At 34.4% G+C, this 144,179-nt stretch overlaps 1 protein-coding gene and 2 pseudogenes across 1 annotated transcript; 2 read left to right on the top strand and 1 right to left on the bottom strand.

Annotated features, from left to right (window-relative positions):
- Positions 1-6,261: 6,261 nt before the first annotated feature.
- On the top strand, positions 6,262-11,889 carry LOC120193177 (annotated as a pseudogene).
- Positions 11,890-39,172: 27,283 nt separating this feature from the next.
- Positions 39,173-42,015, bottom strand: LOC120193134 (protein tesmin/TSO1-like CXC 4). The gene is made up of 5 exons (XM_039195735.1): positions 41,282-42,015; positions 41,126-41,200; positions 40,556-40,918; positions 40,303-40,369; positions 39,173-40,003 (listed from the first exon to the last, which is right to left on the bottom strand). The coding sequence occupies exons 1-3, from the start codon at positions 41,686-41,688 to the stop codon at positions 40,696-40,698; spliced, it is 705 nt and encodes a 234-aa protein (XP_039051666.1). The 5' UTR covers positions 41,689-42,015; the 3' UTR covers positions 39,173-40,003; positions 40,303-40,369; positions 40,556-40,695.
- A 5,617-nt stretch (positions 42,016-47,632) lies between these two features.
- Positions 47,633-96,223, top strand: LOC120193161 (annotated as a pseudogene).
- Positions 96,224-144,179: the final 47,956 nt, after the last annotated feature.

Raw genomic sequence — 144,179 nt, 5'->3', positions numbered from 1 at the left:
ACACAAAAAATTATTGATTATTTGATATTTTATAAAATATTATTTAGAATTTAAATTTAACAATATTAACCAAAGATAATAATAAATATGTTTTCCACAGTGAAATAAGTATGGACACTTTTTAAAAATGATATATACTTTTTTAAAGTTATGTAATTTATGTTTCAATTTTTTTTAATAGTGTTTCATGTTTTCCACCTACAATATTAATTTAATAATTTCATTTACACATAAAATTATTTGATTATTTGATATTTTATAAAATATTATTTAGAATTTAAATTTAACAATATTAACCAAAGATAATAATAAATATATTTTCACAGTGAAATAAGTATGTACACTTTTATAAAAAGGATAGATACTTTACAATATAACAGGTAAAAATATGACAAAACCAGATTCATTATGACAAAACCGGTCAAATTTACTTGATATGTTAAAAGTATGGACACTTTTATAAAAAAGATAGATACTTACCGATAACCAAAGTTTACCGGTTACCATATTTTTTAATAGTTTTTCATATTTTCTACCTAAAACATTATTAGTTGTCAACATAATAGGTACCGCTAAACCGAATTTATTAAATACATTTTAATGTATCCGGTACTGCCGTATATTAGCCGTATATTAACCCGCCTTTCCTGAGACAATCCCGTTTTTTGGTGGTCAAGTATGCACATGGTTTTAAGGACCGGATCGGTTAGCGAACCGATCATGTTATCGGTTCATTGGTTCAACTGATGGAATCGATTCGATCGATCGGAAAAACCGGACGACATCATAATTATTTAAAAAATTAAATAAAAATATCAAAAATATTTAATAAAAAATAATTTTTTATATCACAAGTCATATTCAAAGCAAGTCATAACATATATAAGTTAAAAATAATAAAATCAAGTGAAACAAAATGATTTAAATTAACTACAACATAATATTTAAGGTAAAACATATTAAATAATAAATATAATTATATAACTATAATTAAAAAATAAATGTGGGGTTAAAAAAATCATAACAAAATGATATTGTTTTGTTTAATTTTTTTTTAAAAACAATCTCACATGGCTAAGAAACATAGAAGAGCATCCCAAAAGTCTAAAGAGTAAAAATATGAGAACAAAACAATCTCACATTGCTAAGAAACATAAAAGAGCATCACAACTAACTTCTATAAATAATAGAGGTAATTTGACATTCAAAATCATAGAGCCTTTTGGTGAGCATTGAGTGAACTATTCTTTCACTTCAATCAAGCTCGAATTTTAAGCTTCAATCGAGCTTCTAAATTTTTTTTAGTTCAAACCTTTTTAAGTTCAAGTTTCAATATTATATTTCGAGTTTGAGTTGAACTTGATAATTTTTAGCCTGTGAGTTTGAGTTGAGTTGAGCTTACTTTTAAAGTTTTCAAGTTCGAGTTGAGCTCAACAATACTCGAGTTCGACTTGGCTCGTTTAACAAATGACGTTGTTTGGTTTAATTTTTTTTTAAAAAAAAAAACAAAAATCCCGGTTTTTCCTGGTTTTCAGCCGGTCCGGTTCGAACGGTTCAACGGTTCTGGCGGTTCACTAATAGCGGTTCAACCGGTTTAGATTGAATCGGACTAAGCAACGATTCCCGGTTGAACCGGCCGGTCCGGTCCGATTTTCAAAACAGAGAGTATGCATTGCCATTACCTAAAATTTTGGATATAATTGTAAACATAATGTGATTGATGGCTGAAAAGTATATTTTGGAAAATATTTTTCTTATTTTTTTTATGTTTGATAGTTGAAAAATACTTTTTGAAAATATATTCTAATGTTTGATAGTTGTAATTGATTTTACGAAAAATATTTTTCAGTATTTGATAGTTGTAATTGATCTTCCTAATATAATTCATTTTTCTTAGTTCCTTTGAATTTTTGTAAATTGTTTTACCCTATAATTTTTCGTAAAATATTTTCCTAACTTTTCACTTCAGAATATAAGCACTCAAAAAAAATATTATTTTATGCATTTAATATTAAATTAATAATTTAATATAATTTTAATAAAAATATTAATTATTAAAATATTTAATATACATATAATATAATTTTAATAATATTATAGTTTTAATATTATATTAATATATACTCATATATATTATAATAATATATGATATGATATTTTTAATTTAGTAATATATAAAAAATTATTAATATTTATCTATTATGTTTATAAATATAAAATTATTAAGTTATTAATAATGAGTAATATTGATTTATATATTTAATATTACTATAATAATTTAGTATTATGTTAATAAAATATTAATAATTAAAATTAAGGGTGTTCAAATGATTAATTCAACAATTTATCGAATTGAATTACCAATAACCGAATATATCAAACTTTTTTCCTTAATCGTTAATCGAATCAATTTTTTTTGAAAATATTAACCGAACAGAACTTTATTCATTTTATGTAAATCATTTTCTATAAAATTAATTATCGTGTATCAAACAATTAGTTAAAATGATTTACACAATATCATCAAAACACCATAAAATAGTTTCAGAAAACTATTTCCCAGAAAATGTAATTCATTTTACGTAAAACAGTTTTAGGTAATTCGTTTTACGTAAAACAATTTTCATATAATTCATTTTACATAAAAACAGTTTTCAGGTATTCCATTTTACATAAATTATTTTCGAAAAAACTAATTATAGTCTGTTTATATTATTTTTGTATTATATTTTAATTATTTTTTATGTATATATTTATGGTGTGTCTTAATTCATCGTATATTTTATATACTTTATTGATAATTCAAATTTCAATGTAGATTCACTTGTTTATAATTTAATCGTTCTATCTACTTATATTTAAATAATTTATGCAAATATAAGATTATATTTTTTTTTGTAAATTCACATAATAGGTCAATAACGACAAGCTTATAAGTAAATTTCCCTCGTTTTAGGGCTTCTAAAACCCCTAAAAATCGACTTCGTCAACTAACCTTAATTATTAAAGTTATTATTATTTTTTATTTTTCTTTTATTTCCTTACATCACATTTTTAATTTTCTTTTGTTTCTTTTAATTTTTAATAATTCTATTTTATTACACTTTTTTATTTGCTTTTATATCACATTTTCCTGTCTTTTGGCACGTTTTCGATTATTTGATCGTTGTTCTCGTTTATCTTATTTCTTAGGTTTGGATTTGACATCACTACGACTGATCGGTATAATATTTATTTGTTATTTGTTGATATTCCTTGTTTTGGAGCCTTAGGTTGAATTTGGATATACGATTTGCATTCGTGGATTGTTTTATCTCATCGCTTTACTTGGTTTATCGTGGCCTTTGAGTAACTTAATTCTCTTTTGTGGTTCGTTTGTCAATGCATTTAGATTTATTCATATATATCTTTTTTTTGAGTTTTTGATTATTTTTTTAACATTTTACTTGTATGATCCTTGTGTAATCTTAACTAATTTATTGTGTCAATGACTTTAGGAAAATGTCCCAATTATGTATTCAATTTACAATTATGATTATAAACTCTTTTTTTGAATGTAAGTTATGGTTATAAACTTTCATTAAGGCTCTGAATATTTTTCTTTTCAATAAAATTATATCTTCTGTCAAAAAAATAATTTATACAAATATTATATCAGAAAGTTTATATAATTTCTCGAAGCATTTTTAGGGCATTTTCTAGGATACACTAAAATGATTGTATATACTACAAACCTATATATATCGAAACTATGTTTTTGAATAAACTATAAATATATTAATTTTTTATTATTAAATTAAAAAATAATTGGTATAATATATATGATAATCCATTTAACGGTGATATCGACTGTCTTAATATAAGGTAATGTTACGTCATCATTAACAGAGACGGAACTAGATCAAATATTAAAGGGGTGAAATAGTTTTATATCAAAAGAACAATAATCTATTAAGTATTTAAGTCTAAAAATTAGGGGGCAAATGCCTTATTTAACTAATATTTAAACTAAAAAAGGACCTAAAATATTATTATACCAAAAAGTTTGGTAGGGGCAATAGTACCTCCCAAGCACCATGTAGATCCATTCCCGATCATTGTAAAACAAACAAAATGTCACGTCAATAGTTTTTTTAACGAGTGATAAAAAAACTTTAAGTATGATTCTAAAAAAAAATTGAGTGACCAAAACAAAATAAAAAATAGTTGGATGATAAAAAATGTAATTTACCCTAGAAATAATTGAGTTCATGTCATGTTGAAACTTAGTATAATGTCACATGATAGAGAGAATCACCGGTACCAACTCAAAACACTCGTGGAATTTGGCTTCCATTCTTTGACGGAAGCCTACACCAGTTCCAATTTGCCCTTCATCTTGCTAGTTCCAATATAATACAAGTTTCAGACTGAAACATTTAGGCTGCCTTTCAAAACATAATACCCAACACTTGTTCTATCGCTTTCACAAGGACGGCTCAACCTGCATCTAGCAGGATCTGCCTTTATATGCATCATATAACTCATAAGCCTCCTCCATGAAACTACATCCCTTCATTCCATAAACTGGAATACATTACATCAGCTGTTACAATCACATTTCCATGAATTTTTCTGCATAATCTCTCGTCACCAACGCTCTCACATGCACTCTGGATCATCTTCACAAACAACCTTATCCCTTCCAATCACTCTCCCTTCTCATTATGAGGGCTCTTCACTCATAGTATTTATCATCTTTCTTTCGATTTCTTTGCTTAAGCGGTTGAGGCTCCTTAACCATGGCTTCTTGCTCCATATCTGTCAGGAGACCAACAACAGAAAACATGAACAACAACGAGGGTGCGCGGCGCAAGGAGAAAAAAATATTAAAGAGAGAGGTTAATTGGAATTTTATCTTTAAACTACTTTACGATTCATAATTGGTATTTTTATCTAAAATTTAAGAGTTAGAACTATAATTAAATCACTTTATTAAATTGTCACGTCATTAAACTAACAATATTCAATATCCCAATGATTAAAATTTAGTAAAATGATAATGTCAATTATCAAAACCTAAGTTTTTTAAATTTAGTGAATAAAAATGTAAAAATATAAAAGGTAAGTGACTATTTTGATAGTTTATCAAAAAAGTTACCACTTAAAATTAATGATATAAATTCGATGGGTAAATTACACAAATGATCCCCTGCCTAGGGCATTTCTTTGTTGAGTCTTTCGATTATTAAAAGTTACAAAATATTCACATGACTATAAGACGCTGCTTTTGTTGAATCTCCAACTGTTAAAATTTATAAAATGGTCATCTGATTATTCATATATTTTAAACTCGCCATTTTTTTGTTAACAAATTGGAGACCATCTGAGCTAGATGTTAATCTGTTAACTAAGATATGATAAAATTTGATTCAATCACCATATGATAAAATTTGATTCAATCACCATTTGAGTTGTATTTTGTGAGTCGAACTCTTTATGTACATTATCTCATCGAGCTAGTGCTTGGAACATTATAACGTTGAGTCAGTGCTTGAAACATTATAACGTTGAGTCAGTGCTTGAAAATAACTGTAGTGCCAGTCGTCATCATTAAAATATGATTTTATCATATTTCAACCAGAATGTTAACTTCCAGCTCAGACGATCGTCAATTTTTAATGAAAAACGACGAATTATGAACATATGAATAATCAAGTGATAATTTTATAAATTTTAATAATTAATCGGTTCAACAAAAAAATAACCTATTATCAAGAAGTATTTTGTCACGTTCAATAGTTAAGGGATTTAACAAAGCGATACCCTATAACTAGGGGACCATTTATATACTTTACCCAAATACAATCAACAAGTTAATATTTTTGGAAACTAGCTGAGTTTAAGGCCGGATTAATTGTAGAGATATGGGTAATTATTACCTAACGGGATGAATATAAGTGAGTCGAAGATTACAGTAATAATTAAAAGTTCCGTTAAATAAGTTAAATAAATATAAAAGGGCAGAGAGAAGAACAACTCCATAGTCGATACTTGAAGAAAGGTTTTTAACTATATTTATTTTCTTTTATAGATTTTGATTTTCTCTTCCTTTTTAAAATTTGCGAAGACGACGAAACCACACTTTGTTCGAATCCCCGGCGGCGGTGCATTTACGGTTTTACCCTTTCCATTAGTCCGAGGATGGCCGTGAGACCGCCGCTGCATGCGGTATTCCGATTGGTTTCGACTCTAATATAGTTTTTTTTAAAGAAGGGAGAAAAGCGTTTTTTATTTTTTGGTATTTAAGTCTGGAAGAAAACATTGCGGTCGTCCAGTTCTATTTCGGCAATGGTGAGGAAACCATGGATGGTGGTGGAAAAAGGGAGGAGAATCGTACGGACGGCGTTTTTCATGGTGGCGATGTTGGCGTCACTTCTGGCATCTTCTCTGCAGTTGCTGGTGGCGATAGGCGACATCGTGGTCCCGTTCCTTTTGCTCTCAAGCTTCACGTGTCTCACGTGCAACGGTTTCAAAGAACACTTTCGTCGTTACGCTTTCAAAAACTCCTTAACCGATATACCTCCCGTCTCCATCCTCAGATCTATCATCATAATTTGTACGATTGTTATTTCCATTTTACTTTTATATATACGAAAATTCCCGGAAAGAAATTTTGACTTAAATTTCTGTTTCCTCTTTTGGTGATAATTTGCAGGTGTATATTCGATGTGTGATGCTCCAGCATTATCCTATGGACCTTACTTGGGAACGGTTTCTTTATGTTCCTTCGTTTCGATTCTTGTACTGTCGGTTAAGGCTTGTGTTTTTACGGTGAATTCACAAGTAGTGGCGGAAACATGGACGGGGTATTCATTGGCAAGGCAAAGGCTTCATTTGAAGAAATCATGGGGAATGCCAGTTTTGTTTCTTTCGTCAGTAGTTTTTTTGCACTCGGTCACATTGTAGTTGCTTATAGAACATGTTGCAGAGCAAGGAGAAAGCTTTTGTTTCATAGAGTTGACCCCGAAGCAGTATGTTTTTCTTTGCGGTTTTCATTAATAAGCATTTGCGTAATGCGTTTGCTACTCAGTACTTTGTTCAGAGCCGAAACCATAAGTTTAAAGGTGGACAATGGACTTTTTCTGAAGAAAAAATGCACGATTTAAATCAATATTAGCATAGTCATGTTGGAATTTTCAAAAAAAGCAAGTTCGAGTTTTAATTGTTTTATGAAATGATTGTGTTAGAACTGATTTTTCATTTTAGTTGTTTGTTTCATTTTAGTCAATTCTGGTATTTATTAATTATTTTAGGATCCTTGGTGTTCTTTAATGGAAAAGGCATTCTATATTAGGAGTGTTGGTGTTTTTCCTTGGGTAGTAACATTCATGTTATTGCAGGTTCTTTTGTGCAAAAATGTTAAAAAAGCAAGTTCGAGTTTTAATTGTTTTATGAAATGATTGTGTTAGAACTGATTTTTCATTTTAGTTTTTGTTTCATTTTAGTCAATTCTGGTATTTATTAATTATTTTAGGATCCTTGGTGTTCTTTAATGGAAAAGGCATTCTATATTAGGAGTGTTGGTGTTTTTCCTTTGGGTAGTAACATTCATGTTATTGCAGGTTCTTTTGTGCAAAAATGTTTTCTCTAGCTTCCAAAAGGTTCCACGATTTCCCACTCCCGCCTTAGGAAAAACTCCAAAAAGTGATGGTGAGACTCGGCGCAAGCCTTTTGGGCAATCTGGTGAAGATGGGGAGCTCCCTATTAGATTACTTGCTGATGTTGACAGCTTATTTATTACATTGCAAGGGCTTACAATTCATTACAAGCTTTGCTTTCCTGGTTCGCACCCTAGGGCTTTGTCATCTAATACCTCTCTAGCACCTAAAGTTAGTTGCATGCCACAATTTGAACCTGGAAAGCTAAAGCTTGATAGGCAAGCACTAGGTGTGTTGTCAAAGACGCAATATCGCCATCATCAGAGGAGTTATAGCAATCAGTTTCACACCTCATCTTTATATGCTCCCCTGTTGGATGGTTCACGGAGCACTCCAGCTATTTCTAAAGATATTCCCATTTTCAGCTTTGATGATTCAGTTGCACAAGTTAAGACAAGTAATTTTAACTCTGGAATTCAAGATCAAGATATGGAGGCAACTGGTCAGTTTGGTATTGTTTTAGTCCATGGGTTTGGAGGGGGAGTCTTTTCTTGGAGGCATGTGATGGGGTTGCTGGCTTGCCATGTTGCTTGTCCAGTTGCTGCTTTTGATCGGCCGGGTTGGGGATTAACTTCTAGGCCAAGCCGAAAAGACTGGGAGGGAAAAGAGTTGCCCAATCCTTACAAACTTGAAACTCAGGTTAGGCTTGACACACATTTAGAAGTTTGTTGGTTATTTATGAGAGAGATGCTTTTATGGCTGGAAAGATTAATGGAATGTTCTTGTTTGTCATCTAATATATGTCACAGAACTTGTAAGTTCTTTAAGAATGCTTTAGGTCTCTTATAAATTACCGAAAAATCAGTCCTTTATTGAGTTTTTATAAGCTTTCTTTCATAATCTTTCCATTTTGTTTCTTTTCAGCATTTTGACTTAATCAGTTATAAGAAGTTCATAAGTCTTATTTGATGTTTTCAGGTTGACTTGCTTCTTTCCTTTTGCTCTGAGATGTGTTTTTCTTCAGTGGTGCTTATTGGACACGATGATGGAGGCCTCCTTGCTTTAAAGGCTGCACAAAAAGTCAAAGCCTCAATGAATTCTTGCAATGTGAGTAACAATTTGGATTTCTTGACAAAATTGTATCTTTTGTATATCCAGTGTTCTGTTTTAGCATTATACTTCCACTCCATTGGAAACTTTACTGTTGTATAGCTATTTGATGCAGTGAAATGGTTTGCCTATATAATGAAATATGTTTCATCGCATACAGTTTATTGTCAAATCATCATGAAGGAAAAACCTTGAGGGTTGCCTATAATGAACTAAGTTTGTTCACAGTGTTGATAATCAAATAAACATAAATGAAATTTCATTCACGTACATTGCTAAGGTTCTTTTTTCTTTGGAGAAGCGATTGGTCTAGTGGTTCTAGTTTTGTCATTTTTTGAGAATTACTTTTTCTCCATAAGCTTTACTGAAAGGCTTTTTTGGTTGTTGCAAATTTATCTTCTATACTCAACTTTATATCAATTGGTAATTTCACACATAGAACTTTTGTTGAATGTTTACAAAAGAAGTTCACATCAAAAAGGATGGAACCTTGACATTTTAAAGTCAGGAGAATGCATGTTCACTGAAATGGATGGCATTTTACAACAGAATTAAACAATTATTATGTTAAGGAGAAGGGGTTTATATATTTTATTCCTGTCAGCTTTCCTCTTTTAATTGACTGGTTCCTGATATCTTAAAAATGCAAGTTATGGGGTTTTAACTTGTTGGAAGATTACACCCAGATGAAGGGTTTAGTTAGTTTTTAATTCATGTTAGCTTTACTTTTCAATTAACTGGTTCTTGGTGTCTGGAGATTTTATTTGTGGGCTTAACTAATAGAATATGGCATTATGCTGGAGTATCATTTCTCATTGAAATTCCAAACCATAGACTTAGCTAACATATTGGAAGATCATTGAACGATAAATGATTAATAACCCATTTAAATATCTATTTGTGAGGATTGCTTAAAAATCTTTAAAATAGGTTCTTATTGTCTTTGTTTTATATGACAATTACGTAGGTTTCAATCAAAGCAGTGGTTTTGCTAAGTGTTAGCTTGTCAAGAGAGGTTGTTCCCACCTTTGCAAGGATTCTCTTGCGCACTTCACTTGGGAAGAAGCACTTAGTTCGTCCGCTTCTGAGAACAGAAATCACACAAGTGGTGAATAGGCGGGCATGGTATGATGCAACTAAGTTAACGACAGATGTTTTGAGCCTCTATAAGGTATATTTTCTGCAAGATCAGAGCGAATAGTACTGATCAATGGCAAAACTATATATAAATAATTTTGGTCAAATGTGCAATGTCATACGCATTAAACTTTGATTTTGATTCAATTATACTAATTTTAAAGAATAAATACATTCAATTATTTTCATATTCGACATATATAATTATTTGTGTACACAATATTTAAATGTAAAATGATGACATGTCAATAATAATTTTGGTAATTTGTGAAAATTGAATGTATCAAGATTTCATGTATTCATTTGCACAAAATCAAAGTTCATGTATAGCATTGCACATTTGACCAAAGTTCATGTTTAGTTTTGATATTTAACCATCTTATGAATGAAGGACAAACTGAGGAGACACTATCGACTCAATGCATTGGAGTCACAACTGTTAGAGTAGATAATCCCATGTGGTGTAATTTATGAGAAATTTACATGGTATATATACAACATTCATAAGTCTCACTAGGGAAAGAATAAAGCTGTAAAATCCTAAAAAACAGTTTTTAGTACTAATTTAATCCAATAAAATTAGTATTGAAGATTATGCCAATCTGTTGTTTGAGTTGGCCATCATAAGCTGTCAACAGTTTCCAAATTCCAATCCCATTACTCCCATAAGATTATCTACTCCAACTCTAACTGTATTATATTTGATGAACTCTGGAGAAGTAGGTTCTTTGGAACTATGGTTTACATTGCAAAAATTAATAAGAGTGTCTTAAGTAGCCAACACCCTTTTAGAGTATATCATAAAAAAAATCAGGATTAGTGCACATGCATAACAATAACATCGACAAAAGCAAAAGTTTCTGCACTTGGATGTACTGATTTTACTAGTCTCCATGAATGCGTAACAGTATTAGACTGTAATTTTGAATGGAAAGAAGGGAAAAGGTAGCAATTTCTTTCTGTAATGCAGTTCTATATTTTTGTTAACCAAATTTAGGATAAATATTTAATCTAAGCAGCATATTCAATTAAGTTATTTTTTAGCTTTTCATTTTTTGTTAGTTCAGCTTCTCAAATTGCATGATAGCGCTAGTGAATTTGAAGTTAAGTTTGTTTAACTGATTCAATCTACCGATTAATCATTCTCCAATCAGGTTCCACTATGTGTCGAGGGTTGGGATGAAGCACTTAATGAGATAGGCAGGTTGTCAAATGAAACGATCCTTTCACAACAAAACGCGACATCACTGCTAAAAGCTGTTGAAGAGATGCCTGTATTGGTCATTACCGGTGCTGAAGATACCCATGTTTCTCTTAAATCCTCTCAGGCCATGGCTTCGAAACTTGTAAATTCTGTAAGTAATCTGCTTCAACTTGTAGCCTTTGTAAATTCGAATTTAATAATGTCGGTTAATCTTCTTGGCCAATGTCAGCCTTTATTCTGAAATGGTTGTCTCCTAGAAATTTAAAGACCCGGTATATAGAAACTCTACTAAAATTCCTCTCCAACGGTTCACCACTTAAACAGTGTTCATGCTGAGAGAATGTTTTACCATTCCTGGGTTTTGCTGCCATATCTCGAACCGAACTATTGAGTACTTATTTGAACTTGTTGTTTACAGACAAGTACCTTCGGGTTTTTATTTCACGTCGATACATTTGTGGACATGCAGAGACTGGTTGCGATTTCCGGATGTGGCCATCTTCCACATGAGGAATGCCCCAAGGCATTACTTGCTGCAATATCACCTTTCATAAGCAGGTTGCTACTCAAACCAGAATTGCAAAGGCAGTAGGATCTCCTCTTTCCAAATTACATAAATAGGTTCTTACCCTATGTTACTCCTTTTCTTTTTCCCGTTAGTACCCATGACAGACACGTCTTCGAATACGGAAAAGCATAGAGAAAATTGGACATATCCGAATCCGGCACTAACCCGAATCCCGAGTGACATAGTTCTTATCTATTGCAAGAGGCTTTCTATTTTACCCCGAAAATGAAGAGATAAATTTCAACCTCTTCATTTGAGTGTTTTTGACGTTTTTTTAACACTAATCCTTGGGATGTAGAGCTCACATTTTTTTCGACAAATTTTCCCTTATGATTTTTGTTGTTAGGGTTTAAATTGCTGATACTTGTTTAGACAGTTCTTTAAAGTAGTGGTAAAATGGCATGTAATTGTAATTTTTTATTAAAAAAAATGGCAATGAATGCATTTGAGTTTTGGCAGGTTTTCAAGTGTTATAATAAACCATAAAAATCTGTAAAATCATCTTATAAAATATGAATTATGTTGAAAACTTGCAATAAAATTTTGGGTTAATACGGTATTTATAATTTGAATTTGATTTTATGGTTTAAATTGATAATTATGTATTTCTAAGTTGAATTGGTAAATGTTTTTTCCGCCAAAATAAGGAAATTGTGTGGTTCCCTATGTTAACCTAGTTTAGCAAGGGTACTGTATGAATTACAGCTTGCAATTGCATTGTCTTTTGCCCGTCATGCATGCAATGAGATAGATAGCGCAGGTTCCCTTCATTCACATTTAAATATAATTATTTATACTCTCATGATACCAACTGGTTTCTTTGTTTCTTTCTTTCTTTAAATATAATATTTAGAAGCGAAACATTACTATGCTAAGTCATAAGGTCATTCGTTATGCATTTTGCTTGAAGCTTCGTATGTTAAAAGAAGGTTCCCTTATCATTTCCGGCGGTTGGATGTACTCGCGTAATCCATTAAGGGTGTTTAATGAGTTGAAGAGCTCATTAGCAGTTTAAACGACTTGATCAAAATTTGATAAAAGTTAGATTCAAATTGACTAAAACTCGAGTTCGATTCGATACTTTAACGAGCTGAGTCAAGCAAATCTAATTTGACTCGATAAATTTGAGAGCAATTTGCTAATTTTTTTTATAATCTTCTACTAGTTATCTTAAAAAAATATTTCATTAAAGAATTACTAATAGATGATAAATGACTAATCTATTAATTTTCTAATAAAAATACTAAATTATTAATTAATAATTATTAGTTTACTACATCCAAAATTAAACCATAATTATTATTTTAATATATTTATGGATTTCTATTTTAGAGTTTAAACTTTAAATTTGTTTCATACACCCTTTTGATGACTTTTTTTAGTTAAATTTATCAATTTACGTTTATATTAAGCTCTATATAGTATTAATAGATTTTACCTAAAGTTAAAAAATAAGATAAAAATTTTAGTCAACTTAACGAGCAACGAAGCAAGTAACGAACTTAACAAGCAACGTGCACAAGTCGAGCAACAAGTTTTGTTAACAAACAAGAGTCGAGCAAAATTTTAACGAGTAACAAATCGAATCGAGCAACAAAGTGTTTTAACAAACATGATTCGAGCATTGTCTAACTCGCGATTAACTCTCTCGATAAGCACCTTTAGATAGGATTGCTCCAGACTTGCAGATTAAAAGAAGGGTAAATTACACGTTTAGTACATAAACTATCAGTTTTTATCCGTTCTAATATCTATCGATTTTTTTGAAATCATACCTAAAGTTAAAATTGTATTTCATTTTAGCACTCAATTCAAAATTTAAGTTTAATTTTAAAAAAATTCAAAGTTTAGGTAATAAAATTGATCAAAACTTATAATTTAAGTACTAAACGCATTTAATTTTTAATGGTGTAATCACCATATTTTACTTGACCCTTCTAAATATTATTATTATTATTATTATAAATAGAATATTATTTATATTTATCTACATCTAAAATCATACCCAATTACTAATCTATTTTCTATTTTTGTTGGGCCTAAACTACCCATCTTTAACACAAGTTAGCTAACTCTAACCCTAATCTTGTCACCTGCCCTCGCCAGCCACCCCCGTCGCCGGTGAAGCCTGATGCCTTCACTATTCAACTATCATAACCTCAGCAATACAATCAAAAAATGAAATCAGATCAAATCCAACCCAAATCAAGAAAAATCGGGGTATTTAATACAATGAGGACTTCACTAACTCTCTTCCATGGCCATACTCCTCCCCCTGCTGATCTGACCGAGCCCCGTACTTAGAATGATGTCAGTCAAAAGAGCAAGTAGAGATTAGGCATTTTTATGTTTTGTAAGAAATCAGAAAATAGTTCTATAAGAACCAAAAAAGAAAAAATGGTTGTCCCTTTTTCCCATATATATGGGGTAAGGGGGAGGTAAGATAGTAGGCTACCCCCAACACCAGGTTGAGAGCAGCTTCCGTAAGAGATCTCCGAATTATAAAATACCCTCTATGAAACTCAATCCCACGACCTCAAGGTTAAGAACCTTGTGCTCTACCAACTGAGCTGGATGGTCATTTTATAAGAAGAACCAAAAAGAAAACATTTGTAAAGGGGACCCGCCCTCATTTTCCGGAAGAAAAAAGAGAAACAATACAAAAAAAAAAAATCCTTGAAGGTTTTCTTTTTCATCTTTGTTTCCTCTCAATAAAGTTTTTTCATTATTATTTCTTTACTCGTTTGAATCTCGTTAATTCTCGAAACAACATAAAATAGAATAGAGGTTACATAGGTTTAGTTGATCTACCTGAGGTGTGTGAGCGTTTCGTCGTTTAATCTTTTCCGGAGTCCCTTAGAGTCGTCGGAGTTGAAGCATTGAGTCTTTACGAAGTTGAAAAGGGGTGGTCCTGCCCTTTGGGGAGTCTCGGCCGTCAGAAACAAAAGGGGGTTAGTGACTGTTATGTTAAAAACGGCTAGGGCATTGGGTGGAGAAAGTAGAAGAAAAATAGGTTTCATATAAGATATTTTGGGTTTATTGTGTTCATGCCATCACATTTTGATTGCTTTTTTTTTGTTTCAGGTCACTACTTGGTATTTTTTAAATTTATTTCAAATTTATGTCCTCAGGATGCTATTTTGCGTTTTGAGTTTCATTAGTTGTCTAGGATTAAAATTTAGGGTTATTTTTTCTAAAGTCCTCAAACGTTTAGCTTCTTTTTGCATTTTAGTAAATAAATAATGTTTAATTTTGAAATATTTTACGAATTAATGGCCCTTTAGCTTATTTATTCCCTTTTATTTCCTTTGAAATTGCTCAGATTAGAAAGGAAAACTGCCCTCGTACCCGTAAACCGTTAGTCCCCTGTGGTGTTCTTTTTATTTTATTTCGAATTCAATGTCCTTATTGTGCTGTTTTGCATTTTTGTGAATAGGTGATTATTTAGAACTAAATTTATGGTTTATCCTCCAATGTTAACCATGTTTTTGCATTGTAGTCCCTGATCTTGTGTTTATATTTTTATGTCCTTATTGCATGATTTCCCCTTTTACCTTTTGTTCTTTGATTTGTTTGGATGGAGATGGAAAACTTCATTTTAGTTCCTTTAACTTAGGCTCGTTTTTGCATTTAGATCACCGTCTTAATTCTACTCCTTTATGTCCAATTTCAATTTGTTTTAATTTGGTCACGGTCTTGCAAATTATGTATTTAGATTAGGTTTAGTCCCTGAACTATTTGGTATGTTTCAATTTAGTCATTTCTTGAAAATTAAACCTTATATTTGTAAACTTTTTTATGCATGTACATATCTAAATTAGTAAATTTTGTGATTACAAGTTTTCTTAATAAATAAACCCGTTTATATTTTTAATGTGAAATAAGAATGAATCGAGGGAAATTTCTTTTGTCTTAGATGTTAGGCAAACTAAATTTTCTCGACTTCGTTTTATTTTCATATCAAATACTAACTATACTTCTTCGTAACATGAATATTTAAAGGGAGTTAGTTTTATAAAGTCATTTACATCTTTTAATTTGAAATAAAAGTGAACTTAGGGGAATTTCTTTTGTCTTAGACGTCAGGCAAATTAAATTTTTTTCGATTTCAATTTTGTTCCACATAAAATACCATTTTTAAGTATAAAAAGTGCATTTGAAAATGATTTGGTTTGTCTTAGATGTTAGGCAAATTAGAATTTTTGGAATTATTTCATACTCATTAAAAATTATTTTGCTATTAATATTTTTATAATAAAATTGAAGTATTAAAATAGTCTTTCTAGTTAGAGACGTTGAATGAGTTAGAGCTTTTAATTCCTTTTTAGTTTGGATCTCGATATTTATTCTATTTGTTTTAGGTATTAGAAACTTAGTTAGAGAATTTAAAACTTAATGCCAGAGAATATTAGTTTTTAGAATTTAGAATGGTTAGTGAACCCTTTTTTTGTGATGTGCTCATGATTTTTGTTGCATCTAGATTAAAGAAACATGTTGTCGTAACCGGTTTTCGCCCGGGTACAATTTTCCATGGCGAAAAAGTATGTAAATAAATAAATGGTTTTAATGAAATGTTTTGGAGTCGCCATCGACCTTTTTGGGTTAGGTAGGTCGAATACTTAAAAATCATCTTTTAAAAGAGTTTTTAAGAAAAAACTATTTAAAAGATAAACCGATCTGCATATAATCAAAAATTCATTCATTTTAGTAATAAAAAGGGATTCGTGGCCGGTTACGTTTAGGGAAGGATTAGTACCCCCACAACACCCAAGATTAATACCCGTCGATTATAAATTGTCTCTATTAGTAGAAATTTAGGAATTCAAATATGAATTTAATTTATGATCCTATTATTTCAGATTCAATCGCATAATTTTAAGGATAAAATATATTAAAATATTTTTTTATAAAACTAAAGTGTATTATATATATATATATATAAGGTTTTATAAATAGAATATTTATTTATTTATTTATTTAAAAATATCAGAAAATGACATCTAGTTATTTTAAGACAACCTATTACTTAATATTAAAAAATAAATAAAAATATGATAATGTTTTCCTAATAAAATCATTTAAAAATAATTTAAATAAAATTAAAGTAAATATATATATTTTTTATAAGAAGGATATTTATTTATTTAATAATATCAAAAAAGGATATCTAATTACTTTAAGCCATCCCATTTCTTTAATATTAAAAAATAAATAAATATTATTATTTAATTAAATATATATGTTCATACGACTAAAATGAAATAAAAATAAAATAATAATTAAATATTATATTTAAAGTATTGAAACATATATTTGCAAACATTGTCTAAGATTATATTTAATACAATACAATACAATTACAGAACTTTAAATTAAAGTATTTCATTACAATTATATCTAATATGAATATATGTTTCAAGATATTTTTTAGTCCAATAATATTAATAAAATATTAGTCTTAGTTTTCAGCTTCAACTTTAAAAGAAAAAAACTAAAGGAGTTGATTATTTTGACTAAGTGTTTTGTTTCATGTGCACAAAGCATGAAATAATGGATTTAGTCTGTACTAGTCTTTCTCGATTTCAAACAAAGCCTTAAAATTCTATCTTTATGAATCTAAAACCTTTTTAAGAACCAAAATTCTTCATTGCATGTGCTAAAAGGAGACTAAGTTTAATTAAAGCCAAATGGTTAAACAAAATAAAATTACAATTAATATTGATCAAAATAAAACTATAAGATTAAATTAAAAAGTACTAATACTTATAGTTAAAAATGAAAATTATTAAAATATTTGGGATTAAAATAAAAAATTATTAAAATTAAAAGGACTAATTATGACATTTACCCTAAAATATATATAAGTATGGCAGAGACTAAATTATAAAGTAAATAAAATTGAAAGACGGAATTAAAAAGTGCAGGAATTGATTTCAGTGACTAAAATACAAAGTTACAAATCTATAGGGACTGTGGACCGCATTTATCCATTTTTTAAAATTACACGTACACCACTTCCCAAAACAATGTTGTTCGGGGAGGGGGATTTAAACCCCAAAACCGGCCCTTTAGGCCAATTTTCTTTTATTTTTCATTTTTCACTCTCTATCTAAAAGAGAGATGAAAAATTCTCTCTGCCCTCTCTCTAGGATTCCCTCACCGGAGGGAATCCGGTCACCGTTGGCCACCGTTTTTCAGCGTCGGATCGCCGCCATCGGCCACCGTTCATGGTGGTCGAAAAATATCATAACACCCCAAAATAAAGATCGGAGCGCCCTAAGGCCGGTTCTGGTGTTCGTTTCCCCTAAATAGCCCCCAAATTCCCTAGATCTACAGAAATACCTTCGGTATTTTGGTTTCTTTGGTGGCGCGTGGAGGCTCTGGTCATGGTGTAGCTTCCTCGGTAATATTCTCTCCTTTTTTTGGTTTAATATTTGGTTGTTGTGGTTTGTGTTTTTCCTTGTTGTGTGTGTGTTTCTTTTACAGAGTTTGGTGGCTTTTATAGCCACCACGAAGTTTGCCTTGGACCGGGTAAAGGAGCGATTTTCGGTGAGTCAACGAACTATGGTGGTGACTTACCCTAGGAGCGACGTGTGCGGCTGGTGTTGGGCCTTCTGGAGGCTTCGAAAGAGGCATGGCAGCAGCTGGAATGGCTTCAGAGACGACGACCATGTAGTCCTTAGGGTTATGATACCCTAGGGTTTTATGCTAGAACTATCTGGGCCATTGGATCAAGGCCAGATCCAACGACTGTGAGTTGTAGCGGCTAGCAGCTGAGATGATGAAACCCTAACTGGGTTTTGGGTCATCTGGGCCTCGATCGGGTTAGGTTACTCGGATCTGGGCCTGGATCGGGTTATCTGAACGGGGTACTAGGTTGGGTCTCCGGGTCGGATCTCCGGGTTTGTTGTAAAATGGGTCTGTAATAATTATTTTAATAATAATAATAATAATATAATAATATAATAAAAATAAATAACAAATGAATAAAAAAAACTAGTGTCTACAACTGTCCCTATTTGCTTATTCTTGTGTTAACAAGAATAAGGCAAAGATGAAAAGATAATAAGTTTTTTGTCCATTTGACTTCTCTTGATTAAGATGGAAATGTTGATGATGATCTATCTCCTTTTACGATGAATCGAGCTAAGGTTGAACAAGTTCTTAAGATTATGAAATTCTTATTCCTCTTCAGATGAGTTCTTCTTATTACGAACTCCTTCTGGAAATGTTGATGCTGGTCTATCTCATTTTGTGATAGAATCATGCAAAATGTTGAATAAGTTCTTCATATTATGAACTTTTTCTTCCTCTTCAGATGAATTCTTCTTATTACGAATTCCTTCTGGAAACGTTGATGCTGCTCTATCTCCTTCTGCAATAGAATCGAGCAAAAGGTTGAATAAGTTCTTCAGACTATGAACTTCTTCTTCCTCTTCAGATGAGTTCTTCTTATTACGAACTCTGTCTGGAAATGGTTATGCTGCTCTATCTTCTTCTGCGATAGAGTCAAGCAAAAGGTTGAATAAGTTCTTCAGACTATGAACTTCTTCTTCCTCTTCAAAGGAGTTCTTCTTATTACGAACTCTGTTTGGAAATGGTTCTACTGCTCTATCTTCTTCTGCGATAGAGTCAAGCAAAAGGTTGAATAAGTTCTTCAGACTATGAACTTCTTCTTCCTCTTCAGAGGAGTTCTTCTTATTACAAACTCTGTCTGGAAATGTTGATCCCTCGAGTGAGGTTTCAAATCTTTGCTGAAATCTTTGCTAATTTTTAGCATTCTTGTCAAATATTCAACATTGATAAAATGAATGAAAATGCCCCTACTTTTGTAAATGCCTAAATATGATGCATGAATGTTGAGTCAATCTTTATTTGATTTCAAAGTGGCGAACTCGGTCTTCCTTCACTTACTCAAAATGTCATTTCAAGCTGGCATTCTCTTTTTTGGAAGAGCAATCTTTATGTCTTCTTTGCTTCATTTGCATTAAAGTCTCAGAAGAAAATGTTTCATTTATGGAACTCTTGATGCATTCAGAATTATGTCCTTGTTGCCCCATTTTGTCTTTGATAACACTAGCTTTTTTCGCCTGGACTTGTGTAGAAATCCAATAAAGCTTTCACCTTTGAAAATGGAATCTATCATTTTTGGAGAATGTAGATGTAAATATGCCCAAACTCAACAGAGATTAATTAGGAGAGCAGCGTCTGTTCTGATTTGACTCTTGAAACACATCACCAGGAGGATTTATCCTAATTCCTTTCTTGTCTCCACATCTAATCGGATCTTGAACAAGGCTATTTATACCATATCATGTCGAGACGTTTAACGACAACATATTATTCAACCTTAGTTGGCTCCATTAGTTTCTTGTTGTTTAAAGTTTCAGCGTCCCTTCCGTGGAAAGAAATCTTCATCATATCTTGAAGTTTTGAACTTTGGGGTTGAAGAAGACCCACTTCAGCTTGGGTTAACAAATGGAAACACCATATGATCGCAACATTGGTTCAACATCACAATAATTGGTTCATAAAACATTTAACAACACATTCATCCTTTCCTGTGGCTTCTGCCCAGATGTTCGCGAAACATTTGACAACACATTCATCCTTTTCTGTGGCTTCTGCCCAAATGTTTGCAAAACATTTGACAACACATTCATCATTTCCTATGGCTTCTGCCCAGATGTTCGCAAAATATTTGACAACACATTCATCCTTTCCTGTGGCTTCTGCCCAGATGTTCGCAAACATTGAAGCTCTTTGCATAATGTTCAGAGCTTTTTTAGGACGTCACAAGGACACCAAATGACAAAACTCAGTGGGAAATACGAGTGGGATGCTTTGGCTTGCCAGCATTGATGTAGGTGAAATTACCAAGATAATGCCACTGTATGATGGACCAAGTAATTATGTATAGTCAGCTCCACTGCCATTGTTTCACTATTTTCATTCTTCATACATTTCTGTCTCATTGGAAATATTTGCTCAAATTTTGGAGAAGATGATGGTACGAAGTCCAACATTAGATGTACCTCCAATTTTTAGGACCAATGTCTGTCTTATTATTATTTTTCTTTCTAATTGGCCCCTGCTCTCATATGGACATTTGAGATGATACTTGCATCTTTTCCCTGGTAATTTAGATGCAGGATAGTCAAGTTTTTCAACTATGAATCTTCCTAGGTTAAATTATAATCTATGATGCCTTACCATTCTTTAATGGAACTTCCCGGTGTTGAGTTTTGAAGGAATTTGTATTATATTATAACCATTAATTTGGTTTCATCGCTACTTTGTTTCTTGTATATCAAGTTACTTTGGTATTACTGTTGCTAGATGTTCCAATTTTTTTGCATGTTCTATCTAATATCATATCTATGTTACTCGGACTCGAATATGAGGAGTGAATATAGTTATTAGGGAATCATGTTTTCATTTCATGTATGAATATGTATCAAACACGAGTACTTAAATATATGTAAACCTTGTATCGGCAATCAAATATGTGTGCACCTAATACATTTTTGATCGGATCGGATATTCTTTTCTCCCTCATATCCCGACTTTGGAAGGAACCTTAACATGAATATGTGTATCATCATTCCTTCCAACACAATATTGAAATTGCAACCTTGTAAGTATGGGTGAAACCTAAATATATTATATAAAACGAAAGATTTGGAAAAGAAGATAAAAGTTCAAACTTGAAATATGGATAAAATGTTTTGTTGTGGATCATCTTGTGAGATTTCCGAACCATTTGGTTGTTTCGATAAATTTTCCTCTAAGCTAATAAATAGTTCTGAACACGTCATGAAATTGACGTCTTATGGTCCCACAGGATGGACAAATCATAAATCAATTGGACAAATTCATTAACTGTCTTACTGTATAGAGAAAGTTAACAAATTGTTCTTCGATTAGTGTCTTTTAAAAGCTTAGATCCTCGAAACTTCTCAAAGACATTAGAAATTATTTGGTCGAGGAAAAACATGTTAATATTTTCTAATATAATAGGACACAATGAGCAAACTCGTTCAATTAATTTATGGTTCTCTCTATCGGGAAGTTCTACGACACCCTTATATTGTTAAGAAAAGATGTTATTGGTTTTGTTATTTTTTTAATAAAATCGATAAAAAATTATCTAAAATATTATTATTTATAATTAAAATATTAATATTTTTTAACAATTCCGGTAAAGTGCTTAATAATAATAAAACCGATAGAAAAATAATAAAATCGATAGCGCTTTACCAGATTTGTTAATAAAATCGGTAAAACGCTCAATAATAACAAAACCGATAGAATTAATAATGTTTTCGGTAATTTTTTTACCGATTTTGTTAAAAAAATAATAACAAAACCGATAACGCATTTTTTAGCCGTTTATTAAGACTGTCGCACGTGATCATTTCTCCCTCGATCTCGTAAAATCATAGGCCTTCAATATCATAGTGAGTTGAGAACCAGTTAACTTGGAGGAAAATTTCTTAAAACAATCAAATGGTTCGAAAATCTCACGTAAAATATTTAATAACAACAAGTTTTATTTATATTTCAAGGTGAATTATGTTTAAAATTTTTAGAATTTTATCTCATTTTTCTCAAATCTTTCATTTTATTTTTAAGTTTTACCCGTACATACAATGTTATATTTTTTAGATTATGTTGACGAATAGTGGCAGTCATCCCTGAAAAATTAAAATTATTATATATTTTTTATTTAAAAACTTTTTTCGTCCCCTTAGAATTTTACAAATTTGATCATTCCTAAAATTTTAGAGATTCACCCCTTAACATAAAATCCTACGTCTTACTTGATTTATATATTCATGTTAAGTTCCTTGAAAAGATGCTCGATATTGAGGGAAAGAAGAACATCCAACACAAAATGTGTTAGTTGCATGAGGATTTGAAATAAGATTCACATTAGGTCGAGTTTTTACTTGATCCGTTTTGATTAGGTCGATATTTTTTTTAAAAATTCAGGTGGGTCAAGTGTAGTTGGGTCTTTTTAGATATTATGTTTGGGCCGAGTCAAGTTTAGGGTGAGAAATATCTTACTAGAACCGACCTAAAAAATTATAATTTTACCTTATATATTTAGGAATAATTATAATAATATCCCTCTATATATTATTTTTTCAATTAAATTTATATATTAATTAAATAAAAATAATATTTTTAATAAATATATTATTTTTGAATCAAATTGGATTCAATTTTATCTCATAAATACGGGTCGGATGGAAGATACATAATTTTCGAGTTGAGTCAGATGAAAAAAAATCTAACCCGACCTGACCTCACCCATGTCTATCCCTGGTTGACATATATTTTAGTTGAATGGGAACATTAAATTCAAAGATTAATTAAAGACCTTTGGCTGGAGAAGATAAACTTATTATTCTTAAAAATAAGATTAGTTTCAAATAAATTATTTAAATGTACATTGTAGAATTTGTAGTAAGATTATATTATAAAAAGAGGATGACTTTTATATATGATTTATTTTTTTCTCTTTAAATAATTGTATTGACAATTTATATTTCATTATAATTTTGAATGTTACGATTATTTGTTAGTATAAATATGTTATGATATTTTTCTTCGAATTCGATAATTATTGTATTATCATTCATTGCGTTGTAATTTTTTAAAATTTATTTTATTTATACTACCATTTTATGTTTTTTTCATTTATAAAAAAAATCATTCTATATAATATAATTTCATATAATTAATTTTTTTGACAAAACAACTAATTTCATTAAAAAGGAAAAATATATAAAATTACAATAAGGGTTTACTCGTAAACTAAACACAAGAAACTAATCACTTGACTATAAGTGAAAACCCCATAAAAAAAACTTGAACAATAAGTAGATACAAATATATCTGACTGTTATGACAAATGAACAATAACAAGAGATTAAACTACTGAAAGACTATCGACAAACACATATCATAACAATTTTAATCAGTTGCAACGACGTCAATTCCAACCTTAAGAAAAATAAAAGACAATAACAACCATACGACAAAAAAAAAGAGAATTAAAAACTGTGGACACTAATTTTCGTCCATATTTATATAATTATATATATATATCATATATATTTTACTTAAAATAATACATTCTTTTTTTCTCTTTTACAGACCCAAGCCCACAACCCAAATGCAAACTGTGGCCCAACAGAGAACCCAGAAGCCCAACAATGGACCCGAAGCAGCTACCCAACAGCAGCCTGAACCGGTCCAGACCCGAACCGGTTCATCTAGGGTTTTTTGAACCCTAGCCCTTCTCCACAGCGTCGCGTCGCCGATGACTCCTAACGCCCCACACAACCGAGTTTTCCGGCGTTCCTCTCGGCACCAACACCCACAAAAGAAACAAACAACAAACCGAGAGTTTTATTCAGAATCAAACTCCCAAAAATAAGGTTCATAACCACTATAAATAAGATGTAAACTCACATTCAAAAAGTTATGAAATACTAGCAAATACGAAATACAAGAGAAAAATACGAGGAAAAATTAAACAAAAAAGATCGAAAAAAATCAGAGGAAAACCGAGAAAAAAATAAAACACAGGGGAGATTTGAACATAAAAGAAAGGAAAAACAAGAGAAAGGAGGAAGGTTTTCTTACCACTGGAAAACCAAACGTCATCGGAAACCGCTATTTTCCTGAGAGGTAATAACCTAGATCTAGGAGTTTTGGGTTTGGTTTGGGCTAAATAGGGTCAAGTTTCGATTTAGAGTAACGAGAGGAAGCCGTTGGTGGGTTTCTCTCTCTCCGGTCACCATGTCGGCCGCTGTGAGCCATCGTTGGTGCCGCCGGCGTAGGGCGACCTTTCTTTCCCGATGAGGGAAAATGGAGAGAGTTTTTATAAACTCTCTATCTCTATGTTTTTAAGGAAAAAGGAAAAATGATGAAAGTGTGTGGGGGGGGGGGATTTAGGTGTGAGCTTGGGATTTATATCCCACACAAAACGACACCATTTGAAGAGGGATCTGGGTTGAAATTTCAGCGTAGGTAAATTACACTATGGGGGCTGCCGTGTTTTGCAAAGTTGGTTTATGGGTACTTGTTTTATTTTACTTATGTTGTATTTCATATCCTGAATTTGTAAAAAATATATTTGGGTCATCTGATTGTTATGGTATATATTTTGTGGATTTTAGACATTATATTCTGTTTTTTTAAAACATTTATTTTGATCATTGATGATGTATTTTGTGTTAAATTTTGAACAGGGTCTGTATGTTTTTATTTCTTTTTTAGTCCTTTATTTGCTGTTCGAAAAGGGTAATTTACATTTTTAGTACATAAGTTTTCCTGGTATACTTTTAGACATTGTTTAAACTTATCTTTGGGTTATTTTCACTTATAGTACATGAATTGTTTAATATTTTGGTTCTTTATTTTGATTTGTTTAAAATTGTTGTTTCATCCCTTTAACTTTTTGTTATTTTATTTTAGTTTTTTTCCTTTTTAATTTTAGTATGTTTTTATTTTTAATTTTATTTGTTGATTTTTCTTTTTTTTTATTATTTCATTTTTACTATTATTTTATTATCATTTTTTACTTGTTTTATTTTTTCCTTTTATTTGATATTTGATATTTTTATTTTTTTCTTTATTTTTATTTTTTAATATAACATTCTTTTTTACTGTTTCAGTAATAATCTCAATTGATCAAAGGTAAGTAATTCAAATTGAATTTTTAAATTTCAATTTAAATTTTAATTTTCACGACTTAAAACAATCGACAAATTAATTGGTACCAAAAGGGCAGTTCAAGGGTGCTAATCCTTCCTTGACTGTAACCGACTCCCGAATCCGACATATTTATGGTAAAACGCAGATCAGATAAAATGGTATCCGATCAACCTAAAATTTGTCTTTAAAATGATCGGTGGCGACTCTAATCATTTTATTCAAGTAGAAGCCCAATTCCAGGCCTACCCGAAAGACGGTCGCGACAGCTTGGCGACTCTTCTGGGGACCGCTAAGTGAGTTAGGCCAGATTTAATTTCAGTTGTCTTTTTGAGCGAAAATTATAAGTTTAAATTCTAATTTATTTATTCAATTATAATTATTTATCTCTAATTATTTTTCAAATAAATAGTTGTACTGATGTTTTCTTTCAATGATTTCAGATTTTTGAAAAACATTTCATCTCTAGCTCTATACCTGAGCTCCAAACCCTTTTAAGGTGGGGTGAAAGTGACACCTTCGTGGGAATTTATTCTCCGTATGGGCCTAGCAAGTAACCTTCGGGATTCATATACCTTATGCCTTCGTGTGAATTTATTCACCGTGCGAGCATAAGGGAATGCATCCTCTCGAGTTTAACTTAGTCCACATAAGCTTGTAATAGACTTAAGACTAATGGTTTGGCAAGCCCAAGGGGCATTAGCAAGGAGAACTCGAGTACCTTCTTTGGAACCTAAATCGGGAGACTCAGAGAATTAGAGCCCACCCCAAAACCTTATTTCAAACCCTAGGCTTCTTTGATATTATTTCATGCTTTATTTTCTGTTCAAAGCATGTGAACTAGAAATTTATGCGGTTAGGACTGGTTCAAAATTAACATGTGGGATAGAAATCATGTCCGGGTAGGAATAATAAAAGCATGCTCGGGTAGATATCATGTGGGGTAAGACCTTTTATTTTCATCATTGTTTTGATTCTTATCCTTACCTCACTAACTCTTTTGATTTTTGTTCTCCTTCATTTTATTTTCATCATTTGCATCATTCAAAAGAGGTGTTGATCCACTAAAACGTGTTCATTAAACCTAAATAATTTGCATTAATGGGCAAAGGGGTTGTAATACAAGAGGTGAAAAACTCATAGGTCCGACCATAGTCAGGGAGACAATTTGCAAGACAATTCAAACAAGAAGACGTGGTACCCACAATCGAAGAATATGCTACTCTGCTGCATTGCAAAGGACTCATAATGGATCAAGATTTACACTGAGCACACCAAAAGTCAACTTTTTGAGCTGGCAAAGGTTGCAGGGGCAGACGAGAAAAAGGTTACTGACCTGGGGAGTCCCTTCAAAGACAACAAGAAAAATATAACAAAGCGATAGCCGAAATTGGAGGCTATTGTTGACGAATTCAAGAAGCATGCAAGTGAGCTTCAGATAGTTCCCTTCGATGGAGGTTTCCAATGGCGCTTTCGTTGAGAGCAGGCTCAACAGAGAGTAAAAGCCGGAGATGTATCCATTCAATACTTTTGGGAACAAGTACAAAAAGCAGCTCTTCACTTGCACGGTTTATCTAGAGAAGTTAGAGTGGTTCGACAGGGTATTCAATCGGTGACAAACGAAGACAGAAGATGAGCCAACCTGTCAGAAGTTGTTCGGGGTATATAAGACTTAGTGGTTTTTTATCTCTTAAGAAATAAAACTTTTGTCCCCAATAAAGATTATTTATAGTAACAGACACGTCTTTGGATCAGTGCCTCGAAACTTTATGCATCATGCATTCTTGCATATTTCACATTATTTTTTTTATTTTCATCATTTTTCCCATTACATTCACTAATAAGAGATGTCTCATAAATAAGGAACAAACAAAAGGAAATTAAAAGAGAAGCTTTGAAAGTAAATTGAAGATTACCTGAAGCGTGTCTGTAAAAATATCCAAAGCGATGAATGAGACACTAGCGCGTGTGGGTAAGATTGAGAAAATTCAAGAGCAACTCGTAAAAACCCAATAGGAGATGAATGATCAAGCAAGAAGATTTCATGATGAATCAAGAGAACATATGACCAAGTTAATGGACATGGTAAATATTGTGATCCATAGAGAGAAGCCACTAGTGGGTCCCATTTTAGATGAGACTATGAATGCTGGTGCTGAAACTGAAATGACAATAACCAGAGGACCTGTTAAGGAGCCATATATTTTAGGCCAGCTCAAAAAATCAAATGTGGTTGTAGAAGGTTCCACTGGGTCAACAATGAAGAAAGAGCTAATGAAAGATAATCTTCACTCAAAGAAGAAGGTCATAGAAGAAGACCAAATGTTGACCAAGAAAGCTAAGAAGGGTCAACCTATCATGATTAGAGGTTCTAACCCTCTATAATCATCCAGTCAGGACACTCAAGTTCCATCTATAAAGTCATTGTCAAGTAGTGTCTCGTCATGGGGACTAGATGAGAAGAAAAATAGAGTGTAGGGTTTTCAGTTCCCTCCCTTCCACTTTTCGCTTGAAAAATTACATTAAAAAATACTTACAGCCAGATTGGTTACACCGGGATATGTCCAGCCATAGTGGCCCTCGAATGAGAAGTGGACCTATAAGAAGATTCATTGGATAAACCATGATGGAACCCCAGTTTATTCAGTTAAGGTTCCCAGCAACCTTGAGGATCCTTTAGAACAAGTAATTCAGGGTGCAAGGTAAAAGAGAAAGGGATCAAGGTCCAAAACTCAGAAGTCGTTGCTTCAACAGAGAATTCCTGTGAAGAACGTAAGACGTAAAAGAGTGAAAAAGGAAATCCAAGCAAAAGGGCTTCCATGAATGTAATTCGAGACTGGCCCATGGGTTTGAGAATGGATGGGGCAGATGCACCCTGGAAGATACCCCAAACTGCTTTAACAAAAGATTCCTATGAAAAACATAAGGCGCAAGAAGATAACAAAGGAAATCCAAGCAAAAGGGCTTCTATGAATGTAGTCCGAGACTGGCCTGTGGGTTTAAGAATCAGTGGGACAGACGCAACTTTGAAGACACCTCAAGCATCTATATCAGATTTTCTGAAGGCAAGAGGGGTTTTGGGTAGCTCAGGAGGTCTGACGAATATTATGCCAATCATAGCTGTAATTTACGTTAGGGATCCAACCAAAACTATCATCACAAAGGAAAATAGTTTTGGATCTAAATTTGGGTTTAATTTCCAACCAGGAGAGGAAAAGCTAATAAATCACAAAGAAGTGAGATTTTCCCAAGAAGCTGCTCAGGAGGAAGAAAAAATTTATGCATCTGAGGGTACATCAATGAGAGCCTCAACAAGTGAAATAATTGAGAAATAAGAAGCAAGTGCAGATGAAGGCCCTAATCCAACTAGTGGATGATACAAGCACGCCCTAATCCACTTGGTGAGGTAAGACTTGCACTTTGATTGTAGGACCTAAGAAGGCAGCAAGTGTTCCTGAAATAAGAAGGCTTTAAAGAAAATGGTTAAATATGAATGAGTAAGATAGTAATATAGAAATGAAAACAGAATAGATGAAGATGATGATATGTTTAAAATGATTTAAAGAAGTATTTGTATATGGAACATGGTTATGGTGATGGAAGAAGGAAGTATGGAAATGGTAGTGAAGAATGAAGATAATATCTCAAGAAACAAAGGAATCAAACTAAGCTATATTAAAGCTTAACCCTAGACCTTATAGAAACTTGAGGGATAATGTTTAAGGACTTTGACCCTTTAGGTATATTAAACCAAAGAACCAAAAGTAGAAGGGTGGATAGAAGATAGGCGACGCCACAAGCACAAGAGCACTTGATAAGTCGATATAGTTCTTAAAGAACTAGAAAGAGAGAAAATCTCACAAGTTTTGATTAAACAAAGTTGGTTGATTTACAAAATGAAACCTAAACTATTTATAGTCCTAAGGATTCCTAGGATACATATACAAGCTTTAATGAGCGAACATTCTATGGATGAATGTTCATGAATGTATCTTGGCTGAAATTCTTCCCCCTTGTGTGAACATGACTATTTGTCTTCTTGCATGAATATGCATTAATGGATGAACTTAAAAGCCTTTGAATGAATCCTTGCACTGCCTCACAAATGTTCTGATTCATTTTAATATTCTTTTCTCATCCATGCATGTCTTCATTAATTCCTCCCATGTATAAGTCCTTTGAAGGAGATGAATGGTTGCAAATCTCGTATTTATTTCCAGCCTGTAATGTCTTCAGTAATCTGGGCATATCTTCGGATCCCAATATCAGATTGATACGATTCAAAGTGAGTTGGAAATTTAAGAGATAAGGGATTAAATGTTAAGAAGGCTTCATCACCCAAAGATGCTTGGAACATGTTAAAAAATGATGATCAATCTGACTGACGTGAACTATCCATCCAACTCTTAAATTGCCTTTAGTCTACTTAGCATCCAATGTACCTATACAAAGTATGTAAACAAATAATTAGATAGGAATTGAGCTATTATAATTATGAATTCATTCTGCCACCTATGTTATGAATGCAAATGAGCTAACTATGAATGACTATGCATTGAATGAGTTATATAAAGATGTGAATTAATAAGTCATGCATGAATATCATATATTATACATATAAATGACAACATATAACATTCAAGAATAATTAAGAATAAGATAAACATATTCACATGACATGTAATGCATAAATAAGTAAATAAATAATAAAATAAGGCAAGACTCCCTTAGAATCAACAAGGTAAAATGTCCATGAAGTGATCATGTGTTGAAGAAGTTTAGTCCTTGGCATGATTGCATCATTCCCCCCTTCTTTAGAGCGATTTGTCCTCAAATCGAATGCTTATGTCATTGATTGATTGATTGGTGTAGGAAAGGATGAATGAAGATCATTATGCCTATTAGGGTATGCATGAATTTATTTGAATCCTTTAAGTAGGTAAGTCACCCCAAATTTAGTCTTTGTACCCTTCCACATTATGAATCTTAAATAGTTGGATAATGCTCGTTTCTTTTCCTTGAATTGATGATCACAAGCAAGAACACTTCCATGTAAATGATTCAATGTGCTGTAAAATAGAAATAAGTTAGAACATGAAGCATCATTAACAATGTGAATGAATGTACAAGATTCACTAAGGTTCATGAATGTAATTTGGTTCGTTGAAACTTCCCTTTCATAAGGTTCATTGAATATTGAATATGAAGTGAATGTACTTCAAATGTCAAAGAGCACATGCTTTGGAATACCAAATGTTCCAACCTTTGGAACTTCAATGGACAAATATGATTCACCAATTTGTAATGATATGGCCTTTGGAATAACCTGCAAATCCAATGAAAGAATAGGAAGAAAAGATTGATTAGTAGAAAGCAAAACTTCATTCTCCTCACATTATTTTCTCTCATGCTCATGTTTGTTTTGAATTCTCTCTTCAATCTCCCTCTCATGTTTTACAACACACTCATCTTCACTATCAATGCTCTTACTCTCATTTTCGATTACTCCAATGGCCTTCTCACGTAAAATCACACTCTCATTTTAAACTCCAAATGTCTTGGTTTTCTCACGATGTTAATCAATGTTTTTGTTTAGTTGAGTTTGGTCCTAATGCATTTGATTTGGCAACATTGGCACCAAGATGATCTTCTTTTCATTATGGATGAATGATAAGTGATTGGTGAAGTAATTATGTATTGCTTATTTATCAAATTTCCAAGGTCGACCGAAAAGAAGATGGCTTGAATTCATGGGAACAACATCACATAATACTTCATCTTTGTATCTTCCAATTGAGAATGTTATAAGTACTTGTTTAGAGACCTTCAACTCTTCTTCGTCATTTAACCATTGCAATTTGTATGGGCTAAAATGTTTGATCGTTGTAATCCCTAGCTTTTCTACTATATATGTGCTAGCAAGGTTTGCACAACTTCTACTATCAATGGCTACAAGACATACTTTACCATTTACATGGCAACGAGTATGAAATGCATTGTCTCTTTGCTGAATGTTCTCCATTGCTTGGGAAGAGGAAAGATCAAGTAACATTGTTAGTGAAAAAAATTTTGAAATGTGAAAAATATGACCTTACCAAATTTCACACAACAAAACCTCACAATCACTCAAAAAAATTGTGATGTCACTCCACTCAAGCACTCGTGTTTCACTCGGGAATATGTTTTTGGCTTTTATAATTCCCCTTCTGATCTCACACGCTCTTTATATCTTTTTCCACTCGTTTCTCTCTTGTTAAGTTCTAAAAGAACTAACTCAATACCTTCAAATGAAGTGCTTAGGTGTTTGCTGCAAAATGATGTTAGGTAGAAAAAAACAAATAGAAAGTAAAAGGTTGGCTTAAAAAGAAAGGAAAGAAATTGACAGAAGGAAAGGAGTTCTTACTACAAGACACTTACAACCTTCCCTATCCACAATCAAAGTCTTGAAAATGGATTCAGACTTGCTTGCAATTGTTGTTGTAGATCACCTTTTGATTTCACTTTTTCTTTTCTTTCTTGCTTTGATTTTGTCTTTTCTTTTGTTTTCTTTTTGTACGTTTCTTCAACATTTTTGAATAGCACTTCTTTTTCCTTTTGGTTTTGGTTGTTTTGTTCAATCAACACTTCACAACTCGCTTGCTTCCACCTTAGCTCTGATACCATATGATACAAGCACACCCTACTCCATTTGGTGAGGTAAGACTTGCACTTTGATTATAGGACCTAGGAAGGCAGCAAGTGTTCCTGAAATAAGAAGGCTTTAAAGAAAATGATTAAATATGAATGAGTAAGATGGTAAGATAGAAATGATAATGGAATAGATGAAGATGATGATATGTTTAAAATGATTTAAAGAAGTATTTGTATATGGAACATTGTTATGGTGATGGAAGAAGAAAGTATGGAAATGGTAGTGAAGAATGAAGATAGTATCTCAAGAAACAAAGGTATCAAACTAAGCTATATTAAAGCTTAACCCTAGACCTTATAGAAACATAAGGGGTGGTGTTTAAGGACTTTGACCCTTTAGGTATATTAAACCAAAGAACCAAAAGTAACAGGGTGGATAGAAGATAGGCGACGCCACAAGCACAAGAGCACTTGATAAGTCGATATAGTTCTTAAAGAACTAGAAAGAGAGAAAATCTTACAAGCTTTGATTAAACAAAATTGGTTGATTTACAAAATGAAACCTAAACTATTTATAGGCCTAAGTATTTCTAGGATACATATACAAGCTTTAATGAGTGAACATTCTATGGATGAATGTTCGTGAATGTATCTTGGCTGAAATTCTTCCCCCCTTTTGTGAATATGACTATTTGTCTTCTTGCATGAATATGCATTAATGGATGAACTTAAAAGCCTTTGAATGAATCCTTGCACTGCCTCACAAATTTTCTGATTCATTTTAATATTCTTTTCTCGTCCATGTATGTCTTCATTAATTCCTCCCATGCATAAGTCCTTTGAAGGAGATGAATGGTTGCAAATCCCGTATTTATTTCCAGCCTGCACTGTCTTCAGTAATCTGGGCATATCTTGGGCTCCCAATATCAGATTGATATGATTCAAAATGAGCTGGAAATATAAGAGATAGGGGATTAAATGTTAAGAAGACTTCATCACCCAAAGATGCTTGGAACATGTTCAAAATGGATGATCAATCTGAATGACGTAAACTGTCCATCCAACTCTTAAATTGCCTTTAGTCTACTTAGCACCCAATATCAGATTGATATGATTCAAAATGAGTTGGAAATATAAGAGATAGGGGATTAAATGTTAAGAAGACTTCATCACCCAAAGATGCTTGGAACATGTTCAAAATGGATGATCAATCTGAATGACGTGAATTGTCCATCCAACTCTTAAATTGCCTTTAGTCTACTTAGCATCCAATGTACCTAGGCAAAGTATGTTAACAAATAATTAGATAGGAATTAAGCTATTATAATTATGAATGCATTCTGCCACCAATGTTATGAATGCAAATGAGCTAACTATGGATGAATATGCATTGAATGAGTTATATAAAGATGTGAATTAATAAGTCATGCATGAATATCATATATTATACATATAAATGACAACATATAACATTCAAGCATAATTACGAATAAGATAAACATATTCACATGACATGTAATGCATAAATAAGTAAATAAATAATAAAATAAGGCAAGACTCCCTTAGAATCAACAAGGTAGAATGTCCATGAAGTGATCATGTATTGAAGAAGTTTGGTCATTGGCATGATCGCATCAGTGGGGCATCCTAATGAGGCTTTATTCCATTTTACGTCATCATGTTTGAATATGTTTTTGAACTTTCTCATATTTGGAACTTATTTTTTGAACTTTCTTTTTATATGGATATTTAAATGAATTTATATTGTGCATTGAACCAAATTTACATTCTTTTAAATATCAACTGAATTAAAAACTTTGTAAATGATTAGAGTTATAGATCTTTTACAAAGTGACATGATTAAAATTGGTAAAATAATGACCCTTGATTTTACCCCCAAAAGACACACTCGAACACCATATCCTTCTCTTGCAGGAACCGATATAGCATTCTCCTCTCAAACAAGAGGCTTGGTATTTAGATATGCATAGGTGCGGACAACATGGAGCATCTTTTGCCTATGACATTACTATACTTTTGTTTAAGACGTTCAGTGATGATAATGATCTTCATAGATGGAATAGTCGAGTAGGTGAATCTAGTTTAGGTCACTTGCTTGGAAATTGAACTCTAAAGGTAAGATTCCTTGACTTTCAACAACACCTAGACTATAACAGGTTCTTCTTGAAAAAATTAAGAAATTGGATCCGTATTCTCAAATTATAATATTATATATACAATAAAGCTTGAGCTGTCCCTCTAGAGCAATTGGTTGAATGCCCTGGCTTTATGGATAAGATTCAACTAGCCTGATGAAGGCAATATCTATACAATAAAGCTTGAGTTATCCCTCTAGAACAATTGGTTAAACGCCTCGGCTTTATGGATAAGATTCAGTAATCCTGATAAAGGTGATTATAATATTGAACTATCCCTCTAGAGTAATTAGTTAAACGCCCCGACTTTATAGATCCAGCTAGCCAGACAATGGCAAATTAAATAAGGAGTTTCGGTAAAGATGAACTAAGGGAGTTAAGGAATATCAGTTATAGTCAATTTCACACGAGCACTCAAGAATTTCATTTTGAGATCGATATTTTTGGACTGCCTTTGTTAGAGGAGCTTACGAAGCTTGAACAAATGGAAAATTTCAGAGAACCGAAATAGAAGGTCTAGTAATTAATTATGCTAGTTGTATCATTTTGTCCGCATCCAATTAAAATACCAAGCCAAGAAATAGGGGAATTTCGCAATGTCTAAAAGAACAGAGGAAAAATGACATTTTGGTGGCTGAAACCTTGGAAAGTATAAACCAACCTGAAACCAACCCATCAATTTAAATATTTGTCAAAGAGCTATAACTCTAAAAACATGAAAGAGCTATTGATTCTTTTGATTTTATGTGAACTCATGTTTATGATTAGATTAGATTGTGAGCCTGAATTAAGGGGCAATATTTTACAGAATTCTTATATTCTCATATCCTTTATTTCCCTACTAAAATAAGATAAAGGAGAAAAACATTTTCAAACAGGACAGTCTCAAATGTGAAAGGTTGCAACCCAAGAATAAAATAGGGCATGATCGATTCCAAAGACCAGATCGACAGACAAAGCACGACACTCTATCCAAGAGATAAAACAAAACTAATTCATGTTGCATACATCTTAGACATACTTAAGAGCATCACATTTATCATTTTTCACATACATAATTTTTGCAGCTTTTATAGTCAAGTTTCAACTTTAAGACGAATGATACTCGATTCAAAAGCTCATCACAAATTGATGGTGGTTGCTTAAGTCAACAGTGAAGAGCTACACGTCAACCAATTTGATATATTGAAAGACCGTCGAATCTTAGAAGCAAATTCAGACGGGTTCGAGAGCCAATTCAGAACGGATCCAGTTCAGCCTAACTCAGTAATGAGTAGCTAGTTTCCAGTTAATGTTATTAAGCCATATTTCAATTCCACGACGGATGATATTCGACTGATAGAATTTACCATTTGGCTTTCCCGTGATTGGGGTCATATGAAGAATTATGATCGGCTTAGACCCGCGAAGGGGGGCCATCTTTCATTTAGAGCAAATTTACAGTACAACTTAAGTCGAGAAAAGATGTCTGTCAACAAACAAATTTCCAGTTTCATTCTTAGCCAATTTCAACTTTGCAGCGAATGATATTGGACTCGAAGCAACGCAACTTGCACAAGATTGGATTTTAACTTCACGATGAAGGATATCCGACTCAAATCCAATTTGGTGAAACAATACTTGGATTTCAACTTCGCAACGAAGGATATCCATTTCAAAGCTCAACTTCACAGTGAAGGAGTCATCCATGATTTCAACTTCAAGACGAAGGATATTGTGCCCAAGTGGATTGACTTAGTTTCACTGAAAATTAGTCATCTGCAATAATAGGGGCTTATCTCCCAGCCTATTACAGCATAGCTCAAGGCGAGAAGGGCTATCTATCAACAAACCTTCGAGTTCGATTACACTCAGCTCAAGGACATATCAAACTTACAGCATAGCTCATGGCGAGAAGGGCTATCTGTCAACAGACCTTCGAGTTCGATTTCATTCAGCTCAAGGGCACATTAAATTTATAGCATAGCTTAAGTCGAGAAAAGCTATCTGTCAATAAAGAATGTCGAGTTCGATTCCATTCAGCTTGGGGAAGTATTTACCACAAGGTATCAATAAGAAACTGCTTTCCAGTCAAAATTTTCACACCAAGGTCTTTAAGTCAAGAAGAAGACCAAGGTAAAAAAATGGTAACAAGAAGCCGCTTTCGGATTATCCTATGATTTTAACTTCACAACGAAGGATATCGTACCCAAAAGATTGACCCAAACAAAAGAGTCATCTGTAACACAGCAACACCGAAGTCTTCAGGTCAAGTTCCAGTTTCACGACGAAATATCTTGAGCTAGAAGATGATTTAGGGGCTACTTGCCAAAGTTTTGAGTTCGGTTTCAACTTCACGATGAAGGATATCATGCTCAGAATTTTCCAATTCAACTCAACCTCACGTCGAGGGAATCATTTCGTGATTTAGTCTAAATTGACAAACAAATCATAACATCGGGTTTCAACTCTACAACGGAGGATATTAGATACTAAACTCAGGGATACACTCATAGACGAAAATTGTGTCTTGTAATCTTTGCCCTATTCCAGTTATATGACTATGGAAAAAGAAGGGCATCTATGGACACTAATTTTCATCCATATATATATAATTATATATATATAGCATATATATATTTTACTTAAAATAATACATTCTTTTTTTCTCTTTTACAGACCCAAGCCCACAACCCAAATACAAACCGTGGCCCAACAGAGAACCCGGAAGCCAGTAGTGGACCCAAAACAACTACCCAAAACAGCCCAAACCGATTTAGACCCAAACTAGTTCATTTAGGGTTTTTTGAACCCTAGCCCTTCTCCACAGCGCCGTGCTACCGATAACTCCTCACGTCCCACGCAAGTGAGTTTTCCGGCATTCCTCTCAGTACCAACACCATAAAAGAAACAAACAACAAATCGAGAGTTTTACTCAAAATCAAACTCCCAAAAATAAGGTTCATAAGCACTATAAATAGGATGTAAACTCACATTTAAAAGGATACAAAATACTGGAAAATATGAAATACAAGAGAAAAATACGAGGAAAAATTACACAATAGAGATCGAAAAAATCAGAGGAAAAGCGAGAAAAAAATAAAACACAGGGGAGATTCGAACATAACAGAAAGGAAAAACAAGAGAAATGAGGAAAGAGTTCTTACCACCGGAAAGCCAAACGTCACCGGAAACTGCTATTTTCCCGAGAGGTAATAACCTAGATCTAGGAGTTTTGGGTTTGTTTGGGGCTAAACGGGCCCGGGTTTTGGTTTTAGAGTAACGAGAGGAAGACGTTGGTGGGTTTCTCTATCTCCGGCCGCCGTGCCGACCGCCGTGAGCCACCGTTGGTGCCGCCGGCGTAGGGCGGCATTATTTTCCCGATAAGGGAAAATGGAGAGAGTTTTTATAAACTCTCTCTCTCTCTCTGTTTTTAAGGAAAAAGGAAAAATGATGAGAGTGGGGGTTTTAGGCATGACCTTGGGATTTATATCCCACACAAAACGACACCGTTTTGAAGAGGGACCGGGTTGAAATTTTAGCATGGGTAAATTACACTATAGGGGTTGCCGTGTTTTACAAAGTTGGTTTATGGGCACTTGTTTTATTTTACTTATGTTGTATTTCATATCCTGAATTTATAAAAATTATATTTGGGTCATCTGATTGTTATGGTATATACTTTGTGGATTTTAGACATTATATTATATATTTTTTAAAATGTTTATTTTGATCATTGATTATGTATTTTGTGTTAAATTTTGAACAGGGTCTGTATGTTTTTATTTAATTTTTAAGTCCTTTATTTGCTGTTCGAAAAGGGTAATTTACATTTTTAGTACATAAGTTTTCCTGGTATACTTTTAGACACTGTTTAAACTTATCTTTGGGTTATTTAAACTTATAGTACATGAACTGTTTAATATTTTGATTCTTTATTTTGATTTGTTTAAAATTGTTGTTTCATCCCTTTAACTTTTCGTTATTTTATTTTAGTATTTTTCTTTTTAATTTTAGTATGCTTTTCTTTTTATTTGTTGATTTTTTTTATTATTTCATTTTTACTATTATTTTATTATCTTTTTTTACTTGTTTTTTTTATTATTTTTTAAAACCTTTTTTTTTAGTTTTTTTCCTTTTATTTGATATTTCTTTCTTTCTTTTTTTATTTTTAATTTTCAATTTAACATTATTTTTTACTATTTCAGTAATAATCTCAATCGATCAAAGGTAAGTAATTTGAATTGAATTTTTAAATTTCAATTTAAATTTTAATTTTCACGACTTAAAACAAACAATAAATTAATTGGTACCGAAAGGGTAGTTCAAGGGTGCTAATCCTTGCTTGAATGTAACCGACTCCCAAATACAACATATTTCTGGTAAAACGCAGATAAGGTAAGATGGTATCAGATCAACCTAAAATTTGTTTTTAAAATGATCGATGGAGACTCTAATCATTTTATTCAAGTCGAAGCCTAATTCCGGGTCTACCTGAAAGACGACCGTGAAAAAATCATGTCAAAAAAAGAAAGAACGAAAGAAAATTGTTCTATAAAGACAATTAAAAATCATGTCATAAAGACAGATTTATTAGAAACAAAAAGTAAAATAAAGATGTTAGATAAAAAGTTAAAAAAATAAAGAAATACCGACTAAAAAATTCTACAATATAATTTAATTAAAAACCTAAGACTGATGCCACCACCTATCAATAAAAATACTACCTTATGTAATATATAACATGACCAAAAATTAAATATTCAACAAATATTTTAGAATAACCTAAGTCGTTATTTTTTATAAATCTATTGACTTTTGTACTAAGATTTAATTTTTTTAAATAAATAATATCTCAATAAAAATCACAATAGAATAATATTACAATAAAAGCCAAACAATTTTCCTTTTATCCTTCAATTTTTCCATCATTCCAATATTCGAAGATAGCACTTGAAAACCAATGATCCCAAAGTTACATACTAGCTGTCAATGTGCATCTCTCTTGTAATTTAGATGCGTTATTTTAACAAAAGAACTTGAATATCGACTCGAACTATCATCTCCGTCGCATCGAAACTTGCAGCATTTTGTAGCTGCTGCATGGGATGCCACTAAGAAAGCAGTAACACCTGGATCCGCACTCTATGAGAAGCGTGTATATGTATGTGTATATGTGTGTATCATTTGTCATGATTGTTACCTTGATGGTAATTTTCAGCTTGATTCATAAGATCTTCTAAGTTACACAATTTGTCATGATTGTTACTTTGATGGTAATTTCCTGTTTGATTCATAAGATCTAAGTTACACCATGTTGTAGGAGTAGGGAAACGCGAAAACACTTCCGTGTTCAAAGCAAGTTTACGGGCAGTTTTCAGATGTGGTGGTGTGTTCAAACCAAACTCGTTTGACTGAAACTTTGGAGGAGAAATTCGTTTCTGATTCGGGGAGCCGGATTTCACGGTGTTGGCGGGGTTGGAATTTTCAGTGAGGAAGTTGGGTAAATCATCTGCCATCATCTCACTGATATCATCTAAGGAATGCAATTTACTTGGACTTAGTTGCTTAGAGTTCAAGGCAGAGGACCACCAATGAAGGTTAGTGCCCTTTTCTGATTCAGCCTGGGAGACATTTTTACAATCTATCATATCATGTGATGTGAAAGAAGGCACTACTCTTGACTGAGGATGTGTCGGTACAATGAGTTGGTTTACATCAGTGAGCGTTTCCCATGTTGGCAGGAACTGATTTGAAGTCCCAACCTTAATGCTATCGGACATAACCTCTGCTGTATTCGACGTTTCATGAGGCTGATTCTTACATCTTTCCGCTCGCTGGACCTTTGATTCTGCAGGTCCAGAATGGTGAAGTCTGTTAATCATTAAAGAAATGCAGTATGCAAGCATGAGTGCAAGGGTTTCAGCTCCTCACATACGTACATCAATCGATTCATCATTTGAATCAGGAAAACTAAGTACTTAAAAGTCTATGTTATGGTGTTGATTTCGGTTCCTGGAATGTGTCGTCATAGACAAGTTCGATTATTTCTATGTCACAATTACTCTCTCATGTATTTGTTGAGCAAGCTTGGATCATTAGTTGGAAAATGAAAGGTGAAATGAGATGGGGATAGAGAGTATAAATAACCTGAACTCTTGCCAAAAGAATTGTCACAATGCTCACAGTGGCATCCATCAGAGCATCCAACTTTAGCCTAAAAATAAATGGAGAATATTTTTGAAGTCAGATTGATCAGAGGTAATCAACTTCCTAATCAAGGTTACCATTCATCAGAATAGGAATTAAGATGGCAGCCATTATTAAACTTGGACTCGGGTATAAGTATCAGGCATAAATATTTCTAGAAAAATGAAAAATCGTAGCAACATAGACAACGAACCCGATAGCACTCGCAATACTTTTTTAGGCACTTTGATTTATTGCATTTGCATCCTCTTTTGTGCCTGGCTGACGGAGTGTTCAAGCTTTCATCGCCCTGCAGAGGTTTCACAGGTCAAACACTTATGAGATTACACAAATTTAAAGGGTAAAAAATGGTAGGACTCGAGAACTTATAATTAGAGTATTATTTGGTGAATCATTTTGTGCCTTAACAATTGGTGGAGCAAATGCAAGAGGGTTACGCAATTGAACTTTATGTCGGCTTTCAAGAACCACTTCCTCGTAATCTGGCTTGTTGAAACAGTTCTCACACGCACAACAGTCCTCACAGTAAATCCCTGCTGCAAAGCACTCGCAATAACTGTCAATCACAACAAACGATTACACAATGTATCCGGATTCTGGACATTCTAATGAGTGTACGATATTCCTAAGGCCTTCCAAATAAATGGAAAAACTGAACATATCCATCTCGGATATGTATTTGTATCTAAGACTTAAACTCGAGTCCAAATGGCATAGTATTCGAGTTTTCTTTTAGCAATGTAAGTGATATGTTTTAACTTACAGTTTCAAACAATAGGACTTCTTGCACTTGCATAGTTTACATGTATCAATCTTGTATGTGTACGTTTCTCTATTCCTGAATTCAACAAAATTCCATAGCTTAGAAAAATGAAGATTAAATTCCCAAAATTAGTAAAAAGATTGATAATAAACTTACCTTTTCCTTTCAGAGCTATTTTTAGCAAACTGTTGACAAGGGTTTCCCAGCTGGTTAAAACATGAGACATTCTTAGAATCCCATTGAGTTTCCATGTTTTGAGGTACATGATCATCGACTGTTGTAGCCGGTAAGACGAAAGGTTGAATGTTTGATTGTGGAACCTGAGTTGGCATGGCCTGATGTTCCTTAAACTCATCTGATCCGACATGATTCCACATGTTTTCAGATGGAAATTCCAACATGGTATCCAACCTTTGATCATGAGAAATCTCGACTGGGCTCGTCATCTGTGCTCCCCCATCATTAGCTGTATTTCGAATGGTCACCACCTCCTTAGGATCACCTTGGTATTCCCTAGCAACCATCAACTCCTTGGGATCACCTTGGTATTCGCTAGTATCCATCAACTTCTTAGGATCACCGTGGTATTCACCAGCAACCTCAGAAGGATTAATAGCATTTGACTTTGATCCATCAATGCCACCTCTATCAACATGCAAAAACGATCTTCAATTATGAGCATAAAAGATTGGGCGACTTACAAAAATGTTATCAAGAATCAGACCAAGAAATAAACCTTTGAAGTAAGGTTGTTGGTCGATCCAAATTTAAATGTGGTGAGCTAAACACTGATGGAATCGTTGGAAAACTTGACCTACTAAGCCTTTGTGCATACAGTGATGCTCTGGCTCTTGATGACTTTATAGGGGACGGATCTTTGAGAAAATCGGAAAAGGGAGATCCCTATGATGGTAAAAAAATGAGTTAAAATCAAAACGTTAAAATTCAACCATGAACACCAAAATCCAAAGAATCAACATTCCAATAATCAAAGCTTTCGTTCAACAAAGGCTCGCTGTAAAGAATCGCCATTATATACATTAAAGAAATGCATGAGCAGAAGCGAACATTTTCAGCAGATGCCTCAATGGCATCTTCACCAGTTTCGGGAGAGTCCATAAAAGATTTCGGAAAGGTTTGATTTTCCAGGGAAAGTGATGGAGAATGATAAACGACACAGTAGAAAGATTTTCTAGGGACAATTACTCGTCCTGTCAAGTTATCCCTGCATCCTGAAACGGTCGTTCCAAGAATTTTGCAAGGCACGAAAGTTATATATACGTGACAAATAACTGATGATTCGGGTGAAATGTGAATCATGAAAATGCGAAATTTGCGGATAAAGATATATTTACGTGGTCAGGTCAACATCTCTTAGGACTCCTACATAGTTTGAATTCTACTGCACAAGAGTTTTAACCAACCTTGTTCACTCTTCTTAGATTCTTCGACTTGGTTTTCCGCCTTTCCAAACTGCATAAATTGAATCCATTATGGTCTGGTGGGTTAACTCAATCAATCAATCAATCAATCAATCAATCAATCAATCAATCAATCAATCAATCAATCAATCAATCAATCAATCAATCAATCAATCAATCAATCAATCAATCTATCAATCAATCAATCAATCAATCAATCAATCAATCAATCAATCAATCAATCAATCAATCAATCAATCAATCAATCAATCAATCAATCAATCAATCAATCAATCAATCAATCAATCAATCAATCAATCAATCAATCTATCCATCAATCCATCTATCCATCTATCCATCTATCCATCTATCCATCTATCCATCTATCCATCTATCCATCTATCCATCTATCCATCTATCCATCTATCCATCTATCCATCTATCCATCATTCAATCAATCAATCAATCAATCAATCAATCAATCAATCAATCAATCAATCAATCAATCAATCAATCAATCAATCAATCAATCAATCAATCAATCAATCAATCAATCAATCTATCTATCAATGTCTGTCTATCTGTCTGTCTATTTATCTGTCTATCTATCTGTCTGTCTATCTGTCTGTCTATCAGTCTGTCTATCAGTCTGTCTGTCTGTCTGTCTGTCTGTCTGTTTGTCTGTCTATCTGTCTATCTATTTATCTTGCATCAATTGTCCTTCGATTATCACACTCATTCTAAATTAGTCCCGAAACTTTTAAATATTCTAATTTCATCCCTAAACTATGATCCTCAAACTTTTTGAACTTTCATTTTACTCCCCAAACTATGATCTTTATTCTAAATTGGTCCCTAAACTTTTTGAACATTTCAAATTCAACTCACATTATACATATATACTAGTCGCATCCCTTGCTAATAAAATCATTAGGCAAAGTCATATTATTTTATGTTTGAAAAAAAATTTAGGTTAAACTATGGTTGAAACTAATTATATATTTGGGGATGAAATTAGAAGATTCAAAAGTTTAGGGACTAATTTATAATGATAGTCATAGTTTAGGGTTGAAATTTGAATGTTCAAAAGTTTAAGGAGTAATCTAGAATGAGAGTCATAGTTTGGGGATGAAATTAGAATGTTTAAAAGTTTAAGGTCTAATTTAAAATAAGAATATTAATTTAGGGACATATGATACAATTAACTCTCTCTCTCTATATATATAAGTACTAGTATAAAACTTTTTAGTATTGTGCTGATTTAAAAATACTGTAGATGGATGGTTGAGATATACGATTGAAAACAATACGAGGAGGTTTATATGAGTACAAAGAAGTTAAATAACGTGAATATAAAGTTTTGATAAGAGAATTTCAAGAGTTGTTTGGAGAAATTATTCGATTAACTATTTTTTAGGCAAAATCTGAAGTAATTGCAATTGAATGATAATGTTTAAGATTTTTACTACATTTGATAAAGATAATTACAGAGATGGGATTTTATTCCAAGTTTTCTATTTATCATGTGCAGCCACACATCATATAAGTATGTAGCTTTGGCAGATTTGGAAGTGATGCAATGTGTTTTGTTTTTCACCGACTTTCGTTTATTTTTGTCGACGTCATCTACTTTAATTTATGAGCTCTCGATATTATCTACCGCTAGTTTCGAATTAGAGGTGTGTTTCGCTCTAACGGTGGTTGGATTATGCTTTCAAAAATCTCTCGACATCGTCACACCTCTTTAAGCTGAATTGTGGAGCCTCTACATTACTCTTCAAGTGGCATGGACCCACCCTTTTGAACGACTTCAAGTGCAATTAGACTATACAGGTGGAGCCTCTACATTGTCTTCAAGTGGTATGGACCCACAGTTTTGAACTACTCCAAGTGCAATTAGATTGTATAGAAGTCATGAAGTTAGTCCTTGCCCCGAGGGCATACTTCAACCCTCTTCCTATGTTAAAAGTCAACTCTGTTATTTAAAAATCAAGCATGGTTTGCAGAGTTTTTTTTAGGTCATACGAGAATCTAGCATGGTGACTGACCGATTGGAAAAGATGCCCACTCTAGATCACTATCATGTTTCATTACTTGATTCTGTACCGCCTGACATCCATTGTTTAAATTCTAAAAAAAATCATTACCATAAATTAAGAGAAAAAATGAGTAGAGAATACTTAGATTAGACTCTCAATCTAATTCATATGAAATCAAATTTTAATTGATGATCAAATTGAAAAGAATTTTTAAAAAAGAAATTATTTTGAAATCAAGGAATATATTGAAAAATGAGTAAAAGTCAAAATGTTCAAAATGTAATACTTCCAATTTTTAAATGAAATCAATTGTTAACTAATTAACATGCAAAGAAAAGAAGGGATTAAACTAAACAACAAAAGTTTTAAAAAAAGTTTATATTACAAATAAATACTTAAAAATATATTATTTTTCGTTTAAGAACGTAAAGTATTTTTTGGTGAAACTAGATAATTAAAGTTCTAATCAATAGCTGATCGTGTGTAAATGTATGTGTTATGGCACACAAATTTATGCAAGTATACAATTGATGCAAGTAATATAATAGTCAAGTACCCTTCCCTAGGTCAGGACTTTTTGACAGTGTGTGTGTGATTGTATTTAGTCTATTGTTAACAAAATTAGAAAACACCTAGGTAAGTTCTTCTAGTTTGCTGAGGCATAAAATTATTTATTAAACACAATTTCACTCTTGTTTATTCAACATGTAACATCAAATATTTTTCCTTCATTTTTTTTCATTGTTTTGAGGAGAGTCAGCTCATCACATCTAGTGTCCCACACTCTAGGTGAAATGGAGCATACCTTCCACCCCGAGCTAGTCAGGTAGAGTCATCCCGTGATTGCTTTTATTCACTCATGTGTCGAGGCAACCATTTATTTAAGGGAGTTTCCCGATCATGCAGTCGCACAGAGGAGTGTCCCTCTACAGTTATGCCAGAGCATTTATTTGCAATTCAACACAATTTAAAACACTAAGGAGTCCAACTTAATCTTTTCGATTATTTAAAGCCACAACGCACAAAAAGTTCTTTTCTAAAAATTTTCTAACTACCTTAAGCAAAGAAACCATACAATTGTGTTAACAGGATCACAAAGAGTCAAGTACTAAGGTCAGTTCTATCCTTCAACAGCCATGTAAAATACTTTTGTCCTAGGCAATAAAAAATTGCTTTCATCATCAGACATCCTCAACTTATTCGAAACAACTATCCTAATATAAAACATGGCATGACAACAATTATTTCTACCAATCATTATCAATGCAAGTAACTAAGTGTGAAGCACAAGACCTCCCCCAAACTTGAGGGATGCATTATCCTCAATGCATGAAAATGGTAAAGTAATTACTCTAAAATGTGATGCAAATGCAAATGGAAAATTGTATCTTATTGTGGTGGGGTAGTTCTGCTGGACGCTCGGGTTTGGCGTCTTTTGAGAGAAGAAGGGATGACAAATCCTGTTTCTTATGACGGAAGCGATGATGGAGATGGTATAACAATACGAACAACTGAGCGCTTGAGGCGATGATGGGTCCTGGGAGGACTGTCTGGTGGTGAAATCTCATCAGTTGGAGAGGTCTCAGCATGTACGTGTAAGGGTTGTCTAGATTTGGTTGCAACAATCGGTTCATTGTTCAAATCTGGGGGCTATTCAGGGCCTTGTTCATCAACTGGTTTATAAAAAATTGTGCCTGAGGCAAAATATTTGGCTTTGAAAAATTCAGACGAAATTTTCTTAGTGTGCTCTGAGGAGGAAGAGGTCAAGCTGAGGTACGTATCCGTTTGGCCTTGGCCTTCTTCATGGATTGGAGAGGCATGTGTGGTGAGTGGGGCGACATTGACTGGGGAATCGGGCTGAACATTTTGTGCCAAGGTGAAAAATGTGTTGCCGCCTGTGGGGATTTTCTTGCGTAATATTTCCTCAAGAAAAGGCGGTAGGTCTTTATTGGTAACTAATAAGAATTCCTTGAAGAAGGCGTTCAGTTGGGCATCCTTGCCTTGACATAATTGAAGAAGGTTCGCATGTGACCTTCTAAGTGTTCTAGCTGCTCCCTTGTCTCCCGACTCTCGGTGACCACAACCGCCATTCTTGTCGTGGCTACTGATTTTGCACCATGTTCTAACCCCTCACCCAGAGCATTATCATCGAAACTCATTAGCTCAGGTACCTTCTTCTTGGTTATGCCATCCTTGGATTTGATAATCTCTTCTAAGGGCTCCTCAGAGACCTTTTTCTTCCTGCAGAAAGCCATAATTAGATTAGGAAAAAGTAAGTTACCTTTCGCCAGTTTGGCACACTCATGGATCTGTTCGAATATAATTTCGCCCACATCAATCGATCGCCCATAGATGAAGAAATAGAGCAACATTATTCACCATAGAAACACAATTGTTTTGTAAGACGTGGGCATTAGCTTGCCCTTTAAGAAGTGGTTCCATAGCTTCGTGACTGGCTTTAGGGCACGATGATTGACACACTTTCGGTTAGGGGTGTTCTATTCAAATTTTGCCCAACCAAAACATAGGTCTTCCAACACATCATCATAAGTTTTAGAGTCGACTTCGGCAATAAATTTTTTTATAGTGGTTCTCAACTTTGCTGAGTTTAAAATAACGATTGATGGTAGAGGGAGTGAATCGTATGAACTTCCCTCGAACATAAACATCTTGCTAGGAAGGGTTTCCCAGATGCGCATAGAAATCCCAGACCAGCGCTGGCGCCACCACCTTCGAGTGTCGGGTAACTTTCTCCTAGTGGTGTTTTCGGATAATATCCATCACCTCATGCCTAAAAGGTTCCTCGTCGGCCTCAGGGAATACAAAGCTGTCTTCCAGGTAGACTTGGAGTTTCTGCAACGCTTTAAATTTGTTCTCGGCCTCAGTACTTTGGAATCGCTGGAAGGTTTTTACAGCGGCAGACGAGGTGGAAGCACCAAAGTTTGACTTGGATCGAGCCATGACAAGTTTAATGGAAAGAAAAAGGATTTTAGATGAAAAAAATGGAGGTTTTCGGGAAAGATTAAAAATCAAAAACAAAACAAAAGATGAAGAAGAAAGTGAGTGAAAGAGAAACGGTGAAAGGGAAGAGTAAAGTAGGCGATTTTATAGAAAATGGTAGGTTAGTGGGTGGTTTTCTGGGGGTAAATAAGTAAAAAGAGAAAAAGAAAGATATAGTAATTAATACAAAATATTTATGACATGATAAAAAGGAATAAACTTATTAAAGGAAAAGATTTTTGCCTCTCAAAAGTGCTACATAAATAGTTTATTAGGGTTTTGTTTCCCTCCATGTATGAGTTTTAGCCTATGCTGCCACGTGTACAAAGACCGAAAGAGATAATATTAGAAAATAAAATAAAAAACTCATGTAGAATAAGATAAAGAAAAATTATTTGTGTACAAAATGCAAATTATGTTGCCTAGGCAACAAAAACTTTTTCAGGTAAAATGAGCAAACTCTTGAGCGTCGTGGAGTAGCGACACCAATTTATCTCGCAAGATTGGTACTCCATTGTACGCCTTCAGTCTTTGACAATTCACCTTGAAAGTTTTCCCATTATCCAAGTTTGTGATTTCAATTATGCCATGACTATGTACTTGATGTACTATGAACGGTCCTGACCACCTGGACTTCATCTTGTTTGGGAACAACTTGAGCCTTGAATTATAGAGCAGTTCTTGTTGGCCCAGAAAGAATTGTCGAGGCAAAATTTTGCTGTCGTGCCACTTCTACATCTTTTCTTTGTAAAGACGTGCATTCTCATACACCTGAGCTCTAAATTTGTCTATCTCATTTAGCTCCAGTAATCGCCTTTCTTCAGCAAGCTGCGAATCCATATTAAGTTTCCTGATGGCTCAGAATGCCTTGTGTTCTAGTTCCACGAGCAAGTGACATAATCTTTCATAGAATAACTTGAATGGAGACATCCCAAGTGGAGTTTTAAATGCCTTGCGATATGCCAACAATGCCTCATCGAGCTTTGGTGACTAATCTTTTTGTTTGGGGTTGACCACCTTCTTAAATATCTTCTTGATCTCTCGGTTGGAAACCTCAGCCTATCCATTTTTCTAGGGATGTTATGCCATGGAAATTTTATGGCGTACCCCGTACCTTTGCACCGCCTTGGCAATTAATTTATTGTCAAAATAAGTACCTTCATCCTTGATAATTTCTCGTGGTGCTCCAAAATGAGTAAATATATTTTTGTGCAAGAATTTTAGTACAGTCTTGGAATCATTACGTGGTGTTGCCACGGCTTCAACCCATTTCTACACATAGTTCACAGTTAAAAGTATGTACAAATAGTCAAAGGATGATGAGAAGGGTCCCATAAAATCAATTCCCCATACGTTGAAGAGTTGAACTTCCAAAATATTTTGCCATGGCATCTAATTTCTCTTCGATGTATTCCCAGTGCGTTGGAAATGATCACATGACTTATAGAAGTAGTGCGCATCTTTGAATAAGGTGGGCTAGTAGAAGCCAGATTGGAGGACTTTTGCAGTAGTCCTCATCCCACCAAAGTGCCTTCCACACGGGGATGTATGGCAATGAAAAAAGATCTCCTTGTGTTCTTATTTGGGGACACACCTCCAAAATATTTGGTCACCACATTGTTTGAATAGGAAGGGTTCATCCCATAATAGTAGTGTACATCATGTATGAACTTTTTTCGGCCCTGACTAGATAATTCCGGAGGCATAATACCACTAACAAGAAAGTTAACTATGTTAGCATACCACGACACTACCGCAACAAATAAAATTTTCTCATCATGAAAATCCTTCTAAATATCCTTCATGTCATGAAAAATATTTTTTCTCTCTAGCCTAGACAAGTGATTTGCTACATGGTTTTCAGTACCCTTCTTATCCTTCACCTCTAAATTGAATTATTGCAGCAAGAGTATCCATCTAATAAGCATAGGCTTTGCATCCTTTTTATTTAATAGGTACTTAATGATATAGTGATCTGTATGTACAATGACCTTAGTTACTATAAGGTATACCCTAAACTTATAAAAAGTGAAGACTACGACAAACAATTCTTTTTCAGTGGTGGTATAATTAAGTTGTGCATCATTAGGAGTGTAATACCCCAAATATTGAATTAGGGACTTTATTGAAAGGATTTAAAAATATGAGGATGCATTCGAGTAAATAATAAAAGATGAGAAGGTACTGTAATAGTATTTAGACTAAAGTGTATCACATGATAAAGTAAGAGGGCATTTTGGTCTTTCAAGAAGATAAAGGAATTTAAAAATATATCATAGTTAGGGATTTTAAATAGGGAAAAAGAGTAAAGTGAAGCATTTCTTTTCTTCTTCTTCTCCTTCACATGAGTGGTGCTATCCTCCATGGTATAAGGTAAACTTCCATTATCTAGTTCTTTCTATAAATTATGGGTTGCTTTGGTAACGTTAAGTGATATGTACACTTAATGAAGGATTAAAGAAGGTTAAAACTATGAAATGGAGGAAATATGGGAAATTTTTAAAAAATGGGTTTTGAAGTGATATGTTAAAATATAAGTGTTTATTGAGGTTTATTGGTAGAATTGATTTGTCATAGAGGTAAATGAGATATTAGAAGTATTAGATGGGATTAAGAACATATTAGAAAAAAATGGTTTGATTCTTGGAATTGAATGTTCATGAATGATTTTAGATGTTTTAAGAGGATAAATGAAGGAATGTTAGTATGGATAATTAAGGAAGAGTTTAGTACTATTGTATGGTGTAAATATAATGAGAATTGACCACTTTGGGATGAAAATCGAGTTGAAAACTAGAAATTCTGGGCAGGGGTATCGGTACTGCTAAGAACAGTACCGATACTATAAGATAAAATAGAATAAAATACCTGAGTAGTATTGATACTGTTTGAATCAGTATCGATACCGACAAGGTAGTATCGATACCATGGTAAGGGTATCGATACCACTTTACATTGAATCTAAAATGGTTTCGATATCGGAAAGGGTATCGGTACCGTAATATATAGTAGTGTCGATACCATAGTAAGGGTATCGATACCAAGCAACATCGAATAAAAAATTGGTATCGATACCAGAAGGGGGTATTGGTACCATAGTATAGTAGTATCGATATCATGATAGGGGTATCGATACTATAGAGCCAGAAAGGTTAAAAATAGACTGATATTGTTATAGAAAGTTAATGATATATCCTTTTGATCATTGTTTAAGTATAATGGTTAGAAAATATACTAACTTTGGGTATGGTACATGTTTTAATGGATGCTTGAGTCAAATCGAAACAAAGCTTCCGAGTCAAGCAAAAAAAAGGGCAAAGGCAAAATACCAGAATAATCTGCCTCACTCTTTGGGTGCTTAGCAAGGAAAGTCAGGTGAGTACATTTAAATATGTACGCATATGTTACGATAGACCTATTTGTATTACTTATTAATGTAAATTGGTGATTTCCAAAGGGCACCAAGTGTGCAAAATATAAGAAATCATACTAAGTGTATGAATTTCAGATAGGGTGTTTCGTACGTTAAAATGTTAAGAAATCATACTAATTGTATGAATTTCAGATAGGTTGTTTCATACGCTAAAATGTTAAGAAATCATACGAAGTATATGAATTTCAGATAGGGCGTTTCGTACGCTAAAATGTTAAGAAATTATACTAAGTGTATGAATTTCAGATAGGGCGTTTCGTACGCTAAAATGTTAAGAAATCATACTAAGTGTATGAATTTCTGTATTGGACATCTTGAGTCCTAAAGGACAAGAAATTCATACAATGTGTATGAATTTCCATATGGGAAACATATGGGTATACACATAAGAACTACATAATAAGGAAATGGATCTTTTATTAGTAATGGGTATACAAACCACATAGATTTTAGAAATGGTTGATAAATGATTATATTAGCACTAGGGATGTATATAATGGAATACTTATTGAATTGAAAGATTCCGTAAAAGATGAAATTGTCAGAAGTTCATAATAAAAGGGTGAATTGTCGTAATTGTATTGGATGAGTAAATCATGTAAATTATAAAAAGAAAATTGAGGTATTATTGCATTGACAGTATGAGTATAAACCATAGAATGTATAATGGTGGAAATGGTTAATTGATATGATGAATGATTAATAGAGTAGAGACTACTCTAAAATAAAAGATCAAGAGGCCTAACTGTGCATATGACATAAAGGTGTCATTTATGCCAGTTAGATGAAAGACTAAGTGTCTTTGAAGCCTAGCTGAGCAATTGACAGAAAGGTGTCAATTATGTCGGTTAGATGAATGATTAAGTGCCATTGAGTAAAAGAATAATGGCCTAGCTGTGCATTTGGCAGAAAGTTTTCAATTATGCTAGTTAGACAAACGTTAAACACTGATGAATAAAATAATAAAGGAATTTTAATGTATTGTGAAATGAAGGGATGATATATTTATATATTGTAAAACAATGCATATTTGTATGAAATGATGCCATAAATGAAATGTATAAAAGTGTATCAAAGGCATGAAAGGATGCTGTAGACACCCGTTTTTGTTCGGGTTTATAATAAGATCATTATTTATTATTATTATTATTATTATTAATGTATTAATTTACAACTTTTGCAGGCCACTACAAGCCTAAACAGATTACAACAAGCCCAGTACCAGTGACCCAACATTACACTAACCCAAACCCAGAAGCCTAACATCCAGACTTGACCTGGAGAGGACCCGAACCGGTCCACAAGCAAAATTAAGGTTTAAACCCTAAATTGTTTCCAACACCACCAACAAGCAGAATCTAAGTTGTCCACCGACGCGTCTGAGGAACGCGTTCCCATTAGAGTGTGAGCCAGCCTCCGAGCCACCAACGAGCCGCTACCGTGTCACCGAGCCACCACTAACAATCCTCGTCATCATCCACCTACAAACAGTGCACCCAACATCCACCGAATCATCACCAGTCAAAAAAAAAAGCAATCATAACCCCAAAAAATCCAGGATAATTTCACCTAAATCCATCATCATCTCACCAAACAAAAAAATAAACATGCAACCACCATTTTAAAAGAGAGACCTTAGGGAGAGAAAAAACAGAAGAGAGAAAAAAAGAGAAGCTTGAAACCAAAATCTTTTCGAATCAAACAAAAAAAAAGCAAAGAGAGAAGGAGATGATCATACTTGCGTTCGGAGCTCGTTGGGTAGCCGAAGGGTCGCCATTTTTCCAAGTCTTTGAAGGTATAAAAACCTAGATCTAGGGTATTAAGTTGGGTTTTAGCTTAAGGGAGTTAAGGATTCGGGTTGGTGCGAGGAGGGGAGGCTTTTGAAACTGGTTACTCCCTTCGGCCATTTTGTCAGCCGTCGTGGGTTGTCACCAACGAACGACGGCCTCCTCCCTGGCGAGGAGAGAGTTGAGAGAATCTGATGATTCTCTCTCTCTCTCTCTCTCTCTCTCTCTCCTCTCTATTTGAGAAACAAAGCAAATGAAGGGGAATTAGGGCTTAGGCGTGATTTTAGGGATTAAATATCCTAATCAAAACGACGTAGTTTCCTGCCCCCGTGTTTTTTCGAGGTTTTAAGGGATAATTTCTGTTCAGATCCCCTTTGTTTGTAACAATCTTATTCTGGCCATTAATGAACTTTATAACATTTTAATTTGAGCTCTTATGTTTCAATTTTTATATGTTAGTCATTGTTTATGTATTATACTATTCTTGTTGTTGTTTGATTTTGGTTGAGATATTTTTGAATATTTCATTTTAGTCATTATTTTCTATATTATTACATTATTAGGGTTAATTGTTATTTTACCCCGCAGTGTTCATTTTTGGCTTCATTTTAGTCCCCAAAATTGTTAATAGATTATTTACATTTCTGGTTCCTGTATTATTTGACATTTGCTACCTGGGCTCTGATTTATCTGTAATTACTGTTGTAGTCACTAAGTTTCTATTTTATCATTTTAGTCCTCTAAGATTCTATTTTTGCCATTTTAGACCCTTAAGTTTATGTTTTTATTATTTTAGCCATTTAAGTTTATGTTTGGCCATATTAGTCTTTTAAATTCCAATTTGTACTATTTTGGTCCTTTGAGTTTATGTGTTTGCTATTTTGGTCCTTTATAATTTCAAATACTTACTTTTTTCTCATTTGTAATTTGGTTTGTAATATTTATTTGTTTTCATTTCAATCCCCTATGTATGTACATATTGTAAATATTGTTATTTTATGTTGTAAATATTTTATTTTACTTCATATGTGTTTCTTTTATATTTCCTTAAATACTAATGTTATTTGAATAGTTTCAAGAATGTATTTGTAGAACGGTCGTGGAAAGTATCACTTGATCGAAGTGCTACAATCTGATACGACGTTTGAACAAAATGAGAGCTTGAAATAAATCTAGTTTGTTTTACGAATTAAATTGGTTATGATCTAATGATTTTTATGTGATAATTTATTTTATGAAAATATCGATTTTCATTTTATATTCGATTCATATTTTATCAAAGCTGGAATATTCTTTATGGATAAGAAATATTCAAAATAGCTTTCCCGACAGAGGATTGCTAATCTCGAGATTTCTTTTCAAGTTAAAGATTTTTCTCTAATTAATTAATTCGAAGCAAATTAATCAAACTTCAATAAATGAATCATAATTTAACTTTATATCCAATTTATTATTTCCACCATTTAAGATAACGTGTAAGCGACACTGTACCAATTTTGGGTGTTGTGGGGGTGCTAATCCTTCCCCACGTGTAACCGACTCCTGAACCCTTTAAAATGAACCTCTAGTAACGCAGACTAATTTTTCTCTTTAAAAAATGATTTTTCTTAAAATTGTTTTAAAAGAAGTTTTTAGGTATCCGACCTACCTAACCCAAAGGTTGATGGCGACTCATTTTCAATTTAATTCCAATTAATCTAAAATCACCGAATTTTCCAAATTAAAATCATAACTATTTTTGAAACAATAAATAATTGTTCCACCTAAAAAAATGGTTATGACAGCTTGGCGACTTTGCTGAGGACTATTTTTAGAGAGTCAGGCTGTAAGTCGCTTATACATTGTCGTCTTGGTGGAAATTATGAGTTCGAGTCTTTAGTTAACTTATGATCTGTTTATTGAAGTTTTAAATTGCTTCATTTTTAACTATCATACTAACATTTGAATTTTTGCTTTCAGATCGATCCAAGATTTTGTTGAGTTTTATCTCTTTTTCGTTTTTGAGTCAAAGGTAGGTACGTTTCTCCTCACACACATCACGTGCATTCGCATAACATGAGCTCTAGACATGAGCTTCAATCCAAGTTATTCGGGGTGAATGCTTTACTATCGTAAGAATTTATTCTTCGTATGAGTTTTAGCAAATAACCTATGGGATACATACCTTATACCTTCGTAGGGATTTATTCCTTGTATGGGTATAAGGCAGTGAATCCCCTCGAATTGAACTCGTTTCGTTCGAAACCTGTAATGGGTAAGGATCGAGGGTCTGGCAGCCCAAGGGGTACTGACATCAAGGACAATTCGAGTACCCTTTTCCTGTTAGAGCCAAAACCATGCATATAGTGAACCATACAACGATCACCCTAGGTATAGACATACCGAACATTTGTTTGTCAATAGGTACCCAAAATAAGTGTACACAAAGTATGAGCGTTTCTAAACCCTTATCTTTTGCTTTAAGTTCGTAGAATTTGCTTTCTTTTTTGAATAAAAGCATGCGAACTAGATACCATGCGTTAAGACCAATTCTTGAAAATAGATCATTGTGGGTAGAAAGCATGTCCAAGTAGGATTGTTATCTATTTAAAGCATGCTCGGGTAGATATCATGGCAGGGTAGGTGTTATATTCATCTTTGAATAACATTTTTATATACATCGATTGTCTTACCTGTATTAACTAATTTATTTTCTTTTGTTTGTGTATACTAACTTATTTCTTTTCTTTGTTTATATCATTTTTCATCATTTGTGCATTGCATTTGCATCGTCATAATATAATGCGAAAAATATTTATCCGCAAGGGGATATTCGAGAGAAAATCATCACAAGAAGAGATAAAAGTTTTCAACCAAGCAGTTGCATACACGATATACACCGAAGGATAAAAGAAGTTCAGAGTACAAGAATGAGACCTGCTCGAAGATCGTGCTTCATTCGAGACTAAAATGATGATCCACTGATTCGAGGAGTAATCCAGCAGTGGAGTCTTATCTACAATCATGTCATCGCTAGTCATCAAGGATTGACGCACTGGCTTCAGCACCGCCGAGGCATTAACTGAGTTAGTTTACAGAGCATTGAGGGGCATCAGTTCCAAATAAAAAGATACAAGATGAAGTAGTGAGATCAAAGATCTTGCAACATTCAAGACTAAAACGATGATCCATTGAGCCAAAGAGTAATCCAGTAGTAGATTATCATCTACAATCATTTCATCGCTAGTTATTAAGGAGCGACGCACCGACTTCACCACCGTAGGGGTATAAACCGAGTTAGGTTATAGAGCATTGAGGGGCATCATTTTCAAAGAAAAGGATCTAAAACGAAACAATGGTCCACTTCGGACTCAGCTATCTAATTGAATGCATGTCTGTAAAGTGGATTGTCTTGTAATGTGAAAGCTTTTTATCACTGGTGAAAATTATTCTACGATATTCATCGTTGGGATAAACATTTTTGCAACTGCATTTTCATTTACATTTCATATTTAAGCGTTTTCATACAAACATTTCATGGAGGATTCTATAAAGTGGTCTTAACCACGTGACACCACATAGAAGCAAGAAGTTGAAATCAATACAGTGGGAGCTTGTTTAGTTGGTTGTAAGACTTAACATTCCAGGATGATATGAGAAAAGAGTCCTCATATCCTGAGGGCTATGATGTTGATCTTGTGTAGGAAGCTCCAGACATTCCTCTAAGAACTGTAAGACACTGAAGTGCAAGATCCAGAACCTGATAGATTCAGAGGCATGGACAATCAAAGACAAATGAGGGCATTACATCTACCATTTTCATCGAGAGCATTATTTTGTTTGAACCCGTTTTTGTTATGTCTTTCATATTTATTTAATATTTTAAACGACTGAATTTATGCTATCTTCTAAGGTTGAATAATTGAGCGATTTTTAAATCTTTAGTTCTTTGAATATCAAATGAATTACAGATTCTTTTAATTCTTCAAGAATTATGGATTTTTGACATATGACAAGATTAGACCTTTCTTATCATGTCTAAAAACAAATCTCTTGATTCTTTACCCTAAATAATTCATGGTCACTACCGAATGACCAATTTTTGACATTACTTTTCTTGGAGATTTTGAAACATTGTTTTTATCCTTTTCATGACACAAGAAGTCATACTGACCCAATAAAATCACACCAACATTTTTTCTACCAATAAAACCTAAAGGCATTGAGTATAAGATGTTCACTTGAACATAAACCTTCATACCAGAATAAACCTCCTAAGGCATTCTCGCATCAATACAATCCCAATGACGTATGAGGAATTGCTCCCAACGCTAGTTGAGAAGAACCTTACGACTCCAGTTCAATCCAAACCAAAAGAGGCCTCATATCCTGAAGGCCATGCTATTAACGCCATATACAACTATCATATTGGGAGCTCAGGGCATACCACTGAGAAATGTGGGGCATTGAGGTGCAAGGTCCAAGATCTGATCGATTCATGGGCATTGACAATCAATGTGTAGTGGGGGCATTCTGATCAGATTATGCTGAGGCATCCATCAGAAGTTTTTATTGCATTATCATGCATGTCATCTTGTTTGACATTATTTTTCTTATGCGTGAATGTTTGTAAGTCATTTGATGTTTAAATATTTTCAATAAAATACTTCCTTCTTAGGAAATGAACAATGAGCAAATTTCAATCTTGAAATTCTTTGAATATCATTTTAATTAATTTTTAATAATTGAGGTTGTAAATCTTTGACAAATGACGAGATTGAATCTTGAAAAACAAGGACCCCTTGATCATACTCCAGAGATACACCAAAATATATACCCTTCTCTTACAGAGATTGAGCAGGCAAAATGGGCAACTGACATATGAGATTACAAGGTTAATTGGTTCTACTTCTATTGATGAAGTTCAATGATGATCATGATCTTCTCAGATAGAATGGTCGAGTGGGTGAATCTAGTTTAGGTCAGTTACTTGGGAATTGAACTCTAACGATGAGATTTTCTGACCTTCAACAAACACCTAGACTTAACAGGTTCTCCTCAATGAGCTTAAGAAATAGAAACCGTTTACCCAACAAATATATATGTAAATATATATATATATATATATAATATACAATAAAGCTGAGCTATTCTGCTAAAGCAATTGGTTATAGAGGAAACTCGAAAGCCCTGGCTTTATGAATAAATTATATTCAAACTATGACATTGATCGGGTACTCAACAATTCGGTGTATGCTCTACTGTGATTGTCAAGTCGAAGGATTTGTGATGACATGAATCCTTCAACTAGCCTGATAAAGGTGATTATAATATATATGCACAATAAAGCTTGAGTTGTCCGTCTAGAGCAATTGGTTAAATGCCCTGGCTTTATTGATAAGATTCAGCTAGCCAGACAATGGCAAATCAAATTAAATTTACTAAATAAGGAGTTTCAGTGAATATGGACTAAGGGAGTTGATGAACACCTGTTATAGTCGACTTCATACGAGCATTCAGAATCTAATTTTTAGACCGATATTTTTGTACTACCTTGACTAGAGGAGTCTATGGAGCTTGAACAAATAGATGATTTCAGATAATTGAAACAAAAGTGTTCTAAAAGGTCTAGCAATTGGCTATGCTACTTGTTTCATTTTGTCTGCCTCCAATCAAAATGCCAAACCGAGAAAGAGAGGCAGGCCATAATCTTTAAGGTGACCGAATCAATGATAGAATTTAGGTAGCCAACCTCTGAACCAACCTTTACGATCTTGATATTTGTCAAAGATTTGCAGCTATCAAAGATTAAAAGAGCAGTTGATTTTTTGATATTCAATTAACTCCTGTTTATGATTTGTTTCAATTGTGAAAATTAGGAGGCAATATTTTTCAAAACTCTTTTGATATTTTTCAAAATTTTGAAAATCCAAAGGAAGAAAAACTATTTTCAAACAAGAGAAGTTCTTTGGAATCATATCTTGGAATTCAATGAATATCTCTCCGAAGCTCAAGATCGAAGCTGGGGCAAGGAAAGCTAATTTTTGGGACAAAATTTTATGGGAGCAAGAATCATAAAATAGAATTAATTCAAAATAATTCTATCATGCATTAATTACATTTTTTCATGAATAAAAATTAATCCTGAAAATCTACCCCCTGAGATACCTCTTCTGTGAGGACTTCTGTATATAAAATGATGAACGACTTTCTTTCTTCATCCCTTCACAAAAGGAGAAAATATATCCCTTGTGTCCCCATTTAAGCCTAAATCATGTTTTCTTCTGATTCAAACCTAACCAAGGATCACCCTCCACACTGAGGGGCAAGGTGGAGGAAATCTACTTGCATGAGTGAAGACATTGATTCAAATGAGATACCGAAAGGTGAACCAAATTCCAAGTGCAAAGATCCAATCAAAAGAAAGAGAGAATAACAAAGAAAAAGAAGAAAATAAGCACATGTAAGGAATTACATGTCAAATGACGCATCAAGCTATGTGATTGATCAAACCCAATCATTCCAGAATCACTTAACTCGAAGATCATGGAGTATCAAGAGAAAGATACATACGACCAGATTCAAATTAAGTAATACAAGATTGAAGGCATCAGAATGAATTGATTATTGATTCAATTACCCGCAAACACTTGTTTGGGCCTATTTATTCTTTTCTTTTATAACCATGAACCATGGCCTACATTACGTGCCTTAAAAGTCCTTTCTAATCATACATTGATTTCTAAACAGAAGAGACTATCTTCAGATTTCATCCCGCACATCATGATTAATCATTATTTGCAAAAGGTTTTCTAAAATCTTTAATGCATGATAGAGAAAAATAACAAAGAGGGCTCAAGATGTAAATTCTGAATAACGTCTTGAAACCAAAGAAGTATTTGAGTTGAAAACCTGAAAAGGCAGTTCGATTATAAAAATTGTGCAGCTAAGGCAATTGTTCAAATTCCTTGATAAGGCATTGTACAAACCGAGTATGACCATGAGAGCTGGGAGTCGGAGAACACTTCCAGTAGAGGATCATACAAGCTACCCCATCAAATTAGTGAACATCAAAGAAACAAGAATGCCAAACCTTTGACCAAACACAATAACCTGAGACTTTTTATCCTTTTCTTACTTAATCATTCCCCAAAGATAGCTTTAATCTTGACACTTGTCAGATAGCTATAATTTATTGAAGGATTAATAGTGTAATTAATTCTTTGCTATCCAATAAGCTCTAGTTTTATGATTTGTCAATTGTAAAACATAAAAAGGGGCAATATTTTTAAATCTTTGATTAAACATTTTTCAAAACTCTTCTAATTGATATTTTCAGAATTTTGAAAATAAAAGAAGAAGAAAAACACTTTTCAAACAAGATAATCTCTCTTGCCACCATTCTTCAGTACACATTGAACTGGACTGACCCAAGACCTATCAGATATTGGATATATCACCCCAACATCGAGCCATTTGATGATTTCCTTCATCACTATTTTTTTATTATATGATTAAGTCTTATTTGGGGTTTCACAAAATTTCTATAACACTCGTCTAGATGGATCTTGTGCATGTATATGGTAGGGATGATTCCCTTCAAGTCTGTCATAGTCCACCCGAGAGCTTTTTTGTGTTGTGACAAAACATTCAACAAACTACCCTCTTGCTCGGGGGTTAGACTAGTAGAAATTATAATTGGTAAAGTATCAACACTATATAGATAAACATATTTTAAATGTGGAGGTAAAACTTTTTCCGTTGCAAAACATTTTTCGCCATCATTGAATTACTTGTTGACCCCTCGTCTTTTTCCTTCTCCTTAAGCAAATCTTCTTATTCAGCATGTTCAGCTTTACTTTCTGGTTCTTCCTATGTTGTGCATTGGCGAGAAATTTCTTGCTTCTTTCCCCTAACTTGTCATCAAGATTAATTTGGGTATCACTCCTAAGTATAGGCACACTTAGTGACCTCAATATCACTAGGGAGGATTCCATGCGGGCGAGAATGTAATGCCGTGGTAATTTGGCCCACTTGGTTCTCCAACGTTATCAATGATGAACTATGGCTTTGTAATAGAGCACCTTGATTCTTGATTGTCGATGAGTGTTCATGTATCAAGGTTTTTGTTGAAGCCATGAAATCTTTTGTCGAGACCTTAAATTCTTACAGTGAAGCTTCGAGGGAGTTAGAATTTGAAGAAGATACAAAATCCTTATTATTATTTTGCTAAGGCTTCTGTTGATGTTGTAAACTTGAATGTTCAGAGGCATTTTGTTGTGGTCAATTAAAATTTCCTACATGGTTGTTGTTGTTCCCTTGATTACCCCAAGAAAAATTTGGATGTTGTCGCCATCTAGAATGATATGTATTAGAGTAGGGGTTTTTGTTTCTTCTATTAAAATTGCCCACGAAATTGATGGACTCTTGGTTTTCTGGGCATTTACTCTCATGATGATTGCCACAACAAAGAATGCATGTTGATCTAGGTGCCTTGACTTCTTTCACTTGGCTAGAATGCTTTAAATTTTTCAACATATTTGTTATAGTCGAAACTTGGACTGAAACTGAATCCTTACCGTCAAGTTCATATACCTCAGACACTTTCCTGCATGTTCCAAGCCTTGCAGATGGGAATTGATAGTCATTCTTGGCTATTCGATCGAGGATATAAAAGGCTTCATCGAGTGATTTGTCAAATAGAGTGTCATTCCCTGAGGCATCCAACATCATCCAAGTAGGTTCGTTGACTCCATTTTAAAACATGATGACTTGAGTCCAGTCGTGGAATCAGTGGTTAGTGCACTTGCAAATCAAACTTTTATATCTATCCCAACACTCGTATATAAATTCATCATTTCCTTAGCGAAAACTTGCAATGTCATTGCGAAGGTGGGTGTTCATATTGGGCGGGTTATATCGAAGCATAAATTTTTTTTTATAAGGCATCCTATGATTCCATTGAACCGGATGAGACTTTAGTCAACCAAGCTCTCGCTCAGTCATGCAAAGAGTAAGGGAATAATTTTAGCTTCAGCACATCCTCGTGCACTCCTTGTTTCCTAAATGAGTAACACACTTCCTGGAAAGCTCATACATGTTGTCTAGCATCTATATTAGGCAAGACTCCAACTGACCGATATAATTGAGCATGTTGAGCATCACCAGTTTGATTTCAAAGTGGGCTGCCTGTATTTTCAATGCCACAATTCCAGGGTTGAGATCATCGAGAATAAAATTGATATGATCTCGTATCGCTTTTGATCATGCAGTATTTTGGGGAATATTATTCGCTGCGACATTGGGATTTGCCTGATCTTCCATAGGGTTATCAGCCTGAAACTATAGTCGATTCATATTGCCTCTGGCATGCCGAGCATGTTGCCTTTGTCTGAACAATCGCTTAATCTCAGGTTCAAATGATACTAATGGTTTGTTAGCAGATCTTCTGGTCATGCAACGACAATAACCTATAAAAGAAAATAAGAAAAGACAAACACATAAAACTAACTAACTAAAAAAATGACAAGAAACTAAAAGCTACTATGGAAAAAATTATCAAAATTCCTCTAGTTGCCAATCCCTGACAACAACACCAAAAACATGATCCCGTACATGTAAATGTATATGTTGTGGCACGCAAATCTGTGCAAGTATACACAATCGATATAAGTAATATAATATTAAGTGAGTTATCTCTCCACAGGGATTGGTTGGAATTTTTGATGTTTGCTAAGCCAGAACTAAGTGTCACTATTTAGTCCTAATATTCTTGTCTAAAAGGAAAAGAACGCAGTAACAAAAGATATGAACATATGGAAAAGTATTGTCGTGGCGGAAAATTAGTGAAGTGAAGTGAGCAGAAAAGTTTGGTCGAGGAAAATAAAATATGCAAAGGTAAACAAATAAAAGTTGTCAATGCAAATAAAAATGTTGAGTGTAATATATTATGAAAAACTTCACACAATCAGACTTCTAAAGGAGCACTTGGGTTAGATTAGTTACGGCGAGAATTTATTCTACGTCTAGGAAGATTTAGTATGCTATGCCTATGCTGCCCGACAGGATTTACTAGAGTATCCCTATAACTTTTTCTACGACAATACTACTCAGCATCAACTACAACCCTTGGTTTGTCAAACTGTTGCAGCGACAATACCCCTCAGCGTAAACTGTATCTTTTGGCCTATCTTACTTAAGAATTTACCCTTTTTAGTTGAATGAAACTCTATCCTTATCTCTAAGGCAGATTAGAACCTCACCATCCTGGATTAGTTCCCTTATTCACGTAGATCTAACCTAACTCTCTCAATATTCGGTATCAACTCCTAGAAAAATAACAATCTCTCAAAAGCTCTTATAAAGACTAGGAATGTTTTGTCGTGGCATCAGACAATCTCTCAAAACCTTTTACAGTGTCAAGGAAAAAGTTCAAAACAGTGAACAAAAAAACATTTAACATAAACAAACTTCATCATTCATTAACAATAAAATAAAGTATCATCAAAGCATCATCCAACACTTAATAAAACAGTTTATAGTGTGGTAAATATCACCCCAAAATTTAGTCATTAAGTACAAGCCCTTAATCGATATGGAAATAAAGAACAAAAGGAAGAAAAACTCCAAAAACATAGCTCTGTCGTGACATTTGGACCACCACCATGATTACTCCGGCGACTAGCCTATCTCGAGGGTCTGGCCGTCGCTCAAGTGAAGTCTGGCTATGGAGGGCACCAGGACGGTCGAGTGTGAATGGTAGAAAAAGTGAATTGTTGTCGTCGCCTACTCCAAACCTCCTTTTAGGGTATATTATCTCTTCAATTCCCCTTTTTTATAAAGAGATATAATAAGATATTTATAGAGGAATTCTTAGGGTTTAGTTCCCTTGGAAATTCCCTAAATACCCTCAGTTTTATACCCTTTACGTGAATAAAATGATAGTTGACAGTGGTCCCAAATTCCTTTATGAGGGCATGGATGCACATGAGGTAAATTGAATAGTTGACCAAGTGACGTCAGCAGTTTCTCCATGTGTTGCTTTAGACTTGCAAGATAAAACTTGCCTTGGCAAGAAAATTCGTTCCTCACTATCGTCTTCTTTTATTCCACATGCCCTAGCAAATTAATTTGTCCCGGAAAATGAGTTTTTCCTTAGTCATTTCCTGCATCATCACAACCAACAAACATCCTTTCTTCTCAGCAACATCAAATTATTCAAATAAACTTTACCTTGGAGAAACTTATCCACCACATGTAAATATGTCCTAAATGCAACTAAATACAACTAGAATGCTAAATCAATGGCTTTTAGACACTCAATAACTTAAGTAAAAAGCAAGAAAACATAGTCTTTTTACGGAATTATCAATAACCATTTTAAGTTTAAACTTAACTATCAATTTAAAAACATAAAAGTCAATAGAAAAGTAAATGGTATGTTAAATAATGAGTGAGATTTCCTACGAAGATGACAATTTTCCTCTTTTTGCTCTTAACTTTTTCTCTTTGTTTCTTAAACTTAAATTGCCTAAAAATGAGTAGGTTTGTCTAAAAAGATGTCTCCTTCCTCGGAAGAACAACAATGGCCGAACTATCCTTACATACCTCTTCAAAACTAGGTACCTAAAGCTTCTTTTTTTCTCATGTTTCTCTAATGTTAGAACCTTGGTGGTGAAGCTTCTCATATTGCTATCGTTTTTTTATTTGTTATATAAGTCAAAAAGAAAAAACCTTTGAACTTCACAAACCCAAAAAACCATACTCATCTTCTTCCACCATCATTTCTTTGAATGTGAGAAGTAGATCATTAGTAAATTCATCTTTTGACTTATGCCTAAATTTTTAGCAAGTGGACATTCCATTTGCAATATGCCATGATGAGTATGCAATATGCTATGATGAGTTGAGCACAAGTCCATGTAGAGAAAAAAATTCAGAAACCAGCTAAGATTCCTGAGAACATCACTTCAATCTTGACAAGGAACATAGAAGCATCATCCCAGCCTATGAGAAAAACAAGAAAAACTCCATCAGCTTCATAGCAGCAAATTGTCGAATTATCTTTCTTTGAGTTGAGCTTCTTCCACCTTTGTGGATTGCCTCTAAAATTGTTGAACTCTGATTTAATACTAATGAATTTTCTGCCACTATTCGACAACTCTTGGCGATGAAAGATGGTGTGGGCCAATATCATTTTGCTTTTACTTTCTCATCATTTAAATGGATTCCCCTTGCATGAAATATAAAGCATGTGGAGTTGTTCAAGTCATTTTTCGTCATTAAGATGGCGTCATGACTAAGGCTTTCTTGGATGTAGCCTTTTTGTAGCAAATCTAACTCTTTGGTTTCTTTGAGACTATATGTTTGATGAGGTATGATGGAACCTTGAATTAGATTGGTTTGGTTTAGTTTTCCTCTTTTCTGTGGTAATTTGTTAGATGGATCACCTAACACTTCTCTAAAATCCTGTAACAAAGATGAAAACACACTAGGAAAATCCTTGTTAATGTTAGAAATTGAAACAATTGATTCCCTAAAGCGAACAAGGATGGAAGGTGTTTGAAAATAAGGTTGTCTCTCAATTCTTTTGTGCTCACACATAGATTTTGAGTCACTCTTTTATTCTCACAATTAGGTTCACTCACCTCCCATGGGTTATTATTCTTTTGGCTTTTGTAACTAGTGGCCTCTTTGATCTTTCCCTACCTCCTCACAAATTCTCATTTGATATTTAGGGGATGGAAGTGTGTCATTCTTTGCTGGTCGTTGTTTCTCCTTGTAGTGTTTGCCATCTTTCAACTTTTTTTGAGAAGGTAGAGTAGAAGATGAGGAAGAATTTGAAGGATTACCTTGGTAAGAGGATGAAGTACCTTGGTAATGTTCTCTGAATCATGATCTCCTTTGGATTTGTGCTTCGATTGTCATTGCTTTCTTTAGTGTATCTTCAAGGTTTTCGTACCCATGTAGATCAAGAAGATAAGTGATGTTTGAGTTTAAGCCGATGATGAATCTTGACACAATGTCCTCTTCTTTTTCGGTTATGTTAGCCCTATTGAGTAAGGACTTCATTTGCTTATAGTAGTCTTCAACTGAACTTATACCTTATCGAAGTTCGTATAGTCGTAGTTTAAATTCTCGTGTATAATGTGTCGGTAGGAATTGCTTACTCATTTTTTGTTTAAGGTCGGTCCACGAAGTGATTCTTGGAATTTGGAAGTTCCAGATATTTTTCTTAGTTTGCATCCACCAAGTTTGAGCGCATCCTTCGAATTGCATGGTGATGAGGGGAACTTGTTTAGCTTGGGGGCAGTCATGGTATACGAACATGAGATCAACTTTTCCTTCCCAATCGATGTACCTGTCTGAATCGTTGTCTCCTTTGAAAGACGGGATAGTGAACTTTGGTTTTGTAAAGAGTTCGGGTGCTTGAAAACGTGGTTGTTCTCGCCTGGGTACCAAAAGTTTAGCATTGTTTGGTCTTGGATTATGGTTTGGTAGATCCAGTTGTGGTTCTTGGTGTCCTCTCATGGTTTCATCAAATCTTTCAACTTGAGTCGTGAGTCGGGCAAGTGCGACTAAGATAGCCATAAGTGTCTTTTTGTTATTGTCGCCCATCCTAAAATCATAACACTCAAAATAAAGAAAATTCAACTAAGTAATAAACCTCACAAGTCACTCCAAGAAAGTAACACAACGAGAGGCAACTAAATCGATCTTGTACTCTTTAAAACTCACTTTACCAAGTAGTCTTCCACAGTTCGTATCAGAGTTTGAGTACTAGCAAAGGCGATAAGAAAGCCTAAAATGCAAAGAAGGAAGAAGTATGCAAACTCTTTAGTCCTACTAAAATAATAAATATAATGTGTTAGATAATGCAATAGAACAATAAAAAGGAAAAACAAAAGAACATAAAGCACTAAGAGTCAAAGAAAAAAAGAACTAACCCAGAAACCTGAAAAATGCTGGATCAACTTGAGCAACGTTTTTGAGGGGGTTACCATTGTCGAAATATTTTGGAGAAATTATTAAATGTCTTTCAATGTGTCAAGAAACCACTTGTAAAATGTCAGAACCAAATACCTTTAGTAGTATCCAATAGACTCTGTTGAACGATGAGTTCATAAACAATCTATTTTTTTCTTGATCACTATGTTCGAAGGTGTTATTGATCTCTAAAAATTTTGATTTTTTTGTGTGAATGATATAAATATATTAAGTTCCAATCTGAAAATTTTCACTACGAAATTCATTCTGTATAATTTTCAAGAAATTTGACAAGATTCTAGACCGAATCAGCCGATGAAACTTGAATGATGTATTTGAAGCCTCTAATAAACTCCGATTGGGGTGAATTTTGGACTGGATATTATTATTAGGATGAATATGAGATCTGGAGAAAAATATAACTAAAATCGTTCGTTTAATTTTTTTTTTCAATTTTTTTGAGTTGAAACGATGAATCTTTTACGAACTAGCTCCGTTAGGGTACCTTGACGGTTTTGTGTGCAAGAACAAGCAAGATTGCTTGTTTCTTTCTAATAATTGGCCCAAATATGATACCAATTGATAGGAAAGCAGTGGCGGGTTAATGAACGTTTCTCTTGTCGAAGAATCAAACCTATAAAACTCTAGACTCGATGAAGACCAAAGGGGGATGAATAGAGAAAGTGATGGAAGCAATTAGGGTCTTTTAGAGTTTCATTTAAGGGCTGGAAACAAGATAAGAACAAGCTTAGAAAAAGATAAACAAAAGATAAAGAAATTGAAAATAAAATAAGATAACCACAAATCAAAAAGATCTCCCTTATAAAGGTGAATGGTAAAGCTGATTGATGGTGTGGATGGATATGTGGGAAATTGATGGATAATGTCCTATCGATCCCTCCTAGTCGCACTAAAAAGACAAAAATGATAATATGGCTCTAACCAACCCTCCTAGTCACAATGAAAAGGCAAATTGGAGTGTGAAGATTAATCTCCCTCACAAGAACTTGAAAGAACTCAAGGAGAAGAAGCTTCGAAGGCACAAGGCAATCTACACTTGCAAAAACGAACTCTCGTTGTATTATTAATCAAAGAAATCTGATTTACAAAGTTGAATGAAGCATCCTTTATATAGGCGCCGAGTTCTAAAGGTCCTAAATAACTAATGAATAAAATAATAATAAACTAAACATGTCTTAACTCTAATTCCTAATAAAATAATAATAACAAAAATAATATTTAACGCAGCCTTAATTCCTAATAAAATAATAAAAATAATCCTAAAAGATAATGCATCATCCTATATTAAATTATATTATAAATAATCAATAAGAATATTGAAAATACGTAATATTTATAAAATCACGTATTAATCCCGTATAGGATTTTCTGTATGTACTGCCTTCACTAAAATGGTCATATTTTGAGTTACCAATATCGGATTGATACGATTCAAGAACCGTTAGAAAGATAATAGATAGAAGGTTGTATCTAAAGAAGACATATTGACCAAATAAGATCAATATCCCTTTCAAAAAGTCATCTCAAGTCTGCTACTGTTCTGGTCTTCTTTTCCAAGGCTTGGACGAGTGGATCATTTGGAAGAGTTATTACTTATTCCTTTGATGTGAGCCTTTTGATGCATGTATCATCCTCCCTTTTTTCAAAAATATTGAACCTCGAATCTGAAACATAAAAGGGAGCAACATTAGAATAGTTTAATAATTCATTCATATTATGCTTACCAAATAGATATGCTTACCAAATAGATATGCTTTGAATCTTCGAGAATTTGTTCTTCTAATAGGTTCGAGTAGAAACATTAGTCCAAAGAAGCATGTATTATGGACTCTGGTGCATGTATCAAAGTCCCAACATACCACTCCTTATTTAAATTTATAGAGAACGGGGATAAGCTTTCTATATCTTTTCTTATTCTTTGGCTTATTTAAGATACTAATTAAACCATCACCATCTTCCATCACCTTCAAACCTACAACATCATCATCTCCAATTCCATTCCATCACCATAAAGACATCCTTCATTCATCATCAAGGCAAGTGTCCAACAACATCATTGGAGGCTGAATCTACTTACATTTGAAGGATCTTTCTATATCATTTCCGCAGCCTATCTTTGATAACATTTCTATCCCTTTCATTTATTCCATTTCCATTTCATTTCTTAATTATCATTATACTTAACCAATTCTTTATTTATTTGTGCAGAAAACTTAGAATTCAAGTGTAGCATTTGGTATCTCTCCTAGATCGGGAAACAACAAGGCTGCCAACTTCTCCATCATTGAAGAAGCTTGGATAGCCTTACATCAGGCAGTCTACACTACGAGAAAATATACCTTTAATGACACACAAACGATGACACACGCTAATTTATGACTTGCAAAAAATGTGTGTCATAAACAAATGTCATGTTTCTTAAAATCTGAACGATTTATGACTTACAATAATGTGTGTCATATTTAATAGTCATAATCCAAAAAATTTAGCAAACACACGGAGTACACTTTTCATTGTGTGTCATCTCTAAAAGTTGTCTTTTAATTTCCCCCATAATTTTCATCATGTACGCATGCTAGATCTTTCTTCAATACCTTTCGTGAAGACCATGAACTGATGCTCTCACAAGACCTTCAAAAGTTTGAAGGGGTTCTTTCTCAGTCTAATTTGGAGGTGGAATATACTGTTCTTTCTTCCTTTTTTTTACTTACTAGTCACTTCCATTTTTTTGTACTCACCATCAGTTGTTTCCTTAATCATGAGATGAAATTTTCTCGTTCTCTTAGGCAGAGTAAAGTTAACATCAAGATATGTCAGGTAAAAGCCGTAAATTGGTTTTAGTAACTGCTAATAGATAAGAAAAGAATCTATTTGTTTCCTTATTTACGACTGAATTTATTGTCAATCACTTCGGCAGTATTCATATGAACTTCTATTGCAATATTTGCATAAAACACAATCCACTGCAATGCTTGGGATCATCAACGGACACATAAACTTTCAAGGTGATGCCATTTTCATTGTTCATATTTTGCTTGTTACGTATGCAAAAGAGGTGATGTTTGACTATTGTTTTCTTTGTTTCCTTGCAGTTTCTTCTGGACAGCCCATTTCCATTTCTGATGATGCAGAGGTTGTAACACTTATTGGAAGCTTCTAGGATGTAGCTAATCAGATAAACCAGAAAGAAATACATTGAGGAGTGAGTTGTGGAACTGGTCTTATAATTATATATGGATTTAACAGATATAATTCTCCTTCCATTAGTGAAAGTAAAAGGGTTCCTGCTGCCATCAGCTCTATACTGAATCCTATTTGTACTCCACTTAAATACGCATTTGCATACTTGTTCACATATTTCTAATATTTTTTTTAACTTTGAGCTTCTTATACTTCTTATAGTTGCTTGAAGATTGCCTAGAAGAATGCTTGGAGAAAGCTGGAGGTTTGCTTTCTGATTCTGAAAAGATAGAAGAAGACAACAAAGAGGGGGATGTAGATGAGACTAAGGTACTTTTTCCTGTAAAAGGTCCTGTAACAATTAATTATATTCCTTCAGCTTTTGAATGAATATATTTTACTTTTGTTAGTTTTTAGATGTTCAAGTTTACTGTAGTATGATTATGAAGTTACTGTGTGATTAATGGTTGAATCAGGTTTTTGTTCTTTAATTTGTTTTATATGTTCCTTGTTCAGAAAATATCAGCTGAAAGTGGAAAGCAAGGTGCTTCAATGAAAAAGTTGAAAAAGGAGAATGCTCTTAATGCAACAACAAAAAGTGCTCGTCTTGAGGCTAGCACAAAGTGGATCTAACAAAAGGGTTAGCCTCAATTGGATCAATGTTTTGGTGAGGACTTCGATCATTCCTTGTTTAAATTGCAGCTTTCATTTTGACTAATCGTTTATTGTAAACTGTTTGTAGTGTCCACTTCAGTCGGGAGGTACCAAGTGTGGATATTATGTTTGTAAGTTCATGAAAGAGATAGTCGAGAATGGACTTGAAGTGTTGGCCAATAAGAATGTAAGCAAACTTTTCTTATACACATCTGTCATATCATATATATACATTAGTCATACAACTATCATATGGACTTGAAGTAGGATGGTATTCTAAACAAATTAATGCAAGTACTTGTTAGCAAGACTGAAAACTGCGAATTTGTGCCGTGATAATGTATATAATTTATTTGGGAAGTTTTACTAATTAAATGTGTAAATTTTGTTTACATATGCTTCAAAGAATGCATATGTAAAATTGGTCAATTTAGTACTCTTTTATAGTTATATACTTCACTTTAAATAAGTATAAATTATATACTTATTTCATATTTTTTACTTAGGTTGGCGATGGGAAGGAATAATACACGCATGATGACATTGATGATATTCGCAAAGAATGAGTATCTTATGTGGCAAACGTTATTATGCCCTGATATTTTGTATCGACATATGATTACAATATTTTTGATAACTTAATGTTAATATATTGTATGCAAATGGGTTTCTTATATACAATATGATATATATATTTAGTATTATGAGGCATTAAATGTGATTTAGTTTGTTTATTTGTCAATCTACAATATATATATATATAATTTATGACATACAATCACAACACACAAATGTGTGTCATCTTTTTTAATGACGTGTACTTCAATGACACGCAATGTAAGTCGTAAATGTAAGTCATAAATGCATGTCATACATTTATGACACATAAATGTGTGTCATCTTCATTTATGACAGGGGCTTCAATGACGCGCAATGCGCATCATAAATGCGCGTCATAAATACACGTCATAGATTTATGACACAAAATTACGTGTCATTTGAGGTTTATGATGATGGCTTCAATGACGCGCATTTGTATGTCATCTGCACCCATAGATGACGCGTAATGCACATCATTAAAGGGTTTTTTCTAGTAGTGCTAGAGATGAACTATCATCAAGGTAAGCTAGGTGAGTGTCTTGGTAGCTAAATAGGTGAGCTATAGGTTGATGAACTCAAGCTAAGTAGCTTTGGTCTTCTCAGCTCCTTATATACTCTCCCATCTACTTCTTGCTACATTTCGTCCACTTTTCAGTAATTTGGTCTAAAGCTCTCCTCCAGCCATGTTCATGATGTGAGCACACCAAAGCCATCTTCAAAGGAATAGAAGTATGCCACAAGGACCAATCACTCGATCAAGGGCTAAATTGTTTAGGGAAGCTCTTACATCAAATGCATTAAACCCTTTGAATCCTTTGAAAATGCATCCCCAAACAATAGATTATATACTATGTTTCATGTTTAACATATAATATAATCTATAAACCACATCTTTATATGTTTATTTCTTATATTACTTAGCTCATATTATATTTTCTTTTGTATGTGCATAGGCGACCACATGATGGGAGCTAACTTAAAGCTAGCATTGGAGTCCATGAGCTATGGAAACATGACTAAGACAACTCCGGGATAGCTCAATAACATTTTGGGACAAAGTTGCCAGCTACCCTCCGAGCTCATAGCTGACTTGAGCTGGACCTTTAAGCTAGCTATACACCTCATTTCAACTGGAGAGTTGCACCATCACCACCACCACACAAAGTACTTCAAATATGGCCTATGTTAATTTTTGGGGATTCGTACCTTTTGACGAAGAGTTGCCATTCCAAGAGGTGCCTTTTCACAAGGACCTATCCAAAGACCCACTTACATGTCATTCATCTATGGCCAACTCATACACATGGGAAGTAGCTCAATTGATTAAAGGTTACCTTAACAGTGCGACCTTTAATGACAAGTTGCTGCCCATTTGATGCCATGTCACCTAGATGCATGTTAGAAGTCAAGTCACGCCTAGATTGTTTCCTATCTTCATTCCATAGACAAGCTCACACAACAAGCATCCTTTGACCCCCATATGAGTGCCTCATGACCAGCCCACCTATGTGCCATTTACTCTCTTTCAAATTCCTTAAGAACTATATCAATTAAGAAAACTTTCTAAGTTTGTGGCGTCAACCCCCTTCTATTGATACTTTGAGTTCTAGTTCTTATAAGTAGAGGGTTCAAGTCCCAACATACCACCCCTTACTTAAGTTTATAGAAAATAGGGATAAGCTTTCTATAGCTTTTCTTCTTCTTTGGCTTATTTAAAATACTATCCTTAACCATCACCATCATCTTCACGCTTACACCATCCCCATTTCTATTAACATTTCAACACCATTGAAATATCCTTCATCATTCATCAAGTTCAACGTCCATCATCACCATTGAAGGCCGAATTAACTTACATTTGAAGGATCTTTCTACAACACTTTTGCATCCTACCTTTGATAACGACTTTATCCCTTTCATTTCTCTCTTTTATTTTTTATTTAATTAATCCATTTCTTTCATTATTTTGTGCAGAATGCTTATATATTCAAGTGTGTCATTGTTGTCTCTCCTAGATCGGGAAACAACATGGCTGTCAACTTCTCCATCATTGAAGAAGATTGGATAGCCTTACGTCAAGTAGCATGCAGAGCTTAGTTGGATTGACAATCAAAGTGCTGCAACAAAACAAAAAGAAAGAAGAAAAAGAACTCCTACATCAAATTTGGAGTACAAAAAGAAAAAAAAGATTCAAAAGAAAAAGAAAAGTTGCAAATATATCCAAAAAAAGAAGCACATTACAATTTGCCCAATATTAAACTTGAAGGAGGTATCCTTGTTGTTTCTTATGAAGGAAGATATAAATTATTGCAACTTGGGTTGTAAGTTATCTTCATCATTCTCTTTACTTCATTTCCTTTGCTTTCATCATTTTCATTACCTTATCTCTTCTTACCCATTCTATCCCACCTTTACCATATCCATTTTTATACTAACCATTTCCTATAGTCGACGCAACAAACAAGGAAACTTGCTCAATCTTAAGTTAGTTCTCTAAAGGACCCACAAGAGAGAATTGAGTGGAAAAAGGCAAACGAGAGGGTGAGATCAAAAGGGGGATCAGAAAAAGCCAAGAGCATATCCTTAGTACAAACACGAGTGTGAGTGGAGTGAAATCTAAATTTTCTTTGGAGTGACCAAGTGAGGATTTTGTGAGCGTGTTGGTAAGGTTTTAATTTATTTTTATTTCACTAATCATGTCACAAGAGTTGTTTGATTGTCACACAACTTCAAGACAAGTGCTTGTCGTTGAAAAGGCTTTACCCACTCAAATTATAGAAGATGACCAAAGAGAAAATATCTTTCATACTCGTTGTCATGTAAACAACAAAGTTTGTTTCATGATCATCGATGGAGGAAGTTGTACGAACATTGCAAGTGCCCTTATGGTAGAAAAGCTTGGCTTGAAGACCTCTAAATAGCCGAATCCATATAAACTTCAATGGTTAAATGAAGGAGGAGAAGTAAGGATCACAAGCAAGTTGTCATCCCATTTTTGATTGGAAAATACCAAGATGAAGTTCTTTGTGATGTTGTACCAATGGATGCTGGACATATACTTTTGGAAAGACCGTGGAAATTCAACAGATGAGCAATCCATGATGGGTTTACAAACAGATATTCTATCACCCATAATGGTAAGAAATTCACTTTGACACCACTTTCTCCTAGTCAAGTGAATGAAGACCAGATTCATTTGAAAAAAAAGCATGGAGTCATACAAAAACGTTGAAAAAGAGACGACTAAGGCATTGAACATCTACGCTGGAGGAAAGGAGATTTTGAAACACTTGCTTTCACACAAGGCTTTAATTGTACTAATGTACAAGGAAAGTCTACTTTTAACTAATCTCCAAGAAGGCTTGCCTTCTTCTGTTGTTTCTCTTTTACTGGAACTTGAAGCACGATTCCTAGAAGATACAACAAAATGTGATACATGCATGACCAGAATCAAGCTTCATTCATCAATGAAAGCAGCCATAAAAACAAAGGGAGTTATCATTACCTTATTATTTTATTATTCACATGTTGTTTGCATTATGTATGACAAATATATTTATGATATAGCTTGTTATAGTCATACCTTAATCATACATATTCATTTATATGAAATAACTTAGTTATGAATGTTGTTGTATGATCCACATATTTATGAATGATACACAATGTTATAAGTATGATAGATTAATCTTGCATCCATTTAAGCCTGATTCATTATATTCATGAAATGGCAGCATGCTTAATCATTCATTTCTTAGCTCATATACATTCATTTTAGCTCCTAGGTCTTATACATTAGCTCACACATAATATATGATGATATATTTAGCTCATGACTTGTAATCATAGCTCACAATACCATAATCATGCACGACAGCAAGGTATTTAGCTCATACAAGCTCAATGCTATTGAATTACCTTGTTTCCTCCATTTGGCATCAATATGCTGCTCGCAATTAGCTTACAAAGGATATTTTAGCTCATTGAGACTTATGGAAAGTTCAACTCAGATGAAGAAACTAGCATGTAGTTGAACCTAGCTGGATGAACTATTTGAAGTGAAGTTGCTACAAATGATGCCAAGTACAGCTGAACATAGCTAAAGGAGATACTAGGGAGCTGATGTAGTCACGGCTAGCAGGCTTGCAACACATCAGCCTTTACTTACAAAGCTAGCTCACTACTGGCTTGAATGGAGCTAAGTCAAGCCTAGTTGCTACCCACCTTCAACCCATGCATGAAACCACACTTCATATAGCCATGTGCATGCCTCGTGACTTGCAAAGCCATGTGCCAAACATGTGTTTCCATTAGGCGCCAAATGAACAACCCCCTCTCTATTCGGCCAAGGCACGAGCATGTGCTATGTGTGTGCATCATTTGGGTGCCAGGTTGAAGGATAACCTATCCATTCGACCAAGCATCAATTCCTCTCCAAATTTGGGCCAACTTGAAAGGATACAAGTGATATTCGGCCATGAGACATGTTCCTACATTTCAACTAAACCAGCACCTATTTATTCATGTTATTTGTGAATTAAATCATGTCATTTTAGGAAGTCACAAGGGATGGCTGAACCAACATGTACCTATTCGGACCAAGTCCCTTGAAAAACTATAAATAGGTCTTCCTATTTCATTTTTAAACAGACCTTTCTTTCCAATTAAAGTGAGATATTTCTCTTTGCTTAAGTCCTTGTGACTTTTATCGACTTATCAAGTAATTCATTACTTGTGGCGCCAACCCCTTTCCCTTTGAAACTTGTGGTTCTTATCTCCATATAGATAGTGGATCCAAGTCCTTTCTACCACCCATTACAGAAGTAATATAAAGTCTGGGTCTTTGTTCTTTAATATTGGTCATTCTTTGAGTATTCTTTAAGATACTATCCTCACAACCATTCCATTGTTTCATCAACCAAAACCGTAGCCATATCAATAATCTTCCGCTTCCATCTCTCATATCATAAATAGCCTACCCTTTTCACCTTTACATCTACCACCAAACCATCTGTATTTAGCCATTCACTTATACAGGTTGTTTTACTTCCTTCCTAGATCCACAATCAATCAACAAGATAGGATTACCTTACATCAAGCGGTAATCAGAGCTTTGGTGGAAGAAACAATGTGCAAAAACAATAAAAACAAAATTACAAAAAAGAAGTGCAAGTGAAAGTACAAGAGAAAGAAATCAAAATTCAGCAAAGAAAAAGTGCAAGCACTCAAAAGAAGAAAATTTCAAGCACTCAAAAAGAAGAAAAAAAAAAGAAAAGAAAGAAAAGTTGAAGCACTCAACAACAAGTCTCATCACCAATCCATTCAAGTAAGCCTTTAAATTGATTGTAGTGATAGAAGGTTGTGAAGTGGCTTGTGTAAGTAACCCTTTATTCTCTTATTTTTATTTCTAAGCCACCCTTTCATTATATTTTGTTTTCCATTCATAATAACCCTTTTTGCAACTGACGCACAACAAGTAAACTTTACTTGATATAGTTTTGAGTAAAGTCATTTACAACTTGGGATAAAGAGAACTGAGAGGAAAAAGGCATGAGTGTGTGAGATCAGAAGAGGGAAAGTAAAATCCTTGAGTACTAGAGTGCAAACATGAGTGGATTGAGTGACATTCAAGTTTCTTGGAGTGACTCATGAGGCTTTGTGAGAGTATTATCTGGTAAGGTCTTATACTCATTTCCTTTTTTCTTATTTGATAACATGTCTCTTCCATCCAACATCTTTGTAGTCAAAAGGACTTTGAACATTCAAAGTCAAGAAGATGAACAGAGAGAGAATATCTTCCATACAAAATTTCATATGGGAGATAAAGTTTGTGTGGTGATCATTGATGGAGGAAGTTGTACAAATGTAGCAAGTACTCACATGGTGAAAAAGTTGGGCCTAAAGACATCTAAACATCCTCATCCTTACAAACTTCAGTGTTTCAATGATGTGGGGGAATCCAAGGTAACCAAACAAGTTATTGTCCCTTTCTCAATTGGAAGATACAATGATGAAGTCCTTTGTGACGTGGTGGACATGAGTGCAAGCCACATTATATTAGGACGTCATTGGCAGTTTGACAAGAAGGCTACCCATGATGGATTTTCCAACAAGTATTCTTTCCAACATCAAGGAAATAAAATTATATTGGCGCCTATACTTCCAAGTTCAGTCCACGAATGTCAGATTACCCTCCAATCACGTATAGAGGAATGGGAGAAAATTAAAGCCATGAAGAAAGTTGAAAGAGAAGTTTTGCATGAGAAACAAAAAAGCTTGGAGAGAGTTGAAAATGTGAAACTTGAAACGATTGAATCTGGGAGCAAAGAGGAAAATGAAAATGAGGGTGAAGAACATATTTTATCTAATTCTACTCCTATTCTTTCTTTTGCTGTGCAGGAAAATCCAATACACATGTCACTTCAAGTAGAAAATTCAAGAAATATGTGTTTTGAAGAACCAATAGTCATGACTTTGGTGACCCACAAGACATGTCCTTTGACATTTCAAAGGATGTACCTCTTGAAGTTTAAAAGAATGTGACAATTAAAGATCCAAGAATTGTGAATTCTGACATTCCAAGTGCAATATCAATCTTAAAGAAAATTCAGCAACTAATGGAGAATCTAATTATCAAGCAACCGAAGCCCATTAAACATCCACCTTGGTTTGCTAGTTTTATTCATTTTGTCATTAGTTTTTCATTTTGTAACTTTGCTTCATTTTAAGCAATTTGATTCATGTAAATGGTGTTATTCTATCAATCTATGATGGAAAGATCATTTGTCATTTTAAGTTTGACTGGTACATCAAAATCGTCCAACACAAGGGTGTTAAGCATGCCTCGTCCTCCTTGTTAAAAGCCATTACTCAGATGGACACAAAGATTGAAAGAGTTGACATTATCCACCTACATGAAGGAGATCCAACGTCAAATTTATTTACCAACAATCATGAGGATTAAAGAAGAGAAAGTGAAGAAATACGATGCTTCGAAGAGCTATAATCCTTGAAGTATACAATGCCACCTTTGGAGTAAACTACACCAATGTTGGAACAAAGAACACACCTCTTTCCAAAAGGAAAAGATGATTCAACGCAACATGATGTAAGGTTGTTCAAACTTCTTCAATAATGGAGAAGTTGGCAACCTTGTTGTTTCCCGATCTAGGAGAGACACCAAATGCTACACTTGAATCAATAAGTAATCTGCACAAATAAAGAATAATTGATTAAGTAATTTGATAATTAAGGAAGGAAATGGAAATGGAAGAAATGAAAGTGATAGAAATGTTATCAAAGGTGGCTATGGAAGTATTGTAAAAGAATCCTTCAAGGGTTGATGAATTCGTCCTCTAAATAATGTTGTTAGATGTATGCCTTGTTGATGATTGAAGGATAATTCAAGGATGAAGAAATGAAGATGGTAATGGAATGGTGGTAGAGTTGGTGTGAAGGTGATGGAATATGGTGATGAAAATATAGTATCTTATAAGACTAAGAAGGAACCAATTCTATAAAGGAGCAAAGACCCGTTTCTTATAAGTCATTATAAGGGATGGTAGTAAGGACTTTGACCCACTAGTTATAAGAACTAGGAACCAGAAGTATCAAGGGAATGAATGACGCCATAAACTTAAGAATTAAGCTTGCTTAATCGATATAGTTCTAAAAAGAACTTGAAGAGAGAATAATCTCACAATAATTTAATTTATCAAAGGGTTGAGTTTACAAATGAATGTCAAAGCCTATTTATAGGCGTGTAAGGGGTTTGGCCAAATAGTTATGTGTTCATTCGGCTAGGTACATGTCTTTTAATGGAAATATATGTCTTAAAAGATGAAAATAGATGATGCTTGGATGAGGGGAAATGTCCTTGGTCGAATGGTCTCCTTGATGTGCATATTGGCGCCAACTTTGAAGTAAGATGATGCTTTGGCCGAATAAAGAGAACCCCTTCACTTTGGCGCCCATTTCATCCACATGCATGGCACATGGGTGACATAGGGTGTTTATGGTGTGGCTCCTCCTTGGGGTGAAGATAAGCAGCAAACTAGGTTTGACTTGGCATCCAACTTGCGTCTATATGACATGGCATCAATGGGGCAACAACTAATTATGAGAGGTCACATTTGTGTAAGGCAACCTTTCATCATTTGACCTACTTTATATGTGTTTGAGCTGAAGATGAGCTGGCCATAGATGAAGGACATGTATATGAATCTTAGGACAACTCCTTGTGAAAAGGCACTTCTCGGAATGGCAACTCTTCGCGAAAAGGTACGAATCCACAAAAATTGACCTAGACCATATTTGTAGTGTTTTGTGTGGTGATGATGATGGTACAACTCTCCAGCTGAAATGAAGTTTCTAGCTAGCTCAAAAGTCCAACTAAATTGAGCTTTGAGCTCGGGGGTCAGCTGGCAACTTTGTCCCAAAATGTTCTTGAGCTGTCCCGGAGTTGTCCTAGTCAAGTTTCCTTAGCTCATGGAATCCAATTCTAGCTTTAAGTCATCTCCCATTATGTGGCCGAACATATACCTTCAAAAGAAAACATATTATAAGCTATGTAATATAAGATATAAATGTATAAATATATGGTTTATAATAATAACTTCATACATTCATAATATCATCATCATAGCTATAAATATAATGTATGTAAGCTATTATCATAACTATGGTATAAAAGAATAAGTTAGAGAAAATCCCCCTTTGATTATTTTGAAAGGTTGGAGATGCAAGTCCATTTACGTTGCTGATTTGGATCACATCATTGGTGAAAGGGCATCTTGATTGGCAGCATCATTCATGAAAGGTAACAATGTTTGGGAAAGGTAATCCTTCATGTTTGAGCTAGTTCTGGTGTGAATGAGCTGGAAGTGAGCTGGCCATATGTGAGTTGTAGCATGGTGAACATTATGGCTGGTCCTTGTGAAAAGGTACCTCTTGAGGTGGCTACTTTTCACGAAAAGGTACGATTTCAAAATTTTGACTTAGGACATATTTGAAGTGTCCTATGTGGTGATGATGTTGGTGGAGATGTCCAGCTGAAATGAGGTCATCTTGCATCTCAAATCTCCAGCTCAATCCAGCTATGAGCTCACGGGTCTCTGGACAACTTTTCACCAATTTCTCCTTATGCTCTCCTAAGTGTCCCCCTGTAAGTTTCCTTGATGTTGCATGTTCCATTTAGCTCTAATGTAGCTCCCAAGTGTTGGCCGAATGTACCTACATACATAACATAAGGAGATAAACTAAGTATAGAAACTTATATAATGTGTATAAGATAAAAATATGTACTATAGTAAATAATAATAACTTATGTCTCACATATTAATGAATAAGTTACTATCATAATAACTATAGATATAATATATATAAATATATGAAAATAAATATATTATAACATATGAAATAAGCATATTTATGTATAAAGTTAGAAAGTTTCTTCCCTTGAAAGGTTGGAATATTCAATGTAAACATGATGCTGAATTGGATCACATCATGCCTTATGTATTTTCGTCACAAAAACCATTTATATTTGATGATTAAATATAAGTTAGTTAGAACAAAATATAATTCTCGTGACAAAATAGTTAATTGATTGTGGCAAATATTTAATTATGATCAGTTAATTATAGTAACAAAATTTCATTGTTATAGTAAATACTATACAATGGTAACGAACACAATTTTGTCACAATATACTTTACATAACAAGGTTGTTATAAAAAACATGGTAACAAATAAAATTGGTCAAAAAAAATATATCGTGGAAAATTTAGTACTTTTAGTGATAAATAATTTTGTTGCAACAATCAAAATTTCTTGTAGTGAAACATGGATGTAAAGCTAGTAAGCTAATGTAAACATAACATGAACTAGAATAACATGACATGAGCTAATGAATTAATGAATACATGCTGTCATGATATGTAAATGATATGCAAACACGATAAATGAATATAAAACATAATATAAAGATAAGTAAAGATGTGGAAACATATGTTATGCATGAAAATCATATAGTATTCAAGTGAATGACAACATATGATTATTCAAGTATACTATAAGGAGCAAAAACATGTTTATAACATTAAATTATGCATATAGAAGATAATAAAGGATAAAGTAATGAATCACTCCCTTAGATTCATCTTTGAATAACATCCATGGTGTGATCAAGTCATGGAGAAAGTTGGAGCTAGTTTGGATCATATCATATAATATGTTAATGAAAGATAGAGATGTAATGGAAATGAATGATTGATATGGAAATTATTTTTAGGATTTGGTTAAGTAAGAAAAATGATGAAAGTTGTAGTTTGGATGAAATGGAAGTATGGCGAAGGTATGGGTTGGTAATGGCGTGGAATGTATAAGATGGATTGAAAAGAAAACAGATTGTGTCCCTCTATCTATATGGAATTAGGAACCAACAATATAAATAGATGGAATCGAAGTGGAAGTAGATGGAAAGTGACCCACTAGCTATAGACGATGAGCTATGAAGCAACCCTATAACAAAAGGAAATGGATGAAGACTACAAAAATATCTTGAAGCCGATAAAGCTCTACAAGAGAACAAGAATGAAAGCAACCTCTCAAAGATGTTTCATATATTCAAATCTGTAACTACAAATGATCTCAAAGGTGCCTATTTATAGTATTTCGAAGCAGCATATGAAAAGACTCAAAAGATGAAAACATTCTCATCAATTTAGCAATAAAATGCATTTGAATGCTTTGTCTTATTATCTTCAAGGTTGGATGAATATGTACAATTTGAAGCTGAATTTTGCCTTAATTTTGTGCAAGGGGTGAAAGACTCTTGCTATTCCATGTTGAAAATCGCCTTAAGAAGTGAATTAAATCACCCTTCATTGCATGCTCCCTTGAAGAATATGAACAACCCTTGAATTTAGATGATAACAATCAGCTATGAATGCCTTGAATGGGTGAATTAAGAGTCCTTCAATGGCTTGTCACTTGGATGAAGTTGAAAAGACTCTCCCTTGGATCAAACTCATCCAAATCATCCATGCATAAAATTCCCGTAACAAAATTCCAGCATGTACTATCTTCAATAAATCGATCATATCGCAAGCTCCCTATATCGGATTGAGGTGATTTAAAAGGTGTTGGAAAGATAAAATATAGAGGAATAATTCCCTATTGATTTTTGGAACCAGAAACGTCTATATTGCATAAAAAATTGTAAGACATTCTGACTGACATTTTTGCATCTGATGAAAATGTTCAACTTCTCTCATGCACCTAGACACGAGGGTGAATTTTATTCAATCTTAAATTAAAAAATGCATGAAACAATTAAGAATTAATTTAATAAATGAACTAATTTTATTAAATGAACTAGATGCATGAATGAAGTAGCTTACTAAAGGATATAAAATCATAAATGAACTACTTCCCTAAATGAACTAGATTATTTAAATGCAATGCATGCTTAAATGAGCAATATACTTATTAAATCTAATGAATATTATGAAAACTTCTTATTCTCATGTAAATTCATGCATAAACAATGTAAATTGTTCCTCCTTTATTATTCCTCCTTTATCACGTCCCAAGCTTGATATAAACATACTCTACATGGCTGCTTGAAACTCCTTAAGCCTTCCTCACTTGATGAGGCCACTTGGGTACTTCTCCTAGTCTTTTATATTGGTGATCATATCATAGTCAAGTAAGAAATTCTGAAAATTGATTGTAGTGATAGAATGGTTGCAAAATGACTCGTGGTGTAAGTAACCCTTTATTATTTTCTCACTTATATATAAGCCACCTTATTGCTTTATATTTTGTTTTCCCTACCTACTAATCATTTGCAGCTGACGCACAACAAGTAAGGTTACTTAAGATAGCTTTGAGTAAAGTTTACTTAGAATGCGAGATAAGGAGACCGAGAGGAAAAACGCTTGAGTGTGGGAGACTAGAAGAGGATCAGAAAAAAGACATAAAGTCCTAGAGTGCAAACACAAGTGGATTGCGTGTCATTCAAGTTTCTTTAGAGTGAACACGTGAGGCTTTGTTATAGCATTAATGGTAAGGTCCTTAAACATGTTTCTTTTTATTTTTTCACCGACAATGTCTCGAAGTCAAGGACTGTCACCCAGAAGAGAAGCACAAAATTTGCAAACCTAAGCAATTATGCATGAAATGGCTAGATTATTGAAATTGGAAATGGAACCGTTACATGACAGAATATACCAAGTTGAAGCATCCTTAGGCAACAGAAGAACAACATGTCCAAGACCTAAATAAGAATTTAAATACGAGGAACATGCTGAATTAGATCAAATCTCACAAGGATCCAAAAGAGAAGTTCATAGGAATCAAGGAGGAAGATATCAAAATGATAACTTAAGCAACATCAAAGTGACAACTCCTCCATTCCAAGGAAGAACTGATCCAAAAGCATATCTTAATTAGGTAATCAAGATTGAACATATTTTTGAGTGCCATAACTATTCAGAGCAAAAGAAGGTACGACATTCTGATATGGAATTTGTTGATTATGCTATTGTTTGGTGGGATCAATTGGTAAGTTCCAGAAGAATAAATGATGAGTGTTAAATCAGTGCATGGGACAAAATGAAAACCATCATGCGAAAGAGATTTGTACAACACATTACCACCGAAACCTTTATCACAAACTCTAAAATCTCAAGCAAAGAAATAGGAGTGTTAAAGATTATTTTAAGGATATGGAGTTAGCAATGATTAGAGCCAATGTGGATGAAGATAGAGAAGCAACAACAACGAAGTTCATATTTGGTTTAACTACTGAAATTACTAACCTTGTTGAATTACAACATTATGTGAAGATTGAAGAAATGATTCATATGGCCATAAAGATTGAAAAATAACTTAAAAGGAGGTCAATCAACAGAAGCAATGCTAGTTCGACATCCAAATGGAGACCATAACCCAACAATTTCATAAAGACAACTCCATTTTAGATTAAAGACAATCCTAAAAGTTCACGAGCAAAGCAAACTATAGAATCTAACAAGGGAACAGAGAAACAATACCACACTCTAGACATATCAAAGGATATCAAATGCTTCAAGTTCTTTGGAAAGGGGTACGTTGCTAATCAATGTCCCAACCGAAATACCATGATTCTTTTGGATATTGGAGAGATTATTTTAGATTTTAAAGAATCATTTCCTGAATATGAACAAGAAGAAATCATAGAATAGGAGCTAAATAAAAATGAAGTTGCTATTGGTAGAGAGATTCTTGTATCCAAGAAGTGCCTTCAATCACAACATATTAATGAGGAACCATAAAATGACAATATATTTCACACAAGGTGCTATGTCAAAGATAAGTATGCACCATGACTATTAACGGAGGAAGTTATGCAAATGTAGCCAGTACTATTATGGTAGATAAGTTAGGTATACCAACATTGAAACATCCAACTCCGTACAAACTCCAATGGCTCAATGAAGAGGTGAGTTGAATGTCATAAAGCAGGTACTAGTTCCATTTTCTATTGGCTGGTATAAGGATGAGGTACTTTATGATGTGATTCCATTGTACGCTAGTTACATTCTACTTGGGAGGCCATGGAAATACGATAAAAGAGATATTCATGATTGCTACACCAACCAGTATGCATTTAAGCATGAAGGTCGCAAGGTCAATTTGGTTCCTTTGATGCCTAAGGATGTGCAATAAGACCAAATTCATATGAAAAAAAAGTGTGGAAGCCATGAGGAAGAATAAGGCATCAGTGAAGACTGAAAATGAACAACCCATGAAATCTAGTTTATTATAAAGAGATGTGATGAATTATTGCTAGAAAATGGAAGGATTGAAGTTTCAACAAAGAGTTATGATGATTTGATCATAAAGGCACAACCATCCACAAAAGACATAACTCATGTATTCAAAAGGTAAGTACTCTCAATCTACATATCTTTTCATATTTTAGGTGGAAACAAATAAAGGATCACTTTCAAAAGGGATGTATATTGAAAAAGATCTTTCCAAAAGGGTATATGTTGGTAATCAATATTCCAAATAAAGGCCCATTGGGAGTCTTCAAAAAAGGACACCTATTGGAAGCATCCTATCATACAAAAGACACAACCACTGGTAAAAGGATAAGATTGTTTAGGAACTAATGAATAAGCATTTGAGGATAATCATGGACATACATAACATTGGAAAAATCAAGTATAACAAAGAATTCAGTATGAGGATAAATCTCCCTAAAAAAAGGGGATGATGCAAGCTCATTTTCATAATTAACATTCAAGGGAGTTTCCTCAAGCTCTATACTCTTTACTTTTATCTTGATTACTTATGGACTTTATCTTAGTATAACATCATATGATGAACATTGCATATATAGATTATGATATAAGTTGTGACACGCCTTTTTGATGATGAAGATGACAACAACTCGATTGTTGGATCTAGGAAGGAAACAAAGAAAGCTATAATGCAAAATAGGCTCAAAAAGAGGGTTACAAGGTAAGTAGATATAATGGTGATTAGGTGAGCTAGTAATATGAAAGTAGGAAGAAAGAATGGATGTATGAATGGATTGTTTTTGATGATTCTGATTGTGGTGAAGGAGATAAACAAATGGTGATGGTAGTATCTTAATGAAGGCTAAAAGAAGAACCTATGTTAAAGAACATAGACCCAGACTTTATATACTTCTTTAAGGGATGATAGAATTAGACTTAGACCCGCTATCTATAATGGATATAGGAACCATAAGTATATATGAAAAGAAAGAATAGTGACTCCACAAGCAAAGCTTGATAAGTCAATAAAGTTCCTTAAGAACTTGAACAGAGATTAATCTCACAAAAGAAATATTTTGATATCAAATTGTGTGTTACAAATGAAATGACAAATCCTATTTATAGGCTAGCAAAGCGTGTGATAGAATAGTAAGGTGATGTTTTAGCTAGGCATAGTAACTTTACAAAGGGTTAGAATGCTTTGAATGGTTGCCTTGGTGTTGGTTCATCTTGCCACCCACTCTTGATGAATAATAAGATGCTTGTTCACATTGCCATCCATCTTGGTGACTCCTCAAGCTTTGGTCAAATAGTTTCCTTGTTGTCCATCATGCCTCTTCATGATTTAAGTATCTTTTGGCTAAAATAACTTCACCAATGCATGCCTCCCTTTAATGGTGACCTTTTATGGTAGCAACTTTCATGAATGACATGGTGTTTGGATGGTACCTCTTCATGAAAAAGTAGGTTACAAGTTGAGTGAGCTGATGATGAGCTGGTCGTTGATGTTCCTTGATATGTTGATTCATTTAGCAGCTCCTCATAAAAAACCATGACCAGAAAAGGCACTTATTCACGAAAAGGCACGATTTGAGAAAAATGACTTTTCACAAATTTGATATCATTTGGCCATAGATGATGTCTATTGAAGTCCTAAGCTGAATTGAAGTCTTTTTCTATCTAAAATATTCAACTCAATCCATCTATGAGTTCATTTGGAAATGGACAACTTTTCACCATTTGTTCTTCATTCTCTCTTAAGTAATAATATGTAAGTTTTCCTAGCTCCTTGTCCTTAATGAAGCTCGAATTATGCTCCCAAGTTATTGTATACGTTGGAACCTTCAAGAAACATAAAAAGCTTATATTAAAAATTAACCTAAGTACTTAAGCATATAATATAAAGATGTGGACTACATGTTATATGCATGAATATCATATAGCATGATATTCATAATAAATGATAAATGGAAACATGTAATTGTAATATCCTAAGAAATGATAGGTAATCATAGTATATATTTGAATGATATGAAATACATGATAAACTAAGCATAGGATGATGAATGATATGATAATTTATACTCACATGTGAATGAATGTATAAATGATATAATATAAGATAAGGTAAGGAAGAACTCCCATAGAATCTACAACGAATAACGTCCATGGAATAATCAAGATATGGAGAAAGTTGGTCTCGATCGTGCGTGTATCATCCCCTTTCATTAAGGCGATTTGTCCTCAAATTAAATCTCTTCGCCATTGATTGCATCTTTTGTGGAGGAATGTATAAATCTACTCCATGTAGAACATTCAACTCCATTTGTTCAGCCTACCAAGGTAGAGAATGATGGTTCTTGGAAGTATGATTAGTATAAGGAATGTAGTTTATAGGTTGTTTCTTCCTATTTACTTCTCCCCTTGAATAAGCACATGTATCTTGAAAACCTCCATTATTTCCTTTTAAATCATCATGCTTATTTGGAAAGTCATCAACCTTGGTGATAGGGCACAAACCTTGGACGTTCTTTAAAACTCATATACCCTCTTATTGAAAAAGTTATGTCTATCCACGAATACACTTGTTTCTTCATTCTCACTTTTTGAACTGACACAGTGCTTGGAAAAGACATATTTCTTTCCACTTGAAAAAATCATGATGCCTTTTAAGAACCTCAAACTTTTCAATGAAATTATCTTTTTTGTGGGTGAATAATCTTACCTTTTTGCTTGAATCAATATACTGGATGGAAAAGGCACAAGTCCATTGAGATCCCTCTTTGGAAACGTGATGTCTTTTTGGAATAGGACTTGCCTTTTGGATTTCTCATTTAAATTTTTGTACCTTTCCAAATGATGGCTTTTGAATTGGTGGATAATACTCACTTCATCTCCTCGAATTGTCCATCACAAGTGAAAATAACTCCATAGAGATGAATCATTTTTCTACAAAATAAACCAAAGTTAGAAAATGAATAAACAAGATGAATGGAAATAGCAAAACATGGAGGATGTTTAATGGGTGTTGGTTGCGTGATGATGGAAAACTCCATTGGTTGCTGAATTCTCTTCAATAGTTGTAATGTACTTGGAGCCTCAATGATCACAACTCTTGGCACCTCAAGTGACACATCTTTTTGAACTTCAAGTGGCATAACTGTTGGAATGTCAAATGACATGTCTTGTGGATTACCAAAGGACACACATATTGGTTCTTTAAAAGACATGTTTCTTGAATCTTCAACTCGAAGTGATATGTCTTTTGGATTATCCTGCAAAACAAAAGAAATAATAGAAGAAAGAGTAGGTCTAGATAAAATATGTTCTTCACTTTCATTTTCTCTTTTACACTTACTTCCTCATTTGCTTGCAAATTCAATCTTTTTCAACTTTCTCATTTTCAACTCCAACATTTCTCACATCAATTTTCTCATTTTCATTATGATGTTCCTGCACTCTTACTTGTTTCTCACGTGAAACTTCTTTTTCAACTTTCTTAATGGATTTAGTTTTCTCTCATTCTTCTATACATGATTTAAGGGTAACTTGGCATTCATGGACTTGATTTGCGCACATTGGAACCAACGTGATCTTTCTCCCTTAATGTTGGAATGAACACTCATTAGAGAATTCATCATGGATGGCCTTCTTGTCGAATTGCCATGGTCAACCCAGAAACAAATGACTTGTATTCAAATGCGTTGCATCACAAAGGACCTAGTCTTGGTATTTCCCGATTGAGAATGGAATAATGACTTGTTTAATGACCTTCAACTCTGATAACTCCGTAAAAAGACTTAATTCCTAGTCTTTTCACTTAAGTTATTGCTCTTCTAGACAAAGTATGCATTGCATTTTTAGTTGCATATAGATTATATTAGATTGTGGTGGATAAGCTTAGGCAAGATTTATTTGGTTTGACTGATGATGCTGGAGAGAATGGGTTGTTTGGGCTGTGTTTGTGCAGCAATCCTATAGAGGAAGAACATTTCAGTCGTGACAATGTAAAAGTGCAGAGGCCAAAGGAACATATGAGAAATTGAGGAGCAGATTTATCTCTCCAAGGAAAGATTCATTTGAGGAAGTCTGAAGCAGGTGTGGCTAAACTGCCTATGCCACACGCCAGCTAGATGACCTACTTCACGTACAAGCAAGCCTCAATTATTCTGCCAGCCGCCTTTCCCTTTTAAGTCTGAACAATTAATAACTACTAGTTAAGGAAACTCCAAGAGTAAACAAAGCCCTGTGAGATTTTCCTTATAAATAACCAGCCGTAGCCACCAAAAAAAGAGGCAAGGAAGAAGAGAGAAGAGCTTTACCTAAGGCATGAGCAAGCAACTGCAGTGCTTTCCCACCGACTACCCATCAACATTCCTTGGTGTCCTCCATAGCCAGACGATAGCAGAGCAGTGATCAGGCCTCGAGAGAGGGTGATCACTAAGGCAGGCGCGGTGCTGACCATGATTGTCGCGACAGAGCCCCCAATTTTAGGAGTCGTTATTCCTTTGTTTTTATCTCTTTATCTATTTGGGGTTGTATCAAACGTTTAATATTGGATGATCTTTGATAGCACCATGAATGCTTTACTTGGTGTTAAAATTTGTTTTGCTTGAACAATATTTTATGTTTATGAATGATGAAATATGTTTCACTTATGACTGTTTTGTTCATAGTTTAAATATTTTAACTTAGCACTGTAAGAGCATCGAGCGATAGCCTTGGGTTTTGGTAAAACATGTCTTGACATTGTAAGAGCATCGAGAGATAGCCTTTTGTCTAGATAAGTGATACTTACATTTGATAGAATTAAGATAGATCAACGTGAGCAATGGAATGAATCTGGGATGGTGAAGTTCTAACTTGTCTAACTTAGAGATAAGGAGTGAGTTTTAAATGACTAAAAGGGATAGATGCTAGGGTAGGAGATAGTACGTCTATAGTTAACGCTGAGAGGTATGGCCGTAGCAACCGTCTAAGTATATTAATTTTGCCTCAACAAAACTTTTATGGAATCGTTGAATCATTTTCTTAGTTTATTAAAATTGGTTCTTAGGATAATACTTAGTAGGACTTAGTTTGTGACATTAGTTCTAGTTGTGGTGAAAATATATTTCTAATCCAATCCTTGTGAAGACGATACTCACTCACTACTATATTACTTGCATCTATTGTGTATACTTGAACAGATTTGCTTGCCTTAGCATATACATTAACAAGCGATCAAGTTCTTGGCGCCGTTGCTGGGGATTGGCAACTGATGATATTTTTAGCCATAACAAGTTCTCTTTATCACACTATATTACTCTAACGTAGTTTACTATTTTCTCTTGTAGGTTTTAATTTTTGCATGACCTTGAGATCTTCTGGTCAGCCTTTGGAACCATTCGACCCTAAAATAGAGCAATCACTTAGACAAAGATTGCGTGCCCAAAGAACCAGAGAAGAATCAAATCAATTTCAAATGCAACACAACATGGGAGATTTAGAATATCCAAATGCAACAATTAATCTTCAAATTGCAAGACCAAGAGTGATACAAGATCATTTGAACCCTATTCTCAATGACCTCAATCCAGGCATAGTGGGACCTGAGATCCAAGCCACTCACTTTGAACTAAAACCGGTGATGTTTAACATGTTAAACTCTATCGGATAATTTGGTGGTTTACCCAATGAAGATGCGAGACAACATGTTCGTGCTTTCCTTGAAGTATGCAACTCGTTTTAGCAACAAGGAGTACATGAGGATGTGCTAAAACTGAAGCTTTTTCCTTACTCCCTACGCGATAGAGCAAGATCCTGGCTCAGTGGAGTTCCTTCCGGTTCAATGGATTCATGGGCAGACTTATGCAAGAGTTTCATACTGTGATACAATCAGCCCAATATTAACACTCAGCTTCGCAATGACATTGCTAGTTTTCACCAAGGAGATGATGAATCATTGTACGGATGCTGGGATAGGTATAAAAGTTTACTTCACAAATGTTTTAATCATGGATTTCATGATTGGACGCAAGTGGTAATGTTTTACAATGGAGTCAACGCACCAACTAGAATGATACTAGATGCCTCAACGAATGTCACCTTACTAGACAAATCACCCGAGGAAGCTTTGACATCCTCGACAGGATAGCAAATAATGATTATCAATTTCCAAGTGCAAGATAGGGAACTGATAGAAAAATATCAGGAGTATATGAATTAGAAGGTAAAGATTCGGTATCAGCTCAACTTTCGGCCATAACCAATATGTTGAAAAATTTGCAACGTCCTACTGAGGTAAGAAAAGTCAAGGTGACCAATAATGTATGCCTATTTTGTCACGGCCATCATCATGAGAGGGAATGTCTTGAAAACTATGAATCAACTAATTTTGTGGGTAACTATAATCGGAACAATAATAACCCCTATCCGAATACATACAATCCTGGTTGGAGACAACACCCAAATTTTTCATAGAGTAATCAAGGGAATAGTAACAATCAAGCCGCAAACCACATGCCACAATAAAATAATTCTGACCATCAACATTTTAAGAATCAGCAGCCCTGGCAGAACAATAAAGGTACACCTTTTTCCTCTAACACCAATTCAAATACTAATTCCTTGGAGTTATCATTGCATGAATTCATGGCCTTGACAAAAGATTTCATGGCTTCCACAAAGACCGTGATGTACGAACACTCTACAATAATTAAAAATCAAGGAAATTTGCTACAAAGCCAAGCAACGCTTTTGCAAAGCCATAGTTCATCTCTCAGAGCATTGGAGAATCAAGTGGGACAAATTGCTACGACATTAGATTCTAAGCCACATAGAAATCTCCCTAATGATACTAAATTCACTAAGTATCAAGGGAAGGAGCAATGCAATGTACTTACGCTAAAGAGTGGAAAACAAGTCATCCAAGATGACAAGTTTGGGTGATAACACCTGAACAATCCTCGCCAAGGCGTAACACAACCGGATGATCAATCTGAGAATGTTGAACGAAGGGAAGTGTCTGAAGAGAATGAAAGAAGTAAAGGCTCAGAAGAGCATCGATCGGATAACAAAAAATTCGTGGTCAAGTCCAGTGATTATTCAGCACCATCAATAGTCGATGTGAGACCTCCACCACCGTTCCCTCAACGGTTGAAGAAGCACGATGATGAAATCCAGTTCAAGAAATTTGTTGAAGTTCTGGATCAATTGTGCATTGATGTGCCCTTACTTGAAGATATTGAACAAATGTCTTCCTATGCCAAGTATCTTATGGAAATTGTTACAAAGAAAAGGAAGGTAGAACGTGTTGCCACGACAAAAAAAAATGTGTTAAGTAGTAAGTAAACTCCTACCAAAACAAAAAGACCCTTGTAGTTTTATAATACCATGTTCCATTGGTAATGACTTCATAGGACGAGCTCTTATTGATTTGGGATCAAGTGTAAACTTGATACCAAAGTCCATATTTATGAAGCTAGACGGGTATCACACCTAGCCCACCTTGGTCATCCTACAGTTGGCTGATCAGTCTTACATGCGATATGACGAGATAATAGAAGACGTCATAGTAAAGGTGGATAAATTTGTATTTCCTGTTGATTTTCTTATCCTGGATTCCGAAGCCGATGAAAACGCACCAATCATTCTGGAACACACCTTCTTAATCACTGGGAGAATCCTCATAGATTGTGAAAAAGGAGAATTCACCATGAGAGTATGTGAGCAAAGTGTCACTATCAATGTATTCAACTCCATGAAATACGTGGACAATTCAGAGGAATGCCAATACATTAACAAGAATGAAGAAAAGGCAATCCTTGGACGAGGTGAATCCCTAAGGCTCGATGAGTATAGTACATTGTATCATGAACCTACAACCGACATACATGAAGCAAAAAACTTTGGCCCAGATGAAATGTTTTCAGAAGACGATTCTAAAAATCATGGCCTCAGCCACAGAAATCTGAGCAATGAACACCTCGAAAACAATACCAATGCAAGATACGGAGGAAAGTCAAGGGACCAATCAAGACTTCTTCATAACAGATCAGATATAAAATTTGAACCCTTAGATTATGATGAAGTTAAATCTCACGAGTCATCTTCACAACATGCACCGAAGTTGGAACTTAAAGCTTTGCCATCGCATTTGAAATATGCATATCTAGGAGTTGATGAAACCCTACCAGTGATAATTTTTGCCAACCTAACCTCCGAACATGAATAGTTTATTGAATATCTTGTCACAGTACAGGAAAGCTATAGGATGGACAATGGCAGACTGGAAAAGAATCAGTCTGACTATATTCATGCACAAAATCAACCTTGAAGATAGCCATAGCACTTCGGTGGAACCATAAAGATGACTCAACCCGATCATGAAAAAGGTAGTCATGAAGGGAATTATAAAATGGTTGGATGCATGTGTGATTTATCCTATATCCGATAGTTCATGGGTTAGCCCAATACAATGCGTACCAAAGAAAGGTGGTGTGATTATGGTTAAGAGCGAGCATGATGAGCTACTCACCACAAGAACAGTCACAGGATGGCGCATATGCATGGACTATAGGAAGCTCAACAAAGCACAAAGAAGGATCATTTTCCCCTCCCTTTTATCGACCAAATGTTGGATAGACTAGCGGGAAAAGCATTTTACTGCTTCCTCGATGGATACTCGGGGTATAACCAAATTGCCATAGCACCAGAGGACCAAGAAAAAACAACTTTCACGTGCCCGTATGGACCTATGCATTTAGATAAATGTCGTTTGGATTGTGTAACACTCCAACTACATTCCAAAGATGCATGATGGCAATCTTTTCGGATATGGTGGAAGAGTGCATGGAAATATTTATGGATGACTTCTCCGTCTTGGGTGATGATTTTGACTGATGTGTCGATAATTTATTCAAGGGATTGAAACGTTGTGAAGAAGCCAACCTTGTACTAAACTGGGAAAATCCTATTTTATGGTGACCGAAGGAATAGTATTAGGTCCTAAAATCTCTTTCCATGACATCAAAGTCAATAAAGACAAGGTGGATGCAATTGCAAATCTTCATCCACCTACTAATGTGCGAGGTGTATGCAGTTTCCTTGGACATACAGGCTTCTACAGGCGGTTCATAAAAGACTTCTCACAAATTTCTAAACCCTTATGTATTTTGCTTCAACAAAATCATCCATTTGAATTCATTAATGATTGTTTGAATGCCTTCACATATTTGAAGAAAAAGCTTTTGGCAGCACCAATTGTTATCCCACCAGACTGAATAAACCATTTGAGCTCTTGTGTGATGCTAGTGATTATGCAGTCGGAGCAGTGCTAGGGCAACAGAAAAGTAAAAATTTTCACGTCATATACTATGCAAGCCGTACTCTTAATGATGCAGAAGTGAACTATACCACCACTGAAAAAGAACTTTTAGCAGTAGTATTTGCATTCGATAAGGTTAGACCATATCTAATCTACACTAAGGTAATTATGCACACGGATCACTCTGCCATTAAATATCTGGTTAATAAAAAAAAGCCTAGACTAATTCAATGGATATTAATACTGCAACAATTTGATTTTGAGATCAAGGATAGAAAAGGTATAAAAAATCAAGTGGTAGACCATTTGTCTAGGCTAGATAACAAACATGATTGTCCTGACATCATAGAAATTAAAGAGGACTTCTCAGACGAGAAAATATTATTTGTCACGGCTGCGCCATGGTATACTGACATTGTTAACTTTCTTGTTAGTGGTATTGTTCCTCCTGATTTATCTAGCCAGGGAAGAAAGAAGTTTCGACATGATGTGCGACATTACTATTGGGATGAACCATTTCTATTCAAACAGTTTGAAGACCAAATAATCTGAAGATGTATTCCAGAAGAAGAGCATCAAAATATACTACACCAATGTCACTCGTCACCATATGGAGGGCATTTTGGTGGAATGAGAACAGCATCAAAAGTGCTTTAGTCTGGATTTTATTTGCCAACCCTATTCAAAGATGCACATGAATTCTACAAATCATGTGATAGATGTCAACGAACAGGAAACATCTCGAAACGACATGAGATGCCATGGAAAAATATTCTGTAAATTGAACTTTTCGACTTATGGGGAATATATTTCATGGGACCTTTCCCATCATCATTCGAAGATTTGTATATTCTCTTGGCAGTGGATTATGTATCAAAATGGGTTGAAGCCATCACAATACCTACAAATGATTCCAAGACGGTGCTAAAGTTTTTTGCACAAAAAAATATTCACCCGCTTTGGAACACCACGAGCTATAACTAGCGACGAAGGCACACATTTTGACAACAAATTGATTGTCAAGGCACTGAAATGATATGGAGTATGACATATGATCACTATGGCGTATCACCCACAGATGAATGGACAAGCCAAAGTTTTTAACCGAGATATTAAGTAGATCCTTGAAAAAGTGGTTAACCTGAATCGAAAAGACTTGTTGTCGAAGCTAGATGAAATGGGCTTATCGCACAACATTCAAGACACTGCTAGGAATATCCCCATTCAAACTAGTCTACGAAAAGGAATGTCATCTACCGGTTGAACTTGAACATAAAGCCTACGGGGCCATCAAAAAGATAAACGTTGATGCTCAACTTGATGGAGAAAAAAGACTCTTAGAGTTGAACGAGATGGATGAATTCAGAGAACATGCATACGAGAATGCCCGCCTTTACAAGGATAAAACAAAACGATGGCATGAAAGAAAAATATTGCCGAGACAATTTTATCTTGGACAACAAGTACTGCTCTACAAAATTCACGCCTTAAGTTATTCCCAAGCAAGCTGAAATCAAGATGGTCAGGACCATTTACCGTTCACCAAGTCTATGACAATGGAGCAATTGAAATTCAAAATCAAAATGACGGTTCCATCTTCAAGGTGAACAGGCAGAGACTCAAGGAGTACAAAGGAGCCCCAGTCATGCGTGACAAACCGGCATCATTAGCACAAGATGACCAAGAATTAGCATTATTTGATTAAGAAAAAATTTGTTTCCTGGGCAACGAAAATCTGAATTCTGTACATAAATAAGTTAAGTTATTTTATGTTTTAATCTGTTTTATTATTTTCTTCTTTCTTACTGTAGGCAAGCAAGGAACACGTGGCAACATGGGGAGTTAAAGCATGCATGAAGAAAAAGGCTCTAGGGTACAAGGTTTTGGCGGTAGAATAAAGAGGGGAATAAAACCTTTTCCCCATTTTACGTCCAATCAGATATTTCTCATTTAATGAGAAATCTTTTCCCCACCATGAAAGGACTGAATTACCCTGAAACCACCCATTACTTCCCCAAGAAAAACTGCCCAACCTCTTATTCTTCATCGTGTTTCCCTCTCTCTCTACAAACAAGAAAATATTTTATTTCTCTCAACAATACCTCCCCATCGCCACCACAAAAGTCAGCCAAGCATAATGGTGAGAACAAGGAAAGCCCCAGCCCCAACACAAATCTTCGAACGTTTCCAAACAGCCAAACCAGAAGCACACTTCAAGACCTTCCAGAAATGCCAAGTATATTTGGAAGATGGATTCATTTTTTCAGCCAAGGAAGAGGAGCCATTCAGACCAAAGGTGATGGACGTAATAAAGAAACACAACTAGGATAAGTTTGCTCGCAATCCCAAAGCTGTAGCATCGATGATGGTACGGGAATTCTATGCCCATCGTGAAGACATATCTAACCACATAGTTTATGTTTGAGGAAAACTCATTCGATTTTCCCATTATGCACTCAACCGATATTTTAAGTTGGCGAAAGTTGAAGAGCAATACAAGAGATTTGTGGTAGAGGCCGATCAAGAAACATACAATGGCGTACTATAGGACCTTTACTTCGAGTGGGCCAAGTTCAAAGGGAGTGCCCCAACAAGGAAAATAGTTGATCGCTAAGCACTAAAATCGCACGTGAAACTGTGGAACCACTTTCTCAAAGGCAAGCTGATGCCAACGTCTCACAACACTAATGTCCTTGTGAAGAGATTGATGCTCCTATAATCGATCATTTACGAGAGGAAGATTAACGTTGGAGAACTCATTTTTGAGCAAATCCATTACTGTGCAAAAAGGAACCGGGGTAACCTTCTGTTTCCGAACTTGATAATCGCATTATGCAAGAAGAAGAAGGTTCCTGAGGATCACTTTCAGGATTACATTAAACTAAATGAGGGCATCACAAAGAAAAAGGTCCCCTGGTTGATGAGTTTCAATGACGATGACCCAAAGGAAAGTTTAGAGCGAGGAACAAAATCGATTTCCACGACTAGAATGGCTTCTATGGTCACGCACACTCGAGAAACATGTGAAAAGATCGGTCGCCTAGAAGACCACATGGAAATTTACTTCGAGTATGTCAAAGCTAGGGATATGCAAATCAACGCCTTCTTCAAGGAGTTACTCCCAAACTCAAGCATCATATTACCAATCTTCCCCGCTGTCATCCTCAAATACAATACAGGCAGGAGCATATTCCATGCCTCGACATCACATGCACCTCCAGACGTTCCCCCAGAAGTACTCGTTGATGTGCCATCACTAGCATCACAAGTACCACATGTACCAGATGAAGGCCAAGGTGACACAGAAGAATTCCTCAGCTCCTCCTCCTTTTCAACCTCGTGATGATACTCCACCCCACTTATTCTCTCATGAAGATCTACTACAGCACCACCGTAACCCGATCATTATCCTACCCAGTCCCCTGTCCGTCCAACACCACCAGTCCCAGCAGCAGCTACTAGTCCAGCACCAATCCCAACACAACCAACTCCTACGACCGAGCAATCCATACCAGCACGAGCCTCATCCAGCAAGAAACGCTACAAGAGAACCGTATGACGTATACTTCAGTCGTCTCCTTCTCAACCAACAGCAGTATACTCTGGATCTGATAGTCCATTTTCTCCCAAACGATGCCGAACGAGGGCGTCTAGTTAAGCCACTCCACCACAGTGAGTCTTTACCTTAGTTTTTCCCTCTTTTTCGCATATTCATTTAGAATCATGTAGTTTAGTTTTCATGTATTGAGGACAATGCATCCTTCAAATTTGGGGGAGGTATTGTACCATATTCTGCCATACTTTGTTAGAAAGAAATTGATGTTAATTGGTTGAGAATTTTGGTTGTCATTACATAAGCATGTTCAAATTATTGTTAGGAATGAATTAGGGATGCCCAATGATGAATGCAAAATTTTATTGCCTAGGCCAGAATTTTTGTTAAGACTCTCTAAAGAAGAGAACCAACCTTAGGCTTGATTCCTTGAAATTTATAAACACGATTGTAGGTTGTTTTTGCTCTAGGTAATCTGTAAAATTTTTAGGATAAAACTTTCTATTTGTCGAGACTGCAAAAATATTCTAAGGGCAAAGTGGAAACTCTCTAGTGTTTAAAAACTTGAAAACACGAAAATACAAAGTGACACTCCTCTTTGCAAAGGCATGAATAAGAAAAACTCCAAAACAAATTAAGAGTAGCCAAGGCATATGAGTGAATGAAAGTAGTCACAGGATGACTCTACCCAACTAGCTTGGGGGTGGAAGGTATGCTCCCTTTCACGTAGAGTGTGGGACGGTAGTTGTGATTAGATGACTCCCCTGAAAAAAAAATAAATAAAGAGAATAAAAGTTGATAAATAACTAGAAGTATAAACTAAGCCTGATGAATAATTTGTTACCTTGAAAAAACCAGGAGTGCTTACTTTAAGTTTTCAAATTACCTCTATGCATAGATCGATTACAATCATGCAAACACAATAGCAAGGGATCCTGACTAAGGAATGGACTTGACTGATATGACTGTCAACATGTTGAGGCCAAACTATTTTTGCTGAGGGTTGAAATCTCAAACCAAATGATTTTCTTAATACTGCTTTGCCATGACAATTTTTATTCTCTTCTAGATAGCATCCATTGCTTGAGGACAAGCAATAGTTTAAGTTTGGGGGTGTGATAACTCCATAAAAAAACTTAATTCCTAGTCTTTTCCCTTAAGTTATTGCTCTTCTAGACAAAGTATGCATTGCATTTTTAATTGCATTTAGTTGCATATAGATTATATTAGATTGTGGTGGATAAGTTTTGCTTAGGCAAGATTTATTTGATTTGACTGATGCTACTGGAGAGAAAGGGTTGTTTATGTTGTGTTTGTGTAGGAATCCTACAGAGGAATAACATTTCAGTCGTGACAATGTAAAAGTGCAGAGGCCAACGGAATAGATGAGAACATGAGGAGCAGATTTATCTCGCCAAGGCAAGATTTATTTGAGGAAGTCTGAAGCAGGTGTGGCTAAACCGCCTATGTCACACGCCAGATGGATGACCTACTTCATGTACAAGCAAGCCTCAATTATTCTAACAGTCGCATTTTCTTTTTAAGTCCGGGTAATTAATAACGACTAGTTAAAGAAACTCCAAAATTATACAAAGCTCTGGGAGATTTTCCTTATAAATAACCAGCCGTAGCCGCCAAAAAAGAGGTAAGGAAGAAGAGATAAGAGCTTTAGCAAGGCGTAAGCAAGAAATTGCAGTGCTTTCCCACCATCTACCTATCAACCTTCCTTGGTGTCCTCCATAGCCACACGATAGCAGAGCGGTGATCAGGCCTCGAGAGAGGGTGATCACCAAGGAAGACGTGGTACTGATCAAGATTGTCTCGACAGAGCCCCCGGTTTTGGGAGTCATTCTTCCTTTGTTTTTAACTCTTTATCTATTTGAGGTTGTATCAAACATTTAATCTTGGATTATCTTTGACAGCACCATGAATGCTTTACTTGGTGTTAAACTTTGTTTTGCTTGAATAATATTTTATGTTTATGAATGATGAAATATGTTTTGCTTATGACTGTTTTGTTCATAGTTTAAATATTTTACCTTAGCACTGTAAGAGCATCGAGAGATAGCATTGGGTTTTGGTAAAACATGTCTTGACATTGTAAGAGCATCGAGAGATAGCGTTTTGTCTAGATAAATAATTCTTATATTCGAGAGAATTAAGATAGATCAACGTGAGCAATAAAATGAATCCGAGATGGTGAAGTTCTAACTTGTCTACCTTAGAGATAAGGAACGAGTTTAAAATGACTAAAAGGGATATATGCTAGAGTAGGAGAGACTACTTCTATAGTTAACGTCGAGAGGTATGGTCGTAGCAACCATCTAAGAATACTTAGTAATCCTGTCAGGCAGCTTTAGTGAGTCATAATAAGTCATTCTAAACTGAGAATATTTGTTGTCAAGACAATGATTTAGCATAAGTGCTCTGTGACACATCTGAATATGAGAGGTTGTTTGCATTATATTTAAATCATCAATTGTTTTATTAGTTTGCATATTAATTTTGCCTCAACCAAACTTGTCAAGAATCATTGAATCATTTTCTTAGTTTATTAATTTTAGTTCTTAGGATAATACTTAGTAGAACTTAGTTTGTGACATTAGTTCTAGTTGTGGTGAAAATATATTTCTAATCCAATCACTTGGAGATGATACTCACTCACTACTATATTACTTGCATCGATTGTATATACTTGCATAGATTTGCTTGCCTAGAATATACATTTACAAGCGATCAAACTCCCCTCCATCATTTAGCCATTGCAACTTGTAAGGGCTCTAATGTTTTGTAGTCTTTAGGCCAAGTTTCTCAACCATGTAAGTGCTTGTAATATTTGTGCAACTTCCACTGTCTATAATTACAAAACACACTTTACCATTTACATGGCAACGACTGTTAAATGCATTCATTCTTTGTTGTTCGTTCTCCATTGAAAAGATGAAAATTTATTAGTAAAATAAAGAATGGAAATGTGTAAAAGGACCTTACCAAGAATTCTCTCAAAAAACCTCATAGTAACACTCCAAAGAAATTAAAATGTCACTCTTACGCTCGTGTTTGCACTCCAGGACTTCTAATGGATTTTTCTTTATCCTCTTCGATTCTCACTTTGCTCAAGCCTTTTACCACTCAAATATCTCTTGTAGAGTTCTTAAAAGAACTTACTCAAGACTTGGCAAGTTTGTCTTTGGGCGTTTGCTGCAAAATTGGTTAGGGAGGGAAAGAATATAATGCAATGGTAGCTAGAAATGGGAAGAAAAGAATAAAGGGTTACTTACAAAAACAAGAAACTTACAACCTTCCCTTCCACAATAATCAAGTCTTGAAGCTATGTACCCCAGTTTGATATTGAAAAAGATGAAGTTGTTTATGCCTTGTACCCTTTTCGTGTATTGCTTTCCTTTTTATTTTCTTTAAACTCCTTGAATTATGATGGAGTATTATTTTTCTTTTTCTTTTTTGATTCACTTTTGGCTTGTTTTGTTACACTTACTTTCTTTTACCAAAGCTCTGGTCATCATATGATATAATATGTGGTACACCTTTTTGATGATAAAGATGATAACAACTCGATTGTTGGATCTAGGAAGGAAGCAAGGAACCTGTAATGCAAGATAGGCCAAAAAGAGGGTTACAAGGTAAGTAGATGTAGTGGTGATTAGGTGGGCTAGAAATATGAAAGTAGAAAGAATGAATGAAAGTACGTATGGGCTATTTTTGATGATGATGGTTTTGGTGAATAAGAGAAAGAAATGGTGATAGTAGTATCTTAAAGAATGCTAAAACAAGAACCTATGTTAAAGAACATAGACCCAGACTTTACATGCTTCTTTAAGGGATCGTAGAACTGGACTTGGACCCACTATCTATAAGGGAGATAGGAACCACAAGTATCTATGAAAAGAAAGTAGGGTTACACAACAAGCAAATCTTGATAAGTCGATAAAGTTCCTTAAGAAATTGAAGAGAGATTAATCTCACAAAATAAATATTTTGATATCAAGTCGTGTGTTATAAATGAAATGACAAAGCCTATTTATAGGCTAGCAAAGGTTGTGGCCGAATAGTTAGGTGATGTTTTGGCTAGCCATAATAACTTTACAAAGGGTTATAATACTTTGAACGATTGCCTTGGTCTTATTCATCTTGCCGCCCACTCTTGATGAATAATAAGATGATTGTTCACATTGTCGCCCATCTTGGTAACTCCTCAAACATTGATCGAATAGTTTCCTTGGTGTCCCTCATACCTCTTTATGATTTAGGCATCTTTTGGCTGAAACAACTTCACCAATGCAACCATCCCTTCAATAATGACCTTTCATGGCACCTCTTCATGAAAAGGTAGGTTGCAAGACGAGTGAGCTGATGAAGAGCTATTGGTAACTCTTCAAACATTGATCGAATAGTTTCCTTGGTGTCCCTCATACCTCTTTATGATTTAGGCATCTTTTGGCTAAAACAACTTCACCAATGCAGCCATCCCTTCAATAATGACCTTTCATGGCACCTCTTCATGAAAAGGTAGGTTGCAAGGCGAGTGAGCTGATGAAGAGCTGGATGTTGATGCTCTTTGATGTGTTGATTAATTTGGCAGCACCTCGTGAAAAGTCATGACACGAAAAGGCACCTATTCACGAAAAGGAACGATTTGACACTTAAGCATGTAATATAAAGATGTGGACTATATGTTATATGCATGAATATCATATAAAATGATATTCATAATAAATGATAAGTGCAAACATGTAATAATAATATCCTAATAAATGATATGTAATCATAGCATATATTTGAATGATATTAAAGACATGATAAACTAAGCATAGGATGATATAAATGATATGATAATTTATACTAACATTTGAATGCATGCTTATGATATAATAGAATGTATAAATGATATAATATAAGATAAGGTAAGGAAGAACTCCCTTAGAAGTAACAATGAAGAACGTCCATGGAATAATCACGTTAAGGAGAAAGTTCATCTCGATCGTGCGTGTATCAGATTATTAGTTATGTTTAATTAAAATACACAAGTTTAATTTATTTGATCCTTTCTATCACTAATTTTCTTCATGACATACTCACATCATTGAAGATCCATCAAGTTCAATCTAAGGGAGTTCTACCTTACTTTATCTTATATTTACTCATTTATGCACTATGTATTATTATGAGCATACATATTCATATTAGACAATACTTGAATTATCATAACATATGCATTCATTCATTACGTCATATGGTTTGTATCTTTGACTGATATTCATACATATAATATATAGTTATAATAATAATATTCATTCATTATCATATGATGCATGAGTTATTATTATAACATATAGTCCACATATTTATATGATATGTTTATTAATTGAATTACTTAACTTATATTATGTTTCTTGAATGAAGGTACATTCATCCACACCTAAGGGAGCTGATTTGAGGTGAATGATCAAAGCTATATTAATGAAGCTCATATAGGGACACTCATGAGAGCATAAGGAACCTTTGGTGAAAAGTTATCCGGTGACAAGTGAGCTCACAGCTCGGTTGAGCTGAAATTTTGAGCTAGAAGATGATTTCAATTCAACTAGGGAGCTATACAATCAAAATCACCACTCAGAATACTTCAAATATAGGTCAAGTCAAATTTTCAGAAATCATACCTTTTTCGCGAAGAGATGCCTCTCCAGGAGATGACTTTTCACAAGGAGCTGCCACAACACTCTCCCTTTCACAACTCACCTATGGCCACCGAACCTCCAACTTATTCACCTTGGAACTAGCTCAAACATGAAAGGTTGCCTTCCTACAATTATGACCTTTCATGATTGTTGTTGTCCATGAAGATGCTATTTCATCAAGGTGCACGTTTGTGAAGAGATCTCATCAAATGGAGTTCTAAATCATGAAGTGGTATGAGGCAAGCAACATGACCATTCAGTAACCCCCACATGCCTAGCACATGCACAAGACTTGGCACCAAAGTGAAACATCACATAACCATTCCAGAAAGGGAGATGCACCTTCATTTCAGTCGAATAGTCATGTACATTCTTGAAGGAGTAGTCGAACCAACACAAGGCCAAGAGATTTTCCCATTCGTCCAAAGCATCATGTATCTTCATTTAATCATGTATTTAGCAGAATGGTAATCTAATTATTCTGCCAGCCCTCTCATTTCCTATAAATTGAAAGGATTCCATTATTTGTAAAGACGCCTATTTGAATATATAAAACTCAATTATGATAATTCTCTCTTGCAAAGTTCTTTAAGAACTTTATCGATTAAGTAAGTATATTTCTATAATTCTGGCGTCATTATTTCCATATTGATTCTTTTAATTTCTATATTTCATATCTAGTGGGTTTGAGACACCATTACCATCCCTCAAGCAAGTTTGTGTAGATTAGGGTTATACTTTTTAGCATAGCTTCTTCTTTGGCGTGTTTGAGATACAAACTTTATCACCATATTCCATTATCATTCATTCAACTTCAACACCATCATCTATCTTCATTGAAGGCCACCAACAACATCATCTTCAATATACTTCTGCAACCAACTCTTCCTTCCTTTTTATTCATTTTATTATCATTTTAATTACTTATCCATTTCATTATATCCTTAGTAACATTTTACTTATCTTTCTTTGTTGTAGCCACACTTAAAATTCAAGGGCATCACTTTTGTCATTCCTAGATCGAGACAACAATAAGTTTGTCTATTCACTTCCTTTGAAGGGTATAGATTCGCCTTACATCAAACGGTATTCAGAGCATAGTTGGATTGACACGGAAGGTGCCATTGGCATGCAACAAACAAAAACAAAAGAAAAAGAAGTTCAAAAGAAAATCAAAACTCCTACATTAAATAAAGGAGAGCAAAACCAAAAAGAAATTTCAAAAGGAAGAAAAGAAAATTCCAGAAAAAAGAAAGTCAAAGCCAAGGAAAGTGCACTACTATTTCAAGACAACTAGGGAGGCATATCTACACCAAGAAGACAACCTTATTGTGTCTCGTGATAGCGTATTCTAAGTGTTGTTCTTGGGTTGTATGTCACCCATTCCTTCTTTGATTTCATTCTTTTTCCTAAACTATTTCATTTATTCATTTCCTTTCCTTAAACCATTTCTTTTATCTTTCCATTTTTTCTTTTTCTGTCCATACTAACCTATATTGCAGCCGACACAGGCAAGTGTGAAAGAACTTATTCTAATCTTGAGTTAGTTCTTTAAAAGGAACTATCAAGAGAGATAGAGTGAAAAAAGGCATACTGAGTGAGTGAGAATAGAAGGGGAATCGTTAAAAGCCAAGATATATTCCCGAGTGCAAACACGAGCATGAGTGAAGTAAAACCGGAATTTTCTTTGGACTAATCAAGTGAGGATTTGTGAGTGTACTGGTAAGGTTTACTTTATTTATTTATCACTAACAATGTCTTAAGTTTTAGGAAAAGTTCTGGTTGTTAAAAGGACTTTAAATATTCAATCCATGGAGGACAATCAAAGAGATAATATCTTTCACACTCATTGTCATGTAAACAACAAAGTTTGTTTCATGATTATCGATGGAGGAAGCTATACAAATGTTGCAAGCACTTTAATGGTGGCAAAAATCAGACTGAAGAAGATTAAACATCCCACACCATACAAGTTACAATAGCTAAATGATTGGGAGAAGTCAAGGTCACCAAACAAGTCGCCATTTCATTCTCTATTGGAAAATACCAAGACGAAGTCCTTTGGGATGTGGTACCAATGAATGCATGTCATATACTCTTAGGGAGGCCATGACAATTTTACAAACGGGTTGTCCATGATGGATTCACAAATCGGTACTCATTTATCCACAATGAAAGAAAAGTCACATTGACTCTATTATCTCCTAACCGAATGAATGAAGATCAAACTTATTTGAAAGAGAGTATTGAAACAATGAAAGAGCAACTTAAAGACAATGCAATTAAAGAATAATGTTTGAAGAAAATTTCAAATGAATAAAAGCATTTTAAAGTTGAACAAAATGTTGGAGTTGCAAATGACGAACATAAGAGAGTGGATGCAGAAAACATTGGAGTTGAAAATGAGAGAATTGAAATGAATGAATTTGGAGAAAAAGAAGAGAGTGAAGAACAAATTTTATCTAACCTTACTCCTCCTCCTATCATTCATTCTATTTTTCAGGGAAATTTAAGAGATATATCTTTTCAAGGTAATGATTCAAGTATCATGGTTTTTGGAGGACTAAAAGATGTGACTTTTGAAGAACAAATAGTTGTGACTTTTGTTGATCCAAGAAACATGTCTCTTGATGTTTCAAAGATAATGCCATTTGAAGTTCCAAAAGAAACGTCACTTGAAGTGCCAAGAGTTGTGTTTGTTGACATTCCAAGTACATTGCAATCCTAAAAATAATTCATCAACCAACTCCCTTTAAACATCCACCCTGGTTTGATATTTCCATTCATCTTGTCAATATTTTTTTCATTTACATGTTTTGATTTATTTTGCAGCAATTTGATTCATGTCTATGGTATTATCTTATCAATTTGTGATGGAAAAGTCATTCAAGAATGCCTATGGACGAGGAGAAAGATCGAGGATGATTATTCTGACCATGAAATTGCAGAATTTTTCTTTGATTTGTAGAACAATCAAAAAGGAAAAATTTGTCAAATGGATGAACCAAGAGATGTGATCCATGGAAGTTTAAAAGACTTATATCTTCAGTTGCCAAAGGTTGTGACTCTTCAATCAAAGGACATGACCTGTAACACCCATAACCCGTATAATTATACCTATACAGATTATAGCTGTCACCTGTATTAAAAAAACCATTTCAAAAATCAAAAGCTATTTAAAATTTATTTTCTTAAAATAGTAACAATATTATAAAATACCATGTCATATAAATCATGTTTCGTTATAACCAATTTAATTTAAAAGATTTATTTTATATGAATAGTGAATAGTGCCGCGTGAACAGTTACAGTGAATAGTGGGGGAATCGATTCCCTGTAGCAGGGGAATCGGTTCCTTTTTTGTAATCTGGAAATTTGCGAAAATACATATTAGTTCATAAAATTCCATTTTTCTTGTTTCCAATTTTTTTTCAACAAAGCAAATAAAACATAATAATTACATAGTAATTACATGCCACTAATTAAGTCTACATTACATTTTAGGATGTCTTACTGATAAAGAAATATACTTCTTGATGCTTGATGTTGCCTTGAACTCTCTATTCTTCTACGAGCTTTTTACCTACGCGTGAAAATCATCACACGGTAAGTATATACTTAGTGAGGCAATTAAAACAATAATAGTGCAATACATTCACGCATAATTTCATTATAAAAACTAAATTTTTATGCTCACTATTTATTAATCATAATCTATAAAACCATAGACAATAGCCCATATACAACCCTGAGGACCCTGGGTATTCGAGTAATATTTGCACCGTAGTGCTACACATAAGGTCGTGCCCACCATACACCGAAATGTATTATAAACCTGCAGCTGCTATACTCTATGGCATGCCAACTATACCCTGTCCCTCAATGACTCATTTGGGCATATAGTCTACTTTATTCGATCCATCCATGGCAAAGCATATTATCATAATATAACATTGGCAGTTCATACCCGAATAACATTCATGGTAAAATAGCACATTTTCAAAAATCAAAGCATATAATTTCATACTATGACATATCAATGTCATATCAATTTATAAAATATGATATAATATCATGCTGATAAAACAAGGTCGACTTATCGCAAGTTCCTGATGATGTATAATACATCCGCATAATATAACATTGGGCAGTTCATACCCGAATAACATTCATGGTAAAATAGCACATTTTCAAAAATCAAAGCATTATAATTTCATACTATGACATATCAATGTCATATCAATTTATAAAAATATGATATAATATCATGCTGATAAAACAAGGTCGACTTATCGCAAGTCTTCCTGATGATGTATAATACATCCGTATAATTTCATGCATGTTGCACTCACCTTGACACTTTATAATTTCCAAAATAAGCCTCACTGTCCACAATAACCCTTTTTATATTCGAATCGTTTGAACACCGAGTAAATCAAAATACAACATATAGATCATACTTATATATGTTAGTATTGTACTAACATAAATATATATCCAAAATATTCCACAATCATGCTTCAAACTATTCACCACAAAATACTTTAACATTTATTAATTCATTTTAGTATTGGAACCAACTTTTCCAATTTACTCAAAATGGTCCTTCACCATTTTATCACCTAAATCTTTAATACCAAAAATTCCAGTATAACACATCAATTATATAACACTTACACAACAATCCCTCCATTTTCCAAAATATACGAATTGATCTCCAACTTTTTAAAACTTACGAAATGATCCCCAATTTTTCTAAGACTTGTATAATACTTCCTTCATCATTTCCAACTCATATATAATTTTTCCATAATTTTTCTCACTCAAGCAATCCATGATCAAAACTCATAGAACAAATTCTCAAAAGATCAAACTTGTTCTAATCATCACACATGCTTGAATATAAATCTACTACCTCACAAACATCAAAATCCATCATCAATTTCATGATCCCTTTTTTATGAACACAAACCCTTAAATTTAGGATCTTTGAACACCAACAAGATTACCATACCATATTGGTACCAAAAGATAGTGTTTTCACATACAATAATTTTCTATTTACAACTTACACAAAATCCTAAACAAATTGCTTGAAAATGGAGTTGGAATTTTCATTTACCTTTGGAGAAACCCACGGCTGATTTGGGAAGAGATGAACAAATGCAATGATATGTTGGGTGCATACATAATATTTTACATTATAATCGACTTAAATGAATATAATATTCACTTAATTGGGATAAGACCAATATACCCTTAATGAATCTTCTTATTTACCATAAAACCATGAAAACTCATCCTTATCATAATTAAAAGTCAAAGATGAATATTTTGACTTTAAATTTCCGAAATTTCCCATGAATTTTCAAAAGTTGCATTTCAGTCACTAAATTCCACTGTTTCGATTAAATCTGAAAATTTCCATATTTTCAGACCAAATTTATCTGATCCAAAATATTAAAATAATATTTCCAACTATTTATAACAACCTTCAAATTTTTGTAAGATTCCAATTAAATATGAAATTACCGATTCCTTACCAATTTTAACCATTTCTAATTTTTCTTTACCAAATTCCAAATTCAAAATATAATTTCCATAAAACCTCACTCTCAAGAGTAAACTATCTATTTAGGAAATAAAATTCTTTTCAAGAACTTTACCACTTAATTTCCTAAAATTTCTTCCAAGTTTTATACTTTGACCATCAAACTTTCCAAAGTTATATTTTGGTCACTAACCAAAATTTGGGGTATTACATGACCCTTAGAGAACCAAAGAATGCGTCTTTTAGAGTGCTAAAAGTTATGATTGTTCAAAGCAACATATATTGTGATTCAAAAGACATCACTATTAGCCATCCAAAAGATGTGAACAGGGAGTATACATTTAACTTACTAATGCTTAATAATTCCCTTACTTATGAAAGTCTACTTTCTTTTCAGGACAAGGAAGTTCAAGGTAATTATTCAAGGTTCATGATTTTTCACAAGCATCCTTTCATAAAGGTACCTGTTGGTGTAATAATATCCAAAGAGTGGCATTTGAAGAAAGATCTTTGCAAAAGTAAATGTCTTAAACAAGTTGCTGTTGAATGGATAAATTTTGAAGACAAATCAACAATGTTTGAATGGAAATACACTAATGAGAAATCACCTTTCGATTTGAGGACAAATCGCTTAAAAAAAGGGAGATGATGTGATAGTGTCTAGCACTAACTTTCTTCATGACATACTCACATCATTGAAGATCCATCAAGTTCAATATAAGGGAGTTCTACCTTACTTTATCTTATATTTACTCATTTTTGCACTATGTATTATTATAAGAATACTTTTTTCATATTAGACAATACTTGAATTATCATAACATATGCATTCATTGATTCTGTCATATGGTTTGCATCATTGATTGATAGTACTGCATATAATCTATAGTTATAATAGTAATCTTCATTCTTTATTATATGATGCATGAGTTATTATTATAACCTATAGTCCATATCATTATATTATATGTTTATTAATTGAATTACTTAACTTATATTATGTTTCTTAAATGAAGGTACATTTGGCCACACCTGAGGGAGTTGGATTGAACTGAGTGATAGAAGATATAGTAGGGGAAATCATATGGGGACACTCATGAGAGCGTAAGAACCTTTTTTGAAAAGTTGTTCGAAGACAAGTGAGCTCATTGCTGGATTGAGCTGAAGATTCAAGCTAGAAGATGACTTCAATTCAGTTGGGGAGCTGCACCATCAACATCACCACTCAGAATACTTCAAATATATGTCAAGATAAATTTTCAAAAAGTGTACCTTTTCACGAAGTGGTGCCTTTCCAAGAGGTGACTTTTCACAATGAGATGCCATAACACTCACCATGTTACAACTCACCTATGGCTAGCTCACCTCCAACTCATTAACCTTAGAATTAGCTCAAACATGAAAGGTTACCTTCCAACAATTATGACCTTTCATGAATGTTGTTGTCCATGAATATTCCATTTCAACAAGGTGCGCGTTGGTGAAGAGATCTCATTAAATGAAGGCCTAAATCATGAAGAGGTATGAGGAAAGCAACATGACCATTCGGCCAGCCCCTTCACGGCTAGCACATGCACAAGACTTGGCGCCAAAGTGAAGCAGCACATAACCATTCGACCAAGGGAGATGCACCTTCATTTCAGACGAATAGTCATGCAAATTCATGAAGGAGTAGTCGAACCAACACAGGGCCAATAAACTTCCCAATTCGTTCAAAGCATCATGCACCTTCATTTAATCATGTATTTAGCCGAATTGGTATCTAATTATTCAGCCAACCCTCTCATTTCCTATAAATTGAGAGGCTGCCATCATTTGTAAACACACCTTTTTGAATATATAAAACTCAATTGTGAGAATTATCTCTTACAAAGTTCTTTAAGAACTTTATCGATTAAGAAAGTGTATTTCTATACTTGTGGTGTCATTCTTTCCATACTGGTTCTTTTAATTCCTATATTTCATATCTAGTGGGTTTGAGACACCATTACCATCCCTCAAGCAAGTTTGTGAAGATCGATGTTGTGCTCCTTAGCGTAGCTTATTCTTTGGTGTGTTTGAGATACAAACTTCATCAACATCTTCCATTATCATTCATTCAACTTTAACACCATCATCCTTCTTCCATTGAAGGCCACCACCAACATCATCTTCAATATACTTCCGCAACCAACTCTTTATTCCCTTTTATTCATTTTCTTATCATTTTAATTACTTATCCATTTCAATATATCCTTGCTAATCATTTTACTCATCTTTCTTTATTGCAACCATACTTATAATTCAAGGGCATCACTTTTGTCATTCCTAGATCGGACAACAATAAGGGTGTCTATTCACTTCCTTTGAAGGGTGTAGATTCGCCTTACATCATTAAATCACATATTTATATTAATTATTGCATGATGTTACTTCACATATTCACTTATTTATTGTTGAATTATATTAAATTTCATATTCATTTAGATTGATTTCATTTCATTCAAATGTTGGCAACATGTTAATCCTTAATTTTCTAGCTCATTACAATTTAATTCACCTCACAAGTCACATATATTAGCTCACTAATACAATACCATCTCATACTTAGCTCATGACATGCATTCTAAGCTCACAAGTACATATACATGCACGACAACAATCATTTGCATTCATTCCAGCTTATTTTCTTTGATCTACCTTAGTTTCTTTATTCATGCAGGAACATCAATGGACGACACACATTATGGTAGCTTGGTGGACTTTTAGCCTCAATATGCAGCTCACAATTAGCTTAAAAGGATCCAAGAAGTTCATGGAGACTTATGTAAAGCTCAACTCAACTGGAGGAACTAGCATGTAGCTGAACCTAGCTGGATGAACCATTTGAAGCCAAGTTGCAGAAAGTGATGTTAATTGTAGCTGAAAGTAGCTAAAGGAAATGCTAGGGAGCTTAAGAAGTCACGGCTAATAAGCTTGCAACACAGTTTCCCTTACTTGCCTAGCTAGCTCATTGCAAGCTTGAATGGAGCTAAGTCACACCTAGTTAATGCCTACCATCAATCCATGGACGAGACCACACCACAAGCCTCCTGTGACCCAATGTAAGTGCCTCATGACTTGCCCACCCATGTGCCATGCATGTGGATCAATTAGGCGCCAATGTGGATGGTTACATAACCATTCGGCCAAACCAACTTAACTCCTCAAAATGGCGCTAAGATGAACTATCATGAATACCATTCGGCCAAGGGGTACTTCTTCAGTTTGGCCGAATAACTAAGTCCATTCACATACATTAATTTAATTAAATTATATCTTTTTATTAAAGGAATATACCTAGTCGAATAGCCACCTATCTTTGGTTATTTTTCTTTTCATTTCCTATAAACAGGCTAGGCTTATTCCATTGTAACACACAACTTTTGATTATTAATTCAAGTTAGATTACTCTCCTTTCTCAAGTCCTTGTTACTTTTATCAACTTATCAAGTATTCCATACTTGTGGCTTCAATCCTTTATTTCCATTTGATACTTGTGGTTCCTAGATTGCTATCTAGTGGGTCCAAGTCCTTTCTATTATCCCTTATAAAGACTTATAAGAATCGGGTCTTTGCTCATCTATAGTATTGGTTCATTCTTATTCTTATAATATAATATCACTTTAACTATTTTTTCATAAGCCATCACCTTCCCATCACTTAATCAAATTTCATTTCCATTCAAACAAAATAGCCCACCATTCTTCACCTACATCAACTACCAAGCCATTCTCTTTTGAGCCATTCACTTACATTTGCAGGTTGTTTTGCCGTCTTTCTAGATGTACAATCAAAAAGGGTACATCACCCTTACATCATCTTATATTATGTTTTATTCTGAAGGTACATAGGCGACCACATATTGGGAGCTCATTATGAAGGTTCTTTTGAAATATCTTTACTTGCACTTCAACTTTCTTTCGTACTTTTCTTTGATGTGTTGATGTTTCACCTTGCTTCTTCCACCAAAGCTCTTAATACCACTTGATGTGTGGGTGTTATATATATAACATATGAAATTAATGAATGACATATTCTTTCACTTATTTACTTAGCTCATTTTATGCTCATGCCATGTTTACGCATCATTCTTTCGCTCATTTTATGTAAATTTATTCATTCTTATCTTATCATAGAAAAATTACATATATTATTTAGTATGAAACATGAATTCATCATTGTCCTAGTTCAAATTCTATACAATTATTTGTTTTCATGCTTTAAATAGGTACATTGGAAGCTAAGGTAACCTATGGAAGCTGGTGGATTGAAATTACAATCTTTGGAAGATCGTGTTAACTCAAAAGGGCATCATACTAGCTCACTTACCTAAAGGGAGCTTAATGGAGATCAAATATTAGTGAATGAGCTGAAAGGAGCTGAACTTAGTGAGAAAGTAGCTAGAAAGACAAAAGGAGCTGAACTCATTCAAGGTGCACAATGTGAACACATTAAATCCAAGGGGTGATTCCCATCAGTCAGATTACGAGCCATTCTTGAGTTAGTTCCAATAAACTTTTGGTTATGAATCTTCTTTACTTTTAATCCCTATCTGTTAGCTTTCCAACGCACTTTGAATTGTATCAATCTGACATCGGGAGCTTGAGATTTGTCCAAATTACTGAAGACAATGCAAGCTGGAAATTCATACGGGATTTGCAACCATTCATCAACTTCCTTGAATTTATGAATGGTTAGCATTAAAGAAGAGATGCATGGGCGAAAGACCACTCAAATGATTCATTACAGCTATGAAAAGATGCAATGTATCATGCAAATACTTACAATTGCATTCATTCATGCATGTTCACGCAAGATGCTGAATGGTCTTGTTAACACAAGGGGTATTAATTTCAACCAAGATATATTCATGAACATTCATCCAAGAAGACAAACATTCATTTTCACACTTGGTGCATGCACTCCAAAGGGGGGCAAACCAACATGGATACATTCCTCCAAATTCATGCAAGGAAGTGAACCCACCATGTTATAAGCATGCTTTTGATCATTAAACTATGCTTGAATAATCTTATGTTATCATTTACTTGCTTACTATATGATTTTCATGCATAACATATGTTTCCACATATTTACTTCGCTTTATATTATGTTTTACATGTGTATTAGATTCATTTATTATGTTTACATATCATTTACATATCATGGCAGTATGTATTATTTCATTCATTAGCTCATGTCATGTTATTTTAGATAATGTTATGTTTACATTAGCTCACTAACTTTACATCCATGTTTTTTTAGCTCATTAGCATGTATGCATCTCTTTTCTAGCTTATATATGTTTTCTTAAAGCTCATGAACGTCCTATTCCTTCTGTCTAGCTCATACTCATACCTTTAATTGATTGTGGATCTAGGAATGGCTTTGATGTAAGGCGAATCTATACCCTTCAAAGGAAGTGAATAGATAGCATTATTGTTGTCCCGATCTAGATATGACAAAAGCGATGCCCTTGAATAGCAAGTATGGGTACACCAAAGAAAGACAAGTAAAATTATTAGTAAGGATATAATGAAATGGATAAGTAATTAAAATGAAAATAAAAAATGAATAAAAGGAAAGAAAGACTTGGTTGAGGAAGTATATTGAAGATGATGTTGTTCGTGGCCTTCAATGGAAGATGGATGATGGTGTTGTAGTTGAATGAATGATAATGGAAGATGGTGATGAAGTTTTTATCTCAAACATGCTAAAGAAGAAGCTACGCTAAAGAGCACAAGCTCAGTCTTCACAAACTTGCCTGAGGGATGTAATGGTGTCTCAAACCCACTGATATGAAATCTAGGAATTAAACGAATCAAATATGGAAATAATGACGCCACAAGTATAGAAATATACTTGATCAATCGATAAAGTTCTTAAAGAACTTGCAATAGAGAATTCTCACAAAAGAGTTTTATATATTCAAAAGGCATGTTTACAAATGATGGCAGCCTCTCAATTTATAGGAAATGAGAAGGCTGACCGAATAATTAGATGCCCATTCAGCTAAGTACATGATTAAATGAAGGTGCATGATTCTTTGGATGAATAGAGATGTCCGTTGGCCTTGGTGTTGGTTCGGTTACTCCTTTATGAAAGGACTTGATGATTCAACTAAAATGAAGGTGCATCTCCCTTCGCCGAATGGTTAGGTGTTGCTTCAACTTTGGTGCCAAGTCTTGTGCATGTGTTTGGCGTGTCCCATGGTGTGGCCAAATAGTTGTAGGGGTTACCTCATGTCTCTTCTCAATTTAGGCTTCATTTAGTGGCAACAAGCTCACCAACGTGCACCTAGGTGTCATGGCATCCAATGGGCAGCAACTTGTCATGAAAGGTGACATTGTGATGTGAACCGATTCAGCATCATATTCATCCTTGCATCTCCAACCTTTCATAAGATTCAAAAGGGGGACTTTCTCTAACTTATTATTTTCCTACACTATGATTATGATGATTATATTCATAATACATGACTCATATCTCATTTATGACATAGATATATTTATATACATATATTATATCTATAGCTATGATGATAATATTTTATTCACTATTATGTGATGCATGAAGTTATTATTATAGCATTAGCCCACATCTTTATATTTAATATTTATTATTTTAAATACTTAGATTATATTGTGTTTTCTTTTGAAGGTACATAGGCGGCCACATGATGGGAGTTGACTTAAGCTAGAAATAGAGTCCAAAAGCTACGACAACATAACTAGGACAACTCTGGGGAAATTCAATATCATTTTATAGAAAAGTTGTCAACTACACTCCGAGCTCAGAGCTAAATTGAGCTAATTTTATGAGTTGGCTAGACATCTCAATTTAGCCAGGGAGTAGCACCATTATCAGCACCTTTCATAATACTTCAAATACGTGTCAAGTAAAATTTTCAAAAATCATAGCATTTCGCGAAGAGGTGTCTTTCCAGGAGGTGACTTGATGTAAGGTTATTCAAGCTTCTTCAATAATGGAGAAGTTCGCAGCCTTGTTGTTTCCCGATCTAGGAGAGACACCAAATGCTACACTTGAATCAATAAGTAATCTGCACAAATAAAGAAAAATTGATTAAGTAATTTGATAGTTAAGTAAAGAAATGGAGATGGAAGAAGTGAAAGTGATAAAAATGTTATCAAAGGTGGATGTGGAAGTATTGTAGAAGAATCCTTCAAGGGTTGATGAATTCAGCCTCCAAATAAAGTTGATGAATGTATGCCTTGTTGATGATTGAAGGATAATTCAAGGATGAAGAAATGAAGATGGAAATGGAATGATGGTAGAGTTGGCGTGAATGTGATTGAATATGGTGATGAAAAGATAGTATCTTATAAGACTAAGAAGGAACCAATGTTATAAAAGAGAAAAGACCCATTTCTTATAAGTAGTTATAAGGGATGATAGTAAGGACTTTGACCCACTAGTTATAAGAACTAGGAACCAGAAGTATCAAAGGAAGGAATGCCGCCACTAACTTAAGAATTAAGTTTGCATAATCGATATAGTTCTAAAAAGAACTTGAATAGAGAATAATCTCACAATGATTTAATTTATCAAAGAGTTGAGTTTACAAATGAATGTCAAAGCGTATTTATAGGCATGCAAGGGGTTTGGCCGAATAGTTATGTGTTCATTCGGATAGGTACATGTCTTTTAATGGAAATACAATCTTAAAAGATGAAAATAGATGATGCTTGGATGAGGGGAAATGTCCTTGGCTGAATGGTCTCTTTGTTTTTCATATTGGCGCCAACTTTAAAGGAAGATGATACTTTGGCCGAATAGAGTGCACATGAGTGGCATAGGGTGCTTATGGTGTGGCTCCTCCTTGGCGTAATGATAAGCAGCAAACTAGGTGTGACTTGGCATCCAACTTGCGTCTATGTGACATGGCATCAATGGGGCAGCAACTAATTACGAAAGGTCACATTTGTGTAAGGAAACCTTTCATCATTTGAGCTATTTTCCTTGTGTTTGATCTATTTTCCTTGTGTTTGAGCTGAAGATGAGCTGGCCATAGATGAAGGACATGTATGTGGGTCTTAGGACAGCTCCTTGTGAAAAGGTACTTCTCGGAATAGCAACTCTTCGCGAAAAGGTACGAATCCACAAAAATTGACCTAGACCATATTTGTAGTGTTTTGTGTTGTGATGATGATGGTACAACTCTCCAGCTGAAACAAAGTCTTTAGCTAGCTCAAAAGTCCAGCTCAAGTGAGCTACGAGCTTGGGGGTTAGCTGGCAACTTTGTCCTAAAATGTTATTGAGTTGTCTCGAAGTTGTCCTAGTCAAGTTTCCTTAGCTCATGGACTCTAATGATAGCTTTAATTCTGCTCCCATCATGTGGCCGAACATGCACCTACAAAAGAAAGCATATTATAAGCTAAGTAATATAAGATATAAATGTATAAATATGTGTTTATAATAATAACTTCATACATTCATAATATCATCATCATAGCTATAAAAATAATGTATGTAAGGTATTATCATAACTATGGTATAAAAGAATAAGTTAGAGAAAATCCCCCTTTGATTATCGTGTAAGGTTGGAGATGCAAGTCCATTTATGTTGTTGATTTGGATAACATCATCCCCCTTCTTTAAAGCGATTTGTCCTCAAATCGAATGGTCATTTCTCTTCAACGTTCCTCCATCCCATAGTTATTTTTTTGTCAAAAGTAGGGATCCCTTCAATAGGCACTTGTGTCAGATATGCCCATATAAATTTGCTTTGAAAGTTTAGGTGCCTTGACATCCCAAAAGTGGTGTCCCATAGTTCGCTAATAGGCATGATCATTGAGTCCTCATAGGTCACGTCCATTGGCCCTCCTAAGGACATGTCCTTTGAATGAAAAATTGTGTCCTTTTACTGCTCAATGGACACGTCTTTTGGATTCCCAAAGGTCACGTCTCTTAAATCTTCCTTTTGGCAAATGGTGTCTCTTGGTACATCCTGCAAGTCAACGAAAAAATATACATTTTCAAAGTTAGAATAAGCAACTTCAACCTTGCATTTCGTCAGTAGTCATTCTCGTATCAAGCACTTTGAAGAATAAACACTTGATTTTGAATCAGTTTCCACCGTGCTTGTTGTCGCCTTTCCTTTCCTCTCATCATAGCCTCAACACTTTGCTTCATTTTGATTTGATCATTCTGAACTTGTTTTGGTGTTAAGAGAGTAAGGACAATATTCTTTCCTTTATGGCTGAATGAGTATTGATTGGTAAAAAAATCATGAATAGTCCTCTTGTCATATTGACATGGCCTTCCAAGGAGTAGATGGCTAGCGTGCATAGGGACAACATAACACATCACCTCGTCCTTGTATTTACCAATTGAAAAAGGAACTATCACATGTTTACTGACGTTGAGGTCCCCTCGTTCATTGAGCTATTATAGCTTATAGGGACTCAGATGCTTCATTGTCTTCAAGTTAAGCTTTTCCACCATTATTGTACTTGCCACGTTAGTATAACTTCCACCATCTATAATAACAAAACATACCTTTTCATTCACATGGCATCGGGTATGGAAAATGTTTCTCGCTGTGTAATGTCTTCCGTGACTTGAAGATTCAAACTTCTTTTAATTACCAAGGTTTTTCCTCTATCAACAGGTTCTGCAAGAGTTATTTCTTCATTGACTTCAGTGGGTGCCTCTTCTTCTTCTTCAGATTCAGATTCTATTTCAACATTTGCAAGTAAGAGCATGGTATTTCGGTTAGGACACTATGTGGATACGTGGCCCCTCCCAAGACATTTAAAGCACCTAATGTCTCTTGAACGTTTAGTGGTTTGCTTTCCTCGGTTGGGGTCTTTACTTACTTACTGAGTCTTTGAAGATTTGACTTGTTCTTTTACAGGAGGAGGAGTTGGCTTCTTTATGTTGTTTGGACTCCATTTTAATGGTGTAGGCGCAACATTGTGAGATGTATGTCTCCTCTTCAGTTGCCTTTCAATTTTCATTTCTATTTGTACCATCTCATCTATTTTGATGTAATGATACAACTCCAAGGTGTTGGTAATTTTGGGATTAAGTCCAGCAAGGAATCTCGCCATAGTTGTTTCACGATCCTCCTCAATGTTGACTCGGATCATTGCCACTTCCATTTCTTTGTAGTAGTCCTTCACACTCCTCTGGCCTTGTTTGAGATTCTGTAACTTTTGCAGCAAGTCTCGGTGATAGTGAACAGGAATGAATCGTTTCCGTATAATACCTTTCATTTCATGCCAAGTTGAGACCAGTCGTTCTCCATTCCTCCTTTGGTTAAGGGTAAGTTGATCCCACCATATTAAAACATAGTCTATGAACTCCATGGCTATCAATCTCACTTTCTTCATCTCGGAATAGTCGTGGCAACTATAAACGTGTTCCACCTTACTTCCCATTCGAGATAAGCTTGAGGATCAGTCTTTCCTTGGAATTGAGGAATTTTTATCTTGATATTGCTCAAATTGTCATTAACAATGGCACACCTAGCACCTTGGAATGATGCTTTTTCTCCATCGTCAAAATGTTCTTGAACATCTTCTTCTGGAGGTGGTTGTTGTTATCTTCTGGGGGTATCCCAAAAGTGATATCCCATGGCTCTCCAATAAGCATGTTTATTGAATCATGAATGGTTATAACTTTCGAAATTTAAATAGGAATGGCCTTTCAGTCTTCATGAGTCACGTCCTTTGGTTCTCATAATATTTTGAATGAATAATTGCATCATTTTGCCTCTCATTAGACATATCTCTTGGATTTTTAAAGGTCACATCTCCTAGTCTTCCATTTTGACAAATTTTGTCGCTTGGAATGTCTTGCAAGTAAAAGAAAAATTCTACATTTTCAAAGTTAGAATAATCATCTTCGATCTTGTGTATCGTCAATAGGCATTCTCGTATCAAGCAATTAAATGAATAAGCATTTGTTTTATGATTATTTTCCTCCATGCTTGATGACGCCTTTACTTTCTCATGGCCTCAATGTTTTGTTTTATTTTGAGTTGATCACTCTGAACATGTCTTGGCATCAAAGGAGTAAGGACAATCTTCTTTCCTCCATGGTTGAACTAGTATTTGTTGGTAAAAAAATCATAGATTGTTCTTTTGTTACATTTCCATGGTCTCCCAATAAGTAGATGGCCAACAAGCATAGGAACTACATCACACATAACCTCGTCCTTGTATGTCTTCTCCGTAGTTGTCTTTCTATCTTCAACGCCATTTGCACCATTTCATCTATTTCAATGTAATGGTATAACTCCAAAGTGTTAGACATTTCTGAATTAAGTGAGGCAAGGAATCTAGCCATGGTTGCTTCACGATCTTCCTCAATGTCAACTCGGATCATTGTCACTTCCATTTCCTTATAGTAGTCTCCACACTCATTTGGCCTTGTTTGAGATTTTCAATTTTTGAAACAAATCTAGATGATAATGAAAATGACTGAAACGTTTTCTCATTTTACCTTTCATTTCATGCCAAGTTGAGATTAGTCTTTCTCTATTCCTTCTCATGCTTATGGTAATTTGATCCCACCATATCAAAGTATAATCTATGAATTCCATGGCCTCCAATCTTACTTCCTTTAATTCTGAATTGTTGTGGCAACTATAAAAACATGTTCCATCTTGCTTTCCCATTCAAGATAGGCTTCGGGATCAGTTTTCCCTTGAAATTGAGGAATTTTGATATTGATGTTACTCATGTTGTCATCAACATTAACACGCCTGGGTCCTTGTAACATTGCTTGTTCTACTCCATCATAATTATCTAGAATGTCATCTTCTTGGAGAGGTTGTTATCTCCTAGGAGCACCATTTTTTCGAGCTTGTGGTAGATCTTGATGTTGATCCATCTTTTCATGAAGTGCATCAAACTCTTCATAAAATATTCGTATCATTTCGCCAATAAATGCTTGCATTTTCAAGTTTGGTTGCCCTGCATTTTCTCTGGAAGGACTTTGAGACATTGTTAGTAATAATAATAAATAAACAAAACCTTACCAGTACACTCACAAAGCCTCACTCGGCCACTCCAAAGAAAAAAATTAGATTTCACTCCACTCACGCTCGTGTTTGTAGTCGGGTTATGTTTCTTGGCTTTTGGATCCCCTTCTGATCTCACTCACTTAGTATGCCATTTACCACTATATCTCTATTTTTAGGTCCTTTTAAAGATCTAAATCAAGATTAGAACAAGTTCTTTCTCTCTTGTGTACATCGATTGCAATATAGGTTAGTAGGGACAAAAAAAAAAGGAAAAATGAAAAAAATAAAAGAAATGATTTAAGGAAAGGAAATAGAAAGAATGAAATGGTTTAGGAAAAAGGAATGAAAGCAAAGAAGGAATAGGTGGCTTAAAACCCAAGAACAACACTTATTGTACCCTTTCACGAGACACAATAAGGTTATATTCCTTGGTGTAGATATACATCCCTAGTCAACATGAAATGGTAATGCACTTTCCTTGGCTTTGACTTTCTTTTTGTTTTTGCACTCCTTTGTTTGATGTAGGAGCTTTGATTTCCATTTGAACTTTTTTCTTTTTTTTTTGTTTTCTGCACGCCAATGACTTTTTTTGTGTCAATCTAATTATGCTCTGATAGCACTTGATGTAAGGTGAATATACACCCTTCAAGGAAGTGAATAGATAGCCTTATTATTTTCCTGATCTATGAATGACAAAAGTGATTCCCTTGAATTGTAAGTATGGTTGCAACAAAGAAAGATAAGTAAAATGATTAGTAAGGATATAATGAAATGGATAAGTAATTAATATGATAAAAATGAATAAAATGGAAGAAAGAGTTGGTTGCGGAAGTATATTGAAGATAATGTTGTTGGTGGATTTCAATGGAAGATGGATGATGGTGTTGAAGTTGAATGAATGATAATGAAAGATTGTGATGAAGTTTTTATCTCAAACACGCCAAAGAAGATACTATGCTAAGGAGCACAACCTTGGTCTTCATAAACTTGCTTGACGGATGGTAATGGTGTCTCAAATCCACTAGATATGAAATCTAGTAATTAAAATAATCAAATATGGAAAGAATGACGTCACAAGTATAGAAATATACTTGCTTAATTGATAGAATTCTTAAAGAACTTTGAAAAGAGATTAATTCACGAAGAGAAATTTATAAAAAGAATGATATCTAACTAATGATGAAGTTTTTCCTATTTTGAATAAATGAAATGCTTGGCCGACTAGACATCTAATGATTCGGCTAAGTACATGAATGTACATAATGCTTTAATTGAAATAATAAGTCCTTTCGACTTGGTGATAGTTTGGCTAACTCTTCAAATGAGGCATGATGATTCGGCCAACATGCATGGAACCTTCTTTGGTTGAATGGTGACATGTTGGTTCAAGTTGGCACCAAAGACTTCATGTACATTGCATGTGGGGCTGGCTGAATGTTCATGATGCTTGGCTCATACCTCTTCATCATTTAGGCCTCCATTTGATGACATCTCATCACCAATGTGCACCTTGATGAAATGGCATCTTCATGGATAGCAACATTCATGAAAGGTCACAATTGTTGGAAGTTAACCTTTCATGTTGAGCTAGTTCTAAGGTGAATAAGTTGGAGGAGAGCTTGTCATAGGTGAGTTCTAACATGGTGAGTGTTATAGCATCTCCTTGTTAAAAGTCACCTCCTATAATGGCACATCTTCGCGAGAAGATACGATTTCTAAAAATTTGACTTGACCCATATTTGAAATATTATGAGTGGTGGTGATAATGGTGCATCTCCCCAGCTTAATTTAGATGTCTAACTAACTCTGAAGTCCAGCTCAAGTCAGGTATGAACTTAGAGTGTAGCTGACAACTTTTCTCCAAAATGATCTTGAGCTGCTCCAGAATTGTCCTAGTCATGTTGTCATACCTTTTGGACTCCATTGCTAGCTTAAGTCGGCTCCCATGATGCGGTCGCCTATGTACCTTCAAAAGAAAACACAATATAAGCTAAGTATTTATAGTAATAAATATTAAATATAAAGATGTGGGCTAAAGCTATAATAATAACTTCATGCAACACATTATAATGAATGAAATATTATCATCATAATTATAGATGTAAAATAAGTATAAAAATATATCTATGTCATAAATGAGATATGAGTCATGTATTAAGAATATATTTATCATAATCATAATGTAGGAAAATAATAAGTTAGAGAAAGTCCCCCTTTAAATCTTATTAAAGGTTGGAGATGCAATGATGAATATGATGTTGAATCGGTTCACATAACGTTGTGTGGAAGGTAACCTTTCATCATTAGAGCAACTTCCCACATTTTTGAGTTAAAGGTGAGCTGGCCATAGGTGAGTTACATTTAAGTGAGCCACTTGACAGCTCCTTGTAAAGAGGCACCTGTTGGAATGCTAACTATTCGTGAAAGGGCACGGATTCACAAAAATTGACATTTGGCCTTATTTGAAGTACTCTGTGTGGCGGTGATGATGGTGTAGCTCCCCATCTAAATTGAGATGTCGGCCTAGCTCAAAATTCCAGTTCAAGTCAGCTATGAGCTCGGAGTGTAGCTGACAACTTTTCTCCAAAATGATCTTGAGCTACCCAAGAGTGGTCCTAGTCATGTTGCCATATCTTTTGGACTCCATTGCTAGCTTAAGTCAGCTTCATCATCTGGCTGCCTATGTACCTTCAAAAGAAAACACAATATAAGCTAAGTATTTAAATTAATAAATATTAAATATAAAGATATGGGCTAAGGCTATAATAATAACTTTATGTAACACGTAATAATGAATGCAATATTATCATCATAACTATAGACGTAATATATGTATATAAATATATCTGTCATAAATGAGATATGATTCATGTATTATAAATATAATCATCATAATCATAGTGAAGGAAAATAATAAGTTAGAGAAAGTCCCCATTTGAATCTTATGAAAGGTTGGACATGCAAGGATGAATATGATGTTGAATCGGTTCACATCATCCCCCTCTTCTTTTAAGCGATTTTTCCTCAAATTGATTGGTGGCTTCTTCCTAGTATTCTTCCATCTAACAGATACTACCTTGTTATCAATGGTGATCTCTCTAATAGGGACTTGTTCGAGACATGTTAATTTGAAAATATATTTTTATAACAGTTTTTCTTTGGATAATTTTATCCCAACAGGTACCTTTATGAAAAGATTCTTTTCATGAGTCATGTCTTTTGAAAAAGTGTTGTGAATTTTCAAGTCCTGAAAAGAAAAGAGAATTTCATAAGTAAAATGATGATTAATGATAAATAAGTGAAAATTATACTCTATGTCTATGTTTGTTTGGATGGTCACAAGTTATGTCTTCTAAAGAAATATTGTTTCGAATGATTATGTTCCTATGCATCCCAAAAGTCATGTCCCATTGCTCTCCAATAAGCATGTTCATTGAATCATGAATGGTTATAACTCTCAGAATTGTAATAGGAATGCCCTTTGAATCTTCATGAGTCACATCCTTTGGTTCTCCTAAGGTCACATCTTTTGAATGAATACTTGTATCATGTTGCCTCTCATTGGACATATCTCTTGGATATTTAAGGGTCACATCTCATAGTCTTCCAATTTGAAAAATTGTGTCACTTGGAATGTCCTGTGAGTCAAAGAAAAATTCTGCATTTTCAAAGTTAGAATAATCATCTTCGATCTTGTGTCTCGTTAATAGGCATTCTCGTATCAAGTAATTAGATGAATAAGCACTTATTTTCTTATCATTTTCCTCCACGCTTGATGATTCCTTTCCTTTTCTCATAGGCTCAACACTTTGTTTCATTTTGAGTTTATCACTCTGAATTTGTCTCGGCGTCATAGGAGTAAGGACAATCTTCTCTCCTCCATGGTTGAACGAGTATTGGTTGGTGAAACAATCATGGATAGTTATTCTATTATATTTTCATGGTCTCCCAAGAAGCAGATGACTAGCATGCATAGGAACTACATCAAACACAACCTCATCCTTGTACTTTCCAATTGAAAAATGAACTATCATCTGTTTGTTAACGTTTTGTTCTACTCATTCATTAAGCCATTGTAGCTTATATGGATTTTGATGCTTCATAGTTTTTAATCCAAGCTTTTCCACCATGATTGTGATTGCTACATTGGTACAACTTCCGCCATCTATGATCATAAAACAAACCTTGTCATTCACATGGCATCGGGTGTGAAAGATATTTTATTTTTGTGCATTGTCCTCCGTCATTTATGTGCTCAAACTTCTCTTAATCTATAGGATTTATCTTTCAATGAGAGCCTCAATTTCTGCTCTTTCATTAACATCTTCTTGTGTTTTTTCTTCATGCTCGGACTCAATGTCGCCATTCCCAAGTAGAAGCATTGCATTCTGGTTGGGACAATATGTAGATACAAGCCCCCTCCCATTACATTTAAAGTACTGATTGTCGCTTGAACGTTCAGCTTTTTGTTTTCCTGAGTTGTTGTCTTTGTTCACTTGTTGAGCCTTGGAAAATTCGACCTGCTATTTGCTAGGAATATTAGTAGATTTCTTCAAGTTGTTTTGACTCCATTTTGAAGGTGTAGGCATAACATTGCGAGATTTATGCCTTCTCTGTAGTTGTTTTTCTATCTTCATCGCCATTTGCACCATTTCATCTATTTCAATGTAATGGTACAACTCCAAAGTGTTAGAAAATTTTGAATTAAGTGAGGCAAGGAATCTAGCCATGGTTGCTTCACGATCTTCCTCGATGTCAACTCGGATCATTGTCACTTCCATTTCCTTATAGTAGTCTCCACACTCCTTTTGCCTTGTTTGAGATTTTCAATTTTTGAAACAAATCTCAGTGATAATGAAAATGAATGAAACGTTTTCGCATTATACCTTTCATTTCATGCCAAGTTGAGATTGGTCTTTCTCGATTCCTTCTCATGCTTATGGTAATTTGATCCCACCATATCAAATCATAATCTATGAATTTCATGGCCTCCAATCTTACTTCCTTTAATTCTGAATAGTTGTGGCAACTAAAAACATGTTCCACCTTGCTTTCCCATTCAAGATAGGCTTCGGGATCAGTTTTCCCTTGAAATTGAGGAATTTTGATCTTGATGTTACTCATGTTGTCATCAATATTAACACGTCTGGGTCATTATACCATTGCTTGTTCTAATCCATCATAATTATATAGAATGTCATCATCTTGGAGAGGTTGTTGTCTCCTAGGAGCACCATTCTTTCAAGCTTGTGGTAGATCTTGACGTTGATCCATCCTTTCGAGAAGTGCATCAAACTCTTCACGAAACATTTGCATCATTTTGCCAATTAATGCTTGCATTTGCAAGTTTGGTTGTCCTGGATTTTCTCTTGAAGGACTTTGAGATATTGTTAGTAAAAAACATAAAATAAAACCTTACCAGCTCTCTCACAAAGCATCTCAGTCTTAACTCCAAAGAAAAAAAATAAGAGATCACTCCACTCAATGCTCGTGTTAACACTCAATATGCATTTTTCTACTCTATCTCTCTTGTTAGGCCTTTTTAAATAACTAACTCAAGATTAGAACAAGTTATTTCTCTCTTGTGAGTATCAGCTACAATATAGGTTAGTATGGACAGAACAAAATGGAAAGATAAAAGAAAAGGTTTAAGGAAAGGAAATGAACATAATGAAATGGTTTAGAAAAATGAATGAAAGCAAAGAAGGAATGGGTGACTAACAACCCAAGAACAACACTTATTGTACGCTTTCACGAGACATAATAAGGTTATCTTCCATGGTGTATATATGCCTCCCTAGTTGTTTTGAAATGGTAATGCACTTTCCTTGACTTTGACATTTTTTTTACTGGAAATTTTTTTCTTCCTTTTGATCTTTCTTTTTGTTTTTTCACTCATTTTTTTGATGTAGGAGCTTTGATTTCATTTCGAACTTCTTTTTCTTTTGTTTTTGTTCATTGCATGACATTTACACTTTTTGTGTCAATCAAACAATGCTCTTAATACTGTTTGATGTAAGGAGAATCTACACCCTTTAAAGGAAGTGAATAGATAGCCTTATTGTTGTCCCGATATGGGAATGAAAAAAACGATGCCCTTGAATTGTAAGTATGATTGCAAAAAAGAATGATAAATAAAATGATTAGAAAGGATATAATAAAATGGATAAGTAATAAAAATGATAATAAAAAATGAATAAAAGGAAAAAAAGAGTTTATTGCGGAAGTATATTGAAGATGATGTTGTTGGTGGCCTTCAATGGAAGATAGATTATGGTGTTTAAGTTGAATGAATAAAAATGGAAGATGGTGATGAATTTTGTATCTCAAACATGCCAAAGAAGAAGCTATGCTAAGGAACACAACCCTGGTCTTCACAAACTTGCTTAAGGGATGATAATGGTGTCTCAAACCCACTAGATATGAAATCTAGGAATTAAAAGAATCAAATATGGAAAACATGATGTCACAAGTATAGAAATATACTTGCTCAATCGATAAAGTTCTTAAAGAACTTGCAAGATAGAATTCTCACAAATGAGTTTTATATATTCAAAATATGTGTTTACAAATGATGGAAGCCTATCGATTTATAGGAAATGAGAGGGTTGGTTGAATAATTAGATGCCTATTCGACTAAGTAAATGATTAAATGAAGGTGTATGATGCTTTGGACGAATGTAGATGTCCATTGGCCTAGGTGTTGGTTAATTTACTTCTTCATGAAAGGACATGATGATTCGACTGGAATGAAGGTGTATCTCCCTTAGCTGAATGGTTAGGTGTTGCTTCAACTTTGGTGCCAAGTCTTGTGCATGTTCTTGTCATGTGCTAGGTGTGTCCCATGGTATGGCCGAATAGTTTTCGGGGTTGCCTCATGTCTTTTTTCAATTTAGGCTTCATTTAGCTACAACAAGCTTACCAACGTGCACCTAGGTGTCATGGAATCCAATGGGTAACAACTTGTCATGAAAGGTCACGTTGTGTGGAAGGTGACTTTTCATCATTTGCACTACTTCCCACATGTATAAGCTGAAGGTGAGCTGGGCACAAGTGAGTTACATTTAAGTGAGGCACTTGACAGCTCCTTGTGAAGAGACACCTCTTAGAATGGTAACTATTCTCAAAAGGGCACGATTTCACAAAAATTGACTTAGACCTTATTTGAAGTACTCTGTGTGGTGGTGATGATGGTGCAGCTTCCCAGCTGAATTGAGATGTCTAGCTAGCTCAAAAGTCCAACTCAAGTTAGCTATGAACTCAGAGTGTAGCTGACAACTTTTCTCCAAAATAATCTTGAGCTACCCCAAAGTTGTCCTAGTTTTGTTGCCATAGATTTTATACTCCATTGCTAGCTTAAGTCAGCTTCGATCATGTGGTCGCCTATGTTCCTTTAAAAGAAAGCACAATATAAGCTAAGTATTTAAAGTAATAAATATTATATATATAAAGATGTGGTCTAAGGCTATAATAATTTCATGCATCACATAATAATGAATGAAATATTATCATCATATCTATAGATGTAATATATGTATATAAATATATCTATGTCATAAATGAGATATGATTCATGTATTATAAATATAATATCATAATCATAGTCTAGGAAAATAATAAGTTAGAGAAAGTCCCCCTTTGAATCTTATGAAATGTTGGAGATACAAGGATGAATATGATGTTGAATCGGTTTACATCAGGCTTTGTAGTTGATGTAGGTGAAAATGGAAGGCTATTTTTTATATGAGATTGGTAGCGGAAGTATGATTGATATGGAAATGGTATGAGCTTATGAAACAAAGAAAAGGGTAGGATAGTATCTTAAATAAACTAAGCAAGAACCAGTGCTATAGGAGAGAAAATACCCAGTGTTATAAGTTTATTTAAGGGGTGGTAGAATGGACTTGGTCCCACTAGATAATAATCTAGGAACTACAAGTATGAAATGGAAGGGGTCGATGCTACAAGTATAGAAATACTTGATAAGTCAATAAAAGTCACCAAGGACTTGAGAAAAGAGATAAATCTCACTTGAATAAATTATATGAAATGTTTAATTACAAATGAAATATGGTAGCCTATTTGTAGGCTAGCAAAGGGTGTGATCGAATAGTAAGGTGATATTTCGGTTAGGCATATTAACTTTATAGAGAGTTATGATGTAAGGTAAATCTACACCCTTAAAAGGAAGTGAATATACAACCTTATTGTTGTCCTGATCTAGGAATGACAAAAGTGATGCCCTCGAATTGTAAGTATGGCTACACAAAGAAATATAAGGAAAATGATTAGTAAGGATATAATCAAATGGATAAGTAATTAAAATGATAATAAGGAAAGAAAGAGTTGGTTGCGAAAGTATATTGAAGATGATGTTGTTGGTGACCTTCAATGGAAGATGGATGATGGTGTTGAAGTTGAATGAATTATAATGGAAGATGGTGATGAAGTTTGTATCTCAAATACGCCAAAGAAGAAGTTATGCTAAGGAGCATAACCCCGGTCTTTACAAACTTGCTTGAGGGATGGTAATGGTGTCTTTAACCCGCTAGATATGAAATCTAAGAATTAAATGAATCAAATATGGAAAAGATGACATCACAAGTATAGAAATATACTTGCTTAATCGATAAAGTTCTTAAAGAACTTGCAAGAGAGAATTCTCACAAATGAGTTTTATATATTCAAAAAGGTTTGTTAACAAATGATGGAAGCCTCTCAATTTATAGGAAATGAGAGGGCTTGTCGAATAACTAGATGCCTATTCGGCTAAGTACATGATTTAAATGAAGGTGCATGATGCTTTTGACGAATAGGGATATCTCTTGGCCTTATGTTGGTTCGGCTACTCCTTCATGAATGTGCATGAAAATTCAGCTAAAATAAAGATGCATCTCCCTTGGTTGAATGGTTGTATGCTGCTTCACATTGACGCAAAGTCTTGTGCATGTGCATGGCATGTGTGGGCTGGCCGAATAGTCATGTTGCTTGCCTCATACCTCTTCATGATTTAGGCCTCCATTTGATGAGATCTCTTCACCAGCGTGTACCTTGATGAAATGGAATCTTCATGGACAACAACATTCACGAAAGCTCACAATTGTTGGAAGGTAACCTTTCATGTTTGAGCTAGTTCTAAGGTGAATGTGCTTTGAGTTGAGCTGGATATAGGTGAGTTGTAACATGGTGAGTGTTATGGCAGCTCCTTGTGAAAATTCACCTCCTGTAAAGGCACCTCTTCATGAAAAGGTACGATTTTTGAAAATCTAAGTTGACCCATATTTGAGGTATTCTAAGTGGTGGTGATGATGGTGTAGCTCCCTAGCTAAATTGAAGTCATCTTCTAGCTCAATCTTCATCTCAACCCTATTATGAGCTCACTTCTCTTCAAACAACTTTTCACCAAAGGTTCCTTATACTCTCCAGAGTGTCCCTATATGAATTTCCTTATTATAGCTTTAATCATTTAACTCAAATCAGCTCCCTTAGGTATGGACGAATGTGCCTATATTCAAAGACATAGAAATTAAGTATATAATTATTATAAATATGTGGACTATAGGTTATTTTAATAATCAACTTTCTATATATTAAGTAACCTATTATTTAAGGGTTATTTCTAATTAATGGATTTAAAAGCATGAATGCACTTATGAGAAAGTACTTCCCTTAATTGTTTTGCCCTTGCACGAGTGATAGGTCCTTTAGGCATGACTTCAGGATTCGTTGGTGTGGTCATGATCACATCAGGTTATAATACTTTGAATGGTTGCCTTGGTGTTTGTTCATGTTGCTGACCATTCTTGATTAATAATAAGATGCGTGTTCACATTGTCGTCCATCTTGGTGACTCCTCAAGTTTTGGCCAAATAATTAACTTGGTATCCCTCGTGCCTCTTCATGATTTAAGCATCTTTTGGTTAAAATAACGTCACCAATGCACACCTCCCTTTAATGGTGACCTTTTAAGGAAGCAACTTGCACGAAAGGACATGATGCTTGGATGGAATCTCTTCATGAAAAGGTAGGTTGCAAAGTGTGTGAGTTGATGATGAGTTGGTCCTTGATGCTCCTTGATTTATTGATTCATTTGGCAGCTCCTCATGAAAAGGCATGACCCGAAAAGGCACGATATGAGAAAAAGTGACTTTTCATAAAATTGACGTCCTTTGGTCATAGATGATGTATATTCATGTCCCAATCTGAATTGGCGCCTTTTTCTAGCTCAAATCTTCAGCTCAATCCAACTATGAGCTCACTTGGCAATTGTTTGCAACAGACAACGTTTCACCATTTGTTCTTCATGCTCTCCTAAGTAATCCTATGTAAGTTTTCCTTGCTCTTTGTTCTTAGTTAAGCTCAAATTCAGCTCCCACATTGTTGTATACGTTGGAACATATAAGAAACATAAAAGCTTATCTTAAAAATTAACCTAAGTAGCATATAACATGGTATTCATAGTAAATGATATAAAGATGCGAACTATATATTATATCGATTAATATCATATAACATGGAATTCATAGTAAATGATAAATGGAAACATGTAATAATAATATCATAAGAAATGATATGTAATCATATTATATATTTGAATGATATGAAAGACATGATTAACTAAGCATAGGATGGTATGAATGATATGATAATTTATTCTAACATGTGAATGCATGCTTATGATAGAATAGAATGTATAAATGATATAATATAAGATAAGTTAAGGAAGAACTCCCTTAGAAGTAGCAATGATGAACGTCCATGGAATAATCAGGTTATGGAGAAAGTTGGTCTCTATTGTGTGTGTATCATCCACCTTCTTTAAGGTGATTTGTCCTCAAATTGAAGCTCTTCGCCATTGATTGCTTCTTTTGTGGGGGAATGAATGAATCTACTCCATGTAGAACGTTCAACTCCATTTGTTCAGCCTGTAAATGATGCAAGGAGAATCTACACACTTCAAGGAAGTGAATAGACAACCTTATTACTGTCTCGATCTAGGAATGAAAAAAGTTATGCCCTTGAATTATAAGTATGGTTACATTAAAGAAAGATAAGTAAAATGATTAGTAAGGATATAATGAAATGGATAAGTAATTAAAATGGTAAAAAATGATTAAAAGGGAAGAAAGAGTTGGTTACGAAAGTATATTGAAGATGATGTTGTTAGTGGCCTTAAATAGAAGATTGATGATGGTGTTGAACTTAAATGAAAGATAATAGAAGATGGAGATGAAGTTTGTATCTCAAACACGCCAAAGAAGAAACTATGCTAAGGAGCACCATTCCAGTCTTCACAAACTTGCTTGAGGGATGGTAATTGTGTCTCAAACCCACTATATATGAAATCTATGAATTAAAAGAATCGACTATGGAAAGAATGACACCACAAGTAAATAAATATATTTACTTAATTGATAGAGTTCTTAATGAACTTTGAAGAGAGATTAACTTACAAAGAGAAATTTATAAAATGAATGATCTCTTACAAATGATGAAGTTTTTCCTATTTATAGGGAATGAAAGGTTTGGCCGAATAGGCATCTAATGATTTCGCTAAGTAATTGAATGTACATAAAGCTTTAATTGAAAGAATAAGTCCTTTAGGCATGGTGATAGTTCGATTAAATCTTCAAATGAGGCATGATGATTTAGACAACATGCATGGAACCTTCTTTGGCCGAATAGTGACATGTTAGTTCAAGTTGGCGCCAAAGACTTATGTGCATCGCATGTGGGGGCTGGTCAAATGGTCATGATGCTTGCCTCATATCTCTTCGTGATTTAGGCCTCAATTTGATGAGATGTAACACCCATCTCCCATATACATTTTCGTACACGAGATATAGATGTCACATCAATTTTAAAACAGTTCCTCGTTTGAAAACCCATAAAAATTTTATTTCTTTTTATAAAACATTTTAATTTACTAATTAATAAATCATGCATTAAACTTAAATAGATAAACAAAAAATAATTTTCAAACATTTCACCATTTTACATCATGATAAACCAAATGTTTTTCAGAGCGTTTTTACTAAATATATTACATGCCAACTAAATACATCAAAAGTAGACATGAATTTCGTATTGTTACTGACGATACGAAACTTACTTTGATGTTTGATTATCTCTTTTCTCCGTTTGTATTATAACCTACGTGTGAAATGAACACATGTTAAGTATTTACTTAGTGAGGTAAGACTAATAGTACGATGAAATTAATATATAATTATTTCATATCGATCAAATACCAATTCTTTAATTTTAATTTATTATCATTTCGTTGTGATGCACACGTAGTGCCCATATGGTCATTCATAAACATATTATGAATTATGTGGGTTGCAAACATAGTGCCTATACGGTTGTTCATCAACATATGAAGAATTTCGTGATTTGTACACATAGTGCCAAAACGGTTGTTCATCAACATATGATGAATTCCGTGATTTGCACATATAATGCTGAAACAGTTGTTCATCAACATATGACGAATTTCGTTATTTGCACACATAGTGTCGAAACAGTTGTTCATCAACATATGATGAATTCTGTGATTTGTACACATAATGTCATTTTGTAATCACCATACATATATTAAAGAATCATACATTTATGACTATCATCACATATAGGTACATAATAAATGCACTCACCTAGCTTGCCTCACTATAATATCCAAAACACAACCCTGATTACTCAGCTACTTTGCCTTCTCTTTTCGTTTTGCTTGACTCGGGATCTTGATTCAATCTACTTAAGCATCCATTAAAGACACGTACAATATCAGTTGTTGTATATTCCCTAACATTTATACTTAAACAATACTCAAAAGTACTATTATTAAATTTTCTATAATAATCTCAGCCAATCTATAATTTCTAGTTCAATAGTATCGACACCCCTACTATGGTATCGATGCTACTATACTATGATATTGATACTCTATTATGGTATCGATACCATTTTTTCATTCTGTTATCAATGGTATCGATACCTTCCTTATAATATCAATACCCCTATTGGTATCGATACTAGTTGCATTAGTATCGATACTGCTCAACCGATTCTTCCAATTTTAGCCTATAGTATTGGCACTGTTCTATCAGTACCGATACCCTTACTCAGATTTTCCATTTTTCAGCCAGATACTTACCCAAATTTGATTAGATTTCCTTATGTTTACACTCAACAATGCTATTAAACTCTTTTTTACTTATCCCTACTAATTTTCCTTCATTTAGCTTCTTAAAACTTCTCAACTCTCCCAAGAACATTTCATTCTAAGAATCACACCACTTTTTCTAACATGTTTTTAAACCCATTCAATGCTTCTAATCTCTCATTTACATCTTTGAGAAGTCAAATATACTAATAAACATCAATAAACACTCATATCTTAACATATCATTCCAAAACCCATTTTCTTAAATCTCCAATATTTCATCCATCTCTTAGTTTTGATCTTATTTAATCCTTCCTTAAGCCTATATAATAATCAATGTTTGAAGAACCAACCAAAAACAAAAGAAGAAACTAACCAAATAAAACCTTACCTTTGATATGGAGGAGAGCTTTTTCCTCGGGAAAGAAGAAGAAAAGAGAGATGACTTTTTGTTAACCTAATTTCCCCTTTCCCTTACTTTAATACCTTACTAAAGAAAATGAATTTTAAATTAAGTTTCCTTTAAAGGACCAAAATATCCTCTCTATTCATCTATTAATTCAAATTAGTCCAAAACACTATTCCAAATCATTTTCTCATCTTTTAGCATTGATTCAAAAAAATCCTCAAAATTTTAAATCTTTTCAATAAAGTCCCTGATATGATATTTGGGGCATTACAATTCCCCCTTTGAGAAAATGCTTCCTCGAATTTAAAGAATTACCTAAAATGAAGAGGTGTGGAAACTGCTTCCTCATGTCCTCCTCTCTTTCTCAAGTAGCTTCTTCTATCTTATGATTCTTCCAGAGCACTTTAACTAACGAAATACTTTTCTTATTCAATTCCTTGTTTTCTTTATCTAAAATTCGTACCGGTTCTTCCTCATAAGTTATATATGGTCGGATTTCTATCTCTTCAGGCATGAAGACATGGGATGGATCTGATCTATACCTTCTAATTATCAATACCTGGAAAACATTATGGATCTTGTCCAAATCCAAAGGCAAAGCTAATTGATAAGCTACAATTTTGACCCTTTTTAAGATCTTATAAGGTCCAATGAATCATAGACTCAGCTTTCCTTTTTCGCACAAAATGTAATACCTTTCTTTTTAAATCAGCATAGGACTTCTGGCAATCGGAGGCTATCTTTAGATTACTCTGGATAAATTTTACTTTTTCCTCCATTTCTTTCATCAAATCCGATTTAATGGTGTTCTGCACTTCCTCCCATACAAAGCTTTATACGGGCCATCTTAATACTGGATTGATATTCATTATTATAAGTCAATTCCGCTAAAGGAAGATACATTTCCCATGATTCTTTAAAATCAATCACATATGCCCTTAACATATCCTCTAGTATATGTATAGCTCGTTCTAACTGCCCATATGTCTACGGATGAAAAAATGTACTAAAGTTAAATCGAGTACCCAATGCCTCATGCAAAGACTTCCAGAATCTTAAAGAAAACCTTGGGTCTCGATCGGACACTATCTATATAGGCACTCCATGCAGTCTAATTATCTCTTTTATATATAACTCCGTATACTTATCCATCGAGTAGTCTACTCGAAGTGGAATAAAATGAGTTGTCTTTGTCAATCTATCCACTATTACCCATATCAAGACCTTTTTATCTGGTGGCAAAGGTAGCCCCGAAACAAAATCCATTTTAACTCGCTCCTACTTCCACTCAGGAATGGTTATCGGTTGTAGTAATCTGGAAGGCACTTGATGTTCAGTTTTCACTTGCTGGCATGTTAACCATTTTGCAACAAACTCTGTTACAACTATTTTCATACCAGGCCACCAATAACGACTCTTCAAGTCCTGATATATCTTATTCCCGCCTGGATGCATTGTCAAAGGGATCTAATGTGCCTCGTAAAGAATATATTTCTTTAACTTCTCATTATCAGGGATGCAAAGTCTTCCACAGTAATATAAACATCCATTATCCCTCATTTCGAAATCTTTAGCCTCTTCTCTTTCGACTTGCGCCATTCTCGTCAAGCATTTTCATCTCGAACTTATAGCTCTTTTACCCGATCCAAAAGCATCAGCTTCAACTTTAGTTCAGTAATCAAGGCACCATATTCCTTTTAAAGACATATGCGCATCCAAAGCCCATAAAGCTGCAAAAGACTTTCGACTAAGCGCATCAGCTAGCACATTAGCCTTTCCGGGATGATAATCAATAAACAAATCATAATCTTTTAAGAGCTCAATCAATCTTCTCTGTCTCAAATTCAGCTCTTTCGAGTCAGCAAGTACTTTAGACTTTTATGATCCGTATAAACAAGGTAACGCTCACCGTACAGATAATGGCGCCAAATTTTCAAAGCAAACACTACTATTGCCAATTCCAAATCATGTGTTGGGTAATTTCTCTCATGATTCTTCAGTTGTCTTGAGGCATAAGCCACCACTTTCCCTTCTTTCATCAGCACACATCCCAGCCCATTATGGGATACATCACTGAAAACGACATAATCTTTATCTAACTCCGGTTGCACAAGCATTGGGCCTCTGTTACTATTCTCTTTAGTATTTCAAAACATTCTTGGCATTTTACCGCCCAAATAAAAGGCACATCCTTTCGTAACAACTTAGTTAGCGGCAGAGCTAACATTGAGAAATTCTTCACAAATCGCCTATAATAACCAGCAAACCCCAAGAAACTCCAAACTTCTGTGACATTCTTCGGGGGTTGCAAATCCACTATGGCTTGAATCTTTTTAGGATCTACCCTTATGGCTTCCATAGAGACTATATGATCAAGGAAAGCAATCTCAGCTAACCAAAATTCGTATTTGGACAGTTTCGCATACAACTTCTTTTCACGAAGTATCTAAAGAACCACTCGAGGATGAGCATCATGTTCCTCTCTTGACTTGGAGTACACTAATATATAATCTATAAATATCACAAAAAATTGATCCAAGTAAGGTTGGAATACTCTTTTTATTAAGTCCATAAATTTTTTTGGAGCGTTAGTCAATCAAAATGGCATTACCATGAATTCGTAGTGTCCGTACCGAGTCCGAAAAGTTATTTTTGGAATATCATCCTTCTCGATCTTTAACAGATGGTGGTACCCTAACCTCATATCTATCTTGGATAACACTGTTACACCTTTCAATTGATCAAACAGGTCATCAATCCTCGGAAGAGGATACTTGTTCTTTATCGTTATTTATTTAACTGATGATAGTCAATACATAACAGCATAGAGTTGTCATTTTTCACAAATAGCACAGGTGCTCCCCAAGGAGAAACACTGGATCTGATAAATCCTTTATCAAGTAGCTCTTGCAACTATGCTTTTATTTCCATTAACTCTATGAGCCATTCGATATGGAGCCAAAGAAACAAGTTCGGTACCCGGATAAACCTCAATATTGAATTCTACTTCATGATCTAGAGGTAAACTCGATAATTCTTCCGAAAAAACCTCTGGAAACTCCTTAACTGTTGGAATACCGTTTAATCTCACTTCCGTCACTTGAGTGTCTATCACATTAGCTAGAAAAGCTATGCATCATTTTGACATCATTTTCTTTGCAGTAATGGCTGATATCACATTGGAGGGTGATTTCACTTTATCACCTATCACTACAATTTCAGAGCCTTCTGCATCCTTTAAGAATAATTGCTTTCGGCGATAATCTACCCATCCATGATGTGGATACAACCAATCCTTGCCCAAAATGATTTCAAACTCATCAAAGGGAAACTCCATCAAGTTTGCAGAGAACACGACCCCTTGAATCTTAATTGAACATTTTTATACACCTGAGCCACCCTTGCCCTATGACTCATAGGGTTTACCACTATCATTTCAATAGAATTTGGTTCTAAAGGAATTTCTCTAGTTCTAACCAACTTTGTACTTATATAAGAGTGTGAGAATCAGTGTCAATTAGAAAAAAATAGGCTCATCAAAAAGATCGAATGTGTTTGTTATGATCTCTGGATCATCCCGATCCTCACCGGTCTTTATATTATAAATTTGGGCAACTCCCCGAGTCTCTAATCACTGTCCAGCCTCAGATTGACTGGTTGATATTTCTCTTCCTTTGCTTCTACTAGGTGCTGCTATTGATCTCTCAGCTTATACAGATCTATTACCGGATCTTTGTGGATAGTTCCGAGTATAATGACTCATTTCTCCACAAAGAAAACAAGAACAAGAGAGCACTCTACATACTCCCCGGTGAAATTTACCACATGTCTAGCATGGATTACTTCTTTGTCCATAAGCTCTACCCGATCCAGCAGAAAAAAAATGAAACTGCTTAGTTTTCTGTGAATCTGCAACAGAATCATCTCTGTCAGTATATCAGGAACCTGATCCCTTGCCTCTCTTAGCATGATATGTAGATGAAGACATCCTAATCCTTTTCACTATCTACATACTTTGTTCCGCTACTAGAGTCTCTTCTTGAGCTCTTTCAACAGCCTTAGCTATGTTTATAACTTCTTGTAGGCTAGACAAGTTTAAGGCCAACATCATCTCTTTCAAATTAGGCATCAGACCCTTAATAAACCAATCTCGTCGAGCTTTATTATTAGGAACTACCTCGGTAGCATAACGGCTAAGCTTATTGTATTTAGCCTCATACTCATACACTTCTCGATCACCTTGTTTCAAGTCAAGAAATTTTAACAGCGTCGATCTCATAAACTGATCCCCGATATACTTGTTCTTGAACTCATCTTGGAAGAATTTCCAGACCATTTGTTCAAGTGATGCATACATCATCGTATTTGACTACCACACCCGAGCTGATCCTCAGAGTAACGATACAGCTCCGCCCAATTTTTCATTATTGAAGCACTATAGAATTTCCAGCATCACCATAACATCGTTCAACCATAAATCAGCGTCCACCGGACCTTCACTTTCTTCTCCCCAAAATTCAGGAGCTCCCAAACTTCTTAACTCCTTAGGGATACATTCGCAGTGCTAGAGAAGCAGGGGGAGGCAGAGGAGGTTGGAACCTTGTCAATATAGCATCGAGAGCTTGCATAAAAGCTCCAAACTTTGGCCTGGGCATACCCTGATATACCAGTGCACTGGCGTTCTCAGACGAAATCGGATGTTCACTATTCTCTTCATAACTTTCACTACCCGATCCATCTATATTCTCTCATTCAGCTCTCTTCTCGAATTCGTAGAATCTGACATGTAGTATAACATACATTAAGATAATACTTAAGCTAGTAAGGAGAGACATCTATCATATTCTTTATATACCCTATCAGTAACCTTGACATCTTAGTGGCATATAAACCCTTTTTTACATTTAAATACACTCAATTTTGGCTGAGAATCCAGTAAAATTGTAGCTCTGATACTAATAAATGTAACACCCATCTCTCATATACCTTTTCGTGCATGAGATATAGATGTCACATCACTTTTAAAATAGTTTCTCATTTGAAAACACGTAAAAATTTTGTTTCTTTTTATAAAACATTTTAATTTACTAATTAATAAAACATGCATTAAACTTAAATAGATAAACAAAAACTAATCTTCAAACATTTCACCATTTTACATCATGATAAACCAAATGCTTTTCAGAGTGTTTTTACTAAATCTATTACATGACAACTAAATACATCAAAAGTAAACATGAATGACGTACTGTTACTGATGAGGCGACACTTGCTTTGATGTCTGATGATCTCTTTACTTCGCTTGTATTATAAACTACACGTGAAATGAACACATGTTAAGTATTTACTTAGTGAGGCAAGACTAATAGTACGATGAAATCATTATATCATTATTTCATATCGATCAAATACTAATTCATTAATTTCAATTTATTATCATTTCGTTGCGATGCACGCATAGTGCCCATACGGACATTCATAAACATATTATGAATTCTGTGGGTTGCACACATAGTGTCTATACGGTTGTTCATCAACATATGATGAATTCTATGATTTGTACACATAGTGCCGAAACAGTTGTTCATTAACATATAATGAATTCCGTGATTTGCACATATAGTGCCTAAACGGTTGTTCATCAACATATGATGAATTTTTTGATTTGCACACATAGTGCTGAAACGGTTGTTCATAAACATATGATGAATTTCGTGATTTGCACACATAGTGTCGTTGGGTAATCACCATGCATATATTAAGGAATCACACATTTATGACTATCATCACATATATAGGTACATAATAAATGCACTCACCTGGGTTGCCTCGCTAAAACGCAACCCTGATTACTCAACTACTTTGCCATTGCCTTTCATTTTGCTTGACTCGGGAGCATGATTTCGATCTACTCAAGCATCCATTAAATACACGTACAATATCAATTGTTAGTATATTCCCTAACATTTAAACTTAAACATCACTCAAAAGTACTATTATTAAATTTTCTGTAAAAATCTCAGCATATCTTATAATTTCTGGCTCAATAGTATCGATACACCTACCATGGTATCAATGCTATTATACTATGGTACATATACTCTATTACGAAATCGATACAATTTTCACATTCTGTTATCAATGGTATTGATACCTTCCTTATAGTATCGATACCCTCTCTCGGTATCGATACTACTTGCATCACTATCGATGCTGCTCGGTTGATTCTTCCAATTCTAGCCTATAGTATCGGTATTGTTCTATTAGTACCAATACCCTTACCCAGATTTTCTATTTTTCAACCATATTCTTACCCAAATTTGGTTAAATTTCATTTTTTTTAACCCAGTAATGTCAGTAAACTCTTCTTTACTTATCCCTACTAATTTACCTTCATTTAGCTTCTTAAAAATCTCAAATATCACAATAACATTTCAAATCTAAGAATCACACCACTTTTTCTAACATTTTTTAAACCCATCCAATGCTTTTAATCTCTCATTTACTTCTTTGACAAATCAAATATACTAATAAACATTAATAAACACTCATATCTTAACATATCATTCCAAAACCCATTTTCTAAAAATCTCTAATTTTTCATTCATCTCTTAGTTTTGATCCTATTTAATCATTCTTTAAGCCTCTATAATAATCAATGTTTCAAGATCCTACCAAAATTGAAAGAAGAAACTAACCAAATAAAACCTTACCTTTTCTTTGGAGGAGAGCTTTTTCCACGGGAAAGAAGAATAAAAGAGAAATGACTTTTTGTTAACCTAATTTCCCCTTTCCCTTACTTTAATACCTTACTAAAGAAAAAGAATTTTAAATTCATTTTATTTTAAAGGACCAAAATACCCTATCTATCATCTATTAATACAAATTATACACTGTTCCAAATCATTTTCTCATCTTTTAGCATTTATTCAAATAAATTCTCAAATTTTTAAATATTTTCAATAAAGTCTCTAATCCGATATTTGGGGCATTACATGAGATCTCTTCACCAACGTGCACCTTGATGAAATGGCATCTTCATGGACAACAACATTCACGAAAAGTAACAATTGTTGGAAGTTAACCTTTAATGTTTGAACTATTTCTAATGTGAATAAGCTGCAGGTGAGCTGGCCATAGGCGAGTTGTAAAATGGTGAGTGTTATGGCAGCTCCTTCTTAAAAGCCACCTCCTGGAAAGGCACCTCTTTGCGAAAAGGTACGATTTTTAAGAATTTGACTTGACCCATATTTGAAGTATTCTGAGTGGTGATGTTGATGGTGCAACTCCCCAGCTTAATTGAAGTCATTTTCTAGCTCGAATATTCAACTCAACCCAGCTATGAGCTCACTTATCTGTGGACAACTTTTCTCCAAGGGTTCCTTATTCTCTCCTGAGTGTCGCTATATGAGTTCCCCTACTGTAGCTTTCATCATTCAGCTCAAATCAGCTCCCTTGGGTGTCGCCGAATATACCTTCAATAGAAATAAATATTAAATATAAAGATGTCAGCTAAGGCTATAATAATAACTTCATGCATCACATAATAATGAATATATATATGTCATAAATGAGACATGAGTCATGTTTTATGAATATAATCGCCATAATCATAGTGTAGGAGAATAATAAGTTATAGAAAGTATCCCTTTGAATCTTATGAAAGGTTGGAGATGCAAAGATGAATATGATGCTAAATCGATTCACATCAGCAAAAGTAGAGAATGATGGTTCTTGGAAGTCTGATAAGTATAGGGAATATAGTTTATAGACTGTATCAAAAGACACTTACTATTCGTTTCTTCCATTGAATAAGCATATGTCTCTTGAAAACCTCCATTGTGTCTTTCTGAATCATCATGCTTATTTGGAAAGTCATCAACCTTGGTGATAGGACACAACCCTTGGAAGTTTTCCTTTGAACCATCATGTACCCTTTTATTGAAAAAGTTATGTCTATCCAAAAATCAACTTGTTTCTTCATTCTCACTTTGTGAAACGACATAATGCTCGGAGAGGACACCTTTCTTTCCACATGAAAAATCATGATGCCTTTAAAAAAACTCAAACTTTTTAATGAAATTAACTTTTTTGTGGGTGAATAATATTACCGTTTTGCTTGAATCAACATATTGGATGGAAAAGGCACAAGTCCACTGAGATCCCTCTTTGGAAATGTGATGTCATTTTGGAATATGACTTGCATTTTGGATTACTCCTTTAAACTTTGTACCTTTCCAAATGATGGCTTTTGAGTTGGTGGATAATGCTCGCTTCATCTCCTCGAATTGTTCATCACAAGTGAAAATAACTTCATAGAGATTAATCATTTTGCTACAAAATAAACCAAAGTTAGAAAATGAATAAACAAGATGAATGGAAATAGCAACCCATGGAGGATGTTCAATGGTTGTTGGTTTCTTGATGATGGAAAACTCTACTGGTTTCTGAATTCTCTTCAATAGTTGTAATGTACTTAGAGCCTCAATGATCACCACTCTTGGCACTTCAAGTGACACATATTTTTGAACTTCAATTGGCATAACTGTTGGAACGTCAAAGGACATGTATTTTAGATTACCAAAGGTCACACCTATTGGTTCTTCAAAAGAAATGTTTCTTGAATTTTCAACTCGAAGTGATATGTCACTTGGATTGTCCTGTAGAATAAAAGAAAGAAAAGGAGAAATAGTAGGGTTAGATAAAATATGTTCTTCACTCTCATTTTCTCTTCTACACTCAATTCCCCTTTTTCTCCCAAATTGAATCTTTTCAACTTTCTCATTTTCAATTCCAACGATTATCACATCAATTTTCTCATTTTCATTCTGATATCCCTCCACTATTACTTGTTTCTCACGTGCAACTTCTCTTTCAACTTTGTTCATGGCTTTAGTTTTCTTTTATTCCTCTATACATGATTTGAGGGTAACTTGGTATTCATGGGCTTGATTTGGGCACATTGGAACCAACATGATCTTTCTCCCTTGGTGTTGGAATGAATACACGTTGGAGAACCCATCATGGAAGGCCTTCTTGTCAAATTTCCATGGTCGACCAAACAACAAATGACTTGTATTCATATGCACTACATCACAAAGGACCTCGTCTTGGTATTTCCCGATTGAGAATTGAATAATGACTTGTTTAGTTACCTTCAACTCCCCTCAATCGTTTAGCCATTTCAACTTGTAAGGGCTCAGATGTTTGGTATTCTTCAGGCCAAGTTTCTCAACCATGTAAGTGCTTTCATTGTACAACTTCCCCCATCGCTAATTACAAAAACACACTTTACCATTTACATGGAAAGAGTATGAAATGCATTTTTTCTTTGTTGTTCGTATTCCATTGAAAAGAAAAAATGTTAGTGAAATAAAGAATGGGAATGTGTAAAATGACCTTACCAAAATATTGCTCTCACAAAGCCTCACGAGTTCTCTCTAAGAAAATCTTGAATGACACTCAAT

The sequence above is a fragment of the Hibiscus syriacus genome, unplaced genomic scaffold (assembly GCF_006381635.1).
Source record: "Hibiscus syriacus cultivar Baekdansim isolate YM2019G1 unplaced genomic scaffold, ASM638163v2 tig00116989_pilon, whole genome shotgun sequence".
Lineage (NCBI taxonomy): Eukaryota > Viridiplantae > Streptophyta > Magnoliopsida > Malvales > Malvaceae > Hibiscus > Hibiscus syriacus.
This window is presented reverse-complemented; position numbering and strand designations above follow the sequence as displayed.

Bases quoted from the DNA above. Each gene is read 5' to 3' on its own strand.
- LOC120193134 (XM_039195735.1), bottom strand. From the start codon at position 41,688: ATGGATACTAGCGAATACCAAGGTGATCCCAAGGAGTTGATGGTTGCT. The intron at 41,201-41,281 runs GTAAGTTTATTA...TGTTGAATTCAG, and splicing joins AATAGCTCTGAAAGGAAAAG to GAATAGAGAAACGTACACAT. The intron at 40,919-41,125 runs GTAAGTTAAAAC...TGTGATTGACAG, and splicing joins AAGTCCTATTGTTTGAAACT to TTATTGCGAGTGCTTTGCAG.